The sequence below is a fragment of the Macaca thibetana genome, chromosome 13 (genome assembly GCF_024542745.1).
Source record: "Macaca thibetana thibetana isolate TM-01 chromosome 13, ASM2454274v1, whole genome shotgun sequence".
In the NCBI taxonomy this organism is placed as follows: Eukaryota; Metazoa; Chordata; class Mammalia; order Primates; family Cercopithecidae; genus Macaca; species Macaca thibetana.
In genome coordinates, this window is record NC_065590.1 from 44,478,944 (window position 1) to 44,623,122 (window position 144,179).

The following is a 144,179-nucleotide window of genomic DNA, read 5'->3' on the forward strand; positions in this document are numbered from 1 at the left end:
GTTATTCATTTCCAAAAAAAAATCCTCAGCCACTACCTCTTCAGTTATCACCTTTGCCCCTCTCCTTCTCTCCTGTCTGTCTGGAACTCCAGTTAGATAATTTCTATATTTTTCACAAGACCGTCTTAATGTTAAAACCTCTCGTTCATATTTTCTGTCTGTTAGGGCTACATTCTGGAAATTTTCTTGGATCTATCCATCTGAATCTATTCTCCAGTTGTGGTTATTCTGCTGTTAAACCTGTCTATTGTATTTTTAATTTGAAATATTATCTGTTAAACTTCTAGTAGTTCTTTTGGGTCTTCTTCAAATCTTCTGGTCATGTTTTATGCATATTTTCATTTTTTTCTCTTATTTCTTTTAATACATTTAATAGGCTTATTTTATGTTCTACGATTAGTCATTTCAATAGCTAAAGCTTTGCAGTCTGATTCTGTTATTTGTTGTTTATGCTGGCCTTTGCTCATGCTACATTATTGCTATGGTTTTGTTTATCCCTACCAAAACTCATGTTGAAATTTGATTCTGGCCGGGCGCGGTGGCTCAAGCCTGTAATCCCAGCACTTTGGGAGGCCGAGGCGGGCGGATCACGAGGTCAGGAGATCGAGACCATCCTGGCTAACACGGTGAAACCCCGTCTCTACTAAAAAATACAAAAAACTAGCCGGGCGAGGTGGCGGGCGCCTGTAGTCCCAGCTACTCGGGAGGCTGAGGCCGGAGAATGGCGTGAACCCGGGAGGCGGAGCTTGCAGTGAGCTGAGATCTGGCCACTGCACTCCAGCCTGGGCTGCAGAGCGAGACTCCGTCTCAAAAAAAAAAAAAAAAAAAAAAAGAAATTTGATTCCCTGTGTTGGGAGCGGGGAGCCTAGTGGGAGGTGGTTAGGTCCTCATTAATAGATTATGGGGGTGGACTCCTCATTCATAGATTAATGCCCTCCTGCTGGGGTGAGTTTTTGCTTTTGTGAGAATGAATTCTTTCAGAGACAGCAGGTTGTTAAAGTCTGGCTTCTTCTCTTGCCGTGGGATCTCTTTGCAGGTATCCCCTCCCCTTCTGCTGTCTGCCATAGTGGAAGAAGCCTGAGGCCCTTGCCAGATATAGCTGTTCAAACCTGGACTTTCCAGTCACCAGAATTTAAGCCAAATAAACCTCTTTTCTTTCTAAATCACCCAGTTTCAGGTATTCTGTTATAGCAACACAAAACTGACGAGAGCAATTACTTCCTTTTGTATTTTGTGATTTTGACCATGAGCTTGTATTTCTTTAGAATGTATTGATGAGAAGTCATTGAGGCCTGTGTTGAAGAAGGGTACTTCCAGAATAGATTTGCATTTGTTTCTGTCGGTTGCCTGGAAACTACAAATTAAGGTTTACTTTGAACTTCATTCTTGACTTGAATTTTTTGGACTCCAAAGAACAGCGTGAATTTGAGCTGCAAGACTGTGTGAGTGCTGGTTATGTTATGAGTTCTCAGGGGAGATGTTTTTTTCTGCCTCCATTAAGAATCACGTCTCAAGGCAGGAAATTTTCCCTGCAATACTCTGGGGCTGCGGGAAAGGCAGTAAGTTAATTTATAGCTCATCCTTACACAAACGGTGTAGTTTTTTGTGGACCCATCTCTAAGCAGAGGTGGAAGGGTCTACAATTAGACTCACTCTGTACACCTTGACCGCTGTATTCACTTATTCACTCAAGTGAATTCAGCAGATACTCTCAAGGCAAAAACCTCTCCAGGTTTCTGCTTATACTCAGAAGTAAGGAATACTCAGAGGCCAAGTATTAGATGCAAGTGGAAACCCAAGAAATCTCTCCAAGTGGAAACCTCTCCTGGGTTTCCACTTGCATCTAATACTTGACCTCTGAGTACTCCTTACTTCTGCCAGCATAAACATGCACTTCAAAAGATTAAAAAATCCTTTGTCAATTATTTGTAGTTGTTTTCAGTGAGCTATCATTCAAGGTATGTAGTCTGTCATACTGCCAGAAATTGAAGTCCCTCTGCCACTGCCTGAGGGTTAAAAGTCTATTTCAAGGGTTTCTTCCTTAGTCCTCCCCTCTTCTCATTCTACAGGCCCTCTCCCTTTACCCATTCCCACTACTTTGGTGCTCCTTATCAATTAGTCCCTCACCTATACCTCTGTATGTTTCTTATGGTACTGAAACAACTTTATCACAAATCTGGTGGTTAAAAAATACCATGTACTATCTTATAGTTCTAAAGGCCACAAGTCTAAAGTCAGTTCCAACAGGCTAAAGTCAATATATCAGCAGGGCTGGTTTCTCCTGGAGGCTCTAGAAGACAATCCCTTCTCTGCCTCGTCTATCTTCTGTGAGATTATTGCATTCCTTGGATTGTGATTCCTTCCTCACATCATGTCAACCTCTTGCTTCCATTGTTACATCTACTACTCCCTCTTCTGTAGTCAAATCTTCCTCTGTCTCCCTTTTATGAGAATGCTCAAGATTATATTTAGGGTCTACCTGGATCTCCAGGATCATCTCCTTATCTCAAGATGCCTTACTTGGCTGGGTATGGTAGCTCATCCCTGTAATGCCAGCACTTTGGGAGGCCTAGGTGGGAGGATTGCTTGAGCTCAGGAAGTTGAGGCTGCAGTGAGCTGTGTTGCACCACTGCACTCCCATTCCAAAAAAAGAAGAAGAAAAGAAAATCCCTAATTTAATCACATGTGTAAAGTTTCTTTTGCCATGTACGGTAACATCCACAGGTCCCAGGGATTAGAATCTGGGTATGTTTGGGGGCCATTATTCAGCCTACCACCACCTCCAATCCTTAGCTGCAGACTCAAATTTTCAGTTTCTTTCTCAACTTTTCTCATTACCCAGGCGCTTTAAACTCACTTTTATTTAAAACTGAACTATATTCACCAGCTGTTAGTGACATCACCATCTTCCCAAGCATCTAAATGCAAAATCAGTATATACTGCTTCTTTTTTCACCCTTTGTCTCTAACCAGTCACTGAGTCCTTGTCTAATCTACCTCTAAAAGGTCTCAAATCTAGTCCTCTTCTTTATTCCCACTGCGACTGCTTTCCAGATCTTGTTGTTTACTATAATTGTAACCTAATTGAATTTCTTACCTCTGTTTTTCTATGGCCATTAACCTGTTGCCTTGTCTTTTTTTTCTTTTTCTTTTTCTTTTTTTTTTTTTTGAGACAGGGTCTCACTTTGTCACCCAGGCTGGAGTGCAGTGGCACAATCTCAGGTCACTGCAGCCTCGACCTCTTGGGCTCAAGCAATCCTCCCACCTTAGCCCACCAAGCAACTGGGACTACAGGCATGCGCCACCACGCCCAGCTAATTTTTTTTTTTTTAAATTTTTTGTAGAGACAAGGTTTTGCCCTATTGCCCAGACTGGTCTTGAACTCCTGAGCTCAAGTGATCTGCCTGCCTTGGCCTCCCAAAGTGCTCGGATTACAGGTATGAGCCACCACACCCAGCTGAGTTATCTTTCTACAACCCAAATGACTAGGTACTGTCTTCTTAAAACTTCCTCAATGGTTTTGTCTACTCCATAAAATCCAAAATCATTCACGGCCCCTTGCAGTCCGGCCATAAAGTAAGAGACCAGTCTCATCTTTGCCATGTTCTACTGAGTACTGTGTGTTCTAGGCAACCAAACTTTATCATTTCCTGAACAAGCCAGCCTCAGGGCCTTTACAGCTCTTCAAGAAGCAGCTGAATGCTTAAGTTTTCTGAGATGTGTTGGGAGACCCTGCCACACAGTTAGAATTAATGTTCTATTAACACTTGAGATATTGATTCAATTATTTACTGAGGGTCAACTATGTCTAGGACTCTATGGTAAACATTGGGCATGAAATGGTGAACAGGATGCAGACAGATCTTTTCCTCGCATGGCTCATAGTCCAGAGAGGGCTCCAGACAAGTGAACAGGCTGTTATAATATCACACAAGTGTTCTGACAGGAAAGCATAAGACGGTATAGGAAGAGACAGAGGGGCACCTAATCTAGATATGGACGATCATCAAAAAGTAGCAACTAATATGAAACCAGGTGGCAAATAAGAATTAAGGGAAAAGAGGGCTGGAGAAAGAATGTTCCAGGATGAGGGACAATGTGTGTAAAAGCCTAGATATGAGAGAAAGCACAGTATACCTACACAACTGAAAGATCAGCAAGGCTGGAATGGAGACAGTGGGGTGGGAATGTTGAGAGATGAGGATGGTGAGGTGAGCAGGGGGCAGAAGTGATGCCATATTTTTTGCTACTTCAGCTAAAACCAGGTTTTAGCTAACACGACCAGGAAAGATTAGGCACGCAGATACATTGAAAGGTGAGGAGAGGGAAATTCATTAAAAGAAAGCTCTCAGTGAAAAAAGAGGGGGGCATGCTGACTCCCACCTCACAGATTGAATACCAGGCCACCACACACAAGCTGAGGTGGCCAAGCTGCTCCCCACTGCACAAGGCACGAACTTCATGTAGCTCCACCCCAGTCTCTCAGTGTGCAGGTGGGTCCCCAGTCTGTTGAGGGCATGCACAGACAAGACTGTGGACAGGTTCCCTTATCTGCACAAAAGCATCTGATGTAAACGCTTGGGGGGCGGGTCAGAGATTCTCCGGGGACCATCTCCCCCCACCAACCGACCAACCCCTACCCTTATCTGCCTCCTGTAGCTATCACAAGGCCGTAGTCAGAAGCTGGCCATTCTAAGTGCAAAGGAGGGCCACTGAAGGGTTTGAGGGGACGTGCCAGCCCTTGAGATAGGGTGACAAAAAGAGAACCAGATGCTAGGGAGCTGGTTCCGTTTTGGAATGTTGTAGAGCAAAGCGCTTTGTGCCCTGCTTTCTACCCTGTTGGCTCACCTCTGATGTCAGTGCAGCTGTGGGGAACATGTCCCTGCGCTGACACTATCACTTTTGCTTTTCTCCTCACAGCTTTCTCCAGAATTGGGAAATCCCTTAGCCTGGCAAAGGTATAGCTCAAATGTGCCTCAGCTACCATTTCCTGGGGGCAGTCCTCAACCAATGGCTGCTGGGAATTGGTGAACGATGCCCCAGCCCCTCAGGCCTCCAGAGAAACAATTCTGAGTGACATGGATGATGATAACCAGTCTATGCCCACAGTGATTATCAGCTCAGCAATGTACCCTTTACTGGCTTTTCCTCCTTCTGTGTCTCACTATTTCTGCTCCCTCACTCCTGCTTCCTGGAATTACCTTCCCAGAAAAACTTCATTCTGGTAAGCCCTAGTCCTAGGCTCTACTTGAGGGTAGGGGAATCCAAACTAAAGTAAGAGTCTGTAGGATTTCAAAGTAAAGATCCAACTTAGACTTTAAGAAGAAGAGATCTGGGGTAGAAGCAAAAAGTTATGTTTTCTTCCTAATGGGAGCTGACAACATGGAAGTAGATGAAATTTTCCAGTGATAGGAGAAAGGGGTCTATGAGGGACCGCGAGGAACAACATTTCTGGCACAGGCAGAAGAAGAGTGGAGACAGAAACGACCAGAGAGGTAGAAGAACAAAGAGAGTTGGCAACGTGGAAGGCCAGGGAAGAGGAAGTTTCAAGAAAGAGCGGGCAAATCTATCCCAGCAGCAGCCAGGGTGGGCCTCTATCCTTGAGCAGCACTGGAGACAGAGCCAGTTCCCGGATCTTGCAGCTGAGGAGTCCCTCAAACGTCCACAGCCCCCACCAGTGTGGGGAGGCTGGATCCTGTGGTGGACTTCGGGGATGTGACTGGCTGATGGTGGCAGAAACAGCAGCAACATCTAAGACCAGGGAGTGGGGGTCTTGGGCAGAGACCCCAGGGCAGCTGAGGCAGCTGGGCTTCCTCCCAGCTCCATCAGCCTTTGGGGCCACGAGAATCCATTATCCTTTACAGCCCCACCCTGGCTCTGGGAAACTGGAGGTAGTCTCTGTGACCCCCTTAAGAAGTGAAGCCACCTGGACTTCTGGGTGGGGTGGGGACTTGGAGAACTTTTCTGTCTTACAAGAGGATTGTAAAATGCACCAATCAGCACTCTGTAGCTAGGATTGTAAAACGCACCAGTCAGTGCTCTGTGGCTAGTTAGAGGTTTGTAAAATGCACCAATCAGCGCTCTTTGGCTAGCTAGAGGTTTATAAAATGGACCAATCAGCACTCTGTAAAATGGACCAATCAGCAGGATGTGAGCAGGGACAGAAAAAGGAATAAAACCTGGCCACCACAGCCAGCAGCAGCAACCCACTTGGGTCCCCTTCCACGCTGTGGGAGCTTTGTTCTTTCGCTCTTCACAATAAATCTTGCTGCTGCTCACTCTTTGGGTCCGTGCCATCTTTAAGAGCTGTAACACTCACTACAAAGGTCCGCAGCTCCATTCTTGAAGGAACCAACTCCAGATAACCAGACCTGGGATATCCCATTTCCTGAGGCATGGAGAGGCATCACCCCAATAAGTTGCCCATGGCCTGCACTGGCAGCCTCCCTTTCACCCGCAACCATCCAGCTTCTGGCCCCAAATTTGACCAAGGAGCCCCCATTCAAATCCCCTCCCTTCTGCCAAGTGGCCTTCCCTGCCCCACAGCTTGCTCTGCAAGCCTCCAATGTCTGAACATCTTCCAGTGTCACTCATGGCCCCTTCAGTCTCAGCCCAGTCATAAACTTCAATGCAAAGGATAAGTCTAGATTGATTTCACAGTTCTTTTAACAAGCATACTTAAAAGCTAGTGGCAATGCATTCCTTCTCCTCAGAGTTGAACGCAAGTTCTCCCTGAAATCTGGGCAATTCATGTCCTTTTCCTAAGACTGGGGAAGAGAAGTGGAAGTAGCAGCCAGTTCGGCAGGAAATTTGTTAGCAGGGGTAGAAACTCAGATGGGAGTGAGGAACTTCACAGGAAAACTCTGGAGGAGCATCCAAGAATGATCAACATTTCTTTTATGTGTGGGAAGCAATGCGACTTTACTGTTATTGACCCTTTACAATATCCCCTGTAAATAAATGTTTAGGGTTTTCTTCTGAAAAAGAAAGAAATTGTTACTCAGCCAGTAAATGATACTTGAAATTAAAGAGAGAAAGAAGGGGGAAAAAAGAAGAAAGGGAGAGAGAAAGTGGGGGTAGATGAAAGTAAGGGAGGGAGAGAAAAAGAAAAAGAAATAAATTGTTATTCAGCCAGTAAAAGATACTTAAAAAGAGGGAAAGAAAGGGGAAAAAGAAGGACAAGAGAGAGGATGGGTGAGAAGGAGTGAGAAAAAAAGAGAAAGAAGCTGGGAATGGTTGCTCAAGCCTGTAATCCCAGCGTTTTGGGAGGTCAGGGCAGATTGCTTGAGTCCAGGAGTTCTAAACCAGTCCGGGCAACATTGTGAGACCCTGTCTCTACTAAAAATACAAAAATTAGCTAGGCATGATGGTGCGCACCTGTAGTCCCAGCTACTTGGGGGCTGAGCTGAGGTGGGAGGATCACTTGAGCCCGGGAAGCAGAGGTTGACATCGTACCACCGCACTCCAGCCTGGGTGACAGAGTGAGACCCCTGTCTCAAAAAAAAGAGAGAGAAAGAAAGAAAGGAAGGAAGGGAATGATTGATAGTGTCAAATGTTACTGAACAGTAAAAGAAAGTATAAAGAAGTAGCCATCAGATGTAGCAAATAAAGGTAGTTTATGACTTGGAGAAAAGGACTCTAAAAGAATGAAGTAGCAAAAGCTAGGTTACAGTGAGTTGAGTATTTAGTGGGAAAAGAGAATATAAAGAGAGTGAGTGACTATGGGAAACACTTTTAGGAAGCTTGGTTTTAAGAGGTAAAAGAAAGATGAAGAGATAGCTGGTTGAATGAGGTGTCTGTGTGTGTGTAAAAGTGGGAGAGGCTTGAGCCTGTTCTGACCATTTAGGCTCATAAACACCAGTAGACAGAGAAAGAGGTTGAAGGTAGGGGAGAGTGAGGAACAATAATGATTTCCTGATGACTTCCTGGAAAAGGCAGGAAAGGATGGATTCCAGGTAGATTAGATTGAGTCCGAAGAAGGGACTTGCCTTCCATTGAAACAATAAAGTGGTTACTTACTTATTTTCAAGACGAGTAGGTGGTTATTTCCAAAGCATTACTGTGATATGTGAAAGGAAATGCTGGGAAAGGAAGTGTGGTCCCTTTAAATGATACGGAAGGGAGGAGGGCGTGATACCTGGCTAGGGCTTTACCCCTGGGCCTGTGCCCATGGACCTAGGTGAGGACAGGCATTTTTGTTTTCCTGCCCAAATGTTGCATTTCCCAAGATCACCCTGACCTGTCATGTCCCCAACCTGTGCCTATAAAAACCCCAGAGCCTCGCAGGCAGACACCCAGGCAGCTGGACATCGAGAGCAGTGCATCATCAGAAGAAGACATGGGCAGCTGGACGACGAGAGGAATGCACCGATGGACACCAGCACACCGGCAGGCCACCAACCACCGCAGCAGGCCACAGACCACCCCGGCAGAATGACACGGAGTTTGGCTGGGACAGTCTGAGGAGAGCCCAGGCTACTGAGCTCCAAGGGAAAACCATCTCCCTTCTGACTCCCCCATCTGCTGAGAGCTACTTCCACTCAATAAAACCTTGCAGTCATTCTCCAAGCCTATGTGTGATCTGATTCTTCCAGTACACCAACGCAAGAACCCCACGACACAGAAAGCCCTCTGCCCTTGTGATAAGGCAGGGGTTTAATTGAGCTAACACAAGCGGCCTATGGATGGCTAAACTAAAAGAGCACCGTGTAACACATGCCCACTGGGGCTTCAGGAACCATAAACATTCACCCCTAGACACTGCCATGGGGCTCCCTGCCTGTCTGAATACTCACCTAGAGGCTTGTGCAACAGGGCACTGAAGAAGTGCCCTGAAGAAGCGAGGGGGAAAAGGGAACTTTTCCTGCTTCAACTGTATACTTATACTTACCTTGCTCTAAATTGTCTTTATCTGTCAGACTTTAATGGTATTTAAACATTGGTAATAGTTGATAACAAGTATGATATGTCCGTCAACTAACGTACTTGATCTTGCCATGATATGAAAATTGGAGTCCTTCAAATGTTATATGGGTATTTGCTTCATTGTCTGAAAAACATGTTTCTCAGGTAGGGAGATAAAGGGAAACATTATGACATTTCAGCCTGGTAGTCTGGCATTACATGACCTCATCTGCCTTTTTAGGGGAAGTCAGCAAATTGTTTTACTTCTTTGTGATCTATTTCTCATTTATAAACTGGGCTAATATGATGGGCACCTATGCTCTAATTTATTCCTAAATATTGGTAACAAGATAAGTTTCCATAAGTTAAACCTTTATTATCTCTAAGGTTGTAAGTGAAGACAGTATTCCTGGAGACCCGTTTGACACTATAAAATACTAAAATCAATCATGCAAAAACAAAGATATGCTTTTACAGTGATTTCCTAAGTTTAAAAAGAAAAAGTCAATGTTGTAAATGATCTTTTGGAAGATACTTCCTTATCAACTAACTGGTTGATGCTTTTAAAAACACAAATCCAAAGAAATTCCAACTAAAGATACTTTATTTTTCTGATAGATCTCCCCAGAGCAAGTAAATGCTTCAGTGCTCTAAGGACTTTCAAACTGTGATCAAAATTAGGGCCATCTGTCTAAAACTCCTATCTATAAATTCAGTGGGTAGACAGTTCTTTGAATGTTCAAGTTTTCCATATTGTTGTGTTCTCTTCCTTTTCTCCTTCTCCCACTACTCCTCATCCTCTTCCCATCTCTGCACCCAATTTTATTACTACCAAATACTCACAACACACAATAGCCTTCATCTTTAGCAGACTTTGTGGGCAAATTATTTGATACCACTCTGTTGGTTCCTGTGGCTTCTTCCCCGAACAGCTAATGTTTTGCCATCTTCCAGAAGTGCTCTAAAAAGCTTTAGCTTGCAATAAAAATTTCCTCCTTTGATGTCTTGGGGCAGCTCTTTGAAAGATAGATACAGATAGACAATGGCTTTGCAAGAGTGTTGCCTAATTCAAGTGCATATAAGTTTGCTTCATCTACAGCTGCATCCATTAAAATCAAAAGTTTTTCCACTTTACTCCTAGAGCCAATCAACATAAGAGCAGCTTTATTTTTCTATCACCTATAGTGAGAGTCATAGGCAAGCACCATGGTGAGATTTAGCCGAAACTGGGGGGATCATATTTGCAATAAAAAAGGTCATAAAAGCAGGGGTCTAAATTGAAGCCATTGTGAGTGAAGAGCCATCTGTACCCTCCTATCCATGTTTATGGTAAGGATTTAGAGCATGAAGTACTTTTAAAACTGCAAAACATTATACAAAAGGGAAGAATTATTGCAATCTAAACCCATATAATACATACAAACCAAACAGAACTAATGCTTTCCTCATACAAGTCTGTGTGGTTAAAATTGGAAGCACTTCTTTTCCCTAAAAATCACAGGCTTCTTGCTGAGTTAAAGAAGCATTTTGGTCATCACAGAAGAGTAACACAAAGTGAACAATCCACCCCATGACTAGGAAAGAAGCCACTCTTCCTCCAGCCTCCTCTTTTGCCCCCTCCATCCTTATACATTATGTACTGCCGGCCTCCCCGGCATCTTGCAGGGATCACTGTCTGCCACTCGGGATGACATCTCTCGCTTTGGAGTTTTCAGACTTGAAAAATCCTGACAGCACTGTACCATTCAAATCTGAACCAGTCTCCCACCCTAGTGGCAGACTGTTAAATAAAAAACTCTGTCCTTCCCCAAAGCTTTTAAAGGATCAATGTTTCCTTTAAGTACAAAACAAAGTAAGGAACACCCAACTAACTTGCTATAAACAAAGAAATTTGAAATTCTAGTCACATCCTGAAAAAAGTCAAGAGATCTTTTTTCCACAGGAGCCTCCTACTAATGCCTTGTGTGACTTTCCAGAACGCTCAGGCAGAAGAATGCTTCAAAAATTCAATCTGGGATTTGCTGCCCTACCTACTCCTATAGGGCCAAAATGCCAAATAAGCTCTGAGAAATGAAGCCTCAAAACAATTGCCAAGCCATTTTCATTCCCTTAAATTTCCAATGATTAACATAAGATGGAAATGTTGGGTACATTCGCATGTGTTAACTAAATAATGTTTATTAAATGCCAACCACACCTACACAGGTTGTCCCCTTCTTCTCTTAGCTGACTACAATTTACTTCTATGATAGTATTTCTTATAACAGTAGAAAAATGACTACAATAACAACTACAGGAAATTTTACTACAATAACAGTAATCAGTAGCCTTCATAGTTCACCATGACAGCTAAAATAAGGATAAATAGAAAAGAGTTCAGTGAAATGTTTCCACTGTGCCGTACCATGATTCATATCCATGCTTATTTCCACCATTAGTTACTTAAAAGATGGTTTATAGATCTTTTGAGTTTCCACCAAAGACAAAACTAGAAGAAATGGACCTTTGGACCTGACTTTGGTGTGATACTTTCTTCATAGCTTATAGAACATCTTTGTGTTCATAATTTCCTTTCATCTGCTCAGTAGGTATTATTTTAGATTGAGAAATTGAGTCTGAATTCAAGTAACTCAGTTTGAAAGTAGTGATGTTTAAAATCAGGCTGTCCAACTCTTTTTCACATCCTATGTTTGCCTAGGTAGATGAATATAAAGACAATATGACATAAGGAATGTTAATATGAGAAACGTTCAAATATAAGGAAATCAGAAAGACTAAAAAGAGGATTAGATAGAATACATTAAAAGACAGCCTTGATTTTTTAGAATACACACACACAAATGTATATGTGTATATTGTACATCACTATAATTTTTCAAACTTATAGATTTTTCTTCTATTTCTCTTCTAACGAGGCTGATAGTGTTCATAAATTAAAAACTAAACAAAACCCATTGAAACGAATGTGTGTTTCTGTTGATTCATTTATGGTGATGTTGACACTAGAGCTGCTTGTCGACTATCTTCTCACACATAATAATTATTATTTACTGATGGCAAAGCTCTGTGGATGTGACCAAAGTGCCAGTGACATAAAGAAAAGCCTGTTTAAATGATCTGCAAAGCAGGGCCACAGCTGTAACTTTGCCCTGGCAGAGCCTGTCAAGTAAATAGCATGATCTTTTCAAACACAGCCATATTATTTTCTTCCTGGCATTTGTAATTTGTTAAAACTCTCAGTGTGCATGCCTTTCTTCCTAATAACAATGGCAAATGGCCAATCTCTGTACTTATCTCTTGCACACACATTACTTCTATGTATATTTGATCTAGTTTTTATATTTGAAGGAGTTGCATATGTATATAGAAGAATGTACCTAACTACAAATTTTAAACGACATTCTGTGACTATGATGGTATGAACTCAGTGATAAAACATTCAAAAATGTCAAATAAAACAACTTTGTTTAGAGATGATATAAAAGTAGCCTAACATCAACTGCTGGCTTTAGAAGAAAAACCCAATACCATGATGCTTCAAAACTGCTGATATTTGGTTTTTGTAAGACATACTACTTGTGGTATTCATAGGCTTAGTCTTATTGCCAGAGCCCCAAGAGCATCTACTGGGATCCCAGCCATTGTCTACCAACTTATTTGTGCCTTGGTAGATGTGTGAATATCCAATAGTTTTTTAAATTTAGATTAATTGGATTTTCAGTAACTTTTATTTTATTCATAACTTAAAGCTTAGATACTAAAACAAGAACTGACATCACTGCCAACAAAATTTATCTTTAATACAAACCCCTTTAGGCATGACTTTTCCCCCCACACAATCATATAGTCTCAGGGTTTAAAGAAAGCTTGAAGATTATTGAAACCAGCCACTCTTTCCAGACAATTTAGTGCACTAAATTCTGTTAAGAGTCAAAGCTCTGGAAACAGACTGCATGGGCCTGAACTCAGGTTTTCATACTTACCCACTATGTTATACCAGACAACTCTTTTTGCCAAACATTCTGTTTCATTTGATAAATGGGATGAAATAATGTCCCTCATTGGGTTGCCATGATTAAATGAGACAGTGCATGGTTCAGAAATATGAGCTCTTGGCTGGGCATGGTGGCTCACATCTATAATCCTAATGCTTTGGGAGGATGAGGTGGGATGATTATTTGAGGCCAGGAGTTTGAGACCAGCCTGGGCAACATAGCAAGACCCGTCTCTACAAAAAAAAAAAAAAAAACTTAAAAAAAAAAACTAAAAAAAAAAAAAAAAAAAAAAAAGCCAGGCATGGAGGCATATGCCTGTAATCCTAGTTACACAAGGGTGAGGCAGGAGGATCACTTGAGCCCAGAAGATCAAGGCTGCAGTAAGCCATGATCACACCACTGCACTCTAGCCTGGGTGACAGAGCAAGGCCCTGTCTCAGAACAAACAAAGAACAACGAGCTATTTAGCTCCTAAAGCCTTAGAGGATTCTACAGCATTCCCACTACATGGTTACTCGGCCTTTAGCTGAAAACCTCTAGTGACAAAGAACTGTCCACCTCTTAAGGCACCCCATCACAGTTTTGAATTACTCTGACTCTTAAAGTTCTGCCAGAGCTTATATCTCTCTTCCTCTTGCCTGTCTGTTGACCCTGGTTCCCGGGGCCTTGGGGTTGGTGGGTTGGGGTGAGGGAGGTGGGGGAGGGTGTAGATAATCCCTGTTTTGAATAACAATTCTTCTTTTAAATAGTTGAAGACAAACTAATTTGACTCTTTTTCCCTCCTGTGTGTCTTTTTTCCCCAAGTGAAGTATTCCCAAATCTTTTACTCATATGCCATGGTTTTTAAAGTCCCCTCATCGCCACCACAGTTACTTTCCTACAAATCTCTTTTAGTTATTTCCTCACAACATGTGGAATAAGTGTGATACACACAGCTATGAAACAGCCTAGGAAAGGACTAAGAAGTTAAAAGCACATGAAATTCAACTCTGGATAATGAGTTTTTATATCTTCATTTCCAATCTTTACACCTTTTATTTTCTTTTCTTGCCTGGTTCAGTGCTGAGTAAGAGAGGAGGAGGAGTAGACAGCCTTGTCTTCTTGATTTTAAAAAGAATGTTTCTAACATTGAATTTTGTGCCAGCAAGCTCTACTTTATGTCAAGCAAATTCTAGCTAAACTTGGACTATGTCCATTGGAAATGGAGGTGTGGTTTTAAGAAGCACAAAGGTTTCCTGAGAAATGTTTAACTTTAACGCCTGTGATATTTGTATCAGACAACCTCAAGCAAATTTAGAAGTCTAAATAAAAATGAACAGTTGAAGTTATACTTTTTATCTCCCTTGATCACTATGAAAATTTGTCTCTGCCATATCTTGAGGATGAGGGAGTATTATTATTACACAAACTCTCTGCCCAACAATTGCTCAAATATTAACCAATAAAATAAATAATCTCAGGCATATCTAAATCAAACATACTATGAAACCTGATCCCTCTGACAGTAGTGTAGGACTGTAGCCTCTCTGGTTCTGGAACTTAACCTTTATTAATGTTGCCCAAAATCCCAGTTTTTCGGCAGCCAAAGCACACTGATGCTGGCAACCTCAAAAGCTCTTCCATCCAGAGGTTATCTAACTGATATCCTGAACCTAAGAGCTGGTCTTTAATCTATTTGTATTAAATATTATATTATAGAAGATATAGAATTTGAGGATGCCTGAGTATGACATAAAAAAAGAATTTTCTCAATAATTTTATCAATATTTGGCAATAATATATTATTTTTGTAATCAAAATTGTTATTTAAATGTGTTCTTGTTAGAAGTAGACATTGTTCCAGTCGGGCACGGGGGCTCACGCCTGTAATCCCAGCACTTTGGGAAACCGAGGCGGGTAGATCACGAGGTCAGGAGATTGAGACCATCCTGGCTAACATGGTGATATCCCGTCTCTACTGAAAATACAAAAAATTAGCCAGGTGTGGTGGCAGGTGCCTGTAGTTCCAGCTACTGGGGAGGCTGAGGCAGGAGAATGGTGTGAACCCGGGAGGCAGAGCTTGCAGTGAGCCAAGATCTTGCCACTGCCCACCAGCCTGGGCCACAGAGCGAGACTCTGTCTCAAAAAAAAAAAACAAAAACAAAAACAAAAAAAGAAGTAGCCATTGTTCCAGCTTGGAAGCGCCTGTTAAATAATATGCTTTCCGTTAGTGAATTTGATAAGCGCCTGTTTTCAACAAAGGTGATAACAGTGTTTATTAGAACAGGGTCAAGGCAAGAACCTTATATTTAAAACAACAACAAAACCCTCCCTACAGGCTGAAGCAATTCATTAACTAGTATCCTTTGGGTATGTTCACTTAACGAGTTTCTAATTAACTGATTTATTAAATATATTCACATTTAGTGAAAATTTTTCAATTTTTTCCATAAGATGTTGCACGTCTTAGTGAAATACTTTGCTGAAGCCCAGATATACTTTTTTTTTCACATTTCCTGAATAGATTAGTCCCTTCTGATTGCAAGGAAGAGAGGTTCATTCAGGTCACCTCAAGAAATGGGCTTTTTTCGTAAGATTACACATACTATACCTAGAATTAAATAGCTCCCAGGAGCCAAGGTGGTTCTGGACAAAATCTACTTTGCATCTCTGTTTTATTGCCTACATGTTACCTCCCTCAAGTATCTGCTTCTGTTTTAGGATCTTATTTTGTTATTTTGTTGTTTTTGTTACTGACTCACCAGTCCCTCCTACATTGTCCTATTCCAAATCACAGAGAGAGCTAATCTGACTGGCCACCACTGTGCAAGGAACAGCCCAACTCTACTTCCGTGAACAGAGGGCTGTGGATGAGGCATTTTCATCTGGAAAGAAACACTGGGTATGATAGGCACTATGACTGATGTGACAGGTATTACTAATCTGGTAATTCTAGCAAAGAAGCAAGTAAGGTTAGAATGATACAATTTGCTGTAGTAAACACAGTCTGCCTAATAATCACCAATTTTGCTTCTAAACTTACTCATAGATCAAAGCATGGGGAGAGAAAAAGAAATAGATTTTAAAGGCTGGGTGCAGTGGCTCACGCCTGTAATCCCAACACTTTGGGACGTCAAGGCGGGCAGATCTCTTTTGAGGCCAGCCAGGAGTTTGAGGCCAGTCTGGGCAACATGGTGAAACTCCATCTCTACAAAAAAAAAAAAAAAAAAAAAAAAAAAAAAAAATTAGCCAGGTGTGGTACTGTGTGCCTGTAGTCCCAGCTATTTGGGGGGCTAAGGTGGGAGGATGGCTTGAGCCCAGGAAGTGGAGGTTGCAGTGAGCCAAGATCGCACCACTACACTCCAGCCTAGGCAACACAGCCAGACTTTGTCTAAAAAAGAAAAAGAAAAAATACATTTTAAAACCATAAGAGACATATATAATACAAATGTAAAGAAGTCTAATTTTAGATGCAACTGGAGTTTCAGAAATGAAGAGAGAGAAAAAGAGAAAATGGGAGAAGCATCAATATTTGAATAGACAATGGCCAAGATTTTCCAAAATTCCAAAATATATGAAGCCACAAGACGTGCTATGTACCTCAATAAATTTGCATTAAAAAAAATAAAATTCACATCTTAGGCATATCACAGTCAAACACTTTAAACCAAAGACAAAGTAAAATCTTCAAAGTAGCCAGAGGGAAAGACACATTACCTTCAAAATAACAAGAATAAGACTGACAATTGACTTTTCATGTATGTCATCTTTAAAGAGGTGAAAGGAAATAATTGTCCTCCTAGGATTCGATACCCAGTGAAACAGCTTTCAAAAATAAACAGCTTTCAAAAATGAAAGCAAAAGAAAGATATTTCAGACCAATAACAACAACAAAACACCAAACAAACCCAAGAGGGTCTATTGTTAGTAAACTGATACTGAAACAAAGAGATAATAATCCCAGAGAGAAGCACAGAAGTGCAGGAAGGAATAAAGAACAACAGAAAGTTTAAAGATCTGGATAAATCTAACGAATATTAACTACGTAAAACAATAATAATAACAACATATGTGGGATTTCAACTGCATGCAGAGTTAAAATATGTGACAACATTAACACAAAAAGGCAGAACAGGGGCAAGCAGAGCCCTTACATTGTCTTGGAAATAGTATAAGATTAGTCTGTATTAGATTCAAGGAGGCATTTTATCTCCAGAATAACTACAAAAAGAATAACACAATAATGTATAATTCACAAGCCAATAGAATGGGGTATAAGATAATTAAAAATAAATCCTAAGAAAGCAAGAAAGGGGAGCCAAGAAAGGAGAGCAAAGGGAACATACAAAAAGTAGGACAAATAGAAAACTAGTAGTAAAATAATAGACTTAAACCCCACAATTTCAATAATTATTAAAAATGTAAATGGACTAAAATATCCAATTAAAAGACAAAGATTTTTCAGAATAATTGAAAAAAAAAAGCTATTTGACACTTACAAGATATACATCTCATATATATGACACAAGATATACATGTTCTTGTTCACTTACAAGAACACACAGAATTTGAAAGTAAAAAGATGGAAATATATCTACATACTATCGATATTTATTAAAAGAAAGCTAAAAACCAGAGCACACTTTAAAGTATTTCTAGAGATAAAACAGTGTATTTCATAATTATAAAAGTGTCAGTTCACTAGGAAGATATGACAGTTCTAAATTTCTGAGCTCCTAATAACATAATTTCAAAATACCATAAAGAACTAAAAATAAAAAAAGAAATGGACAAATTAACAATCAGAATGGAAGATTTTAACAAATCTCTGACATCTTTGACAACAAGTAGACAAAAAAAAATCAGGCCATAGAAAATTTGAACAACATAATTAACACGCATGGCCCATTGAACTTATATAGAAATTACACCTAACAAATGAAGAAAACACATTCTTTTCAAGTGTACCCAGACATTTATTAAAATTGATCAAATGCTGGGCCAACAAAAAGTTTCAACAAATATCAAAGGATTGAAATAATGCAGAGTATGTTATCTAACCATAACGGAATTAAGTTAGAAATCAATTACAAAAAAAATAACCAGAAATTTCCTAGTGTTTGGAAATAAAAACAATACATTTCCAAATAATCTGTGGGTAAAAGACGATATCTCAATAGAAATTAAAACATATTTTAAACAAAATGATAACGAAAATACAACATATTAAAATGTATAGAGTGTAAGAACAAGCCAAACTTAAAGGAAAATTTATAATCTTTAATGAACATATTTAAAAAAGAAGAAAATCTAAAAACTAAAGATTCATAATATCTACCAAAAAAGTCATATCCAGCCAGGAACAGTGGCTCACTCTGTAATCCCAGCACTTTGGGAGGCCAAGGCAGGCAGATCGCTTGAGCTCAGGAGTTTGAGATTAGTCTGGCCAACATGGTGAAACACTTTCTCCACAAGAAATAGAAAAATTAAGCAAGCATGGAAGCATATGCCTGTAGCCCCACCTACTTGGGGGGCTGAGGCAGGAGGATCACTTGAACCTGGGAGATCAAGGTTGTGGTTAGCTGAGATTGAGCAACTGCACTCCAGCCCAGGTGACAAAGAGAGACCCTGTCTCAAAAATAAAATAAAATAAAATAAAATATAAAAAGTTATATCCAAAGAGGGTGAAAAGACAGAAAATTAAACCCACAGAAGGCAAGAATAAGGAAATAATAAAGATTAGAAAAGAAATTAGAGAGAGGTTCCAAGATGGTCGAATAGGAACAGCTCCAGTCTACAGCTCCCAGCATGAGCAACACAGAAGACGGATGATTTCTGCATTTCCAGCTGAGGTACTGGGTTAATCTCACTGGGGCTTGTTGGACAGTGGGTGCAGCCCATGGAGTGTGAGCCAAAGTAGGGCAGGGCATCGCCTAACCTCGGAAGCGCAAGGTGTCAGGGAATTCCCTTTCCTAGCCAAGGGAAGCCATGACAGATGGTACCTGGAAAATCAGGACACTCTCACCCTAATATTGTGCTTTTCCAACGGTCTTAGCAAACGGCACACCAGGAGATTACATCCCGTGCCTGGCTTGGAGGGTCCCATGCCCACTGAGCCTTGCTCACTGCTAGCACAGCAGTCTAAGATCGAACTGCAAGGCGGCAGCGAGGCTGGGGGAGAGGTGTCCATCATTGCTGAGGCTTGAGTAGGTAAACAAAGCGGCCGGGAAGCTGGAACTGGGTGGAGCCCACTGCAGCTCAAGGAGGCCTGCCTGCCTCTGTAGACTCCACCTCTGGGGGCAGGACATAACTGAACAAAAGGCAGCAGAAACTTCTACAGACTTAAACGTCCTGAAGAGCTTTGAAGAGAGTAGTGGTTCTCTCATCAAGGAGTTTGAGATCTCAGAACGGACAGACTGCCTCCTCAAGTGGGTCCCTGACCCCCGAGTAGCCTAACTGGGAGGCACCTCCCAGTAGGGGCTGACTGACACCTCATACAGCCGGGTGCCCCTCTGAGACAAAGCTTCCAGAGGAAGGATCAGGCAGCAACATTTGCTATTCTGCAATATTTGCTGTTCTGCAGCCTCTGCTGGTGATACCCAGGCAAACAGGGTCTGGAGTGGACCTCCAGCAAACTCCAACAGATCTGCAGCTGAAGGTCCTGACTGTTAGAAGGAAAACTAACAAACAGAAAGGACATCCACACCAAAACCCCATCTGTATGTCACCATCATCAAAGACCAAAGGCAGATAAAACCACGAAGATGGGGAGAAACCAGAGCACAAAAGCTGAAAATTCTAAAAATCAGAGCGCCTCTTCTCCTCCAAAGGAACACAGCTCCTTGCCAGCAACAAAACAAAGCTGGGTGGAGAGTGACTTTGATGAGTTGAGAGAAGGCGGCTTCAGACAATCAGTAATAACAAACTTCTCTGAGCTAAAGGAGGATGTTTGAATCCATCACAAAGAAGTTAAAAACCTTGAAAAAAAGATTAGACGAATGGCTAACTAGAATAAACAGTGTAAGGAAGACCTTAAATGACCTGATGGAACTGAAAACCATGGCACGAGACCTACGTGACGCATGCGCAAGCTTCAGTAGCTGATTCGATCAAGTGGAAGAAAGGGTATCAGTGATTGGAGATCAAATGAATGAAATGAAGCAAGAAGAGAAGTTTACAGAAAAAAAAGAGTAAAAAGAAATGAACAAAGCCTCCAAGAAATATGGGTCTATGTGAAAAGACCAAATCTACGTCTGATTGGTGTACCTGAAAGTGACAGGAAAAATGGAACCAAGTTGGAAAATGCTCTTCACGCTATTATCCAGGAGAATTTCCCCAACCTAGTGAGGCAGGCCAACATTGAAATTCAGGAAATACAGAGAACACCACAAGGATACTCCTCGAGAATAGCAACTCCTAGACACATAATTGTCAGATTCACCAAAGTTGAAACAAAGGAAAAAATTTTAAGGGCAGCCAGAGAGAAAGGTCAGGTTACCCACAAAGGGAAGCCCATCAGACTAACAGCGGATCTCTCGGCAGAAACTCTACAAGCCAGAAGAGAGTGGGGGCCAATATTCAACATTCTTAAAGAAAAGAATTTTCAATCCAGAATTTCACATCCAGCCAAACTAAATTTTATAAGTGAAGGAGAAATAAAATCCTTTACAGACAAGCAAATGCTGAGAGATTTTGTCACCACCAGGCTTGCCTTACAAGAGCTCCTGAAGGAAGCACTAAACATGGAAATGAATAACCAGTACCAGCCACTGCAAAAACAAGCCAAATTGTAAAGACCATTGATGCTAGGAAGAAACTGCACCAACTAACGGAGAAAAGTAACCAGCTATATCATAATGACAGGATCAAATTCACACATAACAGTATTAACCTTAAATGCAAATGGGCTAAATGCTCCAATTAAAAGACACAGACTGGCAAATTGGATAAATAGTCAAGACCCATCATTGTGCTGTATTCAGGAGACCCATCTCACATGCAGAGACACACATAGGCTCAAAATAAAGGGATGGAGGAAGATCTACCAAGAAAATGGAAAGCAAAAAGAAGCAGGTGTTACAATCCTAGTCTCTGATAAAACAGACTTAAAACCAACAAAGATCAAAAGAGACAAAGAAGGCCATTACATAATGGTAAAGGGATCAATTCAGCAGGAAGAGCTAACTATCCTAAATATATATGCACCCAATACAGGAGCACCCACATTCATAAAGCAAGTCCTTAGAGACCTACAAAGAGACTTAGACTCCCACACAATAATAATGGGAGACTTTAATGCCCCACTGTCAACATTAGACAGATCAACGAGACAGAAAGCTAACAAGGATATCCAGGAATTGAACTCAGCTCTGCACCAAGCAGACCTAATAGACCTCCACAGAACTCTCCACCCCAAATCAACAGAATATACATTCTTCTCAGCACCACATTGCACTTATTCCAAAATTGACCACATAGTTGGAAGTAAAGCACTACTCAGCAAATGTAAAAGAATAGAAATTATAACAAACTGTCTCTTGGACCACAGTGCAATCAAACTAGAACTCAGAACTAGAAACCATTCGACTACATGGAAACTGAACAACCTGCTCCTGAATGACTACTGGGTACATAGCGAAATGAAGGCAGAAATAAAGATGTTCTTTGAAACCAATGAGAACAAAGACACAACATACCAGAATCTCTGGGACACATTTAAAGCAGTGTGTAGAGGGAAATTTATAGTGCTGAATGCCCACACAAGAAAGCAGGAAAGATCTAAAATTGACACCCTAACATCACAATTAAAAGAAATAGAGAAGCAAGAGCAAACACATTCAAAAGCTAGCAGAAGGCAAGAAATAACTAAGATCAGAGCAAAACTGAAGGAGATACAGATACAAAAAACCCTTCAAAACATCAATGAATCCAGGAGCTGGTGTTTTGAAAAGATCAACAAAATTGATAGACTGCTAGCAAGACTAATAAAGAAGAAAAGAGAGAAGAATCAAATAGACGCAATAAAAAATGATAAAGGGGATATCACCACCAACCCCACAGAAATACAAACTACCATCAGAGAATACTATAAACACCTCTATGCAAATAAACTAGAAAATCTAGAAGAAATGTATAAATTCCTGGACACATACACCCTCCCAAGACTAAACCAGGAAGAAGTTGAATCCCTGAATAGACCAATAACAGGCTCTGAAATTGAGGCAATAATTAATAGCCCACCAACCAAAAACAGTCCAGGACCAGATAAATTCACAGCTGAATTCTACCAGAGGTACAAAGAGGAGCTGGTACCGTTCCTTCTGAAACTATGCCAATCAATAGAAAAAGAGGGAATCCTCCCTAACTTATTTTATGAGGCCAGCATCATCCTGATACCAATGCCTGGCAAAGATACAACAAAAAAGAATTTTAGACCAATATCCCTGATGAACATCAATGCAAAAATCCTGAATAAAATACTGGCAAACCAAATCCAGCAGCACATCAAAAAGCTTATCCACCACGATCGAGTGGGCTTCATCCCTTGGATGCAAGTCTGGTTCAACATACACAAATCAATAAATGTAATCCATCATGATTATCTCAATAGATGCAGAAAAGGTCTTCGACAAAATTCAACAGCTCTTCATGTTAAAAACTCTCAATAAACTAGGTATTGATGGGACGTATCTCAAAATAACAACAGCTATTTATGACAAACCCACAGCCAATATCATACCAAATGGGCAAACACTGGAAGCATTCCCTTTGAAAACTGGCACAAGACAGGGATGCCCTCTCTCACCACTCCTATTCAACATAATGTTGGAAGTTCTGGCTAGGGCGATCAGGCAGGAGAAAGAAATAAAGGGTATTCAATTAGGAAAAGAGGAAGTCAAATTGTCTCTGTTTGCAGATGACATGACTGTATATTTAGAAAACTCCATCATCTCAGCCCCAAATCTCCTTAAGCTGATAAGCAACTTCAGCAAAGTCTCAGGATACAAAATCAATGTGCCAAAAATCACAAGCATTCTTATACACCAATAACAAACAGAGAGCCAAATCATGAGTGAACTCCCATTCACAATTGCTTCAAAGAGAATAAATACCTAGGATCCAACTTACAAGGGATGTGAAGGACCTCTTCAAGGAGAACTACAAACCATGCTCAATGAAATAAAAGAGGACACAAACAAACGGAAGAACATTCCATGCTCATGGATAGGAAGAATCAATATTGTGAAAATGGCCATACTGCCCAAGGTAATTTATAGATTCAATGCCATCCCCATCAAGCTACCAATGACTTTCTTCACAGAATTGGAAAAAACTACTTTAAAGTTCATGTGGAACCAAAAAAGAGCCCGCATTGCCAAGACAATCCTAAGCCAAAAGAACAAAGCTGGAGGCATCACGCTACCTGACTTCAAACTATACTACAAGGCTACAGTAACCAAAACAGCATGGTACTGGTACCAAAACAGAGATATAGACCAATGGAACAGAACAGAGCCCTCAGAAGTAATACCATACATCTACAACCATTTGATCTTTGACAAACTTGATAAAAACAAGAAATTAGGAAAGGATTTCCTATTTAATAAATGGTGCTGGGAAAACTGGCTAGCCATATATAGAAAGCTGAAACTGGATCCCTTCCTTAGATCTTATACAAAAATTAATTCAAGATGGATTAAAGACTTAAATATTAGGCCTAAAACCATTAAAACCCTAGAAGAAAACCTAAGCGATACCATTCAGGACATAGGCATGGGCAAGGACTTCACACGGATAAAAGAACTTAAACAAATTTGCAAGAAAAAAATCAAACAACTCCATCAAAAAGTGGGTGAAGGATATGAACAGACACTTCTCAAAAGAAGACATTTATGCAGCCAACAGACAAATGAAAAAATGCTCATCATCATTCACTATCAGAGAAATGCAAATCAAAACCACAATGAGATACCATCTCACATCAGTTAGAATGGCGATCATTAAAAAGTCAGGAAACAACAGGTGCTGGAGAGGATGTGAAGAAATAGGAACACTTTTACACTGCTGGTGAGATTGTAAATTAGTTCAACCATTGTGGAAGACAGTGTGGCGATTCCTCAAGGATCTAGAACTAGAAATACCATTTGACCCAGCAATCCCATTACTGGGTATATACCCAAAGGATTATAAATCATGCTACTATAGAGACACATGCACACATATGTTTATTGTGGCACTATTCACAATAGCAAAATCTTGGAACCAACCCAAATGTCCATCAATGATAGACTGGATTAAGAAAATGTGGCACATATACACCATGGAATACTATGCAGTCATAAAAAAGGATGAACTCATGTCCTTGCTGGGATGTGGATGAAGCTGGAAACCGTCATTCTCAGCAAACTATCACAAGTCAGAAAACCAAACACCGCATATTCTCACTCATAGGTGGGAATTGAACAACGAGAATACTTGGACACAGGGTGGGGAACATCACACACTGGGGCCTGTCGTGGGGTGGGAGGATAGGGGAGGGATAGCATTAGGAGATACACCTAATGTGAATGACGAGTTAATGGGTACAGCACACCAACATGGCACATGTATACATATTTAACAAACCTGCATGTTGTGCACATGTACCCTAGAACTTAAAGTATAATAATAAACAAAAGAAATTAATGAAATGGAAAACAAATATACAATAGAGAAAACCAAGAAGCCAAATGTTGGTTTTTTGAAAAAAATAATACAATTGAGAAACTTCTGTCCACACTGGCAAAGAAAGAAAAAAAAAAAAAAAGAGAAGGTACAAATAACCAATTTCAGGAAGGAAAGGGGAGCCCTCAATACAGACCTTATCAGCATTAAGAATATAATAAGAAGAAATTATAAGTAACTGCATACCAATGAAATGAATTATTTATTATTATTATTATTATCTTTTGAGATAGGGTCTCACTCTGTCACCCAGGCTGGAATGCAATGGCACGATCTCGGCTCACTGCAACCTCCACCTCCTGGATTCAAGCAATTCTCCTGCCTCAACCTCCTGAGTAGCTGGGACTACAGGCACCTGCCACCACAGCCAGCTAATTTTTGTATTTTAGTAGAAATGGGGTTTCACCATGTTGGCCAGGCTGGTCTCATACTCCTGACCTCAAGTGATCCACCCCACCTCGGCCTCCCAAGGTGCTGGGATTACAGGCGTGAGCCATCACACCCAACCGAAATGGATGAATTCTTAGAAACATACAACTTATCAGATTGGGGGAAAAAAAGGTAAAAGAAATCTGAAGAACTCTACACCTATAAACAAAAATTAAATTCATAACCTTCCCACAAAGAAAGCTCCAGGCATAGATGGCTTCTCTGGTGAATTCTTCCAGACACATTACAAAGAAAAACATCAACCTTACCACAAACTCTTCCAGAGAACAGAAAAAGAGGGATCATTTCCAACAATTTTATGAAATCAGTACAACCCTGATGCCCAAAGCTGGCAAGAATATCACAAGGACGAAAAATTACAGGTCAATCTCTCTCATGAATGTAACCGTGACAGTCATAAGCAAAATATGAGCAAGCAGGTCCAGTAGCACTCTCTGCAGTAGCCCAAACTGGATACAATTTTTTTTCCATTAGCATTTGTATAAATAAAATTCATGATATATTCAAACAGAATATTGTGCTGCAATGGAACAAACAGGCTACTGCAACACATAACAGCATGGATGAATCTCACAAATGTAATATTGAGTGAAAGAAGCAAACACGACAGGCAAATAATGTAGGACTTCATTTATAGAAAAATAAAATCAGGCACAACTAATCTACATGTATAGAAATCAAGATAGTATGACTTTGGGAGTGGGAGAGGGCTGGTGACTAAGAGACAACATAAGCAGGCGGTTTGGAGGCGTTGGTAGCGTTCTATTTCCTGATCCGGGTGCTGGTTACACAGGTGGGTTCGCTTGAGCAAAATTCATGGACCTCTACAGTTCTGATCTGTGCACTTTTTTGTGTGCATGTCTTACTTCAATTAACAGGAAAAAAAATGTTTTCTTAAAAAATAAAAGCATTCTATTTCCTTGCTTGAATTGATATCAATCTCATCTGTCTATTATTTAGAATTGATCATGCCATCCCCCCCTAAAAATCAGAACTCTAATGGATTATGTAATTACTTTCTTGAGGATTCTCAATTCATTGGGGGCATAAAAATGAAATAACTTTATTTTCTTAAAATTTACCCACCATGGGCCGGGCGCTGTGGCTCACACCTGTAATCCCAGCACTTTGGGAGGCCGAGGCGGGCAGATCACGAGGTCAGGAGATCAAGACCATCCTGGCTAAGATAGTGAAACCCCGTCTCTACTGAAAATACAAAAAAATTGGCTGGGCATGGTGGCGGGCACCTGTAGTCCCAGCTACTCCGGAGGCTGAGGCAGGAGAGCATGAACCCCGGGAGGCGGAGCTTGCCACTGTGCTCCAGCCTGGGCAAAAGAGCAAGACTCCGTCTCAAAATAAATAAATAAATAAATAAATAAATATCCACCCACTATCCACTCTCTTTTTTTTTTTTTTTTTCTGGGTGTCAACTCTTTTAATCACACCCTGGCTTGATTCCATTTATTAACCTCTTCAAGTTATTAAGATCATCTCATTCCAGCATGTAAGGCTCCATTTTGTTCATTTCAACTTAAGCTTCAAATGGGATGTAAAACTATTTTTTCCTCCCTTCTTTTTCCTCCTTTACTTCCAGACTTGTCCAAAAGTAGACGTCTATTGCTAGTGGCTTGGAGTGCATGCATGTGTGAAGGTGGAGCGGCAGGTGCTCTGCTCTTTATATCCTTCCCTCTCTTTCTTTCGGTTGCTTCCCTTCTGATATTAGGGCAAGAAGAATAGGGAAGTAGATATTTCATATGGCTTCCTAGAAAGGTTGCAATTTCTTCTCTGTAGGATATTGCTGCTTCTTTATTTAGTCCTGTCAGACTTTTGATGTCCTCTATACTGGAGAGAATCCAAGTACTGGCTCCCTCACTGGCAAGGGTCATTGGGGGCCTCTCCACTGCCCAGTTCCTTCAGATGTATATCTTGCACCTACTTGACCTCTCCTGTGAGGGATCCAGCTAGCAGCCTCTTGGAGATAGGGATGTGGGCTACTGTGGTGCCTCCTCCCTTAGCTAGGCCATCTCTCTTATCCCCTCTCCTTGCTCTGCAAGCACGGAGCAGTCAGCTGGTCCAGGAAAGGTTACAGATGAGATGATCACCAATCTCCTACCTTGTAGAGGGGGGATGGCTGGGCATTTCTAAACTTTATAGGTAATTCTCCTGAGGGTTCCTTGTTAGACTTTGAGAGGAAAAAGTGCTTCCATCTTCTCCCTTACAGTGAGAATGGGGTGAAGGAAGGGAAGAGAATATCCTTGTGAATATTATACTTCACAAAAGGCTAACCTCCTCTCTACCCACCCTTTCCTTATACTTCCATGAGTAGGAATGGGGTAGTTTGGGAAACGTTTGTGGTAGGACTGTTTCCCTGTATCAACATTCCTTAGTAGGCTGGCCTAACTATAGGTGGTCTCTCAAGTTAGAATATGTGAACTTACCCCATTCTGTGCACAGCTTTGAACCTTAGTCAGGGATCAGAGCACATTCCTGTTGACATCTTATTACACTTGTCTCCAATCACCCTGAACTTCTATTAATCTTCACACCATGTGTTGGGAAAAAAAAAAAAAAGAACAATTCTGTAGTAACTAAAAATACAGCACGAAAGGAAATGGGATACAGGAATAATGGCAATGATTTTCTATTTTGCAAAGCAAATACCTTCAAGAAAATTTGGATAATTGTATTATTCAGCTACCTAAGTATAATAATTCAAATGTATTTGAACTCTTTGCCTGTGGGTACATCTTTCATTTTAGTACTAACTTGTCTATTTATAAAATTTCTACTCTTACAATCTTGATGTGATTGAGGATCAAAATTGAACATAGCTAAGCAATGCAAAGTATACTGTTGAAAACAAAGCATACTATTTGTTAAAAGCACAGAACCACAATTTAAAACAAGCCAGAGAGAACAGTGAACAATGTATCAATATTTACTGTGGGGAAAGCAATATTTTATTACAATCAATAACAGGTCAAGATTAATTTTTCTTCCAGAAAGGGGAACATAATTTATGCTTTACACAGCGTAATATACAAAATATTTTTAGTTCAGTAAGACATCACTACTAAAAATGGAACATGTTACTTATTCAGTAAAATGACCACCTGCTTCTAATCAGTATCATAATTCACTTGACAGATCTGAGGTTTCCTTAAGCGAGTTTTTGCTTTACTGATTTTCTTCCCTCGGCTTGACATTCCAATCTCCCACATGGTTGACGCATGGAGCAGCTGCTTGATATAGCAGGTGAGCAATGTGGTAGACCAACACAAAGAAATGCCACAGAACCAAAAAACTATCATATAAACAGTATTTTAAAGGGGAAACAATTTTCTAATAAAAATTCTCAATGGCGATGTCTTTGAAGACAAAATATTAAAGTCAGCCTTGAAATATCACTTAATATAGTATAAAAATTCCTTTCATGAGATTTTGCTTTCTGTATAATTCATAGCCTGATTCTTTCTTATAAACCTTTGAGAAGTACTGTGAATAGAATATATTGTACCAGGGACTTGTATCAAAAAATCTTTGATTATCCATTAACAATTCGAGGATTATAAGATTACATTTCAGGTAATTTAGAGTAAGATTTTTTAAATGTGGATGCCAATGTGGAATCATATCATAATCATAATTACATATCATACCCAAATATGTAATTTATCTTTTAAATTTATCTAGATTCTGAGAAATGTCTCTCAGTTCATTTTAAAGCAATAAACTGAATGACATATTTACTTAAAAATATTTCTAAACTCTTTATTAGTATCAAGTGGAAAGAATTTTTGTTATGCCTAGCAGAAATTTAAATAAGTCAGGTCAGGTGTGGTGGCTCATGCCTATAATCCTGGCACTTTGAGTGGCTGAGGTGGGAGGATCAGCCTAGGCAACATAGGGAGACCTTGTCACTACAAAATTTAAAAGAAAAATTAGCTGGACGTGGTGGCATACCCCGGTAGTCCCAGCTATTAGAGAGACTGAAGTGGGTGGATCACTTGAGCTCAGGAGTTTGAGGCTACAGTGAGCTATACTTGCACCACTGCACTCCAGCCTGGGTAACAGAGTGAGACCCTACCTCAATAAATAAATAAATAACTCCCCCAAATCAGTTTCTTGTCATGTAAGATAATACATTATTACCAGACAACATGGTCCCTTATCAAAGGGAAGCTAATCATTGCATCAGTCTCAAAATGTTTGTGAAAACAAATAAGCAAATGATAAATGTAATTAAACCCCAAGAAATACATTAAATAACTATTGTAGAAACAGCTATTGATCTGAACATCAACACTGGTATAAGAACTAAGCAGTTTAAACTTTATGGGACTATGCATTAACCTAAAATGATTCCTGTGACTTTAAGTACAGAGATTCCATACTTTTTTTTTTTTTTTTTTTTCCTTGAGATGGAGCCTCACTCTGTCGCCCAGGCTGAAGTACAGTGGCACAATCTCAGCTCACTGCAACCTCTGCCTCCCGGGTTCAAGCGATTCTCCTGCCTCAGCCTCTCAAGTAGCTGGGACTACAGGGGCCCATCACCACACCCGGTTAATTTTTGTATTTTTAGTATACACGGGGTTTCACCATATTGGCCAGATTGGTCTTGAACTCCTGACCTTGTGATCAGCCCACCTTGGCCTCCCAAAGTGTTGGGATTGCAGGTGTGAGCCACTGTGCCCAGCCCATACTTCTTTCTTTAGATCCTAATAAGTAGTACATCTAGAAGATGGGAAACCCAAATCATACTAGTCTTCATTGTTCATGAATGTCGATCCCTTCCTGTATAGCCAATCACATTAGTGAAACACTGAAGGATCTCCCTTAGTATTTCTAATGTAATTGCCTATAAATATTGGGAGCATCAACTAATAAAGGTAACATTTGGAAAGTTTTTTTGAGCCCCTTGGACCATTTATGATACATCAATAATGGTAGGACTCATTCCAAACCACACTTTTTTCCTCTCAAATTATCTTCTCTAATGTTTTTGCATCATCATTGCCTCTTCCTCTCAATTTATTTTTAACAAGATTTTTTTCAAACTAGAAAATGTATGCTCATATAGGAAATTTGAATAATAAAATTAGAAGGAAAAATACCCATAATTCTATCAATTTTTTTTTCCTCCAGGATTTTGATAAAAATAATTACAATCTGAAGAAGGTATCTTACATCTTTTCTCAATGCTGGGGGAAAATATATTTAAAATAATTCACTTAGGGTTTTGATAAGAATTCACATAGGTTTTTGGTTAACATAATGGACTACTTTAATGCTTAATTGCCTCTACTGTCTTTATTAGGAAAGCAATAGAGGTATTACCTAGCAGGTCCAGTAGAATTCACAAAATTAAATACCAGCATTATTTGACTCCACTCTAGGTGTTGCTTCTTCATAACCTTCACTTTAATTGATGTGTAAATGGTAACTATCATGTATAGAGAGCCTTAATCATATAATATTCACATCAACCACAACAGTAAGATATTATTATTCTTACTTTACAAAACAAGTATCTGAAATCAGTCACATAGCTCTTAAATGGTACATTGGGAATTTTAGGGTATTTGAACCCTGTCCTCTCAGCTTCCAAGGACATTCTCTCTACTGCAGCCCAACACCTCGCCATAAATATCATAATCTGCTTAACCAGGCCCTGTGGTTGGGCACTTCAAATGCCCACTCACCTCTCTCTTTTCTAAACAATTATCAATAATGTTGGAGAAGCATTTGGTGTATAAAACTTTGTTTCTATGATTATTTTCCCCAGAGTATTAAGATTTAAATTATTGTATTAAAGGAGGCAGGAATGTTTTAAAGGCTTTTTTTTTTTTTTTTTTTTTTTTTTTTTGAGACTGATTCTCACTCTGTGGCCCAGGCTGGAGTACAGTGGTACGATCTCGGCTCACTGCAAGCTCCTCCTCCTGCCATTCTCCTGCCTCAGCCTCCCAAGTAGCTGGGACTACAGGCGCCCACCACCATACCCAGCTAATTTTTTGTTTTTGTTTTTGTTTTTGTTTTTTTGAGAGGGAGTCTCGCTCTGTCGCCCGGGCTGGAGTGCAGTGGCCGGATCTCAGCTCACTGCAAGCTCTGTCTCCCGGGTTTACGCCATTCTCCTGCCTCAGCCTCCCAAGTAGCTGGGACTACGGGCGCCCGCCACCTCGCCCGGCTAGTTTTTTGTATTTTTAGTAGAGACGGGGTTTCACCATGTTAGCCAGGATGGTCTCGATCTCCTGACCTGGTGATCTGCCCGCCTCAGCCTCCCAAAGTGCTGGGATTATAGGCGTGAGCCACCGCGCCCAGCCTAAAGGCTATTTCTATATATTGCCAATTGCTTGTCTCAATGCAGTTGGCCAAATTATAATTCAATCAGCTGAGCCTGAGGCCTCCTGCGTCACTGTTCCCTTTATTAAAAAAACCTCGGTTCATTTGATAGATGAGAAGTGATTATCTGTTGCTAATTTAAATTGTTATAAATTCACTATGTTTTAATACACCAATTCACCATTCTACAAAGTGAACCTTATACAGGGCTGGCTAAGTCCTTGAACTAGAAAGGGAAGACAAGAGAGTGGTTATTAGGCTTTTTCTTCATTTTACTCACTCAACGGTCATCCAGCTCCTACTCTTGGCCAGGTACCACACTGCGCTAGTGTTGGGGATATAAAGATGAAAGTCCATTCTTGACCTCTAAGAGCTTAAGGACTAGCAAGAGACACAGACACATAAACAGACAATTTTAGTATAGAGTGACCAGCACTGTGACCAAAGAAACAACAGGAAGATACTTTGGGAAACACGGAAGAGAGCACCTAAGCTACTTCAGGAAGGTCCTAGAAGCCTTTTTGGAGATTCTCAGGTCTGAGCTCCATCTTGAAATGAAGCAGAAGTTAACCAGCTTTTCCCTGACATCTTCAACCCGAATTAATTGGTTCTTCATCAGTGGTCCTTTAATAGAGCACTCATAATAACAGTGTTTGCACTTACTTCTTTCCATATCTCTCACTCTTTCACTGAGCTGTGCTTCTTCATGAAGAGGGACCATATCCCTAATTAGCCAAGCACAATACCCAAAAACACAGTAGGAATGCAATAAACGTTTGTGTAATTATTTTAAAATTCTAGTCATGAATTTATTTCCACCCATATCTTCTTCTTGCATTTATATAAATGTGTGATTTTCCTTTTGATTGTAAAAATAATACTTTTACCACACACCCATCAGAAGGGCTATAAGGAAAGGATAACAAATAACAAGTGTTGGTGAAGTATATGGAGTAATGGAAATATTCATACATTGCTGGAGGCAGCAGGAATTGGTTCGATCACTTTGGAAAACTGTTGGCAGCCTCTACTAAAGCTGGGTCTTTCATATCCTATGACATGGCAATTCCACTCTCGATACACACTCAACAAAAATGCATGCATATGTTCACCAAGAGGCATCTTTTCACCAAAGCAGCACTATTCATAACAGCTGCAAACTAGAAAATACAGACACTCATCAACAGTAGAATGAGTAAGCTTATTGTGGTATGATCACACAGAGCAAGGCAAAATAATCTACACTCAATGACATGAAGGAATTTCATGAAAGTAATGTTGAAGACAAAGCCAGTTTTTTATTTTTAAAAAGTATTTACAGTACCATGGCTTTTATATAAATATGCAAAACTGAGAAGCAAGATGACAAAGGGAGTGTCACATCTAGAAAGTGGTGCAATAAGATGCACAGCTAGTGCTGCCTTGTGACTCTAAGATCTACCTCCTTGAAAAGTTTGCCTGTGGCAAATGCGGCTCGGCTCCCAAGCCAAGACAAAGTATAATTGGAGTGCCGAGGCTAAAAAACAAAATACCAACGAGACTGGTCGAATGAGGCACCTAAAAATTGTGTACAGCAGGTTAAGGCATGGCTTTTCTGAAGGAACACCACCTAAACCCAAGAGGACAGCTGTTGCAGCAGGAGTTCAAGACCAGCCTGGCAAACGTGGCGAAACCCTGTCTCTACTAAAAACACAATAATTAACCGAGTGTGGTGGCGGGCGCCTGTAATCCCAGCTACTCGGTAGGCTGAGGCAGAAGAATCGCTTGAACCCGGGAGGCGGAGGTTGCAGTGAGCCGAGATTGTGCCATTGCACTCCAGCCTGGGCGATAGAGCAAGACTCTGTCTCGAATAAAAAATATATATATATTTGGATTAGTCACACAATAAATGTTCCGATTTAAAAAAAAAAAAAGGCAAAACTCTCCTTTGCTGTTAGAATTCAGGAAAGGTCAGTTATGAGTGAGGAGGGGGTTTAGTGACTGAAAGGAAATAGGAAGGGGGAGTTTCTGGGAATATTGCAACGTTTCTTGAACAGGTGCTGACTAGACATGCAGATTTCAGTTTGTCTATGTATGTATATTACACTTAGTTTTTTTAAGTAATATATCTTTCTATGTTTATTACTTACAAATGGTATACAATTTTTCTGTATGTATATTACTTAGTTTTATTTAAGTAATATATCTTAGAGAGAAAGCTAGAAAATACAGAAGTGTTTAAAAATTTTTGAATCACCTACAATCCCACTATCCAGTGATAACTACTGTTAATATTTTTTTCCAGTTTTTTTTGAAGTCAGTGTGCACATGCTCTCTCCTCCCCTCCACGCATACACATAAATTTTGCTAAATTAGGTTTATTCTCATTTAGTTTTATTTCTGCTTTATTTTTACATAAACTATATCATTCAATATTCTTTGCAAGCATTTTATAAGCAGCTGAAACATACTCCATTGAATGCACATGCTCCAGTACATTTAATCAGTTGCCCATTGCTCTATTTTCTTATTAAAAAATAATCAGTCATAGTATCTCTCTCTCACACATACCCCTACACCTCTAGACATTCTTTAAGCTCTGCATTCATTCTCTATCCCTCCAGAAAGGTTGTACCGATTTACAGTTTCACTGGCAAGATATAAGGGCTCCTTGTATCGCAGTCCAACCCCAGCTCATTTCTAGGTTTGTTTTTAGGATGGTCGGGCTCAAAGCAGAACTAAGAGATCTGCCGTTTTGGACACGGCCGAGGCGCGCGGCTCCGGGGGCCTGGAACGCGCTCTGAGTTCGCCGGTCCCTTCAAGGTTGCGCGGGCTCCCGACGAGACCCGGCCCAGCCGGGCACCCCCGCGCGCTCCCGGATCTCGCCGGCCTCGCGCCGGCCGGTTGCCATGAGAACCACGGAGCCTCGGAACGCCCGCAGACTAGCCTGTATCTGAGGGGGCGAGGGATACCGAGGCCCAGGCATGGAGCTGCCGGATCCGGTGCGCCAGCGGCTGGGAAACTTCAGCCGGGCTGTGTTCACTGATTCCAATCGGACCGGTCCGGAGTACAGTGAGGGTCCCGGTGAGTGACCGAGGCCGGCGCAGGGGGTGTGGCCTGCTGAGGGCTTGGCGTGGGTTTTGGAGCGTCCAGAATTTGCCCGTACCTAAAATGGCGATGTCGCCTTCAGTCAGTTTCCCGCAGTGCGGGCCAGAGCCTTGGAGGAGGGGCCGGCCGGGGCGGGGAGCTGAGGCGCTGGCGGCCTCCGGCTGCGGGCTGGGCCTGGTCTGCGCGCGCTAGCGCCTGGCCTGCTCCGTGCAAGCCCGGCAGCTGAGGTGGGGCCGACCTCTGTGCCACGCAAGGCCCATCATTGCTCCTGGGAAACCCCAAAAATAAAAAGATAAAAGCAGCCCTTGCTGCACAGGCTAGTCCCCCGCGCACCGCGAGAGCGAAGGCCCAACTTGCTTTTCCTCTGCGGCGCCCGCCCCGGCTTTTCTGTCCAGGATGGCGAGGAACAGCCCAAGCAATCCCCACCTCCCCTGACCCCACCCGCCGCCCAGGGAGCAAATTTGCCTTTTCCCTTTTCCTAGCAGAACAAGTATGTTCCTAAGCAAGGCCATTTTCTGGCAGAAAAGATTAGGGGGAAAAAAATTTTTTTTTTAAGAGTCCTTTCAAACCACCATCCACTCCCAACTGGCATGTGCCATACTAGCCGGACGTTCAACAAAACTCACCCCTTCCCTGCCTTCTCCTCCTCCTCCCCTATATGTAACTCTTACCATAAGGTAAGAAAATACCATGATGCCTCTGCATCCTTCAACTTGATGACAAGTGATAACGCAGTTTCCTCCAGAACAGGTTCCTCCTCCTACATCATGATGGTAGACAACACACTGTCAACCAAACCCGTGTGGTTTCCATCATTCAAGTCTGCTGGGAAATATAAATCTTTTCCACTGCTTGGTTTTACAGAATTTTTAAAAGGGACAGAAAAGTAAAGGCAGTCCCCAAAGCTGCATTTTGTCGTCTTGATCACTTGCCTATTCCCCAAATGTAGGCCTTTATGATTTAAGATGTACAGAGAAAAATGTGAAAAAATTAGGTTTCACGTTTCTGGTTCCAAGGATGAGGCTTAATGAGCACTAACGTCTGATAATACAAGGTAAAAAGACGTTTTCTGAAAAGGGCCAGATAGTAAGTACTTTAGGCTTTGTAGGCCATATGGTCTCCACGGCAGCCACTGACAATAGTTATTGAATAGGCATGGCTGTGTTCCAATAAAACTTTAAGGATATTGAAATTTGTATTTCGTATGGATTTCACGTATGAAAAAAATATTACTTTTTTAACCATTTAAAGGTGAAAAAACATTTTTAGCTCATTGACTGTACAAAAACGTTTAGGCAGCTGACCAGTTGTTTACCTATCCCTGATTTATATTGTATGTTTTAATTTAAATTCCATTTATAGAACTCAACTTGAACTTTTGCAAAATTCAGTAAATGTATATCTTATGCTTTTAAGGTTCATTTACATATTAATTTGATTTTCATTTCCATGATTATAAGTTTGATCTGCTGAAATATGGACATAGCATAACCTTTAAGATGTTAACACACAATACTTCTAACATAAAAACCGTTCTTTGCAAAATTTGACTACAGTTTCTTCTCAAAGGTACTGAAATGTTCTGCTTGCCCAATTTATTATTCTTTCCCGTATTTTGTTCTTTGTGGATCAGAAGTAGGTTTGATTATTTGTACTGTAATAACAAATTTATGTAATTACCATGTCCACAGCATTGTGCTGTTGCTATCAGAAAGATCCTAGGCTGGTGAGTTGTCTTCAGATTTAACAGATTTTAAGAATTCATTCATTTATCAGTGGTAATTTAATAAGCAGTTGCAAGCAAAAGTAGATCATAATAATCAGGCATATTTTTGGAGCTAAAAGAAACTATTTTGCTGCGAGAGACCATGACTGTTTCTTATATTTTAAAATTATTAAATGACAGATAAAAACACTCAACTATGGAGAAAAGGAGAAAATAATGTTCTTAAGACATTTATTTTAGGACCTTTAAAATCTTACGTGTAGAACAACTGATTTCAATATATGTGTCCGCTCTTAAGAATTTAGTCAAATTTAGGATGTATTTTGTAGGGTTCAATTTTAAAAATCAAATTCTTAATTTAGGACCCTTCTGTCTTACATAAAAGCAAAAAGTGTTATGGAATCAACCTTAGGTAAATGGAACTCATGTATCACAAATGGCTATACTAGTAATGTCCTTATGACAGTATGCTTACATTAATTCATTCTTACGTGTATTTGATATTCACTGCATATAAAGCAAGATGCTAGATTCTATGAGGGTCTCAAATTAGGGTGGGACATGGTGTGTGCTTGCAGATAAGTAGATAAATAGAAGAGAAGAAGGAAAGGGGACTAATATTTGTTGAGTGCCTACTAAGTGTGCCCAGCACAGTGCTAGGAAGAAATAATTCATATTGGCTCTAATTCTCACAAGCAGCCTGTAAGGAAGTTTTAATTTCACTATTTTACAGATGAAGAAATAGAAGCTCAAAGAACTTAAATAATTTATATAAAGTCTGACATCCAGGGTCACAGAGGTTTGGGGAGCTCGGGTTTGCTTGAACTCTGAAGCCCGTGATCTGTTCAGTACACCAGACTGTTTTTCGGGGAGGGGAATGTGGTTCTTTGCTAGCACTTCTTATTGACAGTTTAGAGTGATAAGTACCTGAAGGGAAAGGTATTTCTGCTGGGGTGGGGGAACTGATGAAGGAAGTATTGATGGAAAAGACGACGCTGAATTGGACTTTAAAGAATGGCTAAGATTAGGGTATGCTGAAAAGAGAGATGTGTCTAATTATATAATCTTGGTAATCCGTTTTTGTATGAGATTAGTTTATATGTGAGAGATTCATTTTTATTTATTTTATGCATTAATTTTATATGCTATTTACATAGAATTCTACAAAGCAGGCAATGATAATTATCTGTTGAATAGGATTTATATTGATATTCTACATTAAATCTGTACTAGTATATGCAAAAAAGTCAGAAGACTGTAATGGCAAAATGGTAAAATAATTGAAAAATATGAAACATACCCCCAAATAGCCAATATTTGACCTAACTGGTATTAGGATGAATATTCCTTTTACTGTCAATGATTATAAATAGGCTTAAAATTTGGTGTTTTACTGAGCCAATATTATAGTTATTAATTCTACGGGATAGGATATATATATATTTATAGGGCATAGACCAAGTTTCATAATTTGTTCCTTTTCTATTCCTTCTGTAGAAAATGAAATGGTCTCCAGTTTGGCATTGCAGATGTCACTTTATTTTAATACCTACTATTTCCCACTGTGGTGGGTGAGCAGCATTATGATGCTTCACATGAAGGTAAATCTAAGCTTTAATACTTTTGCTGCCCTGACGTTGTTAGAGTGTCAATAAAATTAAAGTTCTTAATAATTTTTTTCTATCTCAAATCAGTGTTACTATACGTGCAATTTTACAAACATGTTTTGGCCTTTCTTTTAGTATTCAATCTTGCCTGATTACTACAAATTCATTGTGATCACTGTTATCATCCTAATAACCTTAATTGAAGCCATCCGGTTGTATCTGGGCTACATGGGTAACCTACAGGAAAAGGTAAGCTCTTTTTTCCTTTCTCTCAGTGATAGATATAAATGAAATCAGTTTTCATAACAAGTAAAAGGCAGTGAGGTGTGGCAGAAAGAGCACAGGCCGGAATTTAAAGCCTGACTCCAGCTTTACCACTTCTGTCACTGTGGTCTGTTTGCTTAATCTCTTGAGCCCTGGTTTCCTCATATATAAAATGAGGAAAATAATATTTACTTCACAGGTTTGTTGTGATTAAGTGAAATGATTTATGTAAAGCATATGAATGTGGTAAACACTTAAAATTGATATTTTCCCTCTTCTCATCAGTCTTGAAAATACATGGTTACTTAAACATGTGTATTTGGATCCTGAATAAGAAAATGGGGGAAAATTATGAATTCGTTTCCTACGCCAGGCCCATGTTTTCTGCATCATCATGCTACCTAAGCATTTATGGTTACCAGAGTGTAGGGATAATGCCTAAAGATTCCTGTGGTTTTCTAGGCCCTTCATAATAAGGCCCCACCCAGCCTGTCTTACTGTAGGTTTTGCTGTTTTCTCACTCAGCCATTCATTCCAGGCTGATGTGCTGATTCCCAATCATGCTAGTTTCACGTGTTTGCTTACTTACCTTTTTGCCTCTTCCTCCTCCACAACTTTAAAAGCCTACATCCCTGAGGTCTTTCTTTCACCTACCCTAATCACTCTCTTATTTCTTGTAGCATTTAGTCTGTACTTCTAAATATTGCCCTTAGTTGTTCACTAAAGTCTAGTATTCTAGGATTGTTTTACATAAATTAGTTTTCTCATCTAGACTGTAAGTTCTCTGAGGACAAGGACCATGTCATCCTCCTTCGGAATCATCACAGAGCCCATAATGTAGGTTCACAGTACTGATAAGTACTTATCTGTATAAACAAAAACTATATTTTACTGATTTTTATTACTTTTGATATGTGTCATTCCAGGTTCCTGAGTTGGCTGGCTTTTGGCTTTTGAGCCTTCTATTGCAGTTACCTTTAATTCTTTTCTTGCTCTTTAATGAAGGCCTAACAAATCTGCCCTTGGAAAAAGCGATACATATCATCTTCACTCTCTTCCTTGCTTTCCAAGTTGTTGCAGCATTTCTTACCTTAAGGAAAATGGTTAATCAGTTGGCAGTTCGTTTCCACCTCCAAGACTTTGACCGGCTCTCTGCAAACAGAGGAGACATGAGAAGGATGAGGTCATGTATAGAAGAGATCTGACCCAGTGTTGAGTGAAAATCTGACAGATCATTCTAGAAGACTGTAAGAGTTAGGAAAATATCAGAGCTCTAATATGAGAAAAGGGACAAAGCAATTGTTTTGTATACACTCTCACTCTGAAATTCCAAGGTTGGGGGCAATGATGAAACTTTGTACAATGTATGAATCAGTATATTAGCCCCAAAACCTAGATGTTGTCTACCTGATGCCAAATTTCTTAATGTTTTTTGATGTTGTCTTTTTCAGGAGTGTAGAAATGTATGTATTGGTGGTTGTCATTTGCCAGCTCTCCTGTAGTAATTCTGGTTAGAATCTGTAACTAGAGATGTGTCCATTTCTTTAAAACTTGTTGGTTGTCCGTGTCTTGGCTGTACATATGACCATGTTTCTTGACATGGAAATGCCAGTCAATGTTCCTATGTATCTGACTATATTTATAAACCAAGAGACCCGCCAGGCGCGGTGACTCACACCTGTAATCCCAGCACTTTGGGAGGCCAAGGGGGGTGGATCACGAGGTCAGGAGATCGAGACCATCCTGGCTAACACGGTGAAACCCCGTCTCTACTAAAAATACAAAAAAAAAAATTAGCCAGGTGTGGTGGCGGGCACCTGTAGTCCCAGCTACTTGGGAGGCTAAGGCAGGAGAATGGCGTGAACCCGGGAGGCAGAGCTTGCAGTGAGCCAAGATCAAGCCACTGCACTCTAGCCTGGGCAGCAGAGCGAGACTCTGTCTCAAAAAAATAAATAAATAAAAAATAAACCAAGAGACCAAATTTTCATGTCTGCTAGGGTTAAATTCTAACCCTAATATTAGCTGTTATACTGAGATTAAGAAGAAAACAGGTGGATTGCCTTGGTATTTAGGAAATATTTTTGTTATAAAATTATAACTTTCATAAAACCATATTCAGTATTTGTAATGGTGGTATATAAAATGCTTTTACAATAAATTATTAAGTATTTAAGGTATCAACAACAGATCATCCTTGTCTTGTGCAATTTTTTTGGGCTATAGATTTGTGTTTTTTATTACAGAGTTGCAAGGGAAGGAAGGAAAACAAATCCTAGAGAGCTTTCTATGTAGTGGGCACTGTAGTAGGCGTTTTAAATTAGCACTTGTGATCTCATCTACTAGGTTATCGGTCACCAAAGAACTGCTTCATACCCATTAAATTCACATGAGGCTTGATTTGGAAACCAGAACGCCTCTTAATACATATGAGAGCTAAGATGGCCAAAGGGACTATACTCATGATCCTGAATAAGCATGCTCCCTTGCTAATAGGAGAAATCTATTTTAGGAGATTTGGTTAAGAACAAAGTTGCTTGGATTATCCGAACATTATATTAGTGACTGTTGGACTGTCTTAAAGGATATGATACGTTCATTACAGGTTTTCTTTTTTTCTATAGGGAAATGGGCCTTCATAATGTATTTCACTGAGAGACGGTTGTAGCTGCATTAAACATTGCTCTTTTCAAGTTTCTTTTTCTACAATTCATACTTTGGATTCCCAGGTTTTGCCTTATTCATTCTTGTTTTGCTGAACTTCAAAAAATGTCTTTACTTCCCACTCATTCTTGATTCTTCCTGACCAAACTATGCTAATTTTATTATTTCTGCTCTTTATGATTATATATAAAGTTCAGCCAAATATTTCTCCCTCCATGCAGTGGCTAGTTAATCTTTCTCATGCCAAAGTAGTCACTAGTTATACTCTTAATAATTTGGAATTTAAAATAGAATTCTGTTTGAATAGTTTTCTAAAACATATTCATTTGCATTTGTTTCCCAGATAGGACTAGGTAGGTATCTGGGTAGGTATAGGTAGGTGATTCTATAAGAAAATATAAAATAAAATTAAATCTACAAAGCAGATAAATTAGGGGATGATGGAGACATTTCTATTTCAAGATTGTTTCCAGAGTTTTATTTTAAATAGCAGAACTTCTGGTACATTTAAACTTTAAGAGATTAATAACAAAATGTCAGTCATAATCATAAAAAAATTTTTAACTGTAAAAAATTTGAGAAAATTGATTTATCAAAATTTCCAAGTAATTTTGCTGTAATAAACATATTGTTTAAAATGCAGATATAGTAACAGTGGGGGAAAAAAAGATAGTAAATTGAAACCATGACCAAGTCATTTGTTTGTTTTCCATCTGAACAGTAAAACCATGACTTTTTGGGTCAGGCTGAACCAATATTTTCTATTGGAATATACCTGGTTCCCTATATAAGTATGTGAAAATCAAGGTAGAGAAGATATTTACATGTAAGCACATTTGGGGGTTAGGTGGTCTTTAATTTTATCTGAATATGTTTATCCATCCTTAATTTATATTTTATCCTTCTCTCTTTACAACACTTCTGAAAATTTTTGTTTAAAATGTTGAACTTCACAAATATTTTGTCCTTTACATATTTTTTCTATAAATCAAAATTATTTTATTTTTATTTATTTCTTCTTCTTTTTTTTTTTTTTTTTTTTTGAGATGGAGTTTTGCTCTGTCACCCAGGCTGGAGTGCAGTGGCACGATCTTGGCTCACTGCAACCTCTGCCTCCTGGGTTCAAGTGATCCTCCTGCCTCAGCCTCCTGAGTAGCTAGGATTACAGGCACCTGCCACCATGCCTGGCTAATTTTTTTGTATTTTTAGTGGAGACAGGGTTTTACCATGTTGGCCAGGCTGGTTTTGAATTCCTGACCTCAAGTGATCCATCTGCCTCGGCCTCCCAAAGTGCTGGGATTACAGGCGTGAGCTACCAAGCCTAACCTAAATCAAAATTATTTTAAAACATCAAAATGTATTACTTTAACATACACTTGAATGACTAGTATATATAAGGAATAGTCAAAGGTTCATAGACAAGACAAGCTCCTAGTTCTCAGGGATATGATGTGGGAGGTAAAACATTTGTACAACCTTAAGACAAAGTAAAAAAAGCATAACTTTATCAGGGAAATGCATTGAATGAGTTTCTACCTGCTAAGTACCTGACCGGTAACAGGCCCTTGGCTTCCAGTGCATCTTCCCTCTGTGTTCCTAGCACTTAGTATCCCAGGATTAGCACATTAGCCCTACACCAACACCATTTAATATTCACCATGCTCCACATTGTCTGAGGGGGGATAGGCGGTATTCAGGTTAAATGAATACACACTCAATCCCACTTGTCTATGCAAACAAGAAGTCCACTGTCTGGTAGTAAAGGCAGATAAGCAAATCAGTGATAGCACAGGGTGGTGGGGCCCTATAGGATTACAGAGAAGAGACATCTAAATGAATGACGAATCTGGAAAGGCTTCCCAAAGAAAGTGACACTTGAGATTTAAAGAATGAGAGCATATTAAGTTCAGTGTTAAGAAACAAAAAATAGTGACTGTGAGTTCTGTTTCAACTACTACAACTAGTTTGTTGAGGCTAGTGGAAAGTGTGCATGAGAAGAAATGGTACAGAATAAGGCAGAAAAGCTTGGAAGGTGCTAGGAAGCCTGGGTAAAGCTTTGAATATATTCTGTCTTTAATTTTTCAGAACTCTATTCTGAATCCCTGAACCGTTTAAACAGTGGAGTATCACAAACAGAATTAGGTTTCAGAAAGATCTCTTTGAAGACAATGTGAAAAATGGATTGAAAGGGTTGGACCAGAGGCAGAGATACCAGGAGGAATGTGATTAAGTAAGTTAGATGAGAACAAGCTGGCCTGGATAAAGTCAGTGGCAATAAAATAAACTTGAATAGAACCTACTATAGTGTTTTAAAGATAATTTTGTATTTTAAAACAGATATTAGGAGGGTTTTTTTTCTAATTCGTCTTTTCAGAGATGACCTATAAGGGTAAACAAAATGAAATATTGCCTTTCTTATCTCCCCCACACCCAGTTATTAGATTATTATTTTGTTGTTGTCTTTTAGAGACAGGGTCTTGCTCTATCACCCAGGCTGGAGTGCAGTGGCACAATCATAGCTCACTGCAGCCTCCAACTCCTAGGCACAAGTGATCTCACCTCAGCCATCCAAGTAGCTAGGACTACAGGCACAGGCCACCATGCCCCGCTAATTAAAAAAAAAAAAATTGTAGATCTGAGGTCTCCCTATGTTGCCTAGGCTGGTCGTGAACTCCTAGCCTCAAGCAATCATTCCGCCTCAGCCTCCCAAGGTGCTGGGATTACAGGTGTGAGCCACCACACCCAGCCATTAGATTATTATTAGACTTAAATAGAGCTCTATCTAATCTAAGTTTTATTTGACATAACCTACCTAATGATTCATTTACTTGAATTAAGATTATAGTTTTTAAAAACTCAGTCGGGCGCAGTGGCTCACGCCTGTAATCCCAGCACTTTGGGAGGCCGAGGCGGGCAAATCACAAGGTCAGGAGATTGAGGCCATCCTGGCTAACACGGTAAAACCCCGTCTCTACTAAAAATACAAAAAATTAGCCGGGTATGGTGGCAGGTGTCTGTAGTCCCAGCTGCTCCGGAGGCTGAGGCAGGAGAATGGCCTGAACTCAGGAGGCGGAGCTTGCAGCGAGCTGAGATCCCGCCACTGTACTCCAGCCTGGGTGACAGAGTGAGACTCCATCTCAAAAAAAAAAAAGATCGAAAGGACTAGGATCACAAGATTTTGAGAGTAAAGAAAAAGCATCTATAATTCCACCACCTTAAAATAACAACTATTCACAAATGTCATGTTTCTTTGATGTTTTTACTTTGCAAATAGTTTTTTAAAAACACAATTGTGATCATAAGCACTTACAGTTGTGCACCCTGCTTTTCTGAAAACACTGAAAGTATTTACCCATGTTTCTACATAGTGACACAATCATCATCTTAAATGATTGTGTGTTATTTCATCAAGTAGATGGGCCATAATTTACTTAACTTCTCTCCTATCATTAGATATTTGTGTTATTTCCTTTTTCTTTTATACATAACATTGTAATGAACAGCTCATGCATATAGCTTTTTCCATCTCTTAGGTGATTCCTTTTAATTAATAAGCCAGATTCCTGGAAGTGAAATTGCTGGGTCCTAGAGTATGGACATTTTTAAGGGCATATTGCCAAATTATAACATCCACTTTCTACTATTCACCATGGCGCAATTCTAAAAATAGTACAATGAAAATTTTGACAAGGACAGATTTGTGGACTTTAGTTACCCATTTGTCTTTGTATTTCTGAGTAGTTACCACAGGAACACTGAGTCTAAAGAGAAAGAAAAAAAAAATCTAAAAGCTGTGAAAGGAGAACTGGAAAGAATAAAAAAAAAAAGATTTTTGAATTAAGGGAAAACTGATAAGGGACGGGAAAAGGATTAGGCAAGCTGGTCGCAGTCAGCAACAGACAGTGAGATGTGACACAATAAAAACTGGGTCATTGAGTTGGGACAGCCCTAGGACATAAAAAGACTGAAATGAAGTAAAGCTCTGGATTACTTTGTTCTTGAATATTGAATTTTTTCAGAAGCATGGAGCATGAAATATTATAGTGATAAGCCAAGATTGGAAACATAGCCAAGAAAAAGAGGTCTTTAAGGGATTGTTTAAAATGTGCTGAAGGAATAATTTGGTTTGGTCTTAAACGGCTCAAAAAGTAAATTGACATAAAGCTTTTGCATAGCAAAATAGGCATGGAGGCAGAAAACAAAGCGGCAAACAGAAGAGTTTACCCTGCAAATTGGTTAGCATGTAATATGTTAGATTTTGGTCATAGAAATGATTTATCAGAAGACTGAACTGCTGTATTTTGTAAGTGTAATTAACACTAACTTGTTATGGGTATACATCTTTATTCTAGTTTTAAGAGACTGTTAATTTGGGGGTTTTAAATCAAAAAGCAAAACTAAATAGTTATGAGGCCATTCTAAGAATCATTCTAAAAATCTTTTTTCACCAGTGTTTAAGCACTTAAAAATATTCAAGCCCTAGAAAAATGTGTTTAAATGTAAGTAACCTCAACATTTAAATGTATTCTGACAGATTTACATCTTTCTGAAAGTGAGGCTAGGCATCAGTGTGTCATCATCTTAACCCAAGTCAAGACAGGCTGGAACTCCTGAAAACAAGATACAAATCGCAGGACAGCATGGAACATATATTCTATGAAAAGCCAAAGACATTTTGAAATTTATTTTATCAACATGCTTTATCTAAACATATTCCACAGCTGAACATTCTTGTCTGAAAAGAGCTTTTTAATCTAGTAAAGTGTACAATCACAATGTATTTACTGTTCCACAGACCTAAGTGTTTAGCACTCAGCTACATTAAAAATGTAGACTTTTAAAAACAATAATCAACCAAGAATGGCTTTGTCTTTAATTTTTCAGAACTCTAATAGCACTATATTTGGCTGGTAGGAAAGTGATATTATTGATTCATTTTTAAAGGTTTTTAGTTCCTAATCTTGAGTTATTTATATTCTAATTCAAAACACATTAGCTACATTGCTCAATATTATAGCCTAAAAGAAAAGAATATTTGATATTAAAATTATATGCACATTTAAAAATTATTTTTAAATGCTTGATTCATTAATACCCAGAAATACTAAAATGACCACTAGAGAAAGTAGAAGTTTTAGAACTTTGCTTCAATAGTTTTCCTAAAAAGACTGAGAGCTTATTAAGAGTCAAAATTTTTGCTATCCTAAAAACTATTGCTCCCAATGGTCAATAAGCCCTTGCTAAAGAAGGCTGGAGATTTAGCTGTTGATTGTTCAGTACTTTACAAAGCAGAGCAGCAGAAGATATGCTCTGTGTTTTTAGTACACTATGATTTTGTTCTGCAAAGTAAACTATTTAGTTAGCTACAACAATATGTCATCTACTATGCTTTGACACTTCAAGACAAGAAAGATAAATAAGATTAAGTCCTTGCCCTTCCAGCCATCTAGCAGAGGAGACAAATTTAAGGTAACCACAATCCCTTATAATTATTGTAATACAGCTATGTAAAAGATGAAAATAGGTGATGAATCCTGCCTAGGGGGTAGGATAGGCTTTCAACAGATGGAACAGCATGGGTAAAGATATAGACATTTGAAAATATAAGTCCTGAACAGAACCAAAAGTAGTTTTGTGTCATTAAAATATAAGGTGTGTAGAAGAGAAGTGGTTGAGATGAGCTGAAAAGACTGGTATCGGAAGTTATCAGTCTTTTAAATAATAGATTATTATAAAGAGTTTGAACTTCATGCTGTAGGCGATGAATGGTCTATCTATATTTAAGCAGCATTATAAGTCATTGTTGCCACATTTGAAAATGATAGAAAGCTGAGAAGGAGAGCTAATTTGATAGATGATACAATCACATTTCAAAAGAATCTCCTAACAAGCTGAAATGCTAGATCCAAATACATTTTACAGACACACATATACACACACACACCCTCCTCCAACATGTACTTTTCAAAAAGCTCACCAGTACATAATTCTGTGCTATTTTTCAAGGAAAAACATCTGGGTGGTCTCAGGAGATGATAAGCATATATTAATAGAAATATAATGACCAGATCATGGAGGGTAGCAATCTCACTGTACTCTTTAATGTTGTAGTAGTAATGTCTCATCAACTTTTCCGTACCAGCCCTATGATTGCATTTATCAAGAAATCTAAAACCAAATCTAATCATGACACTACTCTCCTTAAAATTTGTTAAGACTCTCATTTTCAGGCTGGGCATCGTGGCTCATGCCTGTAATCTTAGCACTTTGCGAGGCCAAGGCAGGAGGATTGCTTGAGCCCAGGAATTTGAGACCAGCCTGGGCAACATAGTGATGCCCTGTCTCTACAAAAAAATTAAAAAATAGCTAGGCATGGTGTGTGCCCATAGTCCCAGCCACTCAGGAGGCTGAGATGGAAGGATTGCTTGAGCCCAGGAAGTTGAGACTACAGTGAGCTGTGATCACACCATTGCACTCCAGCCTGGGCAAGAGTAAGACCCTGTATCAAAAACAAAACAAACAAAGGACTCTCATTTCCTGCAGGATAATGCCCAAACTCCCTAGCCTGGCATACAAGGCCTCTTTCTACCTGCCTGACCTCACCTTGCTCTTCCTCACTCCTTCAAGCTACAGTTCTTCCAGTGCACCATTCTGGGTTTTACCTGCAGACTTTCCCTCCAAACTGCTCTGTCTGCCTGAAGTAGTAATCTTATCTATGCAGTGAAACTCTACTTATTTTTTAATGCCTGACTCAACTATCATATCTTCTATGGAATTCTGAATATTTGTTCCTCCTACAGTCCTACAGTCACTGAGCATCTTGGGGACAGGGACCACCACTCTTATTCATGATATCTCTAGTGCATATGACCGTGTTTATGCACTTAGTAATGTTGACTGAATGCACAGATGAAGGAATAAGCAAGCTGTTAGAACTCAGAGCTCCTGCCTCCTGTTCTTAATACACAGTATCTTTTTTCATAAACTTTCTACAAAATAGAAATGCCACATTTACTCATACTTGAATCTTTGTGGCATGAAAAAGAATCCTAATCTTAAAAACAATAACCACTTTTATATTAAGATAAACATTCAAATTTTGCTGAATCCCCAAAATTCATGCAAATAACAGCCACCATTTAATTGAATACCTGCAATGTGCCAGGTGGTGTGCTGGGACTTTATCGCTATCTCATATAATTCTCATGACAACTCTGTAAGGCAGATCTTATTCCCATTTTACAAAAGCTAAAACTAGAACTCAGGAGAAGTTAAGGAACTTGCTCAGGGTTACACAGCAAGTAAACAGAAGACAGGATTTAGACCTAACCTTGTCTGGCCCCAAAGATCATGCTTTTTCACTCTGCAGTGCTCCCTCTCTCTAAACACATGCTCCAAAGATATATTTAGGTTGATTTAGACCTGTCCCATCTAGAAGCCAAAGCAGGAACATTGCTCAGCCTTGGACCCTCAGACTTCTCGGGGCCAAGGAAAATGGCAAAAAAAGGGTCCAGAAACTACTCCATTGTTTTTTAAAAATCTAAATCTAATAATATGTTTACCTATAGAAAGGCCCAGCAAGCAAACTAAAAAGTCTGTTTTGTGTGTGGGGGGGGGGGGTTTTTTTTTTTTTTTTTTTTTTTGCCTTTGATTGGACTTTCACTAACTCTGAGCATTATCCTCAGTCATTTCATGTTGATCAAAGCTGACAGTTGCAGAGATGTATATTCGATTAATTTTTTTTTTTTTTTTTTTGAGACGGAGTCTCGCTCTGTCGCCCAGGCTGGAGTGCAGTGGCGTGATCTCAGTTCACTGCAAGCTCCACCTCCCGGGTTCATGCCATTCTCCTACCTCAGCCTCTTGAGTAGCTGAGACTACAGGTGCCCGCCACCACGCCCGGCTAATTTTTTTATATTTTTAGTAGAGACGGGGTTTCACTGTGTTAGCCAGGATGGTCTCGATCTCCTGACCTCATGATCCACCCGTCTCGGCCTCCCAAAGTGCTGGGATTACAGGCATGAGCCACTGCGCCCAGCCTTGATTAATTTTTTTAAATGGGAAAACCCTTTGGTTGACTAATTTAAAAGACTCCCATTTGCTGAAGTAGGTCCTTGTGAAATGCTAAGTGCTTTATCTTATTTACTCCTCTAAGGTATTATAACACTTGTATATTATATTAACTTTATAATTGTAATACCATTTCCCATTTTGAACATGAGAAAAACAGAGTATTCTAAAAAGTTAACTAAGATCACCTAGCTGGTAATTGGCAGAACTGGGATTCAAATTGAGGCATGTCTAATTCCAAAGCTTTCCTACACAGCTCAGTTCTACAAATTAATTGAGGGTTGTTGTTGTTGTTGTTTAAATAGACAGGGTCTCGCTGTGTTGCCTGGGCTGGAGTGCAGTGTGATCCCACTGCTGAGCAGCATGCGAGTTTTTGACCTGCTTCATTTCCAACCTGGGCTGGTTCACCTCTCCTTATGGCAACCTGGTGGTCTCCTGCTCCCAAAAGGTCAACATGGGATGCTCAACTAAGTGTGGACACCCGATTGGCATAGTGCACTACAGCCCCAGAACTCCTGGGCTCAAGTGATCCTCCCGCCTCAGCCTCCCGAGTGGCTGGGACTACAGGCACACTCCAGCACGCCCAGTTAATTGAGGTTCTATTGCGTGGCAGGCACAGGGGATTCTATGATGAGAATACTGTCCCTGCACGGAAGAGGCTTTTTTTTTTTTGAGACGGAGTCTTACTCTGTTGCCCAGGCTGGAGTGCAGTGGCACCATCTCAGCTCACTGCAACCTCTGCCTCTTGTGTACAAGCAATTCTCCTGCCTCAGCCTCCTGAGTAGCTAGGATTACAGGTGCCCGCCACCACGCCCGGCTGATTTTTTTTGCATTTTTAGTAGAGACAGGGTCTCACCATGTGGGTCAGGCGGGTCTCAAACTCCTGGCCTTAGGTCATCCGCCTGTCTTGGCCTCCCAAAGTGCCAGGATTACAGGCGTGAGCCACCACACCATTTGAATCTCTGCTCGCTCTATACCAGTTAAGGTACCCACATACTTTTCTGTTTCTCTAGTAATGGGCCTGTTTATTAAAATTAAAAAATAAGAAAACCATTGCCACAAACTCATAACTTCTTGACTCCTTCACAGCCCTCTGAATCTATGATCCAAAGTGTTTTAAAATTTTAAGCTTCAAAATATGAGAAGTTACCATATTTATAGTTCAGTATTTATAATAAGGCTTTAAAAGATATCAGACTTCCTGTTCATGCCTGTAATCCCAGCACTTTGGGAGGCCAAAGTGAAAGGATCTCCTGACTTCAGGAGTTAGAGACCAGCCAGGCAACATAGTGAGACCCTGTGTCTACAAAAAATGAAAATATTAACCAGTCATGGTGGCTCATGCCGGTAGTTCCAGCTATTCGGGAGGTTTAGGTGGGAGGATCTCTTGAACCTGGGTGGTTGAGGCTGCGGTCAGCCAGGATTGTGCCACTGCACTTCAGCCTGGGTGACAAAACAAGACCCTGCAAAAATAATAATAATAATAATACACACATATATCAGACTTTAATTTTCTGAAATCAATTTTTAGTCTTACAGAAATAATACGGAACTCACTGATTATTTTTCTTTCTTTTGAGACAGAATCTCGCTCTGTCACCCAGGCTGGAGTGCAGTGGCGCAATTTCAGCTCACTGCAACCTCTGCCTCCCAGGTTCAAGTGATTCTTGTGCCTCAGCCTCCTGAGTAGCTGAGATTACAGGCAAGTACTACCACGCCCAGCTAATTTTTTGTATTTTTACTAGAGACAGGGTTTCGCTGTGTTGGCTAGGCTGGTCTTGAACTTCTAACCTCAAGTGATCCACCCACCTCGGCCTCCCAAAGTGCTGGGATTACAGGACTGAACCACCATGCCAAGCTAACTGATTCTTGATTTAATATGTGTAAAGACTGTGGAGCTCAAATGTACAGGCTTACCTATTAATACTTTGATGCAAGGTTTTTGTTTTATTTTTTATTTTTTTTAAATTTTTTAATAGAGTTTAAAGTGGGGCACAAGTGCACTCCTTATCTCACAACATTTTAGTAACACCTAAGGCTTGCCAAATTTCTTTTGAAAACTTCAGTCTGCTAGGTCATGAAAACAGCTCCCAAGCCCCCAGTAAGCTCTTGCCTTTATTGCATAAAATGGAATGAATCAAATATTTCTTCCTTTTGCAAGCAAGCCCAAATAAGCATATGGTTTGAAGAGTGAAAAAGACACAACAAAAATACAAGAATAATTAAGCCCCTCACTAAAATGCCTACTCCAATCACAGGATACAGGCAGTCATGATTCAACATGTGATCCTCACTAAAGACAAAAACAATTCACTCACAGCAAACCCAGCTGCAGCTAATAACATGAGCAATACCAAGAGCAGATCTGAATGCACACATGCCAATAAAGAGACTTTTATGATTTCAGTAGAAAGAACTCCACCTTTGACTCCATTCAGGGCCAAGAGCAGTCAGGCAAATGGAAAAATGTGCTGGAAACAGCATTGGGACTCTCCAACAAAACATTCCTTCCCTTGTCATTTTGACTATTTGAGACAGCAATGCTTTGGAGTTAGAAGATGAAGAGTCAAAGTCATCACTCATCCTCAGGGAAAACCCGCCCTAGGAATGTTTTATTGTAATTGCTTTCTGAGATGCTGGCCACTCCAGGATACATTTACCATTTTCAAACCTCAGGGGATATATGTGATGTGTGCTGCCATCCTTGAGTCACCTGGTAAGGGTGTCCGTGGAAGGCACCATTGTTTTCAAGTTTAATTCCTGGCTTAAAAGCCTACGTCCCTGTATTATTGACTAAAAGTCAATCAAGTACCCCAATAGTGTGTTCCCGTATGTGTCTTGTTTTATTTTGTTTTTTAATCTGACCCCTAAGCAGAGAAGTTGTGCTAAGGTTGGACAAGTTTTTAATTCAACTCCAAAAAATAGAATAAAACAGAGAGGAAGTGCTAGTAAACAGCAGCTCAGTGTAAACCTTTTAAATCCAGCCTCTTTGTAGGTTGGAGATTTTTCTTTCTTTATTCTTTTATTTCCATAGATTCAAGATCCAATTCCTAAGCTTCCTAGTCGAGTTGCAGAGGGAATTAAGCTTATTGGGAGAACCACATAGTTGGGTCCTATATGTTTGGACGGCAGTCATAATGGCGGTCAGAATTCCTCTTTACTAGTTGCTTTTAGGATTGTCCTAAGTATCATAGGTTCTCTAAGTTGTTTTTTTTTTCCCCCAAAACTCATATTTTATTTTAAAAAAAAAAGTTTATCCATGTATTGCTTGCTTGTTACAAATCGTCTACTCCTCCTTCATGGAAAATTCAACAATGTCAATATCAGGGCCATGGTTTTTATTCTCCATTCAGCATCTTTCTATGACATTCATTTTAATAAATATAAGTAACTTTGCATTTGGGTCATACCTATTTACAGTAGCTATCTGTGTTAAAATTATCATATTGATCACTTTCAAAGCCACCCAGGAAGGCAAAAAGAAGGACTCACAGACTCAACAAGAGGAAATGACAAAGCTTGAGGGGAATTCCAAAGGTGGATCAAGTTTGTGTGAACATAAAATCTGAATCCAGGTCTGACAGCTAGCCATACAAGGTTATACTTTCCCCACACCCCTCCTCTTTGATAGGCATTGTCATCTAGAGCAATAGCCTCGAAATAAACTGAACGTTGTGGCCCATAGCTTAACTCCGTTCCAACCTCTATTTCAAAGTAAACTTGGGCTAGGAATGGTGGCTCACGCCTATATTCCCAGCACTTTCGGAAGCCAAGGCGGGCGGATCACCTCAGGTCAGGAGTTCGAGACCAGCCTGGCCAACATGGTAAAACCTCTGTCTCTACTAAAAATACAAAAATTAGCCGGGCATGGTGGCATGCGCCTGTAATCTCAGCTACTCAGAGGCTAAGGCAGGAGGATTGCTTGAACCCAGGAGTTGGAGGTTACAGTGAGCTGAGATCATACCACTGCACTCTAGCCTGGGTGACAGAGCGAGACTTCGTCTCGAACAAACAAAGAAAATAAACTTGGAGTGGGGCCCGTGCAAGTTTTTTTATTTTAATTTTTGACTCATACTTTAGCTTCTTTGTGCATTAAAGGGGATAATCCCACCCATTCTCCTGTTTCACAGGCATTTTTAGGGTCAAATAAGGTCTTTAAAAGGGCTTTATAAAAAATGAGGGCTTATTATCATGGTGGGCAGAATAATGATCCCCCAGAGATGTCTACATCCTAATCCCTATAAACTATGAATATGTTAGGTTACATGCAAAAGGGAATCCAGTTTGCAGATGGAACTGAGCTTGCCACTCAACTGACTTTAAAATAAGGAGAGTATCTTGGATTATCTGATGCAATCACAAGAGAACTGAAATGAGGAAGAGGGAGGCAGAAGAATGAGTGTCAGAGTGATGTGATGTGAGAAAGGCCTGACCAGCCATGACTGACTTTGAAGAAGGAATAGGCCATGAAGCAAGAATGTGGTGGCAAAAGGTAAGAAAATGGATTCTCCTTGAGCCTCCAGAAAGTTGCACAGCCCTGCTGATACCTTGATTTTAGATGAGTGAGATCCATTTTGTTCTTCTGACCTCCAGGACTATAAGATAATAAATTTGCATGGTTTTAAGCCACTACGTTTGTGGTAATTTGTTACATAGCCATTGGAAACTAACACAATTATTAAGATGATTGAACTTCCAAGGACTGAAACAAGTTCTAGATGGATTCTGAGAGCTGAGTGAAATACAGTGAGCAGCTCCCCTACCCCACATCACCCCCTTCACCCCCCAGTGTCTGCCTTGTAGGTCAGCAAAGCGCATCCAACAAGAGAAAGACAGCAGGTCCGGCAGGAGCACAGCAGCCAACCCAAGAGTGATGTAGCTGGAACTGGAGCTGTCCCTGGGATACCTGAGTAAGGGCCCATGCTAAAAATGGCAGGAAGCTCATATCTGTCCCATATGTTCAATGGGAACACCACCACTGTTACCAAAGTAGGCAGATGATCCTTGCATCCTGTCCCTTCCACTAGAACAGCATCCACTTTGTTTCTTTTCGTTCCCTCTACTCTTTTCAGTCTCCTCCTGGCTTCCCCAAACTAATTTCCCTGTTAGCAGGAGTTGGAGCTAGCCAAGAGTCTACCAAATCCCCGAGGGCCAAATGCCCAGGAACACCTCTGTGAGTCAGGTTCCAGATTCACAAATGGGGAGGAGTAACTGAGCAACTTCATTCTTACTCTATTCTTGCTGGAAGATCATTCCTCCTTCACATACATCTCTTCAGAGGGCCTCCAGGGACAGAGGCAGAGCAAATGCCAGATTTTAAAATTATTTTCCTCTGGCTGTGCATTAACATTCTATTTCAGTCTTGACCCAAAGCCTGCTCAAAATATAAAGCTTGAGGGGAATTCCAAAGGTGGATCAGAGCCAAACTGATTTTTGTCCACATCTTCAGGCCCCAGTTCTCCCTCACCTCCAGCAGCCTTATCATTAGAGTGAAAATCCTGCCCTGGAGCATCCCCTATTCCTGCAGATTTACAGGCACCCAGCACCCCAGTCAGGCCTGAACCTCTCTTTCCTGGTCAATTCAGCTTCCACAGGAGCGTCCACTCTGACCCACATTCCTGGAACGATTTCTTTTGCAAATCAGCAGGTTTTAAGCAAACAAGGGCACATTTCAGGACATTGAACTACGCAATTAGCTGAGGGTAAATTTGGCAAAGCATCTGGTCTGCTTACTAAAATGGAAATGGGAAAAAAAAGTACAGCTTTTAAAATTAAACATTCACTTTGTAAGGTCAATTCCGTGCAAATCTTCTTGAAATGACACAGGCACTGGCTCTGTACAGGAGGGTGGAAGGACTAGGATTCTCGGGGCTGCTCAGGAGCACCGTTCACTGATTGGGGCAGACACTGAACATGGGACCAACATAATTCAGTGGTGCCAGAGAATGACAACAAATAACCAATTGTCTTTTGTTGATGTCTCCAAAATCAACTTTCAGTAGGTTTTCACATTTTATTAACTTTGAGCAGTAAAACTGCTAAAAGGATACACTGTGTTAATCAAATTAAAAAGTGTATTTCCTGATCTCTTGGGTTTTAGAACCCATATTTTATATTAAAAGCTGTGTCCCACTCTTCCGTTGTATAAAGCAAGGTCAAAAGCACAGGCCAATGAGACTATAAAAGGGCAAAGTCGTGGTGGCAAATATACTCATTATTAGACTTTTGAGTTACTTCCATTTCATGAATATTTTTGTTGAAGTTTTATCATCTCCTCTGAGAATTAGAAAAGCCAGTTTGAGATAATATTTCCAAAGACTACAGTAAGATAACACATATAACAGCAGGACAATCAGGGAAGTAGGTTTTCGGGAGAAAGAAGTGGGGGAAGAAATAAGGGAATGTAGAAGTCTAATCAATGTTATCATTTCCCCACTTTTACAGCAGTGGCATCCCCTGATGCAATGGAAATTATGAATCAAGCTGGGCATGGTGGCTTACACCTATAATCCTAGCACTTTGGGAGGCCAAGGCAGGAGGATCACTTGAGCCAGGAGTTCAAGACCAGCCTAGGCAACATGGTGAAACCCCATCTCTACAAAAAATACCAAAAAATTTAGCTGGGCATGGTGGCACACACGTAGCTGTAGTAGCTGTAGTCCCAGCTACTCAGGAGGCTAGGGTGGGAGGATTGCTTGAGCCTGGGAGGCAGAGGTTGTAGTAAGCTGAGATCATGCAATTGCACTCCAGCCTGGGTGACAGGTGAAACCCTGTCTCAAAAACAAAAAATTATGAATTAGTTGGGAAAGCCATGACTGCTCTTCATTTATGTTTCATTCTGCTTGTCTGAGGAATTTTTATGTAATTCTCCACCAGCTCACTCTATAGTATGACTCTATAGTCCATTTTGGTCAAAGCCGAACTATTCCAAACAATATGGAAAACAGGAGTAAAAACAGGATTTCAGTAATGACAAATACAGACTTGAAGCCATGAGAGCATATCAAAACCCTCAAACAGAAGCTAGAAACCATGAAGAGGTTACATAATGTAAAGTGTATTAGTGGGCCACAAACTGAACAAAAGTAAGCAGGTCTTAGAAGAGCAAGGATAGTCCTTGGAAGGCAAGAAACAAGAACGGAACATGTGTGCACTGCATGTAATTGGGGGAGTTAGCTGCTAGCTCCATGTGACTATTTTTAATTTAATTAAATGTAAATAAAAGTTTAAATTCAGTTCCTTGGTCACACGCACTACATTTCAAATGTTCAGCAGTCACCTACGGCTGCTAGTGGCTGATAAGAGAAAGACAGCAAGACAGTAGGTCCAGCAGGAACACGGCAGTCAACCAGAGTGTGGCATAGCCAGAATCAGAGCTGCTCCCAGGATACCCTGAGAAGGGGCCCATGCTAAAAATGACAGGAGGCTCATATGCATCCCAACTGTTCAATGGGAACATCCCCTAACCCCCAGAACAGGAAAGCACAGATATAGGTTCCCAACATTGCAGAAAGTTCTAATGGATGGTGCTGCTCTAGAGAAAGACGGCCCTGCAGATGGTCTGGAAAGGCACCAACCAAATCATTAGAAAATGAAACTTTGAAAAAAGCTTGCAGTGAGCTGAGATCCGGCCACCGCACTCCAGCCTGGGTGACAGAGCGAGACTCCGTCTCAAAAAAAAAAGAAAAATGCAATAAAAGTGAAATTAAGTTTCTTAAGCTTTGAAGGGAGAATGGTGAAGAGTGGCTTTAGGCTTTAAAATGGTGATAACTGTTGAGTGAAGACCAGATGTTTTCCACTTGTTTCAAGAGCTAAGGCAGGAAATTTTAACTTAGTCATAGAGAAACTCTCCTTTCCTTGTGAGGTGACTGGATGCTGGAATGGGAAGAAACACTTTCAAATCAGTATCCTAGGCCAGCCGTGGTGGCTCATGCCTGTAATCCCCGTGCTTTGGGAGGCTGAGGCAGGTGGATCATCTGAGGTCAGGAGTTCAAGACCAGCCTGGCCAAACTGGTGAAACCCCCGTCTCTACTAAAAATGCAAAAATTAGCCAGGCGCGGTGACACATGCCTGTAATCCCAGCTACTCAGGAGACTGAGGCAGGAAAATTACTTGAACCCGGGAGGCGGAGGTTGCAGTGAGCCAAGATCCTACCATTGCACTCCAGCCTAGGTGACAAGAGCGAACTTGTCTCAAAAAAAAAATCTGTATCCTGGGAAATACATAAAAAGAAGGTAGCAACTTAACATCTAGGATTTCGGATTTGGGGGACTGACTAGAATGAACTTTGCCTTAATCATCTATTTGCTTTGTCTGTTTAAGTCCTGTATATGGAGGATGCAAATGATAGGCACAAATAAGGAAGGACCACTGCATGAATCCCAGAGGTTTTTGTTTAGGTTGTCTTCTCCAAAGGAGCCTATAATGCCAAAACAAAGCCTTCACTCTTGACCTCAAAATCTAGCCACTTTTGCTTCACCCCACGATCTCCTTTGTTTCCAAAGGGAATTAGAAAAGCTCCCCTCAGACTTTCTTTCAAGCAGCTTTTTCCATCTTTATGGAGAAGCTCCAGAGACAGAGCCTGCTGTAAGGCCAGATGTGCTGACTAAATTAGCATGGTTATGGCATGATGCAGCGGTTATGAGCCTACACTTTGGAATCAGACAGCCCTGGATTTGAGTTCCAGTACTTTGTCTTAACTAGCTGGGTAACCTTGGGCAAGTCACTTAACCTTCATATTAGACATAGCTCTCTTGATTTCAAGTTACGTTTTCTTCAGCAGAATTGAAAGCTGATTGGTTTATGTACTTGGAAAACCCAAGAGGTCTGCTCCCCATGCATAAGGAATCTACATTTTATGATCCCTTACAATACTCCTCTTCTGATACCAATTTGTTTATTAGTCTCTTTTTAGCAACTGACAAAACTCCAACACAAATATAAAGTTTATAAGCTTATGCAACCTGGGTGATCCAAGAGCACAGAAAACTTCAGGCACGGCTGCATCAAGGGGCCCAAATGATCTTTTTCTTTCTACCCTTCAGATGAGCATGCTCTACATGTTGAGAATGGTGACCACCAGAAGCCCCAGACTTACCTCACAACTTCCAGGAAACAAGGATCAAATCTTCCCTGGTAGAAAAACTCTAGGGAAGTTTCTGTTTGACCCAGCCTGGATCAAGGCCTATTGATGGACCATTCATTGTGACCAACAAGATAAGATGTTCTGACTGACCAAGGCTGGATATATGTTCATCCTTCCGACTAAGGGTAGACTGAATAATTCAAACTGCACAGGATGAGTTCCCCACCAGGAGAGGGGTTTTGGGTTCCAGATGGTCCATAACAACATGCTCACTACAACTTCTCAGTCTCCATTTCCTCACCTGTCAAACAGGGATAGAATACTTTTCTCACAGGATGAGGATGAGATTAAATAACTTATATAAAGGCATCTGGAACACTGCTCAAATGATGGCAGCTAATATTTTGCCAAACAATAATTTACTATTATTTTGTTTAGGACATGTGGTGGCTTTGTAATATGTCAGCTTGGCTAGGCTGAACTACATTTCATAGAATTCCCTTTCCTATATGTTTCTGGTTAGGCTGTGCCAACAGAGAAACTCTTGTGTGAGATTTGGAAGTTAAGCAGCTGCCATTTTGTCACTCACAAAGGTTATCCTTTATCCGCTGGTTCACTTTGTTGGTAAGCAGTAGTGGTCAAGTCTACAGCAGTTCTACCTTCCCGTGGATCCTTCTTCAGCTTCTCCAACTTCCAGGCCAAATGTGTGTTTAGTTCCATGACAGAGGGTGCCAGCTTCTCTTGAAGGACACACAAACCATCCAGTCAGAGGCAGTGGAACTGACACTGATTTATATCCTTCCTCATAGGTTTCACTTTATGCTTGTAGGTTCCAGCTTGTCCTTTGTCTCACCTGCACTTGCCCACTATCTTTTCCAAGGACTTCAAACTCCATCATTAGACACAAAGATGATAGCCTCGCAGACTCCTTACCCAGCTCCCATAATTGTAGAAGGTTAAATCGCTCCCTCCTCACTCACACACACACACACACACACACACACACACACACACACCCCTTTAAGGGGTTCTACTTTTCTCATTAGTCTCTGACTAATAAAACCAGACCCATTCCTTCATGACAAAAACTCTCAGTAAATGATGTGTAGAAGGAAAGTGCCTCAACACAATAAAGGTCATGTGTGACAAAGCCACAGTTAACATTATATTGAACCGGGAGTAGCTGCAAGCCTTTTCTCTAAGAACTAGAACAAGACAAGGATGCCTACTCTCACCACCCTTATTCAACATGGTACTGGAAGTCCTAGCCAAGCAATTAGTCAAGAGAAAACATAAATAAATAAAGGGCATCCAAATTAGAAAGCAGGAAGTCAAATTGTCCCTGTTTGCAGAAAACGTGATCTTACATATAGAAAAACCTATAGACTCTACCAAAAACCTCTCAGAACTGATGAAATAATTCAGTAAAGTTGCAGGGTACAAATTCAATGTACAAAAATCAGTAGTGTTTCTATATGCAATGAACAAGCTGAAAAAGAAATCAGGAAGGCAATCCATTTACAATAGTTATAAAACAAAAAACAACAACAAAAAACAGAACCTGAGAATAAAGGTAACCAAGGAGGCAAAAGACTTCTAGAGGGAAAACTACAAAACTGATTAAAGAAATTGGAGAGAGTGCAAAAAATAAAAAAATAAAAAGATATCTCATGATCATGGTTTAGAAGAATATTGGAATTAATGTTGTTAAAATGACCATACTACACCAAGCGACCTACAGATCCAATGCAATCTCTATCAAAATACCAATGACATACTCCACAGAAATGGAAAAAAAAAAATCTTACAATTTGTATGGAGCCACAAAAAACCCTGAATAGCCTCCTCAGGGAAAAGTAATCCTCAACAAAAAGAACAAAGCTGGAAGCATAATACTACCAGTCCTACAAATATTCAAAGCTGTAGTAACCAAAATAGAATGGTATTGGCATAAAAACAGACACAGAGACCCATGGGACAGAACAGAGAAACTAGAAACGAGTCCATGTATCTACAGCCAATAGATTTTTTACAAAGGGGCCGAGGACATTTATTGGGGAAAGGACGGTCTTTTCAACAAAAGGTGCTGGTAAAACCAGATATCCCTTTGCAGAAGAATGAAACTAGACCCCTACATCTCACCCTTAATCAACTCAAAGTGAATCTGAGACCTAAATGTAAAACCTGAAACTATAAAACAACTAGAAGAAAACATAGGGGAAACAACTTAGAACATTGATCTGGTCAAAGATTTCTTAAGTAAAACCTCAAAAAGCACAGATAACCAAAGCAAAAATTAACAAATGGGATCACATCAAGTTGAAAAGGCTTCCGTACAGCAAAGAAAATGACAGAATGAAAGGACAACCTACAGAACGGGAGAAAATATTTCCAAACTATTCACAATTGAGGAGGATTAATATCCAGCATACACAAGAAACTCAAATATCTCAACAGCAAAAAAAAAAAAAAAAGCAATTTGATTATAAAATGGGCAAATGATCTGAATAGACACTTCTCAAAAGAAGACATACAAATAGCCAACAAAGACATCAAAAAACTGTTCAACATCACTAATCATCAGGGAAATGAAAATCAAAACCACAATGAGATATCACCTCACTCCAGTTAGGGTGGCTATTATCAAAAAGACAAAAAATAACAAATGCTGGCAAAGATGCAGAGAAAAAGGAACCTGTATATATTGTCAGTAGGTAAACTAATACAACCACTATGCAGAATAGTATGGAGGTTCCTCAAAAAACTACAAATAGAACTATCATATGATCCAGCAATCCCATCCCATTACTGGAAATTTATCTTTTTTTTTTTTTTTTTTTTTTTTTTTTGAGACAGGGTCTCACTCCGTTACTCACTCAGGGTGGGGTACAGTGGCATGACCTCAGCTCACTGCAGCCTCAACAACCTGTGCTCAAGCGATACTCCTACCTCAGCTTCCCAAGTAGCTGGGATTATAGGCACGTGCCACTACACATGGCTAATTTTTTTTTTATTTTTTGTAGAGATAGGTTTTGCCATGTTGCCCAGGCTGGTCTTGAACTCCTAGGCTCAAGCAGTCTGCCTGCCTCGGCCTCCCAAAGTGCTGGGATTATAGGCATGAGCCACCGTGCCCAGCCCCACTACCAGGAATTTATACAAAGGAAAGGAAATCAGTATATCAGAGACATCCGCACCCCCATGTTTATTGCAGTACTATTCACAATAGCCAAGATATGAAGATATGGAATCAACCTAGGTGTCTAACAATAGATGAATGGATAAAGAAAATGTGGTATAAATATACCAGGAATGCTAGCAGCTATAAAAAAAAGAATGAAATTCTGTCATTCACAGCAACATGGATGGAACTGGAGGACATTGTGTTAAGTGAATAAGCCAGGCACAGAAAGTTAAACATTCTCACTGCATGTCCTCCCTCATATTGGAAGCTACAAAAAAGTTGATCTCATAGAATTAAAAAGTAGAAGGATACCAGAGACTGAGAAGGGTAGGGAAAAGACAGTGATAAGAAAAGATTTGTTTAAGGATACAAAATTAAACAGCTAGAAGGAGAATAGAGAATGTTCCCAACACGAAGAAATATACATGTTTGAGATGATGGATATGCTAATTACCCTGATCACTATACTTCATATGTATCGAAACATCACTATGTACCCCATAAATATGTATAATCATTATATGTCAATTTTTTAAAAGCCCAGAATCTAAGTTTTCTAAACTCCCCCCAATCTCCCTTTTGGGAAAGAAGACCCTTTGGAAATTGTTTCAAGGGAAGCATAAATTAGGATAGAACTAGAGCTAATAGTTATGGTAACTTTCAAAATAATAGTTTTTTAAAACTTATCTTTTAATTTTTTTTAAATAAAGAAAACTAGAAAAATAAAAATACCACAGTACTAACCACGACCTACCAGAAGCATAGTACATGAAATAAATGGGACCAGCATCTTCTGTTATTCATCCAGCATTGGCTCAGACTTACCCAAGGTCAGTGCCAAAGCCAGTGCAAGAAGCAACAAGATGCTTGGGCCACGAGGAAGAATTCCATTGTTTAAATCAAGCAAGAGCCCTTTTCAGTCTAGTTGCCTCAAAACTTAAGGAGTGAGGGTGTCCATCACACCCACGTGTACAGGATGGGAATTTCTTGCCGTGTGCCTTTCTGCACGCAGAGCCTGGGCTGGGTCTCCTGTGGCCGCTGTTCAGGACAGTGTTCTCTGAACTTCCTCATTCCTGCCTTCTCTCTACAGGAAGCAACAAAGCAGTACATGTTGCTCCCTTCCCTGAGCTGCAGGGAACTCATTACAAGCAACACTGGCTAAGAAAGGAATCATTTCCACCCTGTCACATGAACTGAGATGGATTCAGGAAAACATGAGTTCATGTTGTGGCTCTGTCAAGGCATCTCGCAGGATATGGAGACTCATTGGCTCTTTGACCCTCTTCCCAACTCTGTCTACAAATCTCTCTTCCTTGGACCTGCCCACCTGAAATGCTACCACTAGAGCCATTTATTTTAGGCCCAAATTACAACCATGTGAGATAGTTTAATCATCTTTTTGCCTTGAAACAGTAAGTAGAGATCCTCCCAGTAAAGAGTGGGAGGTTTAATGCAATTGGTGGGACGACTGGGGAGCTGTAGGATCCAGGCAGTAGAGCAGGGGAGCCCTACAGAAAGGCGGTGAAGCAGTGGGAGTTCCAGGAGCTGCCACTGCTTGAGTGCCTTAAAGTCTACAGGTCAGGGGGCCCCTCAAGGTAGGAGAGAGCAAATAAAGGAATGTAGAAATGCTCTGAACTTTTCTTTGCCACAGCTTGGCCTAAGGCCACGTACCCTTCCTGTGTTTGTATCTCAGTCATTCCAAGGGTCAAGTCCGGGAGGGGCATGGCCCACATTCTCTGCGATAGTAGATCAAATACCTCTGCTGTTCTGCCTCCCATTCTCAGCCTCACCCCTGATTCTAACTGCAGTCTATGCTGGCCTCGTCCTGACAGCCTCTTGCCTTAAGAACCAGCCCATGTCTTTTGCTTTCTCTATTTTGGGATTTCTACAATGCTGTGGACACTAATGGGAGCCCACTTAGCACTCACATATGCACGGCTCTGACTGTGAGGGAGTTAATGGCTCCAGTGTAGCCCTCAAACAGGGGCCAGTGGGAGCTGCAGATGAATGCCTCTTCCGGTTGACCATCAGCTAGACAACCCTCCGAGATTTTTTTTTTTTTTTGAGATAGAGTCTCACTCTGTCACCTAGGGTGGAGTACAGTGGTGGGATCCTGGCTCACTGCAACCTCTGCCTCCTGGGTTCAAGCGATTCTCCCGCCTCAGACTCTCAAGTAGCTGGGATTACAGGTGCCTGCCACCAGGCCAGGCTAATTTTTGTATTTTTAGTAGAGATGGGGTTTCACTATGTTGGCCAGGCTGGTCTCAAACTCCCGACCTCAGGTGATCTGCCTGCCTCAGCCTCCCAAAGTGCTGGGATTACAGGCATGAGCCACTGCTCCCGGCCATGAGAGAAGGTCCTGGGAGGGATTAAGCTGCAGTTGCACGGCAATGGCCTCAATAACACACCTTATGTTGACTATCCCTCCTTCCCTCTCTCTCCCCAGTCCCTCACTTCTGCCCCCTGGGATCACCTCCCAAATAACTTCCAAATAAACCACCTGCACACCATCCCTTATCTGGGGCTCAGCTCTCCAGGGAGGACACAGGATAGGAAAGATAACATTTTTGTGTAACCCCAATAAATGCCAGGGCCCTGTGGGTGCTCAGTCTCAGCAGGAAGTCCAATACACAGCTCAGCAAGCAATAAAGCTTTTATAAAAAGGAATTTCAGTCTTCACCAATCATAGATAGGTCAAAACGCATCCAACAATTTCTAAATTCCCCTTGTCCAGACCCCAAACCATCTCACAGCTACTCCAGACCCCTTTGGATACCATTCTAGCTCTTCTTCTTTTCCATCTCTTTTAATATATGAATGCATTTCACTTCCCTAGCTTAAATGCATACAGACAGTCCCTGATTTATGATGGTGCTACTTAGGATTTTTCAACTTTACAATGGGTTTATCAGGGTATCAGATGCATTTTTTACTTCAGTATTTTTTACTTACAATGGGTTTATCAGGGTGTAGCCCCATCATAAGCTGAAGAGTGCCCGTATCCACACAGCCTCCCGCTCCTGTCTTTCTGCAGAGGCTGTTGTGGATCTGCATCACTGAAGAGCAGCCATCTTCTTTCCTGGTGGTAGTGGAAGCCTGAGGGACTGCTGCCTCCCACCAATGCCCTCCCTGTCTGGTTTGTGGATAAGAGTCAGGCTGCAAGCTTCCAGAGCATCAGAGTAGAGCCTACCCTGCATAGTGCCTAGAGTGAAGCCCACAGCAAACCTGCAGGGAGCCAGCCTTTTTCTGCAACAACATACACAGAAAATGAGCATTTTTGTGCCCTATACTCAAGCAAATGGATACAACTGCCACCCTAAGAGCTGAGGGGCTCCCTATCTTATTTGACAAAGCGTGACCCCCTTGCAGCACATCAGTGGGCTGACCGCCCCCAGTGGGGAAGGCTGCTTGCTAGGCACACAGGCAGTGACCAGAGCTCTGACACCATGGTAGGTCCTGGGAACACATGGAGAGCTGGCTCCCTCTCCCTCAGCTTCTAATGAACACGAGCACTTGCTTGACATTTTCCTGCACATTCTTACATTTGCCAACTGCCTCCCTGCCCCCATCCACACATTCCACAACATGGCAATTAATTGTTCTCTGCTGTTCAGCAGCATTGGTGTGCACAGCCACAAGTGCAGTCGTGCTTTGTTCCTGGTTTAACCAGTGGCTATCCCTGGCTGTCCCTCAAAAAACAGACAAAACCAGCCAGCTGCAGACCCAGCTGTCAGCGAGCCCGACACTGGCATTCAAGTGGCCGCAGGAGAACCTATACAGTGCCCAGAGAGAGCCCATTCTTTTCTTTTCTCCTCTTTACAATTGACAGGCTCTGAGGAAGGAAACGTGAGCTCTGGGCTTGGCAGCGGGGCAGGAGGCTCTTGTTAACAGCTTGCCTTCCTGTTTATATGGGGTCTGGCAAAACTGTTAATTTCTCTCACGGAGGTGACAAATGGGAAACCCAGAACCGCCAGGGAGCAGCAGCCTAGAAAACAGCCCAGGCGTGACTTGTTGAAGCAAGGCCAGGGGGCTGGAAATGGGTGGGCAGGGACTCTCGTAGGTTCCCGGGCCCACTGGAGAGGACAACCACACTCAGCGGTCCCTCTCGAAGAGGCACTGAGCCTGGCTGTGTGGGCATGGCTCTGCCGCCGTGCCCCAAGACAGGACAGACACAATGGGGTGCCTGTGGTGCGGCTCAGAGGCTGCTTCCCAAATTAGCATCTGTGTTAGGACCTGCCGGGTCTGTCCTCACCATCCTTGAGTGGTCCTGGTCTGGCTCAGAAGCTGAAAATACCCCAGGAAATACACCAGGGTTGGGCAGCCCCCTTCCTGCTGCCTCTCCTGCAGCATCCTAAACCCTCGGCAGTGCTTCTCCTGCTGCTTGCACATGGAAAGCACCTGGAGAACATCAGGTTTAATTGTTCTAGGATGGGACCTGGGTGCTGATCTTTTTTAAAAGCTTCCCAAGTGATTCTAATGGGCAGCCGGGGTGGTGAACCATCATCAAGGATAGATTGCTGTTGCTGTTGTTAGTTTCATTATCAATCATTATTATTATCTGAAGTTAAATGCTAGCTTATTTCAAAAGCCTGTTTGCAGGGGTGGGATAGAGGCAAGGAATGAGATGAGGAAACAGATTCCAACAGTCAGAGCCCCCCAGAAGGTGAACAATAGCTCCAGTTTAACTGGGATTGGGGATATAGGTTTAGGGCAGTTTTCCTGGGATGTGGAATTTTCAGAGCCAAAACTAGAAAAGTCTGTCACGCTACCAGCCCCCAGGGCACCCTGGGCTGTCTCTCCCATAGGTTCACCAGCTCTCTGAGCCTCTTCAAGGGCTAAAGTCTCATTCATGTTTGTATTCCCCAGTAGCTGCCGTACAGTAGGTGTTCATTATCTAGTCCTGAATTTGCTGCCTCCTGTTTAATTCAACAAAGGCTCCTTAGCTGCTGCTATTTTGTGTAGGAATGTTATCGTGCTTTCATGGCCTGGAGAAAGACATAGTATTATTTGTTCTGGAGAGAGATGCAACTTCAGCGTGGGTTGAAGAGCAGGTTGTAGGCTGAGCTTTGGGAGAGATTCGCAAGCCTGTGGACGTGGAATGCTGTGGCTGCAAACATTTCAGGGAAATGGAGCTATTCTCACCACAGATATAGATCTCATTTAAATATCCCTCTGCACACAATTTTCCTATCAAAGCAACTGGACTGCAAAAATGAACTATTTTGGAAGTTTTGTCTCTTATAAAAGGAAAATCAGGATTCTCTCTCCTTTTTTGCTTCAGTTTTATTCAAAACAAGTAAAATAAGGGTTTGTGGAGAACATAGCAGCTCCCTTCTCAGGCTCTTTGAGGACTCTCAAAGCCTGACAAGCAGGCCTTCCTGAAACTCACAGTGAAGGCCTCTCTACCCCCCCACTCTGGCCCCTCCCCATCCTCCGTGTGGCCTCCCTGGGTCCCTGCATGGATGGTCCTGTGGCTGTGCAGACTCCTTGTCATCTCTGTCCAGAAGGCTCTCACCCAGCCCCTTACTTCCACTCTTTCTGCAATGATCAGCTCAAGCTTGGGATCCTCCAGGAAGACCTACTTCCTCCTCTCTCTTCTGAAAGTTTCCAAAGCAAGCAGAGTCTCTGCCATACTGTCCAGCGTTCCTCTGTGATCCCTTGTGGAAGTTACCAGGTCATTAGTTCCACCAACATGTCCTTTGCTGATACAGTCTCTGCCTACCAGCCCCAGTCCTGGTATTCCTGGGACTGTCTGAAAATCTGCATGGCTGCGGTCTTCCCACATGCTCACCATGATGTGTAAACAGTAGGAAAGTATGCAGATGAGATATTTAGTCAGCAAGAAGCCTGGGGAAGCTGCAGTCCCCTGCTGCTTCCCTCACTCCCAGCACTGAAACAGGGAGTGGGGAGGAGGGGTACAGTTGGTTCTGCAGCCAAGAGCCCTTGGGTGGGAGTTCTTTGATGTGGCTACTTTCCCAGGAAAGGACATCTCTGCATCCCTCCAGAACTCCCAAGGGGCCATCTCTGCTTCAGCCTACCATCTCTGCTGCAGTCCCTACTGTGTTCTCACCTCCGAAGTCCTGGCCAGATCCTAAGCTTGGCCCACAGGGAGCAGCTGACCCTGGAATCAGGAACCTTACTCTGAATTCTGGGTTCTGGCAGTGTGGTTGGGTGCTCCCAGTACCTTAGTTTTCTTATCCAGAAATGGGGGTTAATAATAGCACCTACTTCACTGGTATTCAGAGGATCAATTGACCTACTTCTGTTAAAGCAATTAGAACAGTGCCTGACACATAATAAATGTTGGCTATTATTTAACATTCTCTTAATGGAGGAGAGGGAGGAGATGGCAAATCATCTCTAGGTGAGAGGCCACCTGAATTTTGTGAGTCCTGCGTCCTGAAGTTTTCCCATCTCTGAGTTTGGTTCTTATCGCTAGAGGCAGTTCTGGCCTCCTGAAGAATCTCTCAGCCCAGACACTCCTGAGTTTCTTTCTGTGTGTGTTGTGTCTCCAAAATAGGCCAGCCATGGCCGAGCTCTAAGGAAGTTGCCTTTAATTGCCACCTTGACACAGTCCACTTCTAATTGTTTTGAATGTGTTAATCTTGATATCTTAAACCTCCATGTGCTTCTTGAGGCAAGCAATTCTGTCTTGTGCATTTTCTTGATCTCCCAACTATGTCTAACATAGTTCTAGGCATTGGTTGAGTGACACATTAAAACCTGGGAGAACCCAAAAACAATTTACCACCCCACTGCCCAGTGTCCATGAGACCAGAAATAATACTGAGGAGACCCCCTTGACCTTGAGCATCTGAGTCTGGATCAGGCAGGTTGGAAAATACAGCTGCTTTGGATTTTGGGAATTTGGGAGAGTGGAGTGACAGCCAGCAAAACTTCCATCCCCAGCAGACTAGCCTCTGTCCACTCCCTAAGGTTTGGAGTGAGCCCAAATAGCTTCATTTGGGAGACAGGGGAGGCGCCAGCCAGAGTCAATAAATAGATACCCTTCTCTCCCTTGATTTTACTTCCTCAGTGGTGCATGGAAAGCCTGGAGTCTGCAGTAATCAAATAGACATGGACCAGGAAGGGGCTCTCATTTCAGGCTGCAGGGAAAGCCCCAAGACTCTGCCACGGTTCTTCATGCCCACGCTTCTTTGGCTGGAAAGGGAGCTGTTTGTGACATTTCTTGTGTCCCTCTCACATTTCAGAGCTTTTGTTGGAAAACGCTTTTAGATTAGCATTAAGTCTGCGTTATCCTTTAAAAGACTGGATGAGTAATAAATGAGCTAACCTATCCTATTTTCCAAAAAGAATTCGACATTCCTCCCACTTCCCTGAACAAAATATCTGTATTCCCACCCACACTCTCAGCGACCTGCTGCCGAGGCTGAAACCCCGCCAAGGTTGGCTTCAGCACTACTGCTCCTGGGGCTTTGGGCTGCTCCCCATTCCAGCCAGGGTCCTTGACTCCGCATCTGAGTTCTTGCTCTGTTCCAATATGGATAAAGGCATGTTAATGGGGCCAAGAGTCCCTCTGCCAGATGGGCTGAAACACCATAGACTGACTATAGTCAGCAGCCCATGGAGAAGAGTTCAGACATTAAATGCTTTGCTGTGCAGAAGTTGTCAACAAACAGCAAGGCACACCAGCCCACAGCCACTATCCATGCCATGTTTCTACCCTGGCTTCCAGCCTCAGCCTTGCCCCCTGCCCAAAAGGCCCTCCCTTCTCCTAGGCACCGGACAAATTCTACTCTTTCAAGATTCAGACCAAGCTCCTCCCCCTCCCCAGCACTTCTTCAGGATAGTTGCATTTACTGAGCACCTGCTGAATTCCAGGAGTGGACTAGGGATTCAGATACAAAGATTAAACTCCCCAGCCCTACCTGCAAGGAGTTCCCAATCTGGGAAGCAATCTCTGACCATTTTAGCCCACAAGTGCTATCCTTCTTCCAACTCCTTCGAACAAGAAGTTTGAAGTACAGTGTAGATCTCACAGAATCATCAGTCTTAGAAACAGAAGGAACCTCAAAAAATTCATCTAATTGGTCCAGCCTTGGCTGTTGTAATATTATCCCCAACTTACAGACAAGTTAACGGAGCCTCTGAGAGGTTAAGAGCATTGCCCAGAGTCACAGAGTGAGCTGGTGGCCCTTATGTGCTCTAACTGCTCTCTGTGTTGGTCTTACTTCCCCAGTTGGTCTCTAAGCTTCCCAGGAGGGGCCAGGACATTTTAACTTTCCTGCCTATAGCCTTTCTGCCAACCCTCCACACACATTAAGTGCCTAATAAAGACTGGTGACTTGCTGATTGCCCGTGGGCCTCTCTCAGCTCCTCAGGTCACAGGGCCCAAGGGTACTACCTGGAACCTGCAGTCCAGACCCTGCATCTGGAGAGAGGCTGAGCTTCCTCTCCATTGCTCACATTCCCTTGGTGTGGCCTCTTTTTGAGAAGCAGCAGCCTGTTGCCCCCAGGAGAGGGCCTACATCTCACTGTTTGCAAACAGGCTTTGCTTTCTCTAAAGGCTCTGTTCTCAAGACAGGCTCAAGTGAGCAGCCCTTGGAACTGGAGTGGTTAAGTTAAATAAGGGTGTTGGTTGCAGCCTTCCTCCTCAGAGAAAATGAAGTTAACCTGATCTCTTTCCCATGAGCCATTTGGAGAACAGAAGATAATAAAGACAACTGAATTTTCCCCTGGACTGTCCTCTGGCAGCTCTTTGTGAGGGGCTGTGGTGTTGCTGGGAGAATGCAAGAAGGTGAAGAGAAGCTGGTGGGATTGTGCATGCTGCTTCAAGGTGGACCCCACCCCCAGTGGTGGGCCAGCCGCAGTGAATGACTGAGGACCTTGTGTGCCTGGGCCTCTGGCCAAGGAGGTGAGGCCTGGTTGTCATCCAGCTGAAGGCAGCTGTGCTTGTGAAAATGTTCATCTCTCGACACTGCACTCACCTGAAATACTACAGGCCATGGCATGAGCCCAATCTGCTCATGCGTGTTTATCCCTCCGAGGGCAGCCATACCAGGTGGGGGAACTGAGGAAGCAGGAATTGAGAACTCTGCATGGGAACATGTAGATTTCGGGATTCAGATCAGAACCTTACAGTAGATTTGTCTTTGAGTTAAATGGAACATTTAACTTCCTCCAGAGCCAGCCCCAGGATCCTGTGAGTTGGAAGAGGAACTTTAGGACCTTGGAATTATACCCTAGGGGTGGAGAGATTGAGAGAGAAGTGCTCAAAATACAGAGGAAAGGTGCCCCCAGCCAAGGATTAATCAGTGTAGTGGGGGAAGCAGACGAATCAAGATGTAATTATGCCAAAGGGAAACAAACCAACTAATGGGTGTCTTCCTAGAGCTCCCAGACCTGAAGGAAGGAGCAACTTGCTGGCTTCAGGGGTGAACTTTTCTTTAGGGGCCAGGAAAATGAGAGGACATGCTGGACATGTGGATTCAAGGCCCAGGGAACATGGGGATACAAAGGCAGAGGCCCTGGGACTGGAGTGGGGATGGACTTGCTCAGGGACTGCGGAAAGGAAAAGATCAGACAACCTGAAACACACTTGTAGCCAGCCAGCAAGACTCAGGCTGCCCAGACAGCTGATGGCCAGGAGACAGCCTGTTTCTAGAACACCAGACGCTGCCTCTTCCCAAAGACTGCAAAGCATCAGCCAACAGAAAAAGCCACCTGGGCCTCCTTGCACACTTTCTATGCTCAGGAGCCAAGAATGTGCCTCCCTCTGTCCTGTCTTCCTGACCTCAGCAACTACACTCAGAAGAACAGCCACATAGTCTTCAAACTGCTGTTTGCCTCCCAACACCTGGCAACAGGCAACAGGCAGACTGATGAACCAAAAACTTTAAATGTTTGTTTTCTTTAAATAAAATTCCTTGGAAAGATCTCTGAAAGTGAAGAGAAGAAATCCTAATTTGGTAACACCATTGAATGTTTGCATTTTCTAGGGCAATTCAATCTCTGGATTTTTAATTAAAGAAAAAAGAAAAGAATTAGCTGGAAAGATCTCGCCAAGAAGCTAAATGAGCCCATGCAGTTTGAAAATGAAGGTGAAAAGTCTCAGCAGAGTTTGTACTTCCCCAAGATCACACATGTGACAGGGTCAGGTGACCTCCCAGCCTTGCCTAACGTGTCATCCCACCCTGATTCCATCCTGGGTCCTCTTTGAGGGAAGAGGTTAGCAATCTCCACAAGCCCAACCAGTTCTACTGGGCCTGAACCTGAGGTTGGAATATGCCACTAGCCAATTTAGGTATGTACCTTCTTCTGTACTAAGGGTTGCCTGTATAGCATATACATTTACACTAAATAAAAAATTTAGTGTGTACCTGAAATATCGTAAAATGCATTTGTACATTTCCTGGAACAGTAAAGGTATTGTTTGGGTTGGCCATCTGGGGATGCAATGACAGAGGGTAAAAGAGGTGGGTGGCTGCCATGGCTGCGCCTGACATGGCATAGACCCTAATTGACCCCATGGTCTGCATTCAGAAATTGGATATGGGGGCTTCTAGGTTACCTTTGGTTCTTGTTCCAAGGACAACATTTGGCTCTGTCAAACTCTGCTAGCTCTAGCTACCATGCCTCTAGCTAGTCCCCTCCCGCCTCTGAGCCATCCCCCAATTATCTGACAGCCACACTTGATGTGCTCCAGTCCCCTGAGTTGGCCTTGCTGGCACACAGAAATACAAGCTTCCTTGGTTTCTTGCACATATATGGTACTGTCTGCTTATCAGCTGGACCGTAAGGGTCTTGCAGTCTGAGACTTTACTCTCTGATTCTCCCCTGTGTCTCCAAGTTCTCTCTGTGGTGAACACTCAGTCCACTGTGACAACCCTCCCCCCCAACACCCACAGGCACCCACATGCACACAGCTCTATCTAGCAATCTAGACATTAAACGTAGATGTGACGAAAACGTCAACAGCTCAAGTCAGGGCCCCAGCTGTAATTCCAGCTGGAAGCCACTGATATTTTAAGGGGCCAGACATGACTGTCCCTTGGACTTCAGGCAAAATATCAAATGAAGATGTGGAGTCCCGATCTTCTAATTTTTACGGTCTTTTCCACCCTTTGAAAACCTGACAGGGTGTAGGCTGGTCCAGGGATGTGCTGGCATACCCCGCCCTCAGCCCTCCTGAGGCTAGAGAATACACAGCCTTCTCTCTTTGCTCAGCCCTGGGCCAAACCGCAGCCTCTTTAAGAGCCGGTCAGTAGGGCTGCTGGCTGCCTCTGCAGAGTCTCGTGGGAGAGCACCAGGATGGGGCCCACCCAGCAGGGGTGAAGTGGAAAGGGGCTTTCCTAAAGGAGGGAAAGGGAATCACTCCAGCCCCCTGCACAATTGCAAAGCCACACCAGTCTCTGGGGCTACCAGAGTTGGGGGTACCAGAGTACCACTAACAACTCCTCAACCCCAAGCCTTCCTAACCAGACCCAGCAGAGGTCATGCTGAGTACCCCAAGGATTTGCTTCCTCTGAAACACGTCCTAATTCAACAAATACTTGGTTTCACAATTCACATCTGTTCTCTGATTAGGAAAAAAAAAGGAGAGATATGTCATGCCCACAGTCTCCTGCGGGGAAGCTCACCCACCGCCCCAAGCCCTGCCACCTGGCCTTGCAGAGTGTGTGAACCTCTGAGAATACTTGGCCTCCATGCCTCTGGAGCTTAGAGGAGCTCCTTGGGCTAGAAACCCTGACTCTCCCAGCCCTGAATCATCACGCAGCCCCACCTGGCCCTGCAGCCAGAAAACAGAGCCGCTTACTTTCAACCAAAGGGACACGCAGTTTGAGAGGATTCAAACAGGATCATTACTGCTCAGTCTTTCAGTGAGACTAAGCAGAACAAAGCAGGACTGAACCAGAAGAGACAAGTGCTCAGTTGGCACCTGAGGCAGAGCCCACTTATCTCTGGGAGGCCTTGGCTCCCGGGTGAACCTTCCCAGAAGTGTTTTGACAAAGACACTAGAGAAGTCTCTATAGTGCTTCCAAGTTCACATGTTCATAGAATGTTAAAGTAGGAAGGGACTTTTTGTGGGACTTTCGCAAGTCCTTTCTCCTTTTTGGGCTGCAGTTTGCTTATCTACAAAATGAAGGGATTGGACTAGATCTGTGGGTCTCAATCCTGTCTGCACAAGAGAACCACCTGGGGATCCTGCAATCATGGGCATGGGATGTCTGTGATAGCTTCAAAGTAAACAAGGGGCAGGTGCTTGGGTGGGGAGGAGTGGGCGGGGGAAAAGCTGCAACAGGACTGGCTAAGTGTTGAAATTGTTTAAATGGGATAATAGGTAAATGGGGGTAAGAGGGTGGGATCATTCCATTCCCTGTTTTTCAGAATAAAAAGTTAAAAAAAAAAAAAAAAGGAAAAGAAAAACCAAACCACTGATGCCTGGGTCTCACCTGGAACCTATTAAAATGAAATGTCTGGCAGGGCGCGGTGGCTCACACCTGTAATCCCAGCACTTTAGGAGGCCGAGGCCGGTGGATCACGAGGTCAGGAGATAGAGATCATCCTGGCTAACACAGTGAAACCCCGTCTCTACTGAAAATACAAAAAATTAGCTGGCTTGGTGGCGGGCGCCTGTAGTTCCAGCTACTCAGGAGGCTGAGGCAGGAGAATGGCATGAACCCGGGAGGCGGAGCTTGCAGTGAGCCGAGATCGCGCCACTGCACTCCAGCCGGGGCGAGAAAGCAGGACTCCGTCTCAAAAAAAACAAAATGAAATGGAAGGTCTAAGGGCTCGGGGCCATGGAATTGGTGTTTTGAAAAAGGAGTCCCCAGGTGATATGCAGCCAGGATTGAGAATGTTGGACGAAACACTCTCCATGGGCCCCGCATGCAGCTGAGCAGTTGAGCCACTCAAACCTTCCACCAAGCTATAGCAAGTCAAATTCAGGTCCCACTTGCTTTTACCTTCTACTGCTGTAGTTCCTCCTCTCAGAGGAGAGACGATGGGCAGGGTCAGCGCAAAGCCCTGCCAAGCTGCAGTCCCAGGTCCTCCAGTTGGTCTATTCTGCCCTGAAAGGTGGAGTCCTCAAATAGGCTGATTCCTAAGGCTTCCAGGGCCAAGTGTGCCAGCTCAGGGAGGGTGGCATCTGCACCTCCAGGAAGTTCCAGACAGGACCAGTCCCTCTCCACCATACGGTGAGCCTGAACTTAGCCTCATTTTCTGTCTCCTCATGTGGCCAAGTAGGCCTCCCACCTCTCTGAACACAGCAAGTCACACTCACATCGCATTTGGTTTAACTTCCCAGCCGACGCTGAATGTTCCTGGACTGTTTCCCAATATCCATTTTCTCCCTTTTGCACTTCAGCATCTGGGACCAGCAGGCAGGAAGCAGGCTCAGCTTGGATTTCCACCAAGGATGCTCAGCTTCCAGGGGCCCCTGCAGAAAGGTTCCGCTTTCACTGTCTCCCACCCCAGAGCACCAGCCACAGACCCCCTCCCCCACCACTACCACCCTGCAGAATCGAATCCTACTGGCTGGAGTTTATCCTTCACTCACTGGTGAAGAAGTGTACATTCCAAACTTCTAGAAAACTTTTCAGAAGGTTTCCTCCTTCTCAGATCCTTTGTCCTTTATCAATGACAAGGGAGATCTGCAGGGCAGTGGGGACCCCTCCGGATTTGGGCCTGTCTGAAAGGCAGGAACTTCTTGAATTCTGTTGTCCCTTTTGAACAGAGGTACTTCCTACTGCCTTTCTCCAACTAAAACTGGCTCTCCAGTTTGGCATTTGAGGCCTTTCCTGCCTCATGTCCCACTATTTCCCTATTTTTAAAAAATTCAAAGACTTCTGCTTTCGCCTGTCTGGTCAGCTTATGCCCCCTACCCACCTAAACGTACTGGGTACCTTTCTACGTCCAAGTATCTGCTCTTGCTAGTCCTTCTGTTTTGAATGGATTGCCCTTTACTTTACCTGCCACCTTAGTATTTTTCAAGTCAAATAACAAAAATAATAGAGGTTCAAACTTCTTGAGCATTTGAGGGACTTTAAAACAAACTTCTTGAGCACTTACTGTGTCAGTGCTAAGTGCTAAGCGCCTTATTTCTATGTGTCTTCTCTTTTACTCCTCACAAAATGCTGAGTCTATTTTTTTTAAAATATAGACAAGGTCTCACTATGCTGCCCACGCTGGCTTCAAACTCCTGAGCTCAAGCTATCCTCCTGTCTCAGCCTCCCAAAGTGCTAGGATTACAGGCCTGAGCTACTGTACCCGGTCGTTGAGTCACTTCTTAAGAAACTTTTCGTTTTGAAATTTTAGACTTACAGAAAAGTTGGAAAAATAGTACAGAGAGTTCTGTGTACCATTCCCCTCATGTTAACGTCTTACACAAATACAGCACAATTGCCAACACCAGGAAATTAATATTGGTACATTAACTACATACCTCAACAAGTTTCTGATGTTTTTCTCATGATTATGAAAGTGCCACTGCAAAATTCTAACTGAGGCAGTGAAAGAGATCTGACCTAACCAACTCCATCTTGCTCCTCACTTCCAAACTCTCCTTGTTCATTCCTGAGTGTAGGTCTCACTAACTTTGGGAGGAACTTAGTTTATAGTTTAACTCTGAAACAAAGACCCATAACAGCCCTTTCCCAAAACAAACCCCCTCCCTGCCTGGGGACTAGACTGCCTTTGTAGGACTAACAAGTTAGCCAAAAGATTAGAAATGATGGCTTAAGAGTCATGCAGCTGGAGGCTACAAGATTCTGACCCTCCCCAAATTGTTCATAGGGATAACATCTCTATTGTAAAACCTAAACTCAGTGCTTGAGATATTTTGCAGACCCTGCACTTGATGGATCAGCTGGCATGACCCAGATCAATAAACTGGCTCACTTGATCTATGCCACTCAGGAACTGACTCAGCACAAGAAGACAGCTTTGACGCCCTATGATTTCATCTCTGACCCAACCAATTAGCACTCCTGACTCACTGACCCCTGTCCACCAAATTATCCTTAAAAACTCCGATCCTTGAATGCTCTGGGAGACTGATTTGAGTAATAATAAAACTCCAGTCTCCCACATAGCCAGCTCTACATGAATTACACTTTCTCCGTTGCAATTTCCCTGTCTTGATAAATCGGCTCTGTCTAGGCAGCAGGCAAGGTGAACCCATTGGGCAGTTACAATTAGATGGAGGTTATGCACTTTTGGCAAGAATACCACAGAAGTGATGTTTTGTCCTTCTCGGTGTGTCATACTGATGAAGCAGGATATTTCCCTGACCCGTTTGTGGGACTCATGACAGGGGTGCCTCGTTTACTCAGCCCGCTGCTCTCAACTCCTCACAGGAGGTAGCGCACAAGTGAATGAGGTGAGAACTGGAGTGCATGAGTGCTGCTTTGGTGCTGGCAGGAGGGCCCCGCAGCAGCATCCAGATGGGGGCTGTGAGCCCTGAAGCCCCAGAGGGCGTGTTACAGTGCTCTTTTAGCTCTGCTGTCCATGGACAGCTTAAGTGTTAACAACTCAGTGGACCCTTTGCCTCGTCGCATGGGGCAGCTGCCATCCACCAGCGAGGGCAAAGGGCCAGTGAGGCAGCCTTTTGTATCCACACCTGTGGCCCCTGAGCTCTTGTCCAGTGTCCAGGAATAATGAGGTCACATGAATGAATTGAAGGGTGGTAAATGTGGAGGATTTTATTGCCAATGAAAGTGGTTCTCAGCAGGAAGGGGAGCAGAAAAGGGGATGAGGAGTAGGTCATCTTCTTCTGAAGTCCGGCCGTCTCCAGCCAGATTCTTCTCCTAAGTGACGCCATCAAGCTATCCCTCTGAAGTTAAGCTGCTTCTCTCTGACGTCCAGCCATAGTCTCGATGTCAGCTGCTTCTCCTCTCTGCCAGCTGAGTCTGGGGTTTTTATAGGCACAGGATGGGATGGGGCAGAGCCATGGGTGATTTAGGAAAAGGCAACATTTGAGTGGAAAAACAGGAATAGAAGTTCTCACTTTGGGCCTTTCAGCTTGAGGGTGGGGTTTTTGCTGGGACCCGCCCTTTTCTGCCTAGAATTTCTCTACCTCCTGTCCCTATCACTAGCAGGTACATGATACTGATTTGTCTTATTACAGGTTGTGTTAACCTTGATCACATGATTAAGGTGGTATCTGGTAGGTTTCTCCATAGTAAAATTATTCTTTTTCTTTTCATAACTGTTAATACCCTGAGGGAGACACTATGAGACTATGAATAGCCTATTTCTCCTCCAACTCCTGTCCACTTAATTTAGATCCACCTGCAGATCTTGCCTGCAGTAGTTATTACCATAATGTTGGTCTAATGGTGATTTTGTATTTTACAAGGGTCCGTGTTTTCCCCACTTTGTAGACAAGATACTGCAGCTCAGATCTGTAACTTGCCCAAGGTCCCAATGCTAATAATTGGCAGAGTCAAAACTCAGGCACCAAAGCAGTGCCTCTGACCCTAAGCCCTTTACTCTTGCAGTGGGGAAGTGAACCATATACTGTCTCATGGCACCTCTTTTTTTTTTTTTTTTTTTTTTTTTTTTTTGAGATGGAGTCTCGCTCTGTCGCCCAGGCTGGAGTGCAGTGGCGCGATCTCGGCTCACTGCAAGCTCTGCCTCCCGGGTTTACGCCATTCTCCTGCCTCAGCCTCCTGAGTAGCTGGGACTACAGGCGCCCGCCACCGCGCCCGGCTAATTTTTTGTATTTTTAGTAGAGACGGGGTTTCACCATGGTCTCGATCTCCTGACCTTGTGATCCGCCCGCCTCGGCCTCCCAAAGTGCTGGGATTACAGGCGTGAGCCACAGCGCCCGGCCCTCATGGCACCTCTTATCACCACTTGATTTTCCTGTGTGTGATCTTCTCCCCAAGACACACAGTTTCTGGAGGGCAGGGACCGGCTCCTATTTGATTCCCCCAGGCTGCTCCAGGCAAGGTCTGGTGTCACGTAAGTGCTTATGGACTGACTGGTAGCCAGAAGGATTGAAAAGGCCACCTGTGTTGAGAGGAGGAGGTAGAAACTAAAGAATATCCAGCTTCTTTCCTTTTTCCCAGCCCACAAGGTCACAAGGAAAGAGGTGGGGACATACCCAAATCTGGACAGAGGAAAAATGTGGGCAGGGCCTCTGCGGAGGGGCAGAGGGCTCAGGAGGGCAGATACCAGCTGGATAACAGGTGGGAATGGGTGGGAGAAAGTTCCAGAGAAAAGGTAGAGAAAGGAGGGACCATCTTATCTAGTTCATCATTTTCCAGGTGAGGAGGCCAAGACCACATTCTAGGGCTTTATTGATTATAATCAGACCCTCAAGTGCAAAGTAGGGTTTATTGAAAGTATTCAGGGAAGGAGTTCACTGCAACTCATTGGTAGGAAATGTAGCCTTGAGGAACCTTTTCAGCTCAAGTGCTTCCCCTGATTGCCAGTGTTTCTGTGCCTCTAAGTTCACATTTATCCATAATCCAAATACGGAGTACCTTCCATGAGGTAGCACTGTATTGGGAATGAAAATGTAAGCAAAAGCAGAGGTCACCTTAGCCCAGTGAGGAGGGGTTTTTTTTTCTGACTTATCTTCCCTGCGGCCTATGGGTGGGGTAGACTAAGCCAGAATGAGAAGCCAAAGGGACAAGTGCACGGAAGGATGTCCTGCACAGTCCAGAGAAGGTGACTTGCTCAAAGTCACACAAGGCTGGAACTTGGGTCCTGCAGTGCTGGTTTCAGGGCTCTTCCTGTGCTCAAACATGTTCCTCATTCATCTTTACTTACTTTTTGATGCAGGGGGTGAAGGGTGGGGTGGCCTGAGATCCCTATGGCAGCAAAGGGAGGTCAGAGAGCGTGGTGTGGGTGTTTATGGAGATGCACTTGAGTACAAAGCTGGGGCCCAGGCTGGGACCAGGGCTGAGAGTGACAGCTAGGCCTACGGGAGGAGTGCTGGATGGAGGAGAGAATTGTTCACAAGAAAGCCACAGGCTGAAAACACTGAGAAATAGCCTCCAGGGGCCAGCTACTGACTTCAGTTTCCAATTCCTGAATTCACCTCTTCTACAGTAATGCCAGCCCTCTGGCCTGACTGCCAGAGCTGAATGCCCAGGACCTAGACTTTGGTCTGCACAGTCAGAGGAAAGAGAGCAGGGCAGCAGTGTTGAGTGGAGTGACTAACTCTGGATTGGCAGTGGTCCTGGGCTCTCAGCCCAGCTCGGCCATTACAGGCAGTGCCTTCACCTGTCAGGCTCTGGTTTACTTACTGGATGCAAAATGAAGGTGTGGGGCTGCTTCCAAGGTTTTCAGTCTGAACCACCAGGACAGCTAATGAGACAGTGAATTCCAGGCCCTCCTGAAATCAGGTTCAGGGCATCTGGAATGAGACTCAGGGACGTGCCTTGTTAACAGATGCCCCCAGAGGGTTCTGGGCCATCCTCAGTCCTGGGCCACATTTTAACCAACAGGAACTTGGCCATCTCCGGGGTCTCTTAAGTTTCCCTGCAAAAAAACCAGGTTCCTTGGGCCAAGGAGAGGAAGACAGCTATTTTCCTGGTACCCCCTGCCAGTCAGTGTGGGATGGGCCAGTGGGAGAAGAGACTGGGCATCCTCCATTGACCAGGCAGGAATGGCCAAGCAGGACACTAGCAGAGAACCAGAAAACCAGCCCTGGCAGTCAAGATTTGGGGATTGAACTGGAGGTGCAGAGCCTGCGGCTGAGGGCAAGCTGCATGATCTGTTTAGGTCTCTGAGGTCCCACTCATTTCCATCTCCCATTCCTTGGCCTGGCCTGTTTACCTTAAATCCCATCCAAGCCAAAGCTCATTTGAACATATTGGTAACCAGGGAGCAGAGTTCAGGACCTGAACCCTAAAAGCACTTTGTGTTTGCTCAAATTCCAGAAGATGGACAAGTTGAAACTTCTCAGGAGCCCAAGAGGCTGGCCAGAGAGCCCAGGACTCCGTTCCTCTGTGGGAAGGCACACGGTCTCCAAGTTATAGCTCTGTCTCACTGGGTATGGGCCTTCCAAAGCCCCATCTTTCAAGGGCTCCTTCCTCCAAAATCCGTCCTCATCTCCCCAGCCACAGTCACCCGCTTTTTCCTCTACAACTTTGTCAGCCAGCCATTTTAATGTCCATCTCCTGCACTAGACGGAAGTAGGGGCTGTTCCACCTTTGTTCTCTGCAGCACCTGGCACACAGCAGGTGTTCATCAAATTGAAAATAGCATTGAATGAGGCAAGGGTTCCAGTTCAAAAGGTTTTGTCTGGAGACAAAAGTGCTGAGGAGGGGACATGTGCAGCCCATATTAAAAGAACTTTATCTCAGAGTTTATTTCACTATTTATAAAAATAATGACTGGGAAAAAATGCGACCTTCAGGACTAAAATACCTGTTCTTGAGTTTATCTGATAGCCTCTGAGCAATCTCTTATGCATACAGTGGATAAAAATTTTTTTTAAAATACAAATATGGTTAACTATTCAGGTGGGATGCCCAGCCCTGATAACTGGCTTCCAGGAGAGGGAACATAATGGGGAAATGTGGAATTTTAAAGAGAGGATAAAAGGTTTGTTGGGTGAGAGTAACTAATGGCCCTGAGACATTTATGATAAAAACTTGGGAGCACCGTGGCAGAAAGAAAACTAGAAACTCAGTGACTGAAACAAAGACCCAGCAGCCACGCTCGGGTGGGCATGGTGCTCCATGGCTCCCTACGATGGCTCATCTCAGCTACTCAACTGCAGCCAAGGCAGGAGGGAAAACTGATCTACTCATGGAGCCTCAACTCCATCATCTATAAAATGTGTGCAGCAGTCATTCCTACCCATTGGTTTGTTGTGAGGATTAAATAAGATCACAGCAGGGCTGGTAGATGCTTTTCCTGAGACCAGAGTAAACAGTACCTTGGCCTGATTAATTATATGTAACTATCTACAGGCTGATGTAGAAGACAGAGGCACTATTCAGTTACTCACGCAGCAGGCATGAGCCCCATTCTCCCCTATTTTCATTATTTTCTGGTTTTATGAAATGTTCCCCTTACTTTGCTTGCATGAGGAACACCATTTCATCAGGACCTGAGAAAAATCTAGTATTCAAAAATGATTATAAGTGGGGCATGATGGTGCCCACCTGTAGTCCCAGCTACTTGGAGGCCAAGGTGGGAGGATCAGCTGAGTCCAGGAGTTCGAGGCCACAGTGTGCTATCATCACACCTGTGAATAGCAGCCATACTCCAGCCTGGGCAGCATAGCAAGTCCCCATCTCTATTTTTACAGAATAAATATAAATTCATTTAAAAATGATTATAGCAAAACAATATTTCTAAACAATATACAATGGCATTTGGGTTGATTGTATGCACTCTCTTTCTCTCAGGTTAGGAGCTTATGCAGACTACATGAAAATTAAGTATTACACTTTGTTTTGTAAAATAAGTGTATAAGGCAGTCAGTGTGTAAAATAAGTTAGTTTGTAGTGATTAAAAGCATTAGCCCTGGTTAAGTGTCTTATAAAATCCCTTGTTGTGACAGCCTGGAAACTGAGTTAATGAGAATTCTGATGCTCTATCAAATCAGTTGGTCAAGAAACTTGGTCAGGAGGTCAGAAACATGGCCCCTGCCTGAGCAGCAAGCCTCCATGACCCAAGCCAACCTGAGGACCAAGGCCTCAACTATTCCTTGAACCACGCTGACAATCAGGACATTCCGAAGAAACAAGTGATGTGGATTTCAGTGACGTACAGTAAGGGGCCCCTGAGGGTCACAACAAGGCCTGCCTCTTTGCAGCTGCAGCTACTGCCCTCAAGAGCTGAGTCAAGGTGGAAGGCAGACCCCCCACCACAGAAATGCTGCCTGATATTCACGAAAACCACCCCTGACTCCCAATACCTGTGGCATTCTCCCTGTCACATCTGAAATGTCTCCCTCCAGGGAACAATTATCCAACTATCTTACAATTTTCAGTCAGAAATTCTACAAGCAAGGAAACCACATGACCCAAAAATTATACTCCTGGATATTTATCCAAGAGAAGTGAAAACATATGTCCATATGAAGTCGTACACAAATGTTCCTAGCAGCTTTATTCATAATAGATTGTGAATCTGCCTTATAGACTGAGGCCAAGTTTACTTCAAAACCAGAATTTAGTTTCTCCTCAAACTGTCTGCAGAGTTCCATCTTGGCATCACCAGGGACTCTTTTGATTAGAGAGGACAAACACATCCAAGACAGCTTTGGACCAGCTGTCATGCTCACAGATGTCTGGGAACCCCAGAGCACTGCCTTGCCCTGAGTTGCTACAGAGATGGGCACGCTGTCCAGGAGTAGCAAGAACCTCACCAGAAGGCTCAATTTATCCTGGGTTATCTCCTTTAAACATTTTCTGGCCTTACTATCAAAATCCAAGCATTCACGGTCTGAATTGCCAGAGCCAGGTTGCAGAGTGCAATGAGTCCCATTCAGCAGCATCCCATGCATTACAATGCCTTGAGATGGGTCATGCTCTGCCCATTTTGCAGATGGGGGAATCAATCCCTGCAGAGGTGAAGTGACTTTCCCAAAGCCTCATGGCTGGTGGATCTTGGGCTGACATCTAACCCACGTGGTCTGGCTCCCACAGTAACTGAGGATGTGTGCTTACATGTGGAATGAACTGCTGAGAATCTCGGAGCTGGAGCCAAGGCCAGCATGAGGGTCCGCTCCTGTGAGGACCTGCGCTGTAGATAGCTCTGTCAGCTGGGCCAGGCTGCATTTCCTGTTGTGCTCCATCAGGAGCAGGCTCACCTCACGGCCACACCTATGCCCATCAGCTGGACTTGACACCTTCCTGGGATCCGCCCAGACTAAGAGATGGGATTTTTAAAGCCTTGAGTTCTAACCTTGGCCCTTTACAGGAATTTGCTGAGTGATTCCTCACAACACCCTCTGCAGTAAGTGCTGTTAGCCTCCCCATTTAACAAGGGGAGGAAACAGGTAGAAAGGAGTGAAGTGCTCCCCCATCTTCTGCCACCCAGCTAGTAGCAAAGTCAGACGTAACACCCAGGTCTTTTTCTGACCCCAGATCTGGGCTCTAATCTCTGATTTCTCTGAGGCTAGAGAAATAAGCCATGAGGAAAACGTTGGTGCAACAAATGAAGGTCTTAGCTCCCTTGCAGTGGAATAGCCGTTCCTGGGTTCAGGGGCAAAGCAGTGAGGGTAGCTGAGGCTGCTGGAGGCGACCGCTCAGGCCAGGCCACAAATAAAAGTGAGAGCGCACCCAGTTAAACTAAGACCTTAATCAGAGGCTTCGTTCAGAGAGCCTAGCAGCAAAAGCTTGCTGCAGCCCCACAGGTGCTGGACGCTGAAGAGTTCCCACCAGCCTGGCTCAGCGCTCTGCACCCAGGCAGCCCACCTCACCCCCACCTTCCAAAGGTGGAACCACGAGGACTTCCGAATCAGATGCACTTTGGAATCTGAGATGCTTGGTAAGAAGCTCATTCCAAATCTAGAAGTTCACTGCTATCAGGATGTCCTTCTCAGAGCTTTCAGTGCACAAAGAAATGGACGTGTCTGGCCGGGCGCGGTGGCTCAAGCCTGTAATCCCAGCACTTTGGGAGGCCGAGACGGGCGGATCACGAGGTCAGGAGATCGAGACCATCCTGGCTAACACGGTGAAACCCCCTCTCTACTAAAAAATACAAAAAACTAGCCGGGCGAGGTGGCGGGCGCCTGTAGTCCCAGCTACTCGGGAGGCTGAGGCAGGAGAATGGCGTGAACCCGGGAGGCGGAGCTTGCAGTGAGCTGAGATCCGGCCACTGCACTCCACCCTGGGCGGCAGAGCGAGACTCCGTCTCAAAAAAAAAAAAAGAAAAGAAATGGACGTGTCTGCCTGCCCCTGAGGCCACTATTCCTAACCATGCTACCAACCCAGGCGCAGCTCTCCCTCCGGGGCCTTCCTGCCGCGCCCAGCCCTTCTCCAGGCCCACGATGGGGAGGAAGCCCGGTCAGCCTCCCAGCCCGCACCAGTCCACTCCTGGCTGCCACGCCCAAGGCAGTCTGGGCCTTCTCTCAAGCGAGAGCGCAGCGGGCCGGGGGAGAAGTGGAAAGACACAAACGGCTGCGGGACTGGGACCACGAAGCAGCAGCCCCGCACTGCAGGGGGCTTGGCAGCGGTGGGGGGTTGCAGAGCCCTAACTCTTGGCCCGCCCAGTCCGGTGACCTTTTCCACGGGGGATGCTGGCCCCTGCTGGCCGCGCGAGAGATCGCAGGGTGCCTGTCGCCTCGAGAGAGCAGGGAGGCCAGGAAGCGGTGCCAGCCCCGGGAAGGGGCTGAGCTCTCAGGGCAGCAGCAGCCCGCGGCCCGGCCCCTGCGTGGAGGCGGTTAGCCTGGAGGGGAGCTGGGAGAAGGCAAAGACGGGAGGACCTGGGCACGAGGCCCCGAGTTTTGGTCCTGTCCCCGCCACCACCCTGGTAACAGTGCTAGCTACCTCAGCATCTCCCTGCTCACACGTGCTATCAAACGCCTCATATCATAGTTTCTAGAAAGCAGATGAGTCAGAAGAGGTGAGAGGTCTCTAGCACGACTGGCTCTGGTCTCCCTCCAGGGCCTACCTGTGCCTCCAGAAGACTTCCTTCAGCCTGATGTCCTCCTCAAGACCAGCCAACCCGGAACCATGAACTGGTGGGGCCGCGTGCATTTGACAGGTTACTGACTGGGTGGGCTGAATGATGGCCCCCAGGGACAGCCAGGTCCTAACCCCTGAAACCTGTAAATATTATCCTACATGGCAAAATGGACTTTGCTGGTGTGACTAAAGGCCCTTGAGATGGGGAGATTATCCTGGATTATTCAGATGGGTCTTAAATGTAATCACAAGGGTCCTTCTAAAAGAGAGGCAGAGGAAGATTTTACTACAGAAGACAGACAAAGCCATATTACAAAGGAAGCAGAGAGAGGGAGGTTTGGAGATGCTATGCTGCTGGCTTTGAAGATGGGTAAGAGGCCAAGAGCCAAAGAATGCAAAGACTGCGGCTCTGGAAGCTAGAAAGGGCAAGGAAATGTAGAGCCCCTGCAGGCTCTGCTGACCCCTTGATTTTGGCCCAGTGAAACTGATTTCAGACTTCTGATCTGCAGAACTGAAAGAGAATAAATGTGTGTTGCTTTCAGCCACCAAGTTTGTGGCAATTTGTTACAGCAGCCACAGGACGCTAATACATGACCCTCTACTCTCTGACTCTTGTACTCAGCACTTGGGATCAAACAGTGAATCAGACAAACCTCTATACCTCCCAGGGAAGTTGACCATCTGTCTGTCTCTGGATTTTAAAAAGGAACAGCCAAGTGGACATTTTTTCAAAGATATATGAGTGGTCAATAAGCACATGAAAAGAAAATGCACAAAATCATTAGCATTAGGGCAATGAAAATTAAAACCACAATGAGATACCATTTCATACTCACTAGGATGGCTATAATAAAAGTCAATAACAAATGTCAAAAGTGTGGAAAAACTATAATTTTAATATATTGCTGATGGGATTGTAACATGGTACAACTAATTTGGAAAATAGTTTGGTAGTTTGTTTGTTTTTTGAGATAGAGTCTTGCTCTGTGGGCCAGGCTGGAGTGCAGTGGTGCAATTTCGGCTCACTGCAACCTCTGCCTTTCAGGTTCAAGCAATTCTCCTGCCTCAGCCTCCCGAGTAGCTGGGATTACAGGCACCCACCACCACACCCAGCTAATTTTTGTATTTTTAGTAAAGACGGGATTTCACAATGTTGGCCAGGCTGGTCTCGAACCCCTGACCTCTGGTGATCCACCCACGTCAGTCTCCCAAAGTGCTGGGATTACAGGCGTGAGCCACTGTGCCTGACCAGTTTTTTAAAGTGATCTACCCAAAATAAGCACATACTCCAAATACATGTGCATATAAGAACAGAAGCTATGAATGTTCATAGCTGCATTATTCATAGTAGCCCAAACCCAGAAATAAATGTTCACCATCAGTGAATGAAAACACGGTATTTGCAATGGAATATTACTCAGCAATATAAAGGAACAGATTACTGTTATGCTGCAACATGGGGGAGTCTCAAGAACATTACACTAAGAGAAAGAAGCAAGACACAGAAGACCACATATTGTATTATTTATATGAAATGTCAAGAGGCAAATCCATACAGACAGAAAGATTAGTGGTTGCCTGGGACAGGGACGGGGTGGGAATGGGAATGGGAATGGCTACAAGTAGAAGTATCTTTGGAGTGATAGCATTTTAAGGTTGGATCATTATGGTGGAATAACTCAAAATGAATTTTATGATATACAAATTAGACTTTAATAAAGCTGGGTTTTTTGTTTTATTAAAGACAAGTCTAGGAGATAGGATAATAAAGCCTCAAACCTCACTGGAGTATTTGCATTTTAAGAGAGGGACCTTAAAGATTTCAAAACCTATAGTATGATGGAAGGCCTGGTGACAGAACAGACCTGGGGACTATGGCCCAGCACCTCTCTGGATCATCCCGGTGGGCAGCCCTACCACCCTGTACCGCAGCTATGCTGTGCCACCTTTCACATTCTGGGGAGCAGTGGGAACAGAGCTGCACACTGTTCGCCTCATACCTTCGCTGGGGCTCAACGTGGGAACCAGTGCATGCTCCATACAGCCACGATTCACACAAAAGCACCCCGTGCCTGATGCCTCTGCTTTCCACGAGTCAGGCGTGGAATCTGCTCCTCCCACCCCCAGAGCTGGGTCTGTGGAGACACTGCATTCCCCTCCTCTCAGTAGGGCTCTGTACCTCACCCCACCCGGCTCTCCCCAGCTCCATTCTGCTGACTAGGCTGCTCTCTAGAGAGGTTAAGATGTGGAAGCTGGACCAGGAGGCTGCTGCAGCAAGATCAGAACTGCCAATCCCATTTAGCTCTGCATCTCTCAAGAACCTAAGGCCAGCTTAGAAGCACCCCTCATCCTGAAGCTTTCCTTCAAGTAAAAGAGTTCCTTCAAGTAAAAGAGTGCCCATGCCTGGCACTGCAGAGAATGTGGCCCTGCTTCCAGAAACTCAGGACCCACCCTGCCTAATTCGAAGTTTTTCTTCTTGATCTACTTTACAAATCTCTCCCATCTTACCTCCATGAGACTCAAGCACATACAAGTATCTATTCTCTCATGGCATGTGAATTCCCCCACCCTTTAGCTCAGTCTAATAAAAGCAAGCAAACCGTGGGTGAGAACCATATTTAAGACCTCTAGCATCCTCTCCAATGGTCTCCTCTACAAAATGACAAGTGTAGGCCTAAAACAGAGGAATGGGAATAGCTCCACTTTTAAAAGTAAAGGAGTCAAACATTGCCGGTAGATTTTAAAAAGATCTAGAGGTTTTCTGTTTATTTTTTTAAATTACACATAAAAGGGTTTCTTTTATTTAGGGTGAAGCTGTCAGGCTCTAATAGCAGCCTGGCATAGACAGTGGCCAAAAAAAGAACAGAAGACAGGATCTTGTAATATAAAATAAATACAAACTTGTAATCCAATAAAATACAACCAAGGGTGAAGGAAAAAGAAGGAGGAGGTCTCACCCCGCACCCAGCCTAAAAGGAGAGAAAAGTGCTGAGGCCAAGTAAGTTTTCTAAAACATGTTAACAGTTTCTTGTGTGTCCATCACTAAACTCATTTGTTAACTTTCCAAGTTGGTGCTGTGTGCTTCCTGCTCCCCTGGGCACCTCCTGCAGACCACACTCATCACTAGAGTATCTGAGTCACCAGAGGTCTACCTCAGCCCATTGTTGGGACTGCAGGCTGGGTCTTGATGCAGAACATACAGCATACAGGCCTTCTCCCAGGGAGAGAGTCAGAAGCCCAGCATAATTTACATCATGGAGAACAAGGATGATGCACAGGATGGAACTCAAGCTGCTTCTTCCCAAGTTCACAGAGAATCTGTGTGACTTGATGGCACCTCCAACAGGAGACAAGGTGGTCCTCTCTCCCACCCTGCATTATAGACAGGCATCAGGGAGGCAGCAGGCCTCTGATTGCTCCCTCCACACCTGTGGTTCCCAGTTCTGATGAACCTTCTTGCCCTGAATACCATCTGGAACCCTGGCATGCAGCTTAGGTTGGCAGGGGGTGAAGGGAGGGAGCTTACAGAAGTCCCTCAGGTTGGCCAGGCACACTGACTCATGCCTGGAATCCCAGCACTTTGGGAGGCCCTGGCAGGCGGATCACCTGATGTCAGGAGTTCTAGGCCAAAAGTAGGTGCTATAGGTGGGCACTCCTGTAATGTTGTGTTCTGACCCAGAGAATTTGCCTTCTTCATGTATGTTCTAGTCACGAGTCACACAAGACCAATAACTAACATATGCAAGATTGCAGTAAGCACAGCAACTCCAACCAGCGGGCCCAGGTAGTTAAGGGATAATCCAACTCCTGAAACACAGAGGAATTTTTTTTAAAGGGAACTAAGTGACAGGCCGAGAACTAAGTAACAGGGTGAGAGCCCATTCCCTTTCCTAATGGGCTCTCGAAAGCACCTTCAAAGATTTATGCTCTTATACCCATCCCTAGCATGTTGTCAGGCACATCATAGATAAATATTTTTTGAGAGAATAAACAAATGTTAACATTTGATTAAAAGCCAAAGCCAGACTTGGAACAAATGAACCTGGTAATATAAGGGCTTTTTTTTTTTTTATAAAAAAAAAACAAACCTATTTTTGCTATATAGCTCCCTCAAGAACCCTGTGCATGCACACAGAGTTAACTTTGGAAAACGCCTAACATTCCTTTGTGATGCTGAATCTAAATTGCCTGAGAGCTGATGATTAAATATTTTTCATTTTATGCATATCAAAAATTGTTTATTTTTAAAAAGATTGTTATATTTGAGACCATGTACCCAGAGAAGCACAAGGCCAGTTGTATTTCAGAATGTATTCTACCATCAGATAGCTTATATGGATGCAAAGAAATAGAAACTATCTTTAGAGCAAAATCCACAGAAGCTAGATGACTGCAACCTCCAGATGACTGACTCACAGACCCTGTTCCAACTTAACTCTTGTCACTGACTTATCTGGATACCTGGGAGGGCAGGGGAAGAAAAAACAAAAAAACATGAAATATTTTAAATAGTTACATGTAGATTTGTAGCCATAAGAAATTCAATTACTATATACTGAGCTTCTATTTTATGCCAAACTCAATCTTCTCTTGACATATACAAACTAAGAAACCCCCACCTCAAGAAAAAAAACTTGCAAATAGCATTGCAAGATTACCCACCTGCCCTTAGAGTCCAGTGGAAAAAGATTGTGCTAAATGGCATCTTTGCTGGGATTTCAGCATCTAACATTCAAAGATCTAAACAAAGCCTTCGACATCTAGTCTAATCCTTTGTTTCACAGGGATATGCAAGACCTGAGCACCAAGGTCACACAGCAAGTTAGCAAGATGGGAAATAAAAATCATGTCTATTGATCTGCCTGTGGCAGCTCAGGCAGGTTACATTATTTCAGAGGTAACTGTACCAAATGAATTACCATCACCAGCAGTAAGTCCTTAAAAAGGCTAAGGGCATCCGTTAATTCATTACCAACTGCTCTATGCTGGACCCGCTCACAAGGAGCTCACATCGATTTTCCGGTGCAAGTCCCTGCCCAATATAATCTTTGATAAGAAGAAAAAAAGCAAGACAAAAGCAGGGTCACAAAGGAGCCTTGGGGAAACAACTGGATGCTCAAGTTAATTCCTACTCACGTCTACTTTGATCAGAGTCAGGAATAGCATCCTATGGAAGTATTCCAAAGGCAAAGTTGCAGAAGAAAAATCAGCACAATGAACATTCTCATAGTAAATGATCTTACAACATGTTCCAAGTTCTAGAACAGTTCCTGGACTTTGTCTAGAACATTTTCCTTTGGAAAATGCTTTCTTTGGTATTTGTGGCCAAAGTCTTCAGAATAAGAGCTCCACCCTGACCTTCTCAGGGTACAGGACTTCCAGGAGATTCCAGCAGCTGGTAAATACAGCCAGTGGCAGGGTGCCTGGGCAACCGATACCTGGGCGGGGAGCATGCACACACAGCATGCCAAGCTGCATGGGGGCATGGACTTCAGTCCTCTTGGCAGCGAGGATCACCAGAGCTTTAGGTCTGTCTCACACCCATTCACATCTAAAGACAGAAGAAATAGGCTGTTCTGGTCAGTCTCACTGTCCAGTCCCTTCTACCACGCTGTCTCCCAGAGTGTCCCAAAGGCTCCTCTGCTGCTCTTCCTCTCTGTTGCTGGCCTCCACCTGTTCCTTGAACACACCACACACAACCCTGCCGCAGGGCATCAATACCATCCAGAAGCCTCTTCCCCTGAGGACCACATGGGCTCTCCCTCAACATCTTCTCAAGGAAGCCTTCCTTCACCACCTTTTAAAGACTATTATCACATACATGTGCATACACAAAACCCTATTTATCCCCTTTATCTGATTGTTCTTCATAGAGCATATCAACTCAGATACTCTGTAATTTATCCATTCTATCTCCTGATTAGACTGCGAAGTACACGAGGGAAGGGATTTGCCTTTAGGTTTGCTATTGAATCCCTAGTGTCCCAAACAATGCCTAACCCATAGTAAAATGCAATACAATATATTACATACATGATGAATTAATAGCCAATTCTTCCTCGGGTTGGGGGACAAGCATAACATTCCCATGATGTAGACCGAGTAAGGGTCTGCTCTCCATGGGAAATGACGTGGCCTAGCATCGGGGGACTTTGCCTAGTTCAACTTGATCCTGATTGAATCATGCCTAATCCAAGTGTGGCACATGCTACTGACCACCAGCAGCCAAGAGACCTATCCATACCTTCAAGGAAGGGGCACCTCTTTGCCACCTTGTGGGTTCCTAGATCATCCTCAGTGAGGGCCCTTATCTGGTAAGACAGGGGATCAGGCACATCTATTCCTTGAGACCTTGAGTGTAGCCAGGAAGCATACGTGACATTCACAGCATCTTTTCTAGGAATGGTTTGAAAGGGAGGAGAAGAAAACAATCTAAATACCACTTGGTAAAGAAATGTTACATTGTTTTTAAAGACTCTGAGATTAGACAGTAAAGTTATGAAACTATATTGTAGACTATTGCATTCATTAATTTAGCTTATTTCAATTCAGGATTCTTTTCCACCAAGTAATTTCTTAATTCATCTCTGTAGAAAAAAAGCTGATTTTCACATGCAGGTTTAGCACAGGGAGTGTTTTTGTTTATTTTTAAGAGACAGCGTCTCTCTCTCTCTCTGTCGTCCAGGCTGGAGTGTAGTAGTATAATCACAGCTCACTGCAGCCTTGAACTCCTGGGCTCAAGTGATCCTCTCCTGCCTCAGCCTCCTGAGTAACTGAGACTAACAGGTATGTGCCACCATGCTTGGCTAACTTTTTTGTATTTTTTGTAGAGACAGTCTCGCTATGTTGCCCAGGCTGGTCTTGAAGTCCTATTCTCAGGAGATCCTCCTGTCTCAGCCTCCCAAAGTGCAGGAATTACAGGAGTGAGCCACAGTGCCCAGCCAGGGAGAAGATTTTTAATCATACTCTTCAAGACATTAGTGACCCTGGCCACAGTTCATTGTGTTTTACCAGGCTCTTCTCCCATTTACTACAAAGGAAGGGAAAACTGATCATGATCTTGTTTGACACTCTAGTTTTAACACTTTATGGGTATTTTCCCTTTATTTCAGGTACTTGAACTATAGTAGAACTATATATTTTCTCCCCCAAATGGAATAACCACAAATAACTCAAATTAACAGTTTTGAGACAGGGTCTCACTCCCATCATCTGGGCTAAAGTGCAGTGGAATGATCTTGGCTCACTGCAGCCTCTGCCTCCCGGATTCAAGCAATTCTCCCACCTCGGCCTCCCAAGGAGCTGGGACTTACAGGTACACGCCACCATGCCCAGCTAATGTTTATGTACGTGTATTCTTAGTAGATATGGGGTTTCTTCATATTGCTAGGCTGGTCTCGAATTCCTGGGCTCAAGTGGTCCTCTCACCTCAGCCTCCCAAAGTGCTGAGATTACAGGCATGAGCCACCACACCTGGCCCAACGCATCTTGAATAAAACTACTAAACCTCGAGAACACTTACTTTTCCATTCCAGTTAGCTTGCCTTCATCATTTTAGAGTGAATAGCAGTTGTTTTTGTTTGTTCGTTTTTTCCGAAGATCTGCAAGCAAGAATAGGGATTATGATGTTATAAGACTATCTTTGTTTGTTATTAGAACTAGCCAAGAGACAACACATTCCTACCAGCTGATTGTGGAGGCTGCCTTCGGATTGAGAATACTTTGGAGTGTTGCCAAAAAAGACCCAATGAACCGTGGCATCATGTAGACCACTGTTGCTTATCTCTGTTAGGAGTGGATTCTTCTGAAGAGACTTTAAGAACAAAAGTTAAAGGCAACTAATTCCAGGAAAGAACTACTGAGCGGACATTTAGTTACTGATCATTAAAGTCAAGTCAGGTCTTGACAAAAAGTAAAGGACCTTATTGTCTTCTGTTCCCACTTTTGGTTGTGTTCGACTACCTGTGTCATCTGTTGCCGACCTCCTTGTTAGTTATGAAAGAAATAGGAAGACTCATAATGCCAAAGCCCACATACTCCAGGATCTATAGCAATGTTACAGTGTTCATCATTGTATACTACTACATAACTACGTCATTATAGTTATGTCAAAGGCCTACAGGCTTGTATGTTTTTTTTTTTTTTTGCATTGCTATTAGTCTTTTAGCGGCTACAAAGGAGTCAAGTAGATGATCTAATTTATTTGATCTTGTTAGCCACTCGTTTTAAAATTTACATAATAATCCTGTGATGAATATGTTGGTATGAGTTTTCCAAAGTTATATATTTCTGGGATTTCTACAAGTGGGATCTCTGGTCTGAGAACCATTTGGTTTTGGCTCTTAATATGTCTACTGCATTGTTTTCCAAGAGGCATATCACAGTTCACAACCCTGTAAGCAATGTTTTCTCATCACCACTAACACTTTATAGATTGTATTATAGGCCATACCCATGCACTGTTTGAAACTTGTCATGTTAACTCATTTAATCTTCACAACCATTTCCCAAAAACAGGTCAACCACCAGTTCAGAGAAAGGGTAACGATGCTGGTGCTGGTGATAATGACAGTAATAGTGTTCCTCATCAGTTAGGTCTCGGTGAGTTAGAAACTTTAGAACTAAAACCTTGTTAAACTTACATGTGGGCCGAATATGGTGGCTCATGCCTGTAATCCCAGCACTTTGGGAGGTCGAGGCGGGTGATCACCTGACATCAGGAGTTCAAGACCAGCCTGACCAACGTGGAGAAACCCCATCTCTACTAAAAATACAAAATTAGCCAGCCGTGGTGGTGCATACCTGTAATCCCAGCTACTCGGGAGACTGAGGCAGGAGAGTCGCTTGAACCCAGGAGGCGGAGGTTGCGGTGAGCCAAGATTGTGCCATTGCACTCCAGCCTGGGCAACAAGAGTGAAACTCCATCTCAAAACAAACAAACAAACAAAAACAAACAGACAAAAAACCTTACAGGTGGACTCTATAGAGCTAAGAAAACAAATTTAAAACGGAGATTTTGTCCAAAACCCTATTAGGGACTCATCTGAGACTAGAATCTAATCACCTCAATCCCAGCCTGTTACCCCCACCCCAAGTCCCGTTGCCCCTTAGTAATGTTCCTGGATCCCTGGTAGAAGACAGATCAGCAAGTCAAGGTGTAAAGAACAGTTTCCCACCTGGGAAAAAAACAAAAGCCAGGAGTGTGTGTGTGCACGTGTGTGTACACATGCCTGTGCGGGGGCAGGAACTGACATGCCCACAAGGGACTGCTGACCTTGTCACAAGAACAAGAGTCCAACAGCACACAGTCCAACCCTCAACTTACCTTGTGCTTCATTTCCCTTACCACAGATTCGAACACTTTGGAAGATTCAACGCTCAGACTCTTTGAGATGCTCTGACTTAACCATCACTGTCACTAAGACATTTGTGGAAGACAGGGAGAAAAAAAAAAGCCCCACCAACAAAGCATCCCAATAGTGCTTCAGTATCACATGCCCCCCGTTGGGATTTTTACCCTCAAACTGACCTCAATGCAAGATGAGAACGTGCTTTATGTTTAAGTTTATACTGGACTTGGGAATGGATTATGGAGACAATGGCCCCTGGGTAATGCTGTGATTCAGATTAAGCCTGAGAAATACAAAACCTTAGACATAATACACTAAAAATGACTAAAAACATATTCAATTTGTGCGTTTGTAAAGTTGGGAGAGTATATAGCTTGAAATCTGGATCAAAAAGGTTGATTTCGTCCATTTCCTGACATGACCAGTCAAAGAGCATACTTTGCATCCTCAATACACACCTGCTTTCTGCCATGAGTTTAAGATGGGTTTAGGGAATTCATTAGGTCTCTAAATGTGATCAACAGATTGGGAATGTATCTGATATTCTCCAGTAAAGAAATCTTACCTCCTGGATCATGTTGGAATGCTAGAACGGAGCCATTTCCAGGAAGTGAGGAAAATGTTGTTGCATCTACATTGGGAGACAGGAGAAAGGGAAAGAGAAGTTAGTTTTGCTTGCCTATAGTGTCTTAAACTTAGTTCAGACATTGATCATGATTGTAGTAGTCAATACATGAAGCATATTTAGCTCACATTCTGTGCTAAGATGCTGATGTTCAATATGCTGCCTATAAACTGGTTAATCTTCACAACCCTATGAGGTGCTATCATTTCCATTTTGCAGAGACTAGACTGAGATGTTACCCAAGGTCACATAGCTAGAAAGCTGCAGAGCCTGTATGTGGCTCCAGACTCCACTTTTAACTACAATACTACAATACCTTGTAAGACTGCATGAGTGCCTGGCTTCCTTCATTCTCAACCTCAGTCACCTCTGCTGTAAAATGGAGATCCTATCACCAATTTCAGGACTCCTGAGGGATTCACAGTGGAACATTTGTGAGCAGCCGTGTCTTTATATCGTGAGGTCTCAACTGGCATTCACTCTCTCCCGTGAGGAAAGGTTTATTTCTGAGAAAAAACAGAATCATAGAAATATGATGACAGAGGCGGATGGGACCTGAGGAATCACCCATGGCAACCACTCTTTCTCTCTACACTTGGAAGGGTCAAATCCCTTCTTCAGCTTCTTTGGTCACTTAGAGTAGTGAGTATACCACCTACAATGCAGTCCAATTCATCTCACTACAGAGGTAAATTCCTTACCAGTAAGAAGAAAACTTCTGACACCTCTTCAAATACTTAGAGCAGCTACCAAGTAATCCCTTCCAACTCCCAAGACTCCCAACTCCCCTGGTAACCCTCCTTAGGTTCCAGCTTGACAAAGCTGCCTTCCAAGTATGGTACTTGGAACAGTTGTATCAGGTAGGATGTGACTATGCCAAAATAAAGGGGTACTTACCCCTCCCTTGACCTGCTGCTTCTACTCCTATTAAGGCAACCCCAGGTTGTATTCCCCAAGTAATTCTGAAACACCCATGCCTACAATACCAGATCCCAGCTCCTAATCTCAAATTACCATCCATCCTCCAAAGCTGCCTCTTGATACTACAGTGGCTAAAAAGGGCTTTTTCTGAAATAAACCAAGACAATTTCTCTCAGCTGTAACAGGAGAACAAGGCTAGGAAACCCTGCTTTTGTGGCCTTCAAGCCCACTAAATGATTAAAAGTCTGACATCAGTTTGAACTGAAGCCCTAATGGCCAACACAGTCAACTCCTGTTGCTGATTCTGAAACTGTTCAAATACTTCCAGCTCTTTCCCCTATAGATATAAGAAAATTGTCCTTCACAACTCTCGTGTTTGGGCATGGTTGTGAAATCACTTTCAGCCAGTGACTATCATTTCTGTCCAGAGCATCTAACTGCCAGTGCAAAGACCCCCCAGCGTGCTTCCCCTCAGGCCAGGTAACATAACCGTCAGGCTGGTGCCCAGGGGACTGCAATGAGCAGAGCCCACCCGCTGCACGCATGGACTGTGGCCCGAGTGAGAAGGCTGGGTTGCTCTTGAAACCACATTATAACTTAGCATATTCTGACACAACTCCATTATTAAACTCCAGAAAAGTGGCCAGTTGCAGTGGCTCATGCCTGTAAACTCAGCACTTTAGGAGGCTGAAGCAGGAAGATCATTTGAGGCCAGGAGTTTGAGACCACCCTGGGTAACATAGGGAGACCTCATCTCTGCAATTTTTTTAATTATTAGCCAGCCATGGTGGTGTGGGCCTGTAGTCTCAGCTACTTGGGAGGCTGAGGTGGAAGGATCACTTGAGCCCAGGAGTTTGAGACTGCAGTGAGCTGTGATTATGCCACTGTACTCCAGCCTGAGTGACAGAATGAGACCCTGTCTGTAAAATAAATATATGAACTCCAGAAAGAAGTGGGAGTCTCCCCTAGATCCCTCCAGAGCTCCCAGTATCTCTTAAGAGCTTACACTTACCCAACACTTTTTATTCCCTTTTTTCTGATTGGGCTTAACAACTTTATTTGAAATGAAAATATTTAGGATTACAAAGGCTCAACAATTATCTGATGAACCAGCAAGAAGACCTCATCCGACTCACAAGTTCCTAGACAACCATGTTTCTAGAAGCTATAGTAAGGACAGGGGCTATTCTCGTCTTCACAAGCCACTGCTGCCTAACGTGTAAGTTTGGGAACTCAGCTGGGGAGAGTGATCAAAGGGAGGGAGAAAGATACACTCCAGATAAACTAAGCTTTTGAGCAGCCCTGCCATCAAGTTCATGGTTTTCCCTGGGAACAGCTTTCCGCTGAGTGAAACTGGTTCGTTCCAGCCTGAGGCCCGGGAATGAGAAATTTCCCGCAAAAGCTGAAGCATAGAAGTGCAGTCATTGCTCCCATAGGAGGCATGGCCAGAAACAAATAGTGGTGACTTATTTAGAAAGTTACTAAGTTGCTACTTTTGTGGTTTTTGCTCTCCACGGCATAGGAAACTGACTCCCTACCAAGCGCCCAGCAGATACAGAACATCCAGGTCACAATGGCAGGGCTTGCCAGGCTTTTCAATGGTCGCGTAGGTGCAGGAAATCCCACCTCTCCCCAAAACTCAAGGGGGGCCCAGGATATGCATTTACTTATCTGGAGCAGAATCAACTTCATGGGCTCCACTAGCCTTCTTAACCTACCAACTTCAGAACATGAGTACTGAGGGGAAAAGTTTAACGTAATCCTTACAGGATTCTAAAACCCAGTATTTTGGCAGAGTGGGGGTACAGCAGTCAAAAGACAGGGAGAAACCTACCCAATTTCCTGTATGGCATTTGGGAGGGAATATCTGCCAGTCATTACCCCAGTGGAGCTCCACTGATGCAAATAGAGAAACAAAGCCTCTAGAACTGAGAAAATACCTCTAGAGCATTCTTTAAGACCCTTCTCAAAGCCCTCCCTCACCAGGATTCCATGAAGACTGAAGTCACAAGCAAGTATTCAGTTGAGTTGTATTTCCTGAAGTGCCTCATAGGAAGATACTAGAAGAAGAGGTAACATTCATTCAACAGCTTTATGCTATGTGCCAAGTCCCTTGCTGGTTCCTGAGGATACACCAGGGAAAAGTCAGATAGCAAGGAACCTGTCCTCATGACACTTGCATTCCACTGAGAGAGACAAGAAAAGTCACCAACGGCTGGTCACGGTGGCCTACACCCATAATCCTAGCACTTCAGGAGGCCAAAATGGGTGGATTGTTTCAGTACAGGGGTTCAAGACCAGCCTGGGTAACGTGGTGAAACCCCATCTCTACTAAAAATACAAAAATTAGTCAGGTGTGGTGGCGTGCACCTGTTGTCCCAGCTACTTGGGAGGCTGAAGTGGGAAGATCACTTGAGCCCAGGATATCAAGGCTGCAGTGAACCATGATCACACCACTGCACTCCAACCTGGGTGACAGAGGGAGACCCTTTCTTAAAAAGAGTCGCTGACAGCAGTAAGTGCTCTGAAAGAATGAAAGAGGATGATGTGGTAGTGACTGTTGGTGGCATCTGAGCAGAGACCTGAAGGATGAAAAAGACTGGACAAGAGAAGAGCTACTAACAAGTTAGGTGATCTGGGAAGCTAGATGTAGTGAGGGTCACAAGTAAGTTTTGATGAAGGGAAGACAAGGACAAACTTCAGTCTGAATTCTCCTAGGCCTGCCACAATGCAAGACAGCACTGAAAACAATTTGAAGTATCAGCACTTGGTGATATGGTTTGGATCTGTGTCCCTGCCCAGATGTCATGTTGACATGTAAATCCCCAGTGTTGCAGGTGGGGCCTGGTGGGAGGCGATCAGATCATGGGGGCAGGTTTCTCATGAATGGTTTAGCACCATCCCCTTAGTGCCATCCTTGAGAGAGTGAGTGAATTCGCTTGAGATCTGGTCGTTTAAGTGTATGGCACCTCTCCTCAACCCCCAATTCTCTCTGGCTCCTGCCGTTATTATCTGATGTGCCTGCCCCCACTTCACCTTCTGCCATGAGTAAAAGCTTCCCAAGGCCTCTCTAGAAGCTGAGCAGATAGATGCCAACACCATACTTCCTATAAAGCCTGCAGAACTGCAAGCCAGCCAATTAAACCTCTTATCAATTACTGAGTCTCAGTGATTTTTTGTGTTTGTTTTTTATTTTTTGAGACAGGGCCTCACTCTGTCACCTAGGCTAGAGTGCAGTGATGCAGTGTTGGCTCATTGCAGCCTCAACCTCCTGGCCTCAAGCAATTCTCCCACCTCAGCCTCCCTAGTAGCTGGGACTACAGGCATGTGCCACCACACCTGGCTAATTTTTATAATATTCGTGAAAACAGGGTTTTACCATGTTGCCCGGGCTGGTTTCAAATTCCTGGGCTCAAGTGATCCTCCTGCCTTGGCCTCCCAAAGTGCTGGGATTACAGGTGTGAGCCACTGTGCCCAGACAGGTATTTGTTGTGTTGCTTTATAGCAACACAAGAACAGCCTTATGCACTTAGGTAACCTTTCCACATTCATGCTTAACAGCATGCCAGTTCCTTGTGTCCAGGCCTTCCCACTGGCCATTGCCCGTACCTGAGGTTGAGATGAGAAGGCCATTAATGGTCGTGATCTTCAGTCCCCTCCCCAGCAGGGAGATGAAGCACCGTGAATTTATGCCCCATGTCCTGGTCTTCCTGAATCTCTGGTGCTGGGACAAGGGTATGGCCTCCAACAGTGCCTGCTGAGGGATTATCTGTGGCCCAGCGGGGAGGTTCGAAAGCCAGAGAGCAGCCTGGTGCTCAGCACTCTCACTTTTCAAACCCAAGAGTTTGGCCTAGCTGCTGCCAGCAGGTGGAGGGTTCTAGGCGGTTTGGTGCTCAATACTGCCTTCCTGAGCACTTTCCAAATCCAGGGGCTCCTCTTGGAGAGATCTGATCTCCCAGAGGGCAGGTGAGGAGTCCAGGCTTTCTCTTTTGGTCACCCCCTCCCACGTCTGAGCCACTTTTCCATCCCTCTCTTCAAGGGCAACTCTGGACCCCAGCACTCTCTCCTGATTATGTGTAAAGAGCAGAGAGCAGAATGGAGGGCCATTCTGAAGGGGCTGGCAGCAGATGATTCACCAAGCCATCCTGCATGGGTTTAGCCTTCGGTCTGGGGAAAGCAGTAGTGAGCAGGGTTTTTGTTAGACCTTATACTCCATCCCATGTCTTGCTTAACTGCAGCCTTGGGGCTATTAAGGTTTCATCCATTAACAAAGGATCTTCTTTTCCAGTGGGTAGAAGGAAGAGAGGGATCAGATGCTGTGGGTCTCCCCTCTATCCTCTGAGGCTTCCTCATTCCCCATTTGAGAGGGCCCCCCAGCCTCTGCCCTTCTGTTTCCCACATGGGTGACACTTGGATCTGAGATGGTTCCTAATGGAAACTCTGGAGCCAGAACAGAGAGAAGCTGCTCATACCAAAGCTCATGGGGGATTCTCTCTTGGCCTCAGCGAAGGCACAGTACTGGCCTCGGAATGCAGCGCTGGTGGGTCTTGAGGTCAATCTCATGGAAAGCAGCACCACGTTGACAGCTAGTGGCCCTGAAGGAAACATCTGACTTCCCCAGTGTCCACATGCATGTGAGACCTTCCTCTCCACAGTCGGGGAAACCCCATGGAAGAGCTTGTCCTGGCCCTCGGCACAGTCCTCATGGCCATCAAACCCTTAGATGTAAATGACAATGTTTCTCGCCCATCCCAGATGACCCAGTTGTACCAGATGTTTGGCAGGCGGCTGAATCGATTCCGTGGCAGCTCCCCTAATGGATCCTTCAAAACCACATGGCACCTTCTGATTGGAACATACACTACCCTGAGGTTTTGTCTCATCTCAGTGGGTAAAGGATGGAAGAGACAGGAGAAAGATGAAGGAACCAGGTTAGTACAAGACTCAGTTGAGTCATAGAAGGGCACAATAAATGCCACCTATTTAACCCCAAGTTAGCATAAGACTCGCCTTAAGTTACACTTATGGAACAGAGCTGCTGGCTTCTCAGAAGGTGGTCAGCTCATGTCACCAGCCCTACAGGCTTCTCTTCTACTTCCCCATAATTCCTCCCTTCTCTGGTTGCCCTCAGTACCCTGCAAATACTTGTATCCTGAAAGTTGTCATGCATGGCATTAGTCATGCTGTATTTGGCTGTCATTAGTTTGTCTCTAACCCTCCACTTCTTGATGGCAGGGACTGGCTCTTGTCTCCCACTTGCCAACAAGCACCTTCAAGTGCCTGCTGGATGGAGAGTGATCTTACAGCCTCTCCAGCCTCTGCTCCAGAACACGGGCAGAGATCTCAGGGGCCAAGATCTCATTTCCTTCAATGACCCAGACCTGGGAAGGTGATAAGAGGAGCAAGCTAATCCAACCCATGGCTTATCAGCAAGCAGGAAAATAAGTGACACTTGGAACACATGGCAAGGTCCCCAACAGGCTCTTAAGGGGCCTTCTGCCATCCTGATGCAGAGCTTTCAGAGGGTGGTGTGTAGGTCAATAGAGACCCCCTCATCCATCTATCATTTGCCATCCTTCTTAACCCTCCCCCATCTGAGTTATCTGAAGCCTCTCACCTTGGCTTTCAGTGCTACTAATCCTGGCATTGGCAGCTTGGAGAGAACAGGCAAGGCCCACATCTAGGCTCTGTATGATCTCATCTCTGCCCTCCAGTGAGTACAGATCTCAACACTCCACGAAGGAATCCCCAGACATCAGATACAGTGCTGAATCAGAACACCATGAAGAAAGCTGTGCACAGCTTTAACTTCCTAAAGAGACTGAAAGTTTTATTCAATTCCCCTGCAGAAGACATAACTGCCAAGTTTAACCAGAGGTGAGAAGGAAAATAATGTAAGAGAGAACATCTACCTCTGGTACACAAAACGTTTTATTTGCAAACAAGAGGTCTCTATGTACCCTCTCCCCACCTTACCCTCCAGAGAAAACCATGATGGGATTAGAACAGCAAGAACTTGCTAAAAGCCACATTGCCCTGAGGGTACTTCCAGACACTAAGCCCTGGGATGGCAGGAAAATGAGGACACAAATCTGGGACTCTTGCCCTGAGGAGAGCCCTGGAGGACTGGTGTGCTTCTAGTTTGGTACTCACCAAACTACAACCAAAAACAAGTCCTCTTCAAAGGAAAGCATGACAGTTTAGGCCTAGAGCTGGGATCTGCAAACTACAGCTCATGAAACAAATCCAGCTGCTGCCTGTTTTTCTTAACTACAGTTTTATTTAAATATGGTCATGCCATGTATATAAATGATGGAAGTTACTCTAATCTGCCCTGCTCAACACAGTAGCCACTAGACACGTGGCTATTGAGAACATGAAATGTGGCTAGTGCAACTGAGAAACTGAATTTCTAACTTCTGTTCTCATTTAAATAGCTAGTAGACAGTGTGAGGACTAACAATAATGATGCCATTTTACAACCTTGATGACTGTGTTCTCAGAAACCACCAAGTTGCCTCCTCTCTCTCGCTGTCTTCCTTTATATCTTCCAAACAGACAGTGCTGTATAGATTAAGATCAAGAGTAAAGCATTTTTAGCAAAAAACAACAAAAAACAATTTATATCCAAGGACTTACTAGAATTTTAAGATAAAGAAGATAGTTACATGAGAAATGTTTAAAGAAATAAAGAATATAATCAAAATAAAAAACACTACTAGGAATAGGCAGATTAGAAAATAAATGAACTTCTAGAAATGCAAAATTGAAATAAAGCTCAATGGATACCGATGCAGCAATTTACCTGAAATACATCAAAAATAAGATGAATATATAGATATGAAGTAAGTAAAATATGAATGGTAGAATGTAGGTAGTAGATATTGGTTGTTCGTTGTAAAGGTCTTTCAACTTGGCCATACGTTTGAAATTTTGTGGTAAAATGTCAGAGAAAAGAAAAACTCATGAACCAACAAACTCACCCATAATTTAGTACAAAGACAAGGAGATAAAAACATGAAAGAAGAGATTTGAAGGCTCAAAGAAGAAAGTCTTAGATATCTTACTGGAGACCCAGAAAGAAAAAGCAGAAAAATGGAAGAAAGAGCAACATCTGATGGCTACGAGTTTTCTAGAACTGACAAACAACATGAATCCACAGATCTAGGATGTACAATGTAGTATTAAAGATGGCCATAAAAACTTCCCTGTACCACCCCTTGCGGGGTAGTGTCTAATCCTTCTCCCCTTGTATCTGGAATGGCCTCAGCAACTTGCTTAATAAATAGGACCTAAAAGTCATGCTGTAAGACTCCCGAGGCTAAGTCAGAAGCAGCCTTAGTTTCCATCTTTGTCTCTGGTTCTGGGGAAAGCCAGAGGCCTTGTAAGAAATCTGACTAGATTGTCGGCCGGGCGCGGTGGCTCAAGCCTGTAATCCCAGCACTTTGGGAGGCGAGGTGGGCGGATCACGAGGTCAGGAAATCGAGACCACCCTGGCTAACACGGTGAAACCCCATCTCTACTAAAAATACAAAAAAAAACCTAGCCGGGCGAGGTGGCGGCGCCTGTAGTCCCAGCTGAGACTGAGGCTGAGGCAGGAGAATGGCGTGAACCCGGGAGGCGGAGCTTGCAGTGAGCTGAGATCCGGCCACTGCACTCCAGCCTGGGCGACAGAGAGAGACTCCGTCTCAAAAAAAAGGAATCTGACTAGATAAATCTCAAGACTGTGTAAAAGGAAGAGGGACACATCTGAGTCCAGCCTCCCAGCTGTCCCCACTGATGTTCATGTTGTAAACGCATGTGAGCAAAGCTATCTTGAACCTTCCAGACCCGCCCAGATTTCAGCTAAATACCACCAAGATACTGCAGCCAATCTCATGTGGGGTGGAAGAATTGCCCAGCTGATACTTGCTTAAATTTCTGATTCACAAAAGAGGTAATAAAATGGTTATTTCTTTAAGCCACTAAGTTTTGGGGCAGTTTGCTATCCAACAATAAATACCCAGAAATTAGTATGCTCAAGCAAAATTTAAAATAAAAAAGGAATTGACACAGACATAAGGAAATTTCAAAACTTTAAAAAGATCTTAAAATAAAGTCAGAGACAGGATTGATCACCTTGAAGAAATGTCACTTAGGTTGCGTAGCCACAACAGAAACAAGAGACAGTGGAATAATTTCTGGCAGATGTTGAGAGAAAAAGTTTTCAACTTAGAATCATGTACTCAATATAACTATAATGAGGCTGGGCATGGTGGTTCACACCTGTAATCCCAGCACTTTACGAGGCCAAGGCAGTTGGATCAGCTGAAGTCAGGAGTTCAAGATCAGCCTGGCCAACATGGTGATACACCGTCTCTGCTGAAAATACAAAAAGTAGCTGGCGTGATGGCAGGTACCTGTAATTCTAGTTACTCGGGAAGTTGAGGCAGGAGAATTGCTTGAACCCAGGAGGTGGAAGTTGCAGTGAGCCAAAATTGTGCCACTGCACTCCAGCCTGGGTGACAGAGCAAGACTGTCTCAAAACAAACAAAAACTATAAAGAAAGAGGGTGAAAGACACTAGATAAATAAAATCAGAGTCTACCTTCAAGAAACTGTAATGAAACTTCCAAAGTTCATTTAGAGAAGGATGGTTTGAAATACAGAGAAGGATGCGGACAAATAAAATACTAAGCTTTTCTTACAGATAAGAAAAAAAGCAGTACCCACCAGTGTAGTTCTGGAGTGTCAAAGTCTCCAGAGAGGATTCACCCTCTTCCCAGGGGACAGATGGGTAGAACAGCAGGAGCCCCCACAGCATGGGTCCTTTTCCCAGGGGGGTTCTCTGGAAAGCTAGGAAGAGAACCTGGCAGATCCCAGGTGAAGTCTTTCCATACCTGTTCCAGGGAATGGGTGGATTTCCAGATCTTAGCTTCCTTTAGAGCAGCCCCTTTGGAGGGTGAGTGGCCATGTCAGTATGCTCTTCAAGGGACTCCCCAGAGGAGGTCACTGCCCAGCCAGTTTACAGTTCCACGACCAATGCAGCAGCCACATGCGGTAGCACATGTCTTTGGCCCTGAAGGAGCTTCACATCCAGGGGAGGGTCCCAGAATGTGAGAAAGCCAGAACCCAGGAATTAAACCAAGAGCAAAGGGCTGCAGTGCATCACCCAGTCTTCCTCCTTCAAGGAGGCTGCTCCTTCTGTGCTGCCTCTGCTGTACGAAGTAGCTGGGAACAGTTTCCCACTCGACCTCAAGTCGTGAGGACCAGCTATTGTCCCACTAGGAACAGCTTCCTTGGGCCCAGGCCAGGAAGTACTCACTAGACTTCTAGATGCCAGCTCCATTTCACCCTGGCTTCAGGAGGGAGCCAGAGAAGCCACTGAGCTCTGCAGAAGGCACTCCATGTCAGTCTGCAGAAAGCTTGGATCGCAGCTCCCAAGGAGTTCAGCAGAGAGGCTGCCAGCAGCCTCTCTCTCTCCTTGACTGAACAAGCCCTGGGGAATGGCTGGACTTAAAGAGCTGAGGGAAGGTTCTACCTCCCCTCTAGTCTCAAATAGGTTCACAGTTGCCTTCAGATGTCCTGACAGCAACCATGAAGCTATTGTAGACATTCCCATGGTCCCCTCTAGTGTTCCGGGTTCTCTGTGGTAGGCAGAGGGTGGGAACACCAGTGTAGGTTAGGAAACATATTGGAGGGCAGTTGTGGCTACAGGAGCTTGTTGAGGGGCCATTGTCAGCATCACACTGGCCAGGTTCTCCAGCGATTCTGTGGCCAGCCCATTTGGACTCCAAGAAGTGTGTGTTGAGTCTCTTCCTGTAAAATTCTCATGTTGCTTTGAGGAGACACCCTCTGAGATCACACCACGGGGCAGGCCAGCTATCTGTCCTGGCTCAGGGAGGGCTGAGGATAAGGCCATCCAAGGGAGAAGATATGACTTCACCTCAGAGGTAGCCACTCAAAGGCCTTGGGAGAGAGCAAGAGGTATTAACGCTTTGCCACCCAGAGATGCATCTGCCAAGGTAACTCTTGCCTCACTGGAGATGAGCTTGGCTCTTGAGTAAGCAAGCCCCTTGATGGTAGAATTTGGGATGTCTGTAGGAATTCACCAAAGCCAAGTCAGTCAGAGAGCACTCAGCTTGGAACATAGCAAGAGCAGAACTGGAGATAGGAGAAAGATGTGTGGTAACAGAAATAGAATCTGGCCTGCCTTCCAGAGACAATCAGGCCTCAGTGGCCAAGCCTGCCCCAGGCTTTCCCCATGGGAAACATGGCGTGTCATCAGGCAAGACGCTTATCTGTATAGGAAGCTGCTTGTACGCTCCAGGAAGTTTTCCACTCCCTGAGAGGGGCTGAGAGAAAGCAGCTCCCTTTCCCAAGATGTCATTCTTTCCCATAAGCCCAAATCTGAGTGGTTAATTGAATTAGAATTAGAATTAGAATTAGAATTAGAATTAGAATTACAGGTACCTGTCATCATGCCTGGTGAGTCCACAGAGGCTGGCCCATCTTCTGAAGTGTTCCCCGGCCTTCCCCATTCTACAAGTGAGGACCAAGCTGCCAGTTTGGGTCACCATGGAGCTTGTTATGGAACTTGCAATGCTGGAAGGGACCTCTCTGCTGCCTGAGGCCCAGGCAAAAGTACTTTTTTCTGGGTTTTCTGACCACCTTGTATCAAAGACTGATGTTTCTACAGAGGTTGAGGAAGAGGCTATTTTCAAAAATCTATCTCACTTGTTTCTGGCAACTTGGTGGCCAGGATGCTGCCTGCTGTGGGCTTGCTAAATAACATGAGAGACTGGCTAAACCACATGGGGCACCGAAGTTCCTGAGATCCCAAGTCTCTTCTCCATTTGGGTTTTTGGACCAGTGATACTTTTAACAGTAGGTTTGGAGGTGACTCTTTGAAATGGAACGGGAGATTTTGTAATACAGGACTTCATGATCTTTTCCCTGGAATCCACTCTAGGATCCCAGAAGACACAATGCTTCCCCCTGCAGTGCTTTATCTCCACGTCAAGCATAGTTCTTAGCTAGCAAGACCACATGCACAGCCAGAGCCTGGGTGGCAGAAACGTGTACTCTCCTGTTTCAACAGGCATGGAAAGAACATGGGGTCATGTTCTTTCTACCACAGGGGAGACGCGCTGAAACATGATCTTGTCAGGGTTTGCCTCACAGTCATTGATTCCTGGGGCCCTAAAGCCACGGGCATAAATAACAACGCGGCTTTGGGGGCCAGCTCAGATGGCCCAGTTGTACCAGATGTTCCGAGGAAACCAACTTCACATCATCACGATAGAGAACTCACCCATCTTGTCTCTCAGGACGACATGGCAGTATTTCACGGGGACAAAGATTTCTGTCCAAGAGAGTCTGAGTCCTGTAGGAAGAAAAGAACTGGGTGGAGGCACTGGGAAGAAAAACGGTTTATATGAGTGCTCTCAATAGCAAAGCTTCTAGTTTGCCCTTTGCATACATTTCCTATGCCTGGGCCAGAAAACAAGCATGTTCAAGTTGTTGAGGGGAAGGTATGAAGAAAGAGGCTTAAAATATAAAGCAAAAAGACATAACAAATGATTCATAGGATATGGTATTCCCTTCAGCTGACATTTAGGACCGGCTCCCTCAAAAGAGTGGGGGGAATGGGGTAGGACCTTGTAGGGGAAGAAAAATAATCCTTTCTACTCTTCATAATTCTTAACCAGGACTCCCTGTAACAGACACGTTAACAAGCAAAAACACAAACAGAAGTTTGATAATGTGTATATCTCCTGTATATATGGGAGATAACCCAGAGAAATGAGATTTCAAAGAAAAAGTTTAAACTTCAGGTTTAAATACCATCGGTTCTCTGAAATAAAGAAATAAGAGTATGGAAAAAGACCCTGTTAAGACCCGAAGACCAGGAAAAGCACCTTAGACAAAGGTAAGGTTGTTCTGCAGGTTTAAGTCATGCCTCCTCCATTAAGTGTCTGGTGATTTAGCCATCCTTCTCCTCCTGGGACAGAGAGGGAGACACTCTTACAGGTGGAGACTTCCCTTATTCATGTAACTTTCTCTTAAAATTGTAACTTTTCAGCCATATTTTTGTGGTGGCATATTTTGGTCTCCAACCACCTGAAGTCACTCACAGAGGGAAGTCATCTTCATGGAAACCATTGAAAAGGTAGCTCTGGCACCTGCCGAGAATAGTATGTGGAGGGAGAACTTTCCCTCTGTCCTCTGAGGCTTTGATGACTGAGTCTATGAAACAAACTGGCAGTAGACAGATTAACAGTAAAAATAAGAATACAAATTTATTGTATGCATGGGGACATCACATGAAAGAAAAGTGAATATCTCCCAAAACCTGGTGAGATCTAGAAGCATATTCACTCTCTTCATAGGGGAGGCTGGAGGGGAATGTAAGCAACTTAGGGAACTGTAAATGAGTTTTGGTGGGAAGTAAAATCCTAAGCCCCCCCACCTGACTGAATAGGCCGCCTCTCGCCAAGGGAACCAAAAAACAAACCTGAGTTCCAAGCCATGATGGGCTGGGAGGTTAGATAGGCCTTGTCATCTACCCCTTCCTTCACCCAACCCCCATTAGCCCTTCTTCCCTAAGGGTTAAACAGAAACCAGCTTCCGACAGACTCCCTTCACCAATTTCAACCAATAACCTGACGCCGTCCCTCCCTTTTGCTGTTTTGACACAGCAACTGACCAGCATTCCTTCCCAATAGAGACCACCAATCATGAAGTGATTCTGGTCAGTCTACAGAGACTTTGCACTGACAGCCTTCCTGTCCTTTGCTTCACTTTTTGTTGTAGAGTCTAACTGAATATTAAGTCTTTACCCCAAAGTGAACATGGAATGCATGTTACATACATGTTAGCCTACTACACATGTACTCACTCCCCTTCATGAATATTCATAGCTCCTCCTACAACCTGTTGACTATGTGTGTTTAGTCCTTCAGCATAAATTCCCATCTCATCCTTCTCTCCCTCAGAGCACTTGCTTTTCGGTTTCAGCTGGTAGCTCCACGTCCTGCCTGCAGGTCATGGTACCCTCCTTTCCAAATGTTCGAACCTCGTGATTCTTCAGTTCATGCTGGGAAAGATGAGTGGGCCCTCAGAAGAAAAGGTGACAGCCTGTGACAAAGTCTGTTTTCTGGGCATGAGGTCAAACCTCAGTCTCCTCTCCTGTGTTATGAGCTGGTCTTCTTGGTTGAAGAGATTCCTGGGGAAGTCATGACAGTTGAGTTCGTTTTGGAGGATTGTCTTTAGACAGATAAGGTGAGCTCAAAGCTAGCCTCTGCTTTCATCCACTGTCTCTCAAATGCCCTCATTTCAAAGCAATCAGCACACCAAAGCATACTCTGGGGGTGGCATTTTCTGAACTCCTTCAGCAGACAGATCACAATGAGGCAACATTTGCTCAGCAGCATCATAAATTGAGAAGTTGCTGGTATAACACCCAGATCAACCATTTGCCACCCAAATTCCTACCTGCCCAGAAGGAAGGCAGGCAGGCAGGAAGCTATTTCAAGTGGTCACTACTATCAGGGAAATAGTTTTACTCCCTGAGTCTGTTTCCTCATCTCTAAGGCTGTCATCACTACCTGAAAATGGTTTAGCCCAGGTTTAGTCCATAGCATGCTTTCCTATGTTCTCACAACTGTTTTTATTCTATTGGGAGTGGGTAGGGCTGAAGGATTCAGAAAAGCTTAAAATATGGCCCTTGAGGACATGGTCCAGTTATGGACAAAATCATGTTTGTGAAGAAGTACACAAGCCAGCCTATGATGGCCAATGTAGGCACTCAGAGGATGGGAGAGAGCCTGTGAATCCCTCCACATTGTTCCTATCCCCTCTATTGATGTGGGGCTTTGGGGAAGACTTTAGACTATAAAAAAAAAAAAAAAAAAAAAAAAAAAAAAAAGACTCCAGTCTTAATCTTTTCCAGCCCAGACTAATCCATCAGCATGTCCTATTGACTCCTTCTTCAAAATATCTAGAATCCAACTGGTTTTCACCCTTACCTCCATACTGCCATGTCTCACACTTGGCATCTCCCTAACTCATCTCCCTGCTTATACTCTTATGGAATGGTCCATTATATAGAGGGATTTTTGTTCAAAGATAGATACCACCTTGCTCATATCAATACCTTTAAGTAGCTGGCCCATCATTCAAAATGAAATATACTCATGCATGACATAATGACATCTTGGTCAACAATGAACCACATACACAATGATGGTCCCATAAAATTATAATGGAGCTAAAAGATTCCCTTCACCTAGTGAAGTCTTGATGAACTAGCCTTGTGTAGGCCTAGACAAATATGTTTGTGTCCACATTTCCAATAAAAAGTGTTTACAAAGTTAAAAAAAAAATAGAAAAAAACTTATAGAAGAATTTAAGGAAAACATTGGCTGGGTGTGGGGGCTTACGCCTGTAATCCCAACACTTTGTGAGGCCAAGGCAAGAGGATTGCTTGGGCCCCATCTCTACAAAAAAAAAAAAAAAAAGATAGGCATAGTGGCACACACCTGTTGTCCTAGCTACTCAGGAGGCTGAGGCATGAGGATCACCTGAGCCCAGGATGTCAAGGCTGCAGTGAGACTAGATTGCATCACTACACTCTAGCCTGGGTGACAAAGCGAGACCTGTCTCTAAAAAACAAACGATTTTGGTACAGCTCTATGTACTTGTCTTAAACTAAGTGTTATTACAAAAAATCAAAAAGAAAACTAAAAAATTTATCAAGTAAAAAAGTTCTAGTAAGCTAAAGTTCATTACTGAAGAAAGCAAAAATTTAAATGTAGTGTAGCCTAAGTGTACGTTGTTTATAAAGCCTACAGTAGTGTACAGTAATGTCCTAGGGCTTCAGATTCACTCACCATTCACTGACTCATCCAGAACAACTTCTAGTCCTGCAAGATCCGTTCATGGTAAGTGCACTATACAAGTGTACCATTTTAATCTTTTATACTATATTTTTACTGTATCTCTTCTATGTTTAGGTGTGCTTAGATACATAAGTACTGACCAATGTGTTACAGTTGCCTACAGTATTCAGTACAGTAACATGCTATAAAAGTTTGTAGCCTAGGAACAAGAGGCTGTACCTTACAGCTGAGGTGTCTAGTAGTCTGTACCATCTAGGTTTATGTAGGTCTATGATATTCACGCAAGAAAGAAATCACTTAATGATGCATTTCTCAGAACATATTCCTGTCATGTGACATAACATTCCTGTCATGTGACATAACATTCCTGTCATGTGTCATACTGACACCTGAGGGGTACCAGAATATGCCACCCCAAAATATGCCCCATTGGCATATAAATTATTTTCAGCTAAAAGTCATTGAGAACCAGCAGATTCAGAGAAAGCTCTAAAAACAAGTTTTTATATCATAGAGAAAATTTACATCTATAAAGGAAATTTCCCTTTGTAGAGGTGTTTCTCTCTCCAGGAAAGGAAGGATTCTTAACTCTTCTCAATGGAGAAGGCATCAATTTAAATTTGTATAACAAACCTTGATAAACAATCCTTGTTTACCATACTTTTCAGGGTCATCTTCCCATAACCTGCCTTCCCTGTCTAAGAGCCTAAAACCCTTTTGTTGTTGTTGTTGTTGGTATGAGAAATAAAACTAAAATCCTAAGCCTCCCAACTGACTGGATGGACCCCGTCTTTGCCAAGCATACCCCAGAGGAAACTTAAAAACTGAGTTCCCCACCATGACCAGATGGGAGGTCAGACAGACCCCATTATACTCTTCCCTCCCTAATTGCCATTAGGCTTTCTTTCCTAAGGGCTAAACAGAAACTAGCTCTTTTATTTATTCTTAAGTAGAGATAAGGTCTCACTATGTTGCCCAGACTGCTCTTGAACTCCTGGCCTCAAGTAATCCTCCTGCCTTAGCCTCCCAAAGTGCTGGCATTACAGGTATGAGCTACCAACCTTGACTAAAGCCAGCCCTTTCAAAAGACTTGCTCCACCACTGATTTTAGCAGGACTCCTCTCCCCTTCTGCAGTTTGACACAAATACTAGCCAGTATTCCCTCCTGATAGGGGGCCACCAGCCATGAAGTGGTTGTGGCTGGTTTACAGAGGCTGTGCACAGGATGCCTCTGTGACCTCCATTTCACCCTTTGACAGACAGCCTGATTCTAATGCATTTAAGTGTTAAGTCTCCACCCCAGAGTGAACATGGGATGTATGTAGCACACATGTTTGCTTACTATGTGTGTATACATCCCCCTTCTGAATATTCATAGCTCCTCCAATAACCTGTTGAATATGTATACTTAGCTAACCCTTCAGCATAAATTCTCATTTCACCTTTCCTCCTTCGAAGTGCGCCCCAGCCTGAGGATGGCCAGCCTGCAGGCTGCAACCCTTTATAAGAAATAAAGCTCTCTTTTCCAAATGTATGGACCTCATTGTTCTTGAGTTGACAGGTATTTAAACCCAAGTTCTAACTACCCCTTTGGGTTACTTATCACTGAGTGCTCTTATATGTGCAAGTGTGATGCACACGTTAGGAAACTTTAATTTTCTTCTGTTAATGTCTCTCTGGCCAGTCTCATTTACAGGGCCCCAGCTGGAGAATCTAGAAGGGTAGAAAAAAATTTTTTCTTCCCCTACACACCTATGCAGGACCTCTAAGGCTTCTCTTGATCTGGCCACTGCCTCCTGGACCTTACTCCCTGCATCTCTCCTCCTTGCTATTTCCTCTCTGGCTATACCAACTTCCTTTCTGTTCTTAAGAACATATGAAGCTCATTCCTACCTTAGGACATGACACTACTGTTCCCACTTCCCAGGATGGGCTCCCTTCATTTGGCTTTCTCATTTCAACCAGCTTTCTACTCAAACATCACCTCAAAGAAGCCTTCTCTAACCACTATCAAAAATAGCCTCCCAACCTTCTCTTATGTTTTCCTTCCTATCACCTAAGCATAAAAATCTAGTAGTTCTATCAATGGACTATCTCCCCCACTAGAACACATGCTGCATGGAAGAACATACTTTGATTTTGTTCACTGCTACATTCCCAGGGCTTAGTATAGTGCCTAGCAAATGAGAGCTGCTCAGTAAATGTTGACTGAACACATAAGAGCCTGTCAACTATTTGACACTGTGTCACTTGGATGGACATAAGTAATTATAAGGCCAGTAATAAGGCCTTATGATGGGGGTAGTTAGAGGGAGAGGTTTCATGGGGTATGATAGGGGTAGTTAGAGGGAGAGGTTTCAACCCAATTTAAGTTAAATATAGCTGAGAACAAACATGTCTCTTGTTCCTAATAACTAGAGTCTACTTAGCAGACGTGGATGCAAAGCAAGACAGTGGTTCTCGTACTTGAGTGAGCATCAGAACCACATGGAGAACTTGTCAAAAATAGCAACTGCTGGGCTCAGAATTTCTGATTCCTTAGGTCTAGGTGCGGCCTATGCATGTCTAACAAGTTCCCAGAGATGGGGCGATGCTGATCTGAGGACCTCATTTGGAGAGCCATCTGTTGTAGAATTTTGGACTACATAATCACCTTTCCACTGACAGAAACCCAGGGAGTAGACTTACAAGGGGTATGGGCATGTTGGCCGTCAAGTATCACATGGATTCTAATAGCTGTTCTTTACTGCTGTTATCCCCATTTCACTAATTTTCAGGGAAAAACCCTCTTACCTAAATTCTTCCCAAGATCAAGTATTTCCTCCCTTATGGTGCATTCCCTACCTGCACTAGTCCATGATGCCTGTAATCCCAACACTTTGGGAGGCCAAGGAAGAAGGATCACTTGAGCCCAGGAGTTTAAGACCAGCTAGGGCAACATAGACTCCATCTCCACAAAAAAATTTAAAAATTAGTTGGGTGTGGTGGCGTGCACCTGTGGTCCGAGCTACTCAGGAGGCTGAGATGGGAGGATCACTTGAACCTGGGAGGCCAAGGCTGCAGTGAGCTGTGATCGCACCACCACGCTCCAGCTGGGGCACAGAGCAAGACTCTCTCTCTCTCTCTCTCTCTGTCTCATACACACACACCAGATACAGGAGGAAAATAATAGAAAATTCAATTCATTCTTCACCTCCAAAGCATCTAAATCCAGGCCTGACAGAAATACACCACCCAGAAACACACCAGGAGCAGCCTTCTCCTTCATCCTTTCTCCAGTGACCAATAATACAGCAGATGTCAAAAGCACAGCCTGCTCCAGAATCCTGAGCGGACAGGCTTCAGCCCCACGTGGAGACGCCAGGTGGCCACACAGGTGTTACCGTGGTGGTTCTCAGCGCTGGCTGCACATTGGAACTGCCTGGGAAGCTTGTAAACATCCAGACGGCCGGGTTCCCCTCAAAACCAATTAAGTCAGACTCTCTAGGGGTGGGACTCAGGCCTCACAATTTTAAAAGATCTTCAGGTAACTCATGTTCAGCCAAAATTGAGAAAAGCTGCTTTGTTTTTTTCCTAACCTCAGGCCCTCAGAAATACCAGTGTAGACTTGGCAGGGTTGTCCATCCTAGTGGATCATTCATTCTGGCCCTTAGGATGATCCTGGTTCTTAGCTGTTCCATATCACTCAGCTCTGAGACATAACCTCATGCAGGGACAAGAAACACTTCAACAGAATCAAATGCCAGAGCAAAGGACTTCTCAATAGACCTAACCTCAAGGTTACATCTCTCCATTTAATAGTGTTGTCAGTTTTGAGTTCCTAAAAAGGTCAAAGGCCGTGCCTCCCAGCCGTAACCCTGGTCTCATTGTTTGGCTGGAGGCAACACTGTGGGAGGCTGGCAGGAGCACCTCCAGGACAGAGCAATCAGCTTCAGTGCCTGCAGCACTCTGACTTCTATTTCCTCTTGATTTTTTGGAGTTTTGGAGTAAAGATAGAAGATGACACCAGATGGCCGGGGGCAGTGGCTCACGCCTATAATCTCGGCACTTTGGGAGGCCAAGGCGGGTGGATTGCCTGAGTTCAGGAGTTTGAGACCACCCTGGGCAACACAGTGAAACCCCCATCTCTACTAAAATACAAAACATTAGCCGGGCTTGGTGGCAGACACCTGTAGTCCCAGCTAGTCGGGAGGGCTGAGGCAGAATTGCTTGAATGAACCCAGGAGGCAGAGGTTGCAGTGAGCTGAGATTGCACCACTGCACTCCAGCCTGGGTGACAGAGCAAGGCTCCGTCTCCAGAAAAAAAAAAAAAAAAAAAAAGACACCAGAATAGAAGAATTAGTAGTCCTGGTCTTAGAGGCATCACAATTTGATGGCCCCCTCCTCGCTCATTTCCTCAAGGGCTAAAGTCCCAAAATGTTGATAACAGTGTAGATTTTTTGCCTGTTTTGCAAACATGAGTACCTGACTTGTCTGTGTCCCTACAATGTCATCCACCTCTTCAAAAGCTCCTCTGCCTGGGTCACCGGGTTTCTGGGCCTGAGGTGTTTGCCTGGCATCCCCCAAGATGACAGATTTCCTGAGGTCAGGAGCTAAGGTTTACAGGCTATCTCCTGTGGTTGCCCCCATGCAGGGGTTCCAAAAGCATTGATTGGTTGGTAGAAAATATGGGAGGCCACATTTGAAGAGGAAGCTGTTCTTCCCCCTGGCCGGGCTCTCTTGAGAATTAAATGTGATTAAGGGCACAGTGGGCAGCAGGCAGTTAGAGCTCACCTTGGGGGAGTTGTCAAGAACCTCACTCACCACATCCCAGGGCCCGATATCCCAATATCCACCTGATGTCTGGCAAAAGACGCGCTTCCTTCTAGGAACAGGAGGTGCCTGTTTTTCACAGAGGCCTTTTCTCAACCCCTGCCCCTCCAATTTATCTAGCAAATGGCCCCAGGAGCTACCCATCTACTTCTCCCCCTTGCCCAAGGGCATCCGAAGGGGCTCTGAATAATATGCTGATATGCAATTTGGGAGCCTCAGGACAGCCCACTTCCCTCATGGGCACAGCCATGCACCACCCACTCCTGGAAGGTCTCCTCAACCCAGGGCTCCCTGAGAGCAATGGGGTGGCAGGCCAGGCACTCTCTGCACGGAGCCCGGGCAGCCCCTGAATACTCACCTCTTTGGCTCAGGGCCTGAGAGTCAGGCCAGGCTTGGGGCTAGGCCTGAAACCTGGTTATGGAGGTGGGCCTGGGCCTGGCCCTCAGGGAGCTTCCATTCCAGCCCTCAGGCAAGAGAAGAAGACCAGGAGGAAGAAAAACCTATGGAGAGCAGGGGCCCCATTCTGACCAGTGCTCCCTTCCCTCTTCCAGCAGCAGTGGTCTGAGGCGGGACAAAGCTTCCACTGCCTCCTCCTTTTGGGCAGCTCTGAGGCCTGAGGAGGTAATTAACTAATGATGCACCTGCTCTTCATTAACCAATGAAGCAGGGATACCCAACCACAGCTGGAATGTAACCAATACTGGGGGAATTAAAGATCAAAAAACACCAAAGGCCAAGACAAAGCTGATGGAGTGGCTTCTTCCCACTCACCCTCCACCTCTACCCCACCAGCCCTCACCAGAGGCTGAAAGAGATTCCTCCTCACTTATTTCTCAGGGGATCTTGCTGGAGCAGGAAATTTCCCTGACCCCTTGTGGGTGGGAACTGCAGTGTGGGTGCTTGAACTAGCTACTTCAGTGCCTGCAGGGCAAACCCCACTCAATGGAATCCGCTGCACTCAACCCCTCCAGGGAGGGAGCATGCAGGTGAGCAGGTGCAGGAGCCAGGGAGAGCGCTTTGGGTGCCAGCAGGAACACACTCTGTCCTGGCCCTGCAGCAGTGTCTAGGGGGGTGCCCACAACCCCTGAAGCCCCAGAAGGAGTGTTTCAGTCAGTGCTCTTTTAGCTTTGCCACCTGCAGATGGCTTAAGTGTTAACAGCTCAGTGGAGGGTCAGTGTGACAGCCCTTTGCACCCACACTCGAGTTCTTATCCGAGGTCTAGGAGGAATGAGGTCACACAAACAAATTGGAGATGACAAATGCAGGGGATTTTATTGCTGATGAAAGTGGCTCTCAGTGAGAAGTGGAGCTGAAAAGGGGAGGGAGTGGGTAGGTAATCTTCCCCCAGAGTTCAGCCATCCCTGGCCAGACTCCTCTCCAAAGCTATGCCATCAAGCTGTCCCTCTGAAGTCAAGCCCCTTCTCTCTGACATTCAACCGTAGTCTCTGACATCCAGCTGCTTCTTCTCTTCTCTCTCTGCCGGTGGAGCCTGGGGCTTCCATGGCACAGGAGAGCGGGTGGGGCGGGCCATGGGTGGTTTTGGAAAAGGCAACATTCAAGCAGGGAAACAGGAATGTATGATCTCACTTTGGACCATAGTTTCAGGCTTGAGGGTGGGGCCCTTGCTGGGGACCCGCCCACTTCTGCCCAGAATTTTCCTGCCTCCCGTCCCTATCATTGCCACCAAAACCTGGGCAAAGCTAAGGCTGAAATTCCCCTGGAGTGAAAACAAGATGGACATGAAGACCTGCTAGACCAGGAGTCACTCCTGCCACCGGCCTCCCCTTTTCTGAGCACTTCCTCCCTTCCTGGTGCCTCCTCATCACTCAGCTTTCCTTGGAGTGCACCCTCCAGTCCTAGGGAATCTGCTTCCAGAAACCTACTGGCATTAGTCATTTGCACCTTTGTGTGATTTCAGTCCTTATGTCATCTCTCCCACCAAAATCCCTGGGCCTCTGAGTGGAACGTCAAAGTCTTGTAGCCACTTTTCCTGGGTTGAAGAACTCCAGGCATGGCAAAGCCCTGGAAGAGATATGGGGTGGAGGAGGGATGCAGAGGAATTCTGGGTCCTGAAATTATGCCATTTAAGTGAATCTTGCCATCTCAGGCCCCACCACTCCGAAAGTGTTGGCATTCCTCAGAGTTATGTCCTTGGTCAAGGTCCCTCCACACGTCTCTCGGGTCTTTTTTGCAGCACATAAGACTTCCACCACCACCCATCCCTGATACCCTCAAATCCTTACCTCTACCTGGTGTCTCTGAGTGCCCTGCCTTGGGATCAGGCTGGCTACTGAATGCTCAGTTTCTACCTGAACATGTGGCATCCCGTTCCCCAGATGCCATCTGCTCCTTCTTCCATAGCTCCATCAGTGGGACCATTCTACTCGGGTGACACCTGCCACATAAGCCCCTCTCCTCTCCATCCATCCTTCCATTGCCTTGGTTAGAGCCCTAGAACCCTCACTTACCTATGAGAACAGTCTATGTTTATTGAGAGTTTGAGGAGTCCTTGTAGGTGGTTTTTCTGCATGGAAAAGATTAAAGATAACTTTAGTTTTTAAAAAAAAAAAAAAAAAGCAATGTAACTTTTTGGCATGATCAATTAAAAAAATCTTCCTTTAGCTTTTTTTCCAACAGGAATAATTTAATATAAAGAATTAACTAAGCATACATTTGTTGACTGTATCACCAATAATTATAATTATACTTTATTGGGCAACATTTTCAGTAAGTAGAGCTTTTAAAGGTCTAAGGATTAAGCACTTTCAGGTGTCATTTCTCTGTCTCTCTCTCTCGATATATATATTTCTATATATATATATTTTTTTTTACTATCTTAACCATTTTTAAGTGGCACATTGTTCAGTGACATTAAATACATTCACGTTGTTGTTCTACCACTGCTAACATCCATCCACAGAATTCTTTTCATCTGCAAAACTGAAACTCTGTACACATTACACACTAACTCCCCATTCTCCTTCCCCTGCCCCAGCCCCTGGCACCACCATTCTACTTCTGTCTTTATGAATTTGACTACTCTAACCTCACATAGGTAAAATTATATTATATTTGTTTTTTCATGACTGGCTTATTTCACTTAGCATAGTGTCCTCCAGGTTCATCCATGTTGAAGCATGTGACACAATTTTCTTCCTTTTTAAGGCTGCATAATATTCCATTGTATGGCTATACCACATTTTGTTTATTCATTCATCTGTAAAAAACCTTCCTTTAGCTTTTAAGTTCTTTGAAAGATTTTCCCCCTATTTATAACTGTAGCAAATTATAGGAAACATCTTTAGAATGTTGTTGGTTAATATTTGGTCCTATTTATAAGCTTATGCATATACATTCAAACATTTTAAAGTATTTTTATAAATTTAATATATGCAACTTCTTTTTAAATACCTCAATTATCTGACTTAAACAAAATCTTAACAATCACTTTTAATAAATGTAAATATAATAAACTGATAAATATAGCAGTACTTAAATTCTTCTAACTCTTCCAACACAGAAATTTATAAAGCTTTCAACTTAAAATCACAAGTCTAACTTCTGCAATTGCACTTTTAAATTCAAATTATAGTCCCAGCACTTTGGGAGGCTGAGGTAGGCAGATCACTTGAATTCAGGAGTTTGAAACCAGCCTGGGCAACATGGAGAAACCCCATCGCTACAAAAAATACAAAAAGATTAACCAGGTGTAGTGATGCATACCTGTAGTCCCAGCTACTTGGGAGGCTGAGGTAGGAGAATTGCTTGAACCTGGGGGCTGCACTCCAGCCTGGGTGACAGAGCAAGACCCTATCTCAAAAAAAAAAAAAAAAATTCAAATTATAAGCCTCAGCTGTTCCTCTCATAGACCAAATTCTCTTAAACATCGTAAGTACTTAAAATGTCAACTATGTATAGAGTATTCCTAGAACAAAAGAATTAATACTGACCAGGTGCAGTGGCTCACACCTGTAATCCCAGCGCTTTGGGAGGCTGAGGTGGGTGGATCATGAGGTCAGGAGTTTGAGACCAGCCTGACCAATATGGTGAAACTCCATCTCTACTAAAAATACAAAAATTAGTTGGGCATGGTAACGCATGCCTGTAGTCCCAGCTACTTGGGAGGCTAAGGCAGAAGAATTACTTGAACCCAGGAGGAAAAGGTTGCAGTGAGCCGAGATTGCACCACTGCACTCCAGTCTGGGAGACAGAGTAAAACTCCGTCCCCCCCCCAAAAAAAGAATTAATACTATCCAATGTATTTGAAATAATTTCTAATTTCTATACTGTACTTAATTTTCATGGGCCTAAAGAGGTTTTCCCAGAGAGGAGACTTTTCCAGACTTACCAGAAAATAAGAACCACCTGGGCATTTGTCAAATACACAGATTCCTGGGCCCCAACCTACATTCCCTGAATCTGCATTTCCAGGAAAAAGACCAGGTAATCTGCATGATTATAACAGCCCCAGTTTTATCTCATCACTGTGGAAGTTTGGAAACACTTTACTTAGGGGAAAATTGCTTCTCAGTCATCTACGGACCAGATTTTGGCCAGGCTCTGAGTAGATTCTTGAGGGTAACTCTGACAGCATCCCCCTACCCCTTTTTTATCTTTCATTTCAGGGTTGTTGTAAGTTACAGGAGGCAACTCACCTTCTTTTGATGTGTATCACATCATTATTCAGTTTTCAAATCAGACTACAGCCTGGGGCCTCATCACTCTCTGGCTATATAGATAATGTCAATATCTTCTCTTTCTATCTCTGAAGAACTTTTTAAAAATTCTTGTCTCTCCAGGCTCTCAGGACCACATATCTTTAGAGACTGACAGGCTCCTAAGAAGCACCCTGATTCTGGCCCTGCCCCCTCCACAGGTGATCTTCCCTCCACATGTGATCTTCCCAAGATGCAAGAAAAGGGCATACCCTATTAAATCCTCCCCTGGCTGCCACCGCCAAGGTCCTATGGACCTAAAGGAAGAAGGCATAAAACATCATTTTAAAGAGTTAACGTGAAGGCTGGGCGCGGTGGCTCATGCCTGTAATCCCAGCACTTTGGGAGGCCAAGGCGGGCAGATCACGAGGTCAGGAGTTCGAGACCAGCGTGACCAACATGGTGAAACCTCATCTATACTAAAAATACAAAAATTAGCTGGGTGTGGGGGCATGCACCTGTAATCCCAGTTACTCAGGAGACTGAGGCAGGAAAATCGCTTGAACCCGGGAGGTGGAGGTTGCAGTGAGCTGAGATTGCACCATTGCACTCCAGCCTGGGCAAAAGAGCAAGACTCTGTCTCAAAGAAAAAAAAAAAAAGAGAGAGTTTATTTCATTTTTAAACTTTTATGTATTTTTTATTGTTGTTGCAGAAACAGGTTCTTGCAATGTTGCCCAGAGCTGGTCTTGAACTCCTGACCTCAAGCAGTCCTCCCACCTTGGCCTACCCAAAGTGCTGGGATTACAAGGATGAGTCACTATGCCTGGCCTTAAAGAGTTTATTTGAGCCAAAGTGAGGGCAGCTGCCCAGGACACACTTCCAAGTTGCCTTGGGGAGTGTTCTGTTCCGCCTTTGTTGCAAGCAAGTTTTCAAAGGCAAAAGGGAACAAGGAGTGGGATGATATAAAGTTGTCTGACAGTTCTCATTGGTTTTCAGAAATAACGCTGATTAGTGATTGGCTGTACATTGTTGAACTATAGAATATGAGTTATGGTATCCAGAGTGTGGCATTTTACGGCTACTGAGTGTCAGTCTAGAGCCCAGATGGCAAGTGGCTTCAAGAGGGAATTATTGATCTCATGGGCGGAGTGAGACATGACTACAGCCACATTTTAAATGTCTCTCTGGGCCTGGTATTTCAAAGGGGCTGATGTTCCTCAGATTAAAAAGTTTCTTTTCTTTCTTACTCCCTAGCCTGGCATGAAAAGCCTGGTTCACAGCCCACCTCCCTTTTCCCAGGTCTGTCTCTCAGGCCACCTCCACTGGGTCCCAGCTGCACAGAACTCCCCACAGTTCTCCAAAGAGCCCACTCAGCGCCACACCTGAGGCCAGGCACCTTAACGTGCATTATAGGAGAATTCTCGAAAGCAATCTTTGCGACCCGCTGAATCCCATCTCCAGGCCTTTGCCCTTGATGTTTTCTCTGCCTGGAGTGCCCTCTCCTAACTTTCTGATTCCCACCCACCCTTTAGGGCCCGGCGTAACCGTCTCTTCCTCTGTGGAGCATTTCTTGACTACTAAAGTCAAGTTCATCTCTCTTCTTTGTGTCCCCACTGACCTAGCAGATACTTCAGTTTGTAAACATCTGTGATGATCACTGACCTAGGCAAAGCTAAGTGAGGCCAGGGACCCTGTCTCCTGTTCATCACCGAGGTGCCAGCACCACATAGAGCCAGGCTCACTCACTGAATGATGACCCCATGTCTCCCCCGGCCGCATCAACCGCGGATGAACAGATGTACCAGGCTCCCCTGTACCAGTGCCTCTCCACTGCCCTTGGCGCAAAATGTTTGTTTTTCATTTCATTAGGCTGAAAAAGAATGGTTTAGCTGCTTCCCTGGGTATCACTGCCAACATGCCCCAGTCGCCCAGATGGCTTCTTCACCAACAACTGTGACTGGTGACCCCAGTGTGACCACTAGCTAAGATCTTTGTCCCACGGGGGAAGTGCAGACAGGTGCCCACGTCAATAGATCCTGCCAAAGATGTCTAGTGCTAATTCTTCTCCCCAGCCAAACCAAGTTGGCCAGGCTGCAAAATGCCTGAGGAAGACCTGCCGCCAGAGCGGGCCTACCCACACCTGAGGGCTCCCAGGTGCCTGTGGGCCAGGCTCTGTGCCTCCAGCAGTTGCTGCTGCTGCTGCTACGGCTCTCCCAGTCATGAGCCAGCCCCGTGGACTGCTGGCATCAGCCTGGGAGCTTAGCCATTTCATGCATCTGCAGCAAGCATCGGCTCCTTCTCCCAGCTCTCTGTGTGGAAAGCAGCAAGCTCCACTCAACTTAACCATGGACAGAGCAGCCAAGTTTTAGAGCACCAGGTCTGAAGGCTGCCTGACCTTTCTCTCCCAGAGTACAGTCCTGGCCAGGACTTCAAGCCTCAGTGAAGATTTATTTTTACTCAGACCTAGCGTTGAAAGCTCAGGGAACAGGCTTTCATTTAATGTCTGGCCAAGAGACATGCTTGGAGATTGACAGCATTTCAGGTCAGGTGCCTCTGGTTCTGTCCCAGGCAGAGGCCAGTGTCTGCCAAAAGAGTGGCCGGGGCTGGGTGCGGTGGCTCAAGCCTATTATCCCAGCACTTTGGGAGGCTGAGGCGGGCGGATCATGAGGTCAGGAGATGAGACCATCCTGGCTAGCACGGTGAAACCCCGTCTCTACTAAAAACAGAAAAAAATTACCCGGGCGTGGTGGCAGGCGCCTGTAGTCTCAGCTACTTGGGAGGCTGAGGCAGGAGAATGGCGTGAACCTGGGAGGCGGAGCTTGCTTGGAGCTGAGATTGTGCCACTGCACTCCAGCCTGGGTGACAGAGAGAGACTCCATCTCAAAAAAAAAAAAAAAAAAAAAAAAAAGAGTGGCCAGAGGACAGTCTACATCAGAATCACTGGATGGAGAAGAATACATCTGCTAAAATGCGTATTCCTAGGCCCCATCCCACATTTTCTGTTTCTGAGCCTCTGGGGAATGGGGTCCCAAGATCTGCCTAATTAACAAGCCCTCAGCCCCAGACCCAGGAATTCTGGCGCTCACTAAAGTTTGCAAAACATTGCCTGCCCAGTCCAGTTGCAGTAAGTCAACGTGCTTCACTATGCTCAAGCAGGAAGAGAAAACTCATTTCTGTCCCAGGGTCCAGATTTCAGCAAAGTAAAAGAGTTGCAATCCTCAACATCCACATGAACTCCATGGTTTCATATTTGTCTCCAGAAACCCTGTGCATATGTTCATGTGTGTGGTGAGGGAGGGATAGTCTTTGCACTTGAAGGAGGTTATAGTGGAAGATGCAAAGGAGACAAGAGGGGAATAACGAGAAAGAGGCAAAGAAAGAAAGGTGGTGTCCTGTGGGACTGTTGCACAAACATGAGCCGAAAGCCCAGGACCCTCCAATCCACAAGATCATGGGAAAGAGGAAGACTAAGGAGGTGCCTGACTGAAGTATAAAATCACAAGCCACATTCCCCTATAGCATGGCTGGATCTCAAACACATAGCATTGAGTGGGAGGGGAAAAAGCATCATAAGGAATAATATAGTAGAATCCATTTATATAAATTTTTTAAATTAGCAAAAGCAAATTGCATATGCTATAGGAGGTAGGCTATAAAGGAAGGCAAAGGAATGATGCACCTAAAATTCAAAACAGGGCCCCCTTCTACTTCTGGGAGATAAAAGACTGCACAGGGAATTTCAAAGGCTCTGATAAATTTCCATGTCTTATACCAGACGGTGGGTGCTCAGACATGGTAACATGTACATAATACATATAATACATATCATTTTGTGTGTAGGGTACACTAAGATTTTTTTTTTTTTTTTTTTTTTTTGAGACAGAGTCTCGCCACCCAGACTGGAGTGCAGTGGTGCAATCTCGGCTCACTGCAAGCTCCACCTCCCGGGTTCACGCCATTCTCCTGTCTCAGCCTCCTGAGTAACTGGGACTACAGGCACCAGCCACCACGCTTGGCTTATTTTTTTTTTTTTTTTTTTTTTTTTTGTATTTTTAGTAGAGACGGAGTTTCACCATGTTAGCCAGGGTGGTCTCGATCTCCTGACCTCGTGATCCACCCGTCTTGGCCTCCCAAAAGTGCTGGGATTACAGGCGTGAGCCACCGCGCCTGGCCAGGATACACTAAGATTTTTAAACATATATATGAAGTAATGAGCAGCATGAATAAAATAAACATGACTGTTTATCAAATTCTGAAATACAAGGAAAAGGCGGCAACCTCTGGAATTTGTGTAAGTACAGCTTGAGCAAATAAAAGGAAACCCCATATACCAAGGGGATTATGAACGTTCAGGACTCGTTACTGTCTGTTCTTGCCTCCAGGACAGGGATGGGCAGAAGGTGCCATCACCAGCTGGTGAAGTCTCCAGGACCTGCCTAGGAGAGGAAGTACAGTGTGGCATCCCCAAGGCTGCAGGCAGAGGGCTGAGGGCCAGCCAGTGGGGCAGTGTCCCATGGGGTGTGTGGCCCATGCTGGAGCCGGCAAATCCAAAAGTGGCCAAATGGGAAGGGGAACTAAGACTGGCAGCCAGGCAAGGGGTGTAATGGGTGGGGCATCTGACAGGGATGCCTGTAGAATTCTCTGAGGTGGGGTGTGTGATGGGGACAGTCTGTAGAATTCTCTGAACCAGATTCGGAACTTGTCTGGGCTAAGTGGGACTTGCCTGTGGCAAGATGCTGGAAGTAGCCAGTGGACTCACATGACATGGACATCACCTCTAGAGGTAACAACAGCAGACAGAGCCCCAGAGGCCAAGAGCAGCCACCTGGAAGTACAGCCTGGGATGGCCCCATTAGCCACACACTCTCAGAGACATAAGGAGCCCCAGAGGCACCAGTCCACTCGCAGGCTCAATGTAGAAATCCCTTCTCCATCTTGTCACACAGGTCCCCAAGCTCTGTTTGAGTATTCCAGTGGTGCAGGACATCTGCACCTCTTTTTATAAGGTGAAATAAGTGAAAATAATTCACTGTAGCTGTGTGGATTTGTTTCTGGGTTCTCTATTCTGTTCCATTGGTCTAAGTGTCTGTTTTTATGCCAGTACCATGCTGTTTGGTTGCTATAGCTCTGTCCCATTGTAAAGAGACATTTATGATTACGCCTTTTGTTCTGAGCTGAGGTTGGCCTCCTTGACACGTTTCCCTGATAGTCACATCTCTGCTCTCAGGGGCTGTGCAAAATGAGCCAAGTCCTTCTTGCACACACCCCATTAGCAGGTCTGTGGGTCCAAGCCAGCAAGTGGAACAAGGTCCACTAGGGGGATGGTGTGGTAGACACAGAGATATGCCAACTCAGCTGCCCCTCAAAGAAGGACTTGCCACAGCCTGCAGACAACCTCCAGCTCCCTCAGGGTTGACTGAGAGCTGCCTCACCAAGACCATGCCCACATCCAGTGACTGACCATGGGAAGGGCACCTCAATGCCTGGACACTTCTGCCCACCCATAAACAACACCAATGGGCCATACATGCCTATGGGATGGGCTTTATCCAGCTTGAATCAGTGTGACCCCTCTTTGCCCAGTCCTACTCCGGCTGCCTGACTTTCATAGGTGTTTACCCCTCATTAATACCATGCACACCAAACTCCATCTCAGCACCTGCTTCCAGAGAGCCCTGGATCCTGTGGAAGGGGAGTCTTACAACAGATTAAATGAAACAGGAGGTAATTTTAGACCCACTAGCAAAGAAACTGCTGTTTCCATTTGCAGATAACGTGTTCACTGCAGCCAATGCTAAGGCTCTGAGGTTTCCCTAAGAGTTCCTTCAAAACAAATAAAAAAGAATTTTGAGAGAATCTCCTGCAACTTTCCACCCTGAACGTGTTGTTTTAACGAGCAATCCGGAAAGGTAAAGACTCCAAACATGCTCGGCTCCATGCCCCTGGGTGGGGTTGGAAAGCTCCCCACCGGTGTGCTCATCACCCTTCTTCTACTTGCTGATGCCAGAACAAGATTTGCCAGCACAAACCAGTAGGACAACCTGGTAATTTCCACTCACTTCAAAAGGGTTCTTGTCCTTTCCTAGGCCCAAAACTCTCAAAAGCAGCCACCCTCCTTGTTCTCCCTCTTCTGGTCACATAGCGCTGGTTGCTTTTGCCCCATTAACTGTGCATGGGTTTAGGACAGTTCTCAGCTGTGGGTCATTCTGGTTATTTACTTGTATATTTTTTAATCCATTCCCCTGAGCATTTATTCTCTGAGTTACAAACAATCCAATACACTCTTTTAAGTTATTTTTAAAGGTATAATTAAGTTATTATTGACTATAGTCATAATGTTCTGCCGTCAAATAGTGGGTCTTATTCTTTCTAATTTTGTACCCGTTAACCATTCCCCCAACCCCCCACTACTCTTTCCAGCCTCTGGTGACCATCCTTCTACTCTCTATGTCCATGCGTTCAATTGTTTTGATATTTAGATCCCACAAATAATTGAGAACATGTGATGTTTGTCTTTCTGTGCCTGGCTTATTTCGCTTCATATAATGATCTCCAGTTCCATCCATGTTGCAAATGATTGAACCTCATTCTTTTTATGGCTGAGTACTACTCCATTGTGTATATGTATCATATTTTCTTTATCCAGTCATCTGTTGATGAACACTTAGGTTGCTTCCAAATTTTAGCTATTGTAAACAGTGCTGCAACAAACACAGGAATGCAGATATCCTATGATTTCCTTTCTTTAGGGTGTATAACTACCAGTAGAATTGCTGAATCATAGGGTAGCTTGATTTTAGTTTTTCGATGAACCTCCAAACTGTTCCCTATAGTGGTTGTACTAATTTATATTCCCACCAACAGGGTACAAGGGTTCCCCTTTCTCCACATCCTGGCCAGCATTTGTTATTGCCTGTCTTTTGGCTATAAGCCATTTTAACTGGGGGGAGATGATATCTCATTGTAGTTTTGATTTGCATTTCTCTGATGATTGATAATGTTGAGTACCATTTCATATTCCTGTGTGCCATAGGTCTTCTTTTGAGAAATATCTATTCAAATCTTTTCCTCATTTTTTGATTGCATTATTTGATTTTTTCCTATAGGTTTGTTTCAGCTCCTTATATATTCTGGTGATTAATCCCTTATCAGATGGGTAGTTTGCAAATATTTTCTCCCATTCTGTGGGTTGTCTCTTCACTTTGTTGACTGTATCCTTTGCTGTGCAGCAGCCTTTTAACTTGATATGATTCCATTTGTTCATTTTTGCTTAGGTTGCCTGTGCTTGTGGGGTACTGCTCAGGAAATTTTTGTTCAGACCAATGTCCTGGAGATTTTCCCCAATATTCTCTTGTAGTAGTTTCATAGTTTGAGGTCTTAGACTTACATCTTTAATCCATTTTGATTTGAATTTTGTATATGATGAGAGGTAGCACCCTAGCTTCATTCTTGTGCATATGAATATCCAACGACTGTCTTTTCCCCACTGTGTGTTCTTGGCACCTTTGTTGAAAATAAGTTCACTGTAGCTGTGTGGATTTGTTTCTGGGTTCTCTATGCTATTCCATTGGTCTATGTGTCTGCTTTTATGCCAGTACCATGCTGTTTTGGTTGCTATAGCTCTGTAATATAATTCGAAGTCAGGTAATGTGGATTCCTCCAGTTTTGTTCTTTTTGCTTAGGATAGCTTTGGCAATTGGGCCTTTTGTGGTTTCATATAAATTTTGGGGTAGTTTTCCCTATTTCTGTGAAGAATGTCATTGGTATTTTGGTAAGGATTGCACTGAATCTGTAGATTGCATTGGGTAGTATGGACGTTTTAACAATATTAATTCTTCCAGTTCATAAACACAAAATATTTTTCCATTTTTGGTGTCCTCTTCAATCTTCCATCTTTCATCTTCAATCTTTCATAAGTGTTTTATAGTTTTCATTATACAAATATTTCACTTCTTTGGTTAAGCTAATTCCTAGGTATTCATGTGTGGCTATTATAAATGGGATTACTTGCTAAATTTCTTTTTCACATTGTTCACTGTTGGCATATAGAAATGCTACTGATTTTTGTATGTTGACTTGGTATCCTGCAAATTTGCTGAATTTGTTTATCAGTTCTAACAGTTTTCTGGGCCAGGCGTGGTGGCTCAAGCCTTTAATCCCAGCACTTTGGGAGGCCGAGATGGGCTGATCACTAGGTCAGGAGATCGAGACCATCCTGGCTAACACAGTGAAACCCCGTCTCTACTAAAAAATACAAAAAACTAGCTGGGCGAGGTGGCAGGCACCTGTAGTCCCAGCTACTCGGGAGGCTGAGGCAAGAGAATGGCATAAACCTGGGAGGCGGAGTTTGCAATGAGCTGAGATCCGGCCACTGCACTCCAGCCTGAGCGACAGAGCGAGACTCTGTTTCCAAAAAAAAAAAAAAAAAAACTGGGCTGGGCGCGGTGGCTCAAGCCTGTAATCCCAGCACTTTGGGAGGCCGAGACGGGCGGATCACGAGGTCAGGAGATCGAGACCATCCTGGCTAACACGGTGAAACCCCGTCTCTACTAAAAAATACAAAAAACTAGCCGGGCGAGGTGGCGGGCGCCTGTAGTCCCAGCTACTCGGGAGGCTGAGGCAGGAGAATGGCGTGAACCCGGGAGGCGGAGCTTGCAGTGAGCCGAGATCGCGCCACTGCAATCCAGCCTGGGTGACAGAGCCAGACTCCGTCTCAAAAAAAAAAAAAAAAAAAAAAACAAACAAACAGAAAAAAAAACAGTTTTCTGGTGGAGTCATTAGGTTTTTCCAAATATAAGATCACATCATCTGCAAACAAAGATAATTTGACTTCTTCCTTTCCAATTTGGATGCCCTTTATGTAATTCTCTTGTCTGATTGCTCTAGCTAGGACTTCCAGTACTATGTTGAATAACAGTGGTGACACTGGGCATCCTTGTTCAGATCTTAGAGGAAAGGCTTTTAGTTTTTCCCCATTCAGTATGATACTGGTTGCAGGTTTGTTGTATATGGCTTTTATTATGTTGAGATATGTTCCTTCTATACCCAGTTTTTTCAGGGATTTTATCATGAAAAGATGTTGAATTTTATCAAATGCTTTTTCAGCATCAATTGAAATGATCATATGGTTTTTATCCTTCATTCTGTTGATACGATGTATCACGTTGATTGATTTATTTATGTTGAACCATCCTTGCATCTCAGAGATAAATCCCACTTGGTCATGACAAATGGTCTTTCTAATGTATTACTGAATTTGGTTTGCTAGTATTTTGTTGTTGATTTTTGCTTCAATCAGAGATATTGGCCTGTAGTTTTCTTTTTTTGATGTGTCTTTGGATCAGGGTAATACTGGCCTTATAGAATGAGTTTGGAAGTATTCCCTCTTCCTCTACTTTTTGGAATAGTTTGACTAGGATTGGTATTAGTTCTTCTTTAAATGTTTGGTAGAATTTAGCAGTGAAGCCATCAGATCCCAGACTTTTCTTTAGTGGAAGGCTTTTTATTACAGCTTTAATCTCATTACATGTTATTGGTCTGTCCAAGTTTTGGATTTCTTCATGGTTCAATCTTGGTAGGTTGTATGTGTCTAGGAATTCGTCCATTTCTTCTAGATTTTCCAATTTCTTGGCATATAGTATCTTATAGTAGCTACTAATGGTTCTTTGAATTTCTTCATTATCAGTTGTAATGTCTCCTTTTTCATTTCCGATTTTATTTATTTGGATCTTCTCTCTTTTTTTCTTAGTCTGGCTAAAGGTTTGTCAATTTTGTTAAAGTTTTCAAAACACTTTTTGTCTTGTTGATCTTTTATATAATTTTTTTCATTTCAATGTCATTTTTTTTTCTCTGATTTTTTTTTCTTCTACTAATTTTGGGTTTGGTTTGCTCTTGCTTTTCTAGTTCTTTAAGATGCATCATTAGATTGTTTATTTGAAGTTTTACCTCTTTTTCACTGTAGACATTTAAAGCTGTAAATGTCCCTCTAAGTACTGCTTTTGCTGTATTCCATAGGTTTTGGCATGTTGCGTTTCCATTATCATTCACATCAAGAAATTTTTCAAATTCCTTCTCAATTTCTTCATTGACCCGTTAGTCATTCAGGAACATATTAATTTCCATGTAGTTGTATAGTTTCCAAAATTCCTCTTGTTACTAATTTCTAGTTTTATTCCATTATGGTCAGAGAAGATGCTGGATATTATTTTGATTTTTTTGGATGTTTTAAGATCTGTTTTGTGACCTAACATATGGTCTATCCTTGAGAACAAGCCATGTGCTGAGGAAAGGAATGTGTATTTTGCAGCCATTGGATGAAATGTTCTGTAAATACCTATTAGATCCATTTGGCCTATAGTGCAGATTAATCTGATGTTTCTTTGTTGATTTTCTGTCTGGAAGATCTGTACAATGCTGAAGGTGTGGTGTTGAAGTCTCCAGCTATTATTGTATTGGGGCCTATCTCTCTCCTTATCTCTAATAATATTTGCTTTATATATCTGGGTGTTCCAGTGTTGGGTACATATAAATTTAACATTGTTATATCCTTTTGCTGAATTGACCCCTTTATCATTATATAGTAATCTTCTTTGTCTCTTCTTATAGGTTTTTGTTTTGAAATATATTTTGTCTGGTATAATTACAGCTACTCCTGCTCTTTTTTGGTTTCTGTTGGCATGGAATATCTTTTTCCATCCCTTTATTTTCAGGGTATGTATGTCTGTATAGGAGAAGTATGTTTCTTGTAGGCAACAGACCAATGGATCTTATTTTTTTGTCCATTCATTTTGTCCATCATTCTATGTCTTTTGATTGGAGAATGTAGTCCATTTACATTCGATGTTATTACTGATAAGTAAGGACTTACACCTGCCATTTCATTACTTATTTTCTGGTCTTTTTTGTCTCCTTTCTGTTTTCCTTTAGTGAAAATTGTTTTCTCTGGTGATATGATTTAGTTTCTTGCTTTTTATTTTTTGTATATTAATTGTATGAGGTTACCATGAGGCTTGCAAATGCTATAACACTTTTCTTCTTTTTTTTTTTTTTTGAGATAGAGTCTCACTCTGTCCCCCAGGCTGGAGTGCAGTGGCGCAATCTCAGCTCACTGCAAGCTCCTCCTCCCGGGTTCATGCCATCTCCTGCCTCGGCCTTCTGAGCAGCTGGGACTATAGGCGCCTGCCACCACACCCGGCTAATTTTTTGTATTTTTAGTAGAGACAGTGTTTTGCCATGTTAGCCAGGATGGTCTCCATCTCCTGACCTCGTGATCTGCCTGCCTCGGCCTCCCAAAGTGCTGGGATTACAGGCGTGAGCCACCGTGCCTGGCCATAACACATTATTTTAACCTAATAACAACTTAACACTCTTCATAAACAACAAACAAAAAGAAAACTAATAAAAATTCTATGGCTTAACTTCATCCCCCAGCTTTTAAAATCTTTATTGTTTCTATTTATATATCTTTTTTTTTTTTTTTTTTTGAGGCAGAGTCTCGCTCTACTGCCTAGGCTGGAGTGCAGTGGCATGATCTTAAAGCAATTCTCCTGCCTTGCCTCCTGAGTAGCTGGGATTACAGGCAAGCGCCACCACACCCAGCTAATTTTTGTATTTTTACTAGAGACAGGATTTCACCATGCTGGCCAGGCTGGTCTTGAACTCCTGACCTCAAGTGACCCACCCACCTCAGTCTCCCATAGTGCTGGGGTGGCAGGAGTGCATCACTGTGCCTGGCCTATTTATGTCTTATTTTACTGACTATGTCTTGAAAGGTTGTTATAGTTATTATTTTTGACTGGTTCATTGTTTATTCTTTCTACTTAGGATAAAAGTAGTTTACAAACTACAGTCACAGTGGTATCATATTCTGTGTTTTTCTGTGTACTTACTGTTGGCAGTGAGTTTTGTACCTTCAGATGATTTCTTATTGCTCATTAATGTCTTTCTCTTTCCAATTGAAGTCCTCCCTTTAGCATTTCTGGTAGGATAGGTCTGGAGTTGATTAAATCCTTTAGTTTTTGTTTGTCTGGGAAAGTCTTTATTTCTTCTTCACGTGTGAAGGATGTTTTCACTGGATATACTATTCTAGGGTAGAAGTTTGTTTCCTTCAGTATTTTTAATATGTCATGCCATTCTTTCTTGGCCTGTAAAGTTTCCAATGAAAAGTCTGCTGCCAGGTATATTTGGGCTCCATTGCATGTTGTTTGTTTCTTTTCTCTTGCTGCTTTTAGAGTCTGTTTTTTATCCTTGACTTTTGGAATTTTGATTATTAAATGCCTTAAGGTAGTCTTCTTTGGGTTAAATCTGCTTGGGGTTCTTGATTATTTACTTATTGACAATATTGTTGTTATCTGCTAATAACAAAACAGCAGCCAGCTAGTTCTGGAAGCTCCTCATGCAGATTATAGGAAGAAGACTGATCCAGGCCTCCTCCCTGGATGGCTGTTGGGTTAGATTACAAAGAATGATTTCTAATCTTCTATTTTATTATTATTATTTTGAGACAAGGTATTGCTCTATCACCCAGGTTGGAGTGCAGTGGTGCCATTACAGTTCACTGTAGCCTCAAACTCCTGGGCTCAGGCAATCCCCCTGCCTCAGTTTCCCAAGTAACTGAGACTACAGGTGCACTCCACCACGCCTGGCTAATTTTCTCATTTTCTTGTAGAAACAGGGCCTTGCTATGTTGCCCAGACTGGTCTCAAACTCCTGACCTCAAGTGATCCATCTGCCTTGGCCTTCCGAAGTGTGGAATTACAGGCATGAGCCACCGAGCTTAGCCCAATCCTCTCTTTAAAAATGACTTCTCGGGCCGGGCGCGGTGGCTCAAGCCTGTAATCCCAGCACTATGGGAGGCCGAGACGGGCGGATCACGAGGTCAGGAGATCGAGACCATCCTGGCTAACACGGTGAAACCCCGTCTCTACTAAAAAAAATACAAAAAACTAGCCGGGCGAGGTGGCGGGCGCCTGTAGTCCCAGCTACTCTGGAGGCTGAGGCAGGAGAATGGCATAAACCCGGGAGGCGGAGCTTGCAGTGAGCTGAGATCGCGCCACTGCACTCCAGCCTGGGCGACAGAGCGAGACTCCGTCTCAAAAAAAAAAAAAAAAAAAAAATGACTTCTCTTATTATCTTTTTTTCTGACTAAAAAAGAAATTTCTTGTGTTAGTTTCCATTGCTGCTACAACAAATTATCATATACTTAGTGGCTTAAAACAGCACAGATTTATTATCTCATAGTTCTGGGGTCAAAAGTCCAAAATGGGTCTCTCTAGGCTAAAATCAAGGTGCAACAGGACTGTATTCCTTTTGGGGGCTCTAGGGGAACCCATTCACCTTTTACACCTCCTAGAGCCTTCCACATGCCTTGGCTCATGGCCCCTTCTTCAAAGCCAGACGTGGCTGGTGAAGCCTTCCTCACACATATCACATCATTCTGACTTTCACTCTTCTGCCTCCCTCTTCCCCATTTTATTTATTTATTTATTTATTTATTTATTTATTTATTTTTGAGACAGAGTCTCGCTTTGTTGCCCAGGCTGGAGTACAATGGTGCTACCTCGAATCACTGCAAGCTCTGCCTCCTGGGTTCATGCCATTCTCCTGTCTCAGCCTCCCAAGTAGCTGGGACTACAGGCGCCCACCACTATGGCTGGCTAATTTTTTGTATTTTTAGTAGAGACCGTGTTAGCCAGGATGGTCTCACTGTGTTAGCCAGGATGGTCTTAATCTCCTGACCTCATGATCCGCCCACCTCGGCCTCCCAAAGTGCTGGGATTACAGGCGTGAGCCACAGCGCCCAGCCTCTCTTCCCCATTTTAAGGGCCTTTGTCATTGCACTGGACTCACCTGGATGATCCAGGATACACTCCCCTTCTCAAAGGCAGCTGATCAGCAACCTTCATTCTATCTGTGGCCGTGGTTCCCTTTTGCCATGTAACCTAGCATATTCACAGGTTCTGGGGATTAGGATGTGGACATCTTTGATGTTATTATTTTGCCTACAACATACACATTCCTTGCAGAAAATGTAGGAATGCAGAAAAGGCATAAAAGAAAGTACATGACACTTCCAATTCCACTTCCTGGAAATAACCACTGTTGATGGCTTAGTGTATATTCATCAAGTCTTGTTCAGTGCATATGTTTTTTTCTTTGTAAACTAGGTTTGTATGATAATATATATATAATCATTAATAGTAAATTATGATATATAATGAATGACTAAATATATATAGTATTTAATATTAGATTACTAAACACTATATATATTACTAAACACTATTATAATAGTGTTATATATAAACAGTGTTTAGTAATTTTTCTTAATAATATGCATATATTCCCATGGCACTAAATATTTTTCCACATTTCATTTAAATGGCTTATCCAGCATTCTACTGTGTGGAATGTACTGTAATTTATTTAACTAATTTAGTTAATTCTCTGTTAGTAAACACATAACTTATCTCTAGCTTTTCTTTAAGCCTGATACCCCTGTAGTGAACATCCCTAAATCTATATCTTTGTACATTTTTTTTTTTTTTTTTTTTTTTTTTTGAGACGGAGTCTCGCTCTGTCACCCAGGCTGGAGTGCAGTGGCCGGATTTCAGCTCACTGCAAGCTCCGCCTCCCGGGTTCACGCCATTCTCCTGCCTCAGCCTCCGGAGTAGCTGGGACTACAGGCGCCCGCCACCTCGCCCGGCTAGTTTTTTGTATTTTTTAGTAGAGACGGGGTTACACCGGGTTAGCCAGGATGGTCTCGATCTCCTGACCTTGTGATCCGCCCATCTCGGCCTCCCAAAGTGCTGGGATTACAGGCTTGAGCCACCGCGCCCGGCCATCTTTGTACATATTCTTAGGATATGTTCCCTAAAGGCACACCAAAGATTGGGTGACTATATCATTTATTCTCCAAAGCAGAATTCTTTGAGAGTGAAAAAGGATAATCTTAAAAATCCATAGTTATTAATAAATAACAATAAGCCAGGACTGTTCTGGGCATGACATACATTGGCAGACTGGCCTCCTGAAATGTTTACACTCCCACGGGCAGCTACCAAATGTACTTGCTCTAAGCCCTTGCTATTGCTGCCAGTCCTGTACCCCTACCCCCTCTCACCCTCTAGATCCCATCTTCCAAAAAACAACCACCACACACACTACAAATGCCATGACAGCCGTCACTGGAGAGGTGACAGTGTTGGTAGAGCTGTTTCTCATGGAAGGGAGAGGACTTTGCCTGTAAGTCAGTCTTTGTCCTGGTTAACAATGATTTGACTTTTGGTGAGTTCATTGTGTCTTCTGATCCAGGTACATCCACTGGATTCGTTTTAAGGCAGCAATGATCTACCTTCCTTACCCGCACACAGGCCCAGGTACAGGTTCAGCCAGAAGAGGAATCTCCCAGGAGGGCCTCTCCCCAGGCCCAGGCAGGAAAGCACTGTCATGAATAGCATCTGCCAGGACAAGCTGACCTGCACGAGAGACAGTCCACCATGAAGAGCCAAGCATGAGCTGGCAGCTGCCGTCAGCTCAAATTGTCCAGTACACAGACTTGGTCTTCAGAGGACTGACTTCCTCTTGGATAGAACCCTCTGAAACCATGACTGTCAAGAACACACCCAAATAAAGCAGCTGCCGAAACCGCAAAAACAGAAAGACTAGATTCATTGTGAACATGTTTTCTAACATTCAAATAGGGCTTTTGTTTTGTTTTGTTTTTGATTTTGGTGGAGGTCATTTGAGTCTTGTTATCAAGGTTACAAAGTGCTCTCTGGGAAAAGATCTGGGCCTATTTACCAGGCTGCCTTGCCTGGCTTTGCTTCTCGGGTATGAAATGAACATTGAGAATGCAGACACTAAAGAAAAGACCTCAGGTATTTTTGACTTTTTTTTTTTTTTTTTTTTTTTTTTTTTTTTTTGAGACAGGGTCTCAATCTGTCACCCAAGCTGCAGTGCAATGGCGCGATCTAGGCTTACTGCAACCTCTGCCTCCCAGGTTCAAGTGATTCTCCCACGTCAGCCTCCTGAATAGCTGGGATCACAGGGGCGTGCCACCACACCCAGCTAATTTTTGTATTTATAGTAGAGACAGGGTTTCACCATGTTGGCCAGGCTGGCCTTGAACTCCTGACCTCAAGTGATCCACCTCCCTTGGCTTCCTAAAGTGCTGGGATTACAGGCGTGAGCCACCGCCCCCAGCCTATTTTTGACTTTCTGAGTCAAGTAACCTGATGAAACCAGTCCCCTTGTCTACCCAGAATCCACTCAGGCTATACTTGATTCATACTTGTTTTTTTCAATTTTTAAACTTCTTTTAGAGACAGGGTCTCATTCTGTTACCCAGGCTGGAGTATAGTGGCACAATCACAGCTCACTGCAACCTCGAACTACTGGGCTCAAGCAATCCTCCTGCCTCAGCCTCCCAATTAGCTAGGACTACAGGCACGTGCCACCATGCCTGGATAATTTTTTAATTTTTTGTAGAAATGGAGTCTCACTGTGTTGACCAGGGTGATCTCAAACTCCTGGACTCAAGCAACCATCTCCCTTTAGCCTCCCTAAGCACTAGAATTACTGGTGTGAGCCACCATGCCTGGCCTGATTCATATGCTGACTCACATGCTAAAAAAGCCAACCTCAAATGGGCCCTGATAGAGCAATCTAGTTGGGGACAGTTTTACTTGTAAGTAACTGGCTCCCTGGCCTATAGAATACAAGCCTTCAGAAAAGCTCAGCACCCTGCCTCTCTCCCCCAAATAATGTTCCAGGTGATATTCTGCAAGCACACCGGGAAACTTTGCTCTGTTTGTTAACCTAGAAAATCAAATGAGCAAGGGACAGAGCAGGCTGGCCTGGGACAGGAACCGGCTACAAACCAGATCTCCAAAGCTTGGGCTTATTCTCTGAAAGAAATGCTCTTTTTAATTTCAACTCTGATGTCTTGGTGGAGACATTCAACTAGAGATCTGGGGTCTTTGATATAAGCAAAGGCAAGCTTGTGGGATCACCACTGGCCACAGAAAGAAGCCCAGCTATTTGGGAAAGAAAATCCCAGGCTCAGAGAGTGAAGAGTGTGTCAGATTTCTCATGTCAAAAGTCAGCTTTTGTATTCAGAATGGAGCCAGAAGGTCCTGAATCCAGAATGGCCTAGAGCGTCCCCACATGCTGTCCTGGTGGGGGCCTTAGCAGGTGGATTTTCATAAAGATACCTTTGTACGCTAAGCATAGAAGAAAGAGAAATGTTGGCTCTAGGCTGGGTATGCTGGCTCACACCTGCAATCCCTTGGGAGGCCAAGGCAGGTAGATCACTTGAGTCCAGGAGTTCGAGACCAGACTGGGCAACATGGCAAAATCTCATCTCTACAAAAAATACCAAAATTAGTTGGGCATGGGGTCACCCACCTGTAATCCCAGCTACTAGGGAGGCTAAGGTGGGAGGATCAATTGGGTCCATGAGATCAAGGCTGCAGTGAGCTGTGTTTGCACCACTGCACTCCAGTCTGGGTGACAGAGCAAGACCTTGTCTCAAAAAAGGAAAAAGAAAAAAGTTGGCATTAGCACCTCGAACCCTAGATGACTTCCTGAGTGTCATATTCTTTGGCTGCTACTCTGGAGTCACATCTCAGAGAAGATCTGGACAGATGGCTTTGGTCATTGTGTTTGCAGGTCCTTTTCCCCTCAGATACTCACCTGCCCTACTCTCTCACCTCATCCACGCCTCTGCACAAATATTAGCAGATATCTCTGCTGATAAAAGTTGCGATTGCACCAGGCACAGTGGCTCACACCTGTAATCCCAGCACTTTGGAAGGCTGAGGCAGGAGGATTGCTTGAGGCTAGGGGTTCAAGACCAGCCTGGGCAACATAGCAAGACCTTATCCCTGCAAAAAAAAAAACAAAAAACAAAAAAAAAAACCAAACAGTTGTAGCTCATCAATTACCCTATCTGAAATAGCTCTGAACTCCCTGCCTTATTTTCCTTTATTGCACTTGTTACTACATCCCATTATATTTTATATGAATGTGTTTAATATTTGCCTCCCTGGTTAAAATGTAAAGTGCCTGAATGGAGACATTTTTATTTATAGTCAGGTCCGCAGATCTTAGGATAGTGCCTGGCACATAAGAGCACAATAAGTATTTGTTGAATGAGTCTTAGAGTTGAGTCAAACATCAGATAGCAGGTATTTCTACTGGGCAACTGTGGACTCACCCCAGAGGTGTGTGGAAGAGAGTGCAGAGTCTGGAGTAGTTTGGGGTTAGGTGTGGGGGGAGAGGCGATAGTCTTGGATGGAAACAAAATGCATGACTTGTGCCCCTGCAGTTGCAAACACCATGAGTAGGAGGCGGGCGGGGGGAGGGGGGGGAAAGAGAGCGCACTAATTGTAATTCCTATTTATAGCCACAAGATAGAGGGGGGAGAGAGAGAGATGAAAGAGAGAGAGAGGGAGAGAGAGAGAGAGAGAGAGAGAGAGAGAGAGAGAGAGAGAGAGAGAGGGGGGGAGGAGAGAGAGAGAGAGAGAGAGAGAGAGAGAGAGAGAGAGAGAGAGAGAGAGAGAGAGAGAGAGAGAGAGAGAGAGAGAGAGAGAGAGAGAGAGAGAGAGAGAGAGAGAGAGAGAGAGAGAGAGAGAGAGAGAGAGAGAGAGAGAGAGAGAGAGAGAGAGAGAGGAGATAGAGAGCGCGCGAGCGCGCGCACTAATTGTAATTCCTATTCATAGCCACAAGATGGCACTATTGCTCAGAGTCTTTACTCTGTAAAGCCGAATCTAGCAGAATCTAGCAGGCTGCTTTGGGATTCCCTGCCTCTCTCCGTCTCCTCGCGTTTCTCTCTCCGCTTTCCTCCCTTTTGTCTTCCTCTCCCTCCGTTTTTAAACAATGTTTTTATGGTGGACTTGAGCAATAGTATAGCAGAAGCCATTGGTGAAATTCAGAGAGAGATCCCCGAGATGGATATTTGGCCACAGTAAGCACACTGGTTTGCTCATTGGGCACGACCGGAAGGCCTGGGTTCACCTGCTTCCTCTGCTCTCTGGGCCAGAACCCATAGCCTTGCTGTTCTGGACCGGCCTGTGGCTTGGGAAGCCTCCAGGGACAATCTTGCCTCTCCCTCCCTTACTCCGTCCTCCCCGCCCCCTAACATGGTTATCTGGGAAGCACCTGCCCTCAGATCTGGTTCCAGGGGGATGCTTTCCTCTTGAGAAACTGTAAACATGCACAGAATGTCTCCTGGTGGGGGTTCTGAGGCCTTTTCCTCCCTGGTATTTTAGCCTAAGGAAAAAGCATTCAGTGGTGTGGGGATGGTGGGTGGAGCTTGCGGTATTTTTCTAAGACTTTTGTAGTTGGGGAACAAATCTCCAGGGAAGGGGCAGGGCCTCGGGCTAATTCCAGTACAGTAGGATCGTGGCCATGAAAACATCACACAAAGGAAACTTCAAAGCTCTTCCCTAGTCTGAATGGGCAGGGCCTGCTGAGAGGTCAGATGTTAACTTGCTCTAAATGCCCTCTTGCTTTCAGGTGCCCCTGCAGGCCTGCACAGCCCTTGGGGACCCGCCCTCTCTCAGGTCAGAATTCCACAGGGCTCTGAAGCTTCCTCACCCATTGCTCCCCATCCCTGTGTTTGAAGCAAAGCCAGGGAGGGCAGAGCCCAGAAGTTGGGGTCTGGTTCTGACTGTTCTCTGGCCTTAGGAGTAGAGGCCAATTTCATCTCTGCAAAGTGAGGCTGGGGCTGAGGAATGAAATTACGCCTTCATCCTGCTCAGTCCCGCCTCATCCCCAAACCTTGTCAAACCCTGACACAGCTACTTTGCAGGGAGTGGCGAGAATTAGGAATGCTGCAAGGTCACTTAGGGTGATCGTTAGGACAGTCATTAATTTCTGAGGCCCAAGAGTGACTCATTTATCTCTGATAGACACAGGGATCAAAGGAGAGTATTTATGGCTTAGAAACAAACCTCCCATTCTTTCCCCTGCTATAATAAATAATAAAAAGCTCCCAAGCCTCCCTCCCTTGTCCATCTCTTCCCTGCCCTTTCCTCTCTGTCTTAACTGTCCCTGCACAAAAATTAACCCTCCTCTTGCCTCTCTGTACTTTTCCCCTTCCTTCTGCAAGAACCAGAGAGGGGAAGAGAACTAGCTGGCCCTGAGAGCTTCAGCTGCAACTGTGCTGTGGAGTGAGGGGTGCTGATCCCAGGGGAAGACACAAGCCGGGCCAAGGGTGGGTGTCAGTTGGGCTCTCCCTGGGAATTGACCATGTTTACTTTGCCTAAGTAGGTATATCGGCCTGGTTAGGCTAGAAAGTGGACTGTCCCCAGGTTTATCAGCTGTGTGACCTTGAGCAAGCTACTTTTTTAAAGCCTCAGTTTCCCAATCTATAAAAGAAGGATAATAATAGCATCACAGACTGGCTGAGAATGACATAAGATAAAATATGCAAACTGCTCAGCACAGAGCCTGATGCAAAATAATGGCCACCACATTTACCAGGACCTCAACATCCTTATTTCCAAGAACTTGAGGCTGGAGTACAAACTGAGTCCTTCATGTTCTGTTGTAGCTCTGGGAGACGCCAAAGTGAGGATGGGTGTGGACTTCCCAGGACGCTGGGCCCCCACTGTAACAGGAAACAGATCACACAGGAGGGGTCCTCAGCCTTAAGGATGCCGTGAGGTGGGCCTAGGTCATAGCTTCTCACTGCGGCACTGTTGACAGACCATTCTTTATGGTAAGGCTTTGTTCTGTGCATTGCAGGCTGCTTTGCCTCTGTTCACTAGATGCCGGTAGCAGCCTTCTAGTCATGACTATCAAAAATGCCTTTAGACAGTGTCAGATGTCTTCCGGGGGACAAAACTGTCCTTGGTTGAGAGGCACTGGTCCAGGAAGGTGGGAAACAAAGGGGCACCCTGGCAAGGGGGAGGAGGCAGGTGTGAGCCTGAGCACAAGAGCCCCTCATGCCCTGGGCAGGGCTGGGGCAGACCCTCAGCGCTGAGTGTGGAGATTGACCCTGGAAGACGACGTTCGAGATCTCTAGTAAGGCCATGGCCTTGCTTCCTCAAGAGCTGATACCCTGCTTGGACATGGACCCCTGGATTCCCCGCAGCCCAAACCAACATACATAACCCTGTCCAGCCCCAGGAGTGCTGGCCAAGAAACAGTGCCCTGGCGGCACAGAATGCTCACTAAGTGGACCCTGGGTCCATTCTCATCTCAGTGCAGAGCATGGAGCCAGGCTGGCCCTGCCACTCACTCACGGTGTGGCCCTGAGCAAATTGTTTCACCTCTCTGTTCCCCAGGATCCTTATCTGTAAAAATACCTGCCTCCGCAGGTTGTTGTGAGGATTAAATGACTTCATATTTCGAAAATACTTAGAAGAGAGCCTGGCTCATAGCAAGCACTAAGTGTTTGTTAAAGAAGCCAAAACCCAGAAAGAAGCTGCTGCAGACCAGGTGATGATGCAGCCTTCTGTATGTCAGAGGGTGCCCCAGCCGTGACCTCAGGTCCAGCAGTTGTTTCCAAGGGCCTCTGGCCATTTGTATCTGGGGGTGGTGGGTGTGTCTGGGATCCCTGCAGCATCTCCCCTGTAGAGGTGGTGGTTCTTAGGAAGGTTCATTTTGACCAGAGAGAATACTCAGTGCAGTGGGCTCCAGAACTTCCCACTTGACAGCCCCTGGGAATTTCTTTGACTTGAGGGTACTGGGAGAAAAATCTTTTCCTCTACCAACTTAGGTTTGAGGAGGGGGTTTGTGAAATGACTCACAATAGACATAGGAACAGGAAAAAAGACGAGGTTATTCATGTGTGGTAGCACTCAGTAATAAGTACCTTGCTGTACAGCCGGGGTAGAAGTTTAAATACCAACTTAGCAAAAGGGAGGCAATGAGAGCTTGGGAGGTTGGAAGGGCCTGATGGGGCTTGTTTACATAACGTTTTGGGAATGTCCCAGTGCCCAAGGCCAGTCACCTCCCTGACTGGAGACCTCTGGGGGTGGAGATAAGGAGATAAACTCTGTTTTAGCCAGCTAAGAGTTCAGTGGTGATTTCTTTTTTTTTTTTTTTTTTTCTTTTCCTTTTCCTTCTTTTATTCTCAGACCTCACAGGATGGATCTTTCTCTTCCCTTTTTTCTTATTTTTCTTTTCTCACCCTCCCCCAATTCAGATTTCTTTTTGCATCTATTGTTGAAGCATCTGTTGTTGGATTTTGGTTGCTTAAAGGAAAGTACCTTCAATTTGCTAGGAAGAGAGAAGGAGCTGTGAGTGAGTTGCTGCGACTTTTTGGGAAGCCTAGTATTTCCTGTCTGGCAGAGGAGGCAAAACCCCAGTCCGGAAGCCTCCCCAAACACGCAGTGAGAAACGCCACTGAGAGTGGCCAGGTGCTTTGCATGAGTTATCTATTGCTATGTAACAAATTGCCCTAAAACACAGCAGCCTCAACAGCAAAACATGTGTCATCGCTAATGTTAACTTAGAGTCAGGAATTTGGACACGGCTAAGGTGGGTGGTTCTGGTTCAGGGTCTCTCTTGAGGTTGCGGTCAAGATATTAAACAGAGCTGCTCTCACGTGAGGGCTTGATGTGAGGCTGGAGGATTCATGTTGAAGATGGATCCTCACATGGCGTTGGCAGGAGGCCTCAGTTCCTCACCTCTGGGACTTCTGAGAGGGCTGCATGAATGTCCTTACAACACAGCAGCTGCCTTCCATAGCGAGCAGCCCAAGGCAGAAACTAAGGCAGGCTAATCACAGCCCCTTTCTTAAGCTAGCCTTGAAGGCATATGCCATCACTTCTGCTGTGCTCTGTAGGTCATGCAGACCGACCCTGATACAAATGTGGCAGGAGACCATTCAAGGGCCTGAAAACTAGGAGATCAGAATCACTGAGAACCTGGCTACAACAGGCTTTCAGTTCCCCTCCCAGAAGAATGTTCACCTGCTGACTGGCCCAGGTGTCAGCCAGGCTCAGGCACACGCTGGAGAAGCCCCTCAGACTGAAACCCCAATGGGCTGGGGTGGATTCAGTACTGCTACCAACCGCCTCAGCCTGCCTCCTCGGTGAACACTGTACCCACTCAGAATCGGGCAAGGCATCCCCATGGTGGAATAAGAGCTCTGAGCACTGGGTGGGAGAAGCATTGACCTCTTGGGACCCTCTCCAAGTTAAGACTGGGAAAGGAAGTCTTCACACCAAAAAAGTTCGTAAGAGAGAGAACAGAAGGGAAACATGCGACTGTCAATAGGTAGAGCTGGGGGGCGATGGGGGCTGGAACTTGATGTGGTGGGGCACCTGCTGCAGGCTTCAGGGAGAAGATAGGGCCTGAGTTCAGTCCGGAGCACCAAATCCAGACATGACGAACTACAGTCAGCCTCCCAGTGCTTCACGCTCCCAGCCAGTGCCCACACTGTCCTCTCCAGCAGGAATACCTCTCCCAGTTCCTCCCATTCTTCTTGACTCCATTATGTTCCTCCAGACTCAGCTCAACGTGCTCCACCTCTAAGCTGTCTCTGACACCTTCCCATCAGATGCAGCCGTCTGCCTCCATGCCTCAAAGCACCCTCACGTCTCCATCATGCTTGATATCATTGCTTCCTCCCCACTAGACTTTAACCTCCTTGAGGGCAGGTGATAATGTCAGACTCAAATCATATGGTGCCTAGCACAGTGCCTGGTGTGTACTCAGCAGTGATTTTATGTTTGAGAAGGAAAGGAGGGAGAAGAGGAAGGAACAGAAGAAGGATGGATTCAGGAGACAGCAAATAATTCATCATCTATCTTTCTCCCCTTCATTCCCCAAGAGTGGGACGTCAAGCATTATCAGAGCTGTTGGCCAGAACCACTTGCCCCGTCCCCGCCACGTGAAAAATAAGCTGGACAGGCCTAGTCTGGGTTCTATAATATGCTGTTTGAGAAACAGCTTTTGGTTACTGAAAGCAGGCAGCAAAAGTGGACGGGAGGAGTCTGTGTTCCCAGGATATGCTGACTTTGCTGGCGAAGCCTGAGGTTAATAACAGATGGAAAGCACCCCATGGTAACAATCTTTGCGGGAAAATCTTGTGACCATCAAGTTCCCTGAAAGCAGTCAGCAGTGCCTCAGGGAGACTGAATTTCTGTGAGTAAAGTGACTGAAGGCCATCACATGGGGTCACCCCAGAATGAGACCAGTCTTTTAGAAGTCATCGCCAGGGACTGAAGGTTCCAGGGCACCTGAGTCCCCCTGGAGCTGCCTGAGGCCACCCTCTGCCCTCACTATCCAAACCCCAGGGTGACCAACCTTGGTTGGTCACTGCCTGGCGCATATTAGACCTCTGGGT

General features: G+C 43.7%; 1 protein-coding gene and 1 long non-coding RNA gene across 2 annotated transcripts; one reads left to right on the plus strand and one right to left on the minus strand.

Annotated features, from left to right (window-relative positions):
• Positions 1-33,985: 33,985 nt before the first annotated feature.
• On the plus strand, positions 33,986-41,302 carry TMEM17 (transmembrane protein 17). Its single transcript, XM_050753510.1, has 4 exons — positions 33,986-34,454; positions 37,702-37,805; positions 37,947-38,060; positions 39,002-41,302. Exons 1-4 carry the CDS (start codon positions 34,355-34,357, stop codon positions 39,278-39,280), a joined length of 597 nt encoding a protein of 198 aa, XP_050609467.1. The 5' UTR covers positions 33,986-34,354; the 3' UTR covers positions 39,281-41,302.
• LOC126933623 (uncharacterized) lies at positions 39,152-107,389 on the minus strand. Its single transcript, XR_007718684.1, has 8 exons — positions 106,819-107,389; positions 94,922-95,111; positions 94,546-94,611; positions 93,433-93,530; positions 92,315-92,443; positions 92,153-92,231; positions 90,875-91,026; positions 39,152-39,227 (listed from the first exon to the last, which is right to left on the minus strand). It is a non-coding gene; the product is annotated as an uncharacterized LOC126933623 (long non-coding RNA).
• Between the last annotated feature and the right edge of the window lie 36,790 nt (positions 107,390-144,179).

Bases quoted from the DNA above. Each gene is read 5' to 3' on its own strand.
- TMEM17 (XM_050753510.1), top strand. From the start codon at position 34,355: ATGGAGCTGCCGGATCCGGTGCGCCAGCGGCTGGGAAACTTCAGCCGG. The intron at 37,806-37,946 runs GTAAATCTAAGC...CCTTTCTTTTAG, and splicing joins TTATGATGCTTCACATGAAG to TATTCAATCTTGCCTGATTA. The intron at 38,061-39,001 runs GTAAGCTCTTTT...GTGTCATTCCAG, and splicing joins TGGGTAACCTACAGGAAAAG to GTTCCTGAGTTGGCTGGCTT.